This window comes from Micropterus dolomieu, linkage group LG01, assembly GCF_021292245.1.
Source record: "Micropterus dolomieu isolate WLL.071019.BEF.003 ecotype Adirondacks linkage group LG01, ASM2129224v1, whole genome shotgun sequence".
Classification (NCBI taxonomy): Eukaryota; Metazoa; Chordata; class Actinopteri; order Centrarchiformes; family Centrarchidae; genus Micropterus; species Micropterus dolomieu.
Window position 1 is genome coordinate 31,162,247 of NC_060150.1, and position 144,179 is coordinate 31,306,425.

General features: G+C 40.2%; 1 protein-coding gene across 1 annotated transcript; it reads right to left on the reverse strand.

The window, feature by feature from the left end:
- Positions 1-24,155: 24,155 nt before the first annotated feature.
- ofcc1 (orofacial cleft 1 candidate 1) lies at positions 24,156-112,682 on the reverse strand. The gene is made up of 25 exons (XM_046065002.1): positions 112,647-112,682; positions 101,281-101,352; positions 98,701-98,777; positions 94,195-94,261; positions 93,640-93,819; positions 90,363-90,467; positions 89,637-89,720; positions 87,274-87,495; positions 86,852-86,949; positions 85,364-85,450; positions 84,960-85,033; positions 83,632-83,752; positions 79,374-79,616; positions 75,873-76,021; positions 75,573-75,687; positions 74,439-74,760; positions 68,070-68,161; positions 66,150-66,295; positions 53,776-54,027; positions 51,213-51,465; positions 50,574-50,737; positions 47,148-47,307; positions 29,901-30,098; positions 24,566-24,704; positions 24,156-24,342 (listed from the first exon to the last, which is right to left on the reverse strand). Exons 3-25 carry the CDS (start codon positions 98,716-98,718, stop codon positions 24,269-24,271), a joined length of 3,363 nt encoding a protein of 1,120 aa, XP_045920958.1. The 5' UTR covers positions 98,719-98,777; positions 101,281-101,352; positions 112,647-112,682; the 3' UTR covers positions 24,156-24,268.
- Positions 112,683-144,179: the final 31,497 nt, after the last annotated feature.

The window sequence follows — 144,179 nt, forward strand, 5'->3', positions numbered from 1 at the left end:
AGAGGCCGAGACAGTTTGAAAAAGGCTCCCTCTGCCACAAAGAGGCCGCTTGTTCACAATCATTCCCCTCTTCAACGCCACCCAGACAAAAAAGAGAGGGAGAGAGCAAGAGGGTCATTCACTGGCGCGTTATCGTGAGAACTTAATGAAAGTTTTATAACTCTTGAAATGTTTATGACCTTCCCACTCAGCAGCTTGTCCCACCAATTAATGGCTGATTCTGACAAGTCCATGAGCTCAGCTGGTCCTATAGGCAAAGTAAGTACAAAATATAGTAGAGACAAGTCTTTGAAATATTTGATATTTTCAAAATGGATGGTTAAACAGACTCAATTCTGAAAATATCACCAGAGAAAAAATTCTCCTATTTTAATCTAATTGAGACTATCAGCACCTGGCTTGTTTTTTAATTCCAGATAATGTATATGCCGTCAGTACTTTACCTTGGCTTTTGAGTTGCTACAGGGAGGCACGGCACATAGAGATATTATAATCTCTTTGGCAGCCCAGGCCTCACAGGCACTGCTAACAAAGTCTTCCTCCTCTTCCCTGCCCAGCAGCTTTCCAGCTCTTGATAAATACTTCTCTATTGTGGCCTTATTATGCAAAATTCCACTCCATTATGTCACTGTGTTTACAGGGTGTATAAAAAAGGAGAATTGAAAAGGCCACAATCAAAGAGAGATTCTGCTGCTGTTACTGCATCATGTTAGGCTCCAAATATCGTATTCAAGTGTTGCATCAAAGGCCAAAATGAACGCTGACTGCAGCCTCTTTCACTCAGTAGACAGTAGTTACTGAATTACCCCTCTTGCAAGGACTTTGCAGAGATCCATCTTGGTACTGTGAACCTGTCATGGAGCAATGAAGGGGAATCCAGCGCCCATCTGAAACAAATGACAAAGTCTATCGCCTAAGGCCCCTCTCTCCCTCTTCTCAACAGCTATGCTGAGAAGCCATCACTGTCCACAAAATATGATAAAACCCATGCCATAATAGGATTCATAAACATGCCCAAATACAATTTGCTGAGATGTATTTCAGGAAAAGACAATCATTTACAACTTCTGAGGGGGATTTAGAATAAGTATGTTTGTATGCAAATCCGGCAAACACGTTTTATGTACTTCGCTCCCACAGATCATGAAAGCGCATTAGATTTATGGCAATGTGTGTGCATAATTGTGAAGATGGTGGGGTGGGGAAAAGAGGAAGAGGAAGAAGAAGAAGAAGAAGTCTCAGGATTTATACTGAGACCTTTTTGAGGGTTTTGATTAGTGTAGAACGAGCCCAGCTTTCATGCCCCCGACATGGAAAACAATCGCTGCCACTTGGCTGAGTCCTGGGCATCCAGGCCCCCTTCGCTTCCACATGGGATGCCGCCAACATTTGCTTTTGGCAAAAAAGATAGCTGAGGACAAAAGACAGGCACCAAGTACCTCTTGGCAAATTCGTATTTGCGAGCAGGCCTTCTTAATTTGTAGACAAGAGTTTTTATTAGTGAACCGTTTAACAAGGGGAGATTTTTTGGGAGAATTGTGTTTTATTAGTGAAGAAATTACTCTTAAACCATTCCTTGACATTACTTTGATGTCTCTGAAAATTTGATAAATCTATAAAACTTTTACCTGGAAAATGTAGTCTTAGATTTTCTATTTTTTGAGACAACTCCATTCTTTTTTTTTTTGCAAAATGACAAGATTTGTTTGTGTTCCCTGTCATATCCCTGAAGTCTGAACCTTTACAGCTTTCATTTGAGTAAGCTAGTAACATTTAGGGTCTTATCAAATTTTCTAGTAAAGAAACTAAGGCATCCTGATTGGCCCTCTATAAAGATGCCACTTTAAATAAGGAAAGTGCAACAGCGTCTAATGACTTTATGCTACCGTGGCCTTATGTAAACACTATTAGAAAGTTTAATCCAATAAAGTCCAATTTATAAACTCATTTATTACCAATAAAGGAGAGGAGAAACACCTGCTTCATGCCACCTTAACCTTATTTTGAGATGTGTTTTCTTTTCTCTCTCTCAATCTGGCTGGAAACACCGTTATATGCAATGTGGCATGAATTTGGGTGTCTGAGACAGCAGCCTAGTCTTCCTCTATCTTCACCATTGGTGGGAGCGAAGAAGGAAAGGAGTAGGGGGGGATTGACCCAGGAATCTGGAGTTTTTTGGAATGAGAGTTCAAAGGAACTCCCCGCAGCCTATATAAACCACCCTCAATTGGCACAAAGAGGAAACTCAATTTGCAGGGAGCTGCGCTGTATACTTTTTATAGAGGAACTTTTAGTCATTAGGCCATATACTCCATCTCGCTCAAAGAGCCAGGCGACGCGGCAGGAGGCCGCAACGTGCTTCTTCTACAAAAAAGCAAGACAGAACCCCACACCCCCACCCAACTCCATAGAAGAAAAAATTCTCTTAATGAGAGCCCAGTTAGTTCCTGTGTCTTCAGATGGTGTCCTGTTTGTTCAGCAATGCAGGGGGATCTGTGTTAACCCTTCCACAACAAAATCTGCTTAGAAGGTGTAATCCTATCTAGTATGCATGTAGCAGTCTTCAGGCGGGGCTGTGCAGGAAAAACAGCCAAAGATGCTGTATCAAATTAAACATATGTGTGAAAAAAAAGCATACTCTTTTGGGCAACAATCAGTCCGCATTGAAAGAGAATGAATTTCTTCTGAAAATCTAGTTTAAGGTTGTCATATTCATTTTAGTCAAATGGGATTTGAGAACAAAACACAGTTTGAAACATGACAAAAACAGACCCAATAGTTGATCTGTTTACAAAAACATTATTCACCATGCATACTGTAGGACTCATCAAAGCACTTCCATAGCTGCTTAAATGAAATAGGGAAAGATAATGAAACACATTTAATTGTAAATACAGATATAACATACACTCATTTAAATATTATTGATTTAAGTATTTAAATATATGCCATAAAAACAAGAGTAAAAAATACAGTATATATATTGCCAATTTTGAAATTAGACACATTTTGATTGTTTCAGACCAAATCTGTTGTAGTCTTGACGGTCATGAAATAAAATCACACAGTGTTTCATTTTATTTTTCAAGAATTTCCCCCACCATTCTCATTATTTTAAACATTACACATTTTTTACAACTGGCGTCTAGACTTTCTGTACTACGGATATGAGCTGGAAATGTAGCTTTTTTTAATAATGGCTGAAGACAGCAAGTGAACAGAAAGCTTTGTGATGTGTGTGAGCAAATTACATTGTTTAGCTTTTATCAGTTCATCCAAGTTTCAATGCAGATCTGCCGCTCGGCTGAAGTTCAGTCACCTCCAACTCTCTGCAGAGTTAACAATGTGTGTTTTCCACATTTTTCAACCATTTCGCAAATATTTCATTGAAATAGCACAAATGAGAAAGGCAATCTTTTTTGTCCTTTCTTTTTTCTGACGGAATGTCGTAGCTGACGTATCATTCACTATTAGTCCATTTTATTAAATAAGTGCTTTTTTACAATGTGTGTATGTGAAAGGAACATTGTTTTTTAGGGAGTCTTTGTAGGTTAGAATAATGTTCAGGCCCGTTCCCAGTTTAAGACTTCATCCAAATATCATTCATAATCTCCACCTCGCCTTCTGCACATGGGTTGTTGCTAACCATTGTGAACTTTGACCTTACCACATAGCCTTTTCCAGCCATCATATTTGTCTCTTTGTGTCCTTTGTTGCCCTTCTTTCCCCTCATTCTCCCCCTTCACTATATATGGCAGATTAATGACAGCTAATAATATCTGATGTTCCTGGACATTGCGTCCGGTAATGAGATGCATTCCCAATGGGTAGGCAAGGTGTCACCACTAACAAATTCACCGTCGCTGTGTGCAATTAGCCTGTAAAAAGGGTGGAAAAATACACTAAATCAGTATCGGCCAAGATGGATGAAGCGTGTTGAAAGAAAAATACCCCTTTGTTACCAAACACCCAGCATGGAGGAAGAGAGAGAGAGAGAGAGAGAGAAAAATGTCTCTTTTCCTCCTCCACATCTTTCTCCTGGAGGAGATGTGGACAGGTTACCTTTATGGAAACATTATTCCTTGACTGCTCCCTGGCAGGAGTTCATTACAGCTCAGCCTAACGTTGAAATATTCTCTGCAAAATGTCAGCATATGTAAATGAGGACTCAGCCCTCATTCGCATGTCATGTTTTGTTAAAAGTTGTTGCAACCTTTCTTTCCTACTTATTTCTGGCTTTCCTTTGCCCCTTCCTCATCATCAGGGATTCACTTCACTTCTACAAGGATACATATTCGCTTTGAAAAAGTTAAGTAATAAAAAGAAACAATTATCTGACGTTATCATTTGATATCACTACATGAAGGATACAGTGTGTGATCATTTTAAATTAAAAAAAATTTACCCGGAAATTAATTCATTTTTATCAATGGATGATGTTCTAAGTTATTTTGTAATAGAAGACACCCTTTTGTGAAGCCATTGATATCTCAATTTGAAATGAAACATATGTGATTTGATGTCAGTTTTACCAACATTCTAAAGAAGTTAAATTGAACTCCAAATAATTGATTTTCCGTGTTATGTGGCTGTATTTATATCTGTACCAGTAGTCCATATTAAATCATGTTCAACAACATCGATCCCTCGGGGCAGTTTAAATATTAGTGAACATTAAATCAATATCAATGCAGGCTGTTGTTACACTCTAAAAGGACGCTGGCATGATTCAACATTTATGCAAAACAACAGCTAAACTCTGGCATAATGTCTTGGCTGGTGCCATCCTCACTGTACGGACCCTGTGGCTACTCCGAATGATGAGAATGGATAGAGCTTCCATTCACAGCCATCCATGTGTGCCCAGTAGCTCAAAGCATCGACTAGCTGCCCAGTCATCCCCCCCAATGTGACAGCTAGCACAATTCAGGCCGAGCAGCTAATGTTATGCTAGCGCTGAAATGCTCACCCTCTCCTTGCTATAAACTTGCTGATGATGTTCAGCATCACACTCAAAAGCTCTTTCGCTCTCCAGGGCAAGTACAGGGTGATATGGTAAATAATTTCCCACTTGGGGGGTTTGGGCGGTGCTTCTAAGGGGGTTCTGCCTAGTTAATGTTGCTATGTATGAATGAATCGACTTCTCAGTGTTGCATTGTCAAAAATTTATTTTATAGAGGGGTACAGAGGATGCCAACTAGTTCACCTAGAGCTGTGAGGAAAGGGTATTTGGCACATTGTGCCTCTGAAATGAACGCTGCTGTACTCCCATATTCAGCAGACATCTCCCTGCTCTGCTTTGTGCCCCTACTGTACCCCTATGCATGGGCTGAATCTGTGGGGGCTCTAATGAAAATTACATTCACACCCACACCACGACTGCCTATACAGCCTACATTATGCAACAGATGAGCATTGGGACTGGGGTGTCTAAGTTTGATAGCATTTCTTAAGCAGGATCAAACTGGAAGCGCGGGAGGAGTGTTGGCAGTGATGTGAATTTGATGAGTTCAACAGTAAAAATATTCACTTTTCACGTATAATGAGAATGAGAAACAGGTTGGCGCTGGGTAAATTTTTGGAGATTTTTTCGGGGAGGAATCTTCTTTGCAATATCATTATGTGGTTTAAAATTTATATAAAAACGAACTTTTTGGAATAATTGACTCCGTGCTCATAACGAGAGGGGATCCCGTCATTTGTTATGAGCCAAATGTATGCTACAATATAGGAAATCCAGTTAGGAGAAAAGTGATGAGTTTCAGGAAGGCACTGAAATCTACATGCAAATGCATAATAATCACACATCTACAATATTGCAGTGTTAAGAAAAAAATACCTTGAATTCAATTATCATGTGGGCTGGAATAATCATAATGTTATTGGAAACTCAATTACGGAGGCAAGCCATGTCTGGAAATTAGCTGAACTTAGCTAAGGCAAGTCAGCCCCTTGAATTCATCAAGTATGGATTATCACAATATTACATGTTCACTTTGATTCTGCTGTCCAAAGACAAACATTCACAGTCACTGCTGCATACTCCCCACGTTTGTTTTATTCATGAACTGCGCTCTGATCTATTATACATACAAAACTGATTCTATGCTGATCGCCCCAGGCTAAGAGGCTCAGACATAGAATTAATTATATTATATACACATGCATGATAATTGTGTACGATTCGGTCAAACACAGAGGTATTTTCTATGTGTGATTACCATTGTTGCTACAGCTGCAATTATTTTCATTATTGTTGCTAATATTGTTAATGTTATTGTTTTCTCATTACAGCATTTCTCTGGGGCTTATTTTTAAGATATTAGGATGTATGTGACCGCTACTCTGGAATAAATCATGGCGTTGGCTGACGAGGCCCATGACATTAATACATAAACGGCACGCTCATATAGCAGGAAAATTACTTTGAAATTAAACACCAGGCTAGCACAGGTCGGGCACAGGAAATAGAGATAAGGGTCCTAATTCATTAAAAAATATTAATGAAATATCCCCCTCTACACAGTGTGCACGGAGACAACCATACTTTTGAATATTGCAACAGTAAAAGTATTTCCTCTGGCTGATATGAAGGGTAGATCTTTCTTTATTAATAATATTATATTGGTTGATACTTGGTACTCTGTTTTCCATGCCTGAACATGATTGAAAACATTATTTCCAATTGGTACTGGGAGCATCATGCATGGTTTAGTTATCAAATTCCAACACACACTGCAAGGTGCAATATGATTCCAACCCAAGATTGTCCAAAGACATTTACAATACATATACTTGGTTTATGCAGAGTTTACTAAAAAAAAAAAAAAGGTGTTGAGGTCAATTGCATGCCTGGGTGGCATTTCTAATAAAGATAATGTATTTAGGTATGGACCATGGAAAAAGGTGTAAGGATCTCTATTGATATTTGCGTAGAGCCATTACCACTCTGAGGGCATGTATAGTAGGGGAATGTTTGTATGTATCTGGTAGACAAAGCATATTATTTTTACATTGTGAATCTATCAAACATGGGAAAAGCATAATTTGAAATGTTACTTTTGTATTGTAATTTAAATTATCAGACACGTAAACAACTGAAAACCGTTTTACTAACTTGCAAGATGAGGACAGAAAAAGAGAATGAAGTGCTGTTATTTCTGCTGTCCACCAACAATGATTCTAGTCATTTATGTGTTCTCGTCTATTTGCGTATCAATGTTTATGTTTCTGTCAACTTCGAGAGTTCCTTTCAGTTCACTCTGTCACCAGCCTTACCCTTGTTCCCCCTGCACTGCTGCCTGCCATGGCTGAGCTGGGGAACATGCAGCCTCGCTCCAAGACGACTTCAATCCCCTATTATCAGGAGAGCGCACATTGCCGCTCACAAGGGTTTAATTTATTTGTGCCTGTTTCAGCCCAAGATTAAAGTTTAATTGGCGCTGACTGGCAGCTCCCAAGTTTTGACTAATTCTCCTTATCGGGAATCCTTACCGAGTAGCTGTGGGCAATGTGAGGCCTGCCTGCCTGCCTGCCTGCCTGCCTGCTTGCGAGGCAGCAGTGCCCACACACACACACACACACAGAGGCACACATGCAGTCAACATAGTAATCCCTTATTTTAATTGGTCGATACATTGAGTACCTGTGACTACATGTTTATTCGAGTTGTGTGTTTTCTAGGTGTGTGTGAATGCAATTATGCATGTTTGGGTTTGTGTTAATGTGTTTCTTTGAGTGGTAATGCACGTGTTAGCTCCATTTCTCCTTGGCATGGCCCCCAAAAGCTACTGGATTGTTGGGTAATTAGACATGCATCGTATTATTTACTCCAGACTTTATAATTGATTTGCAAAGGTGGAACCATCATGCTATAGTGCAGACTGCTCTTGTGTTTCCTGAACATGAACCGAGGCTTTGTGACTTCAGCGTCCTATATGAATGTACACATTTACAAGTGAAATTTCTCAGTCAGTGTTGCAAACACAAGAGAAGAAAAATGCCGGGTAAAAAAACAACAACATTGGATTGTGGGTTGATGCGGCTTGTGCTGCCACATTTTCCATGAATCGTTCTAGCATAAATCATTATAAAGTGCATTACCGTAGAGGGATCGCATTTCCATAAGTGCGTGTTTATGCCAGAGTGATACACAGGCGTAAATAACACTGATAATCTCAGCCTGTGTTTGATCAGCCAAATCTGAGTCGGAGGGTGCAATCATTTGTGACCTGTAATATTAGTGGCAGCTATTAAAAGCTGAGGAGGATTTGCAAAGCTTCATTTAGTCCGTCGGGGAGATGTGCGTGAAATAGAGTTCCTTTGGTCGTAACTAATGTCTCTAATTCTAATGAGCGGAGCTTCTGTGTTGCAGATACATGCTCCTAAACTGGGAAGCACTGGATTAAGAGAGTTCTCATGAGGGCAAATGGACCCGAGTTCAAAGTCATCAACTTTGATCAGGCATGCAGATACACACTGGCACAAAAGCCGGTATTAAATGATTATGCCAATGTACTTTTCTATGTGTGGTTAAACACACACTCACTTTCATCATATAAAAAACAAAAATATGATGAATTAGAAGTGTTACAAAATTTGCCACAGCACGTTTAGGCACAGAGTGACATTTATAAAAAAGAACAAGAAACTGGTTTGGCAGTAAACACAACAGAAGTTGTACAGTTTGTGTCCTTTACTGAATCTACTGAAGTGTATGGAATGTTTAAATGAATTTAATCAAATAATTTTCAAAGAACGAAGAGGGAGAATGGCGGAGAAAGGAGTAGAGGGAGGTATCTGTTGGAAAATGAGGACTGAAAAGAAAAAATAGGAAAGAAAGAGGGGATGATACAAGTTAGGGGGGTGGATGGGAATCTAAATGAAAACACATGCACGTATATGCAGGATGAAAAGGGAAGGACGTCGTCCTGGCCAGTTGAAAGCAGTTTCCCACCTGCCAGAGCAAATCTGGGATAATGCCAAACTCAGGTAGCATGAGCGCTGTGTCCAGCTGGAGACAGAAGGCTCCCCTATAATGCAAATAATGTTAATGCACCCTCCCTGAGCATATTACTGAGCTGGGCTGTGTAATGAAACATGCCACCTCTGGCTACATACCTGTGGGAGTACAAAGTGGAAACACACATAAGGAAATCTCATTAACCATTTGTGTTTGAGTGTCTTAAATAGTTAGGAGATATGGCTAGTCGCTTTCTTACAGAGAGTAAGATGAGAATCTCGATTCAACTGCCATATCTGTCTGTCACAAGTTAGCTTAGCTTAAGGCATAAAGATTGGAAGCAGCTAGACTGGCTATGTATAAATATGTAATAAACAAATGAGATATAACATATTAATCAGTCTGCTTTAAAGGTACTGGTAGGTTGATTTTTCCAGGCTATAGCTGTGTCCCCCTCTTCCCAGTCTTTGTTGTAAGCTAAGTTAACTGCCTGTTGGCACTAGCTTCATATATGGACCGATGTGCAGATTGAGCTGTGCAAAAGAAAACAGAGTGAAAATTTAACACATGGGCCTACCTCACACCATCATACCTGAATCCTGCTCCAGTGTTTGTTTTTTTTTTTAGAAGAGACAGTCAGGCATGTTGGATAGAAGATCCTTGTGAATGATGGTTTGTGGTGGGCGGGGTGTTTGCTAAAATTGCTCTGGAGCATCACATGCTAGAACAGAAAAATAGTGGGCCAGGACACACACACACACACACACACACACACACACACACACACGTAAATATACACTCTTAATATAATATAATATACACTCTCTTAGCTGGGAGTCATTATTTGGAGCTGTGGGATAAGATGGAATGGCGTGTGTCTGCTATTTGTGTGTGTGTGTCAAGGGTGTAAGTGTGAAGGGCTGTCAGTGTGTCGAGTTGGGGGAGGTTGTCCCTAATGAATCCCCCAGGTCTGAGGGTCTTTCATTGATGGCTGCTAATTTCACCTGACACTGCCGAGCCGCCGCTGAGCATGGCCTGGCAACCAATCGGCACGCATCAGTCTCAATCAGGAGGAGATGCCCCTTCTCTGGTGCCAGCACACACATACACACACACACACACACACACACACACACACACACATACACACAGTCAAAGACACCACTTAATACAGGGTCAAGGCTGGTATCAGTGTTTCCTCAACTCTCATCCCCAAGGAGAGCACCTGATCCTGACCAGGAGGAGACGGTTTTGCTGAGTCTAACTCTACCTGACCTCCAGGCGCTAAATACTGTTCTGTCTCGGTTGTCACATCTGTCACACCTGAGGTAGAGAGAGCTGGAGAAACACACAGATACAACACTCAGGACCTCTTCTCTTCTCTTTTCTGAAGCAAAAACTCTTGATGACATCACCTTGGTTTATTGCCACCTTTTGCACGCTCCATGACAACTCTTCTAAAACACGGTGTATACCACCTGAGGAGTGGCAGAGTGGAGTCCTCTCAAGCTGAAGTCAAGCAGCACCAAACAAACAGCACCCAGTCGACAGATGGTGTCACACTGCTGAGCTGAAGCGCCAGAGAAGGCGCTGCCAAATAATTGCCAGTTATGGTATAAGCCCTTCCATAGAAAATGTGGATGTGTGCGCACATGTTGAGGCTTTTAACAGTTGTAAGTGTCATGTTTGTGTGTGTTCTTCAGTATTCAAAGACTGTTTCAGTGACTTGGCTGGAGAAGGTGCACTCTTGTATATAACAGCGACACATGGTGGCAGTCTCTGCCGATGAGCTGTGGATCATAACTCAACAAGCATCTCTTTAATTCATAAATGTGAAAAATGCACAACCATCTTCCGCCTTCATCATCCTCCCAGTGGTCCTTTTTATTTAGCCTTTTTTTCAAGGTCGTCACTCCAGGGCACGAAAAATGTTTCTTTTCTGCCGTCCAATGTCGAGTTATGATGAACAAATTGTGAGGCGAGAGTTGTTTACAGGAGGAAACAAAACAAGAAACAATGTTGAAAAATGGGCGCCGCAGTTAGTTTTCGCAAAACAATTAATGTTTGCTTGCGGTGGGCAAAAGCGCTCGCGGCCAAAAACCCATCTCTCGTTCTCCTCAGCTTGTGTATGTAGTCGACGTTGCGGGTTTCTCACTGTGTCAAGAAAGAACATATTCAAATGTGTATGGCTATTAAATGTTAATTTGCACAACAGATGAATGTCAAGTACAGTGCTTCATCAACAAAATGCCCCTCTCTTTCAGTATGCAAAGAGCTGGGCTTTCACCAAGTTGAATGAGCTCTTGATTTTGGCATTAACAAACTTCTAACCGATTTCTTTTTAAGCTTTTAAAAGTTGGAGCTTCACATGCATACAGGAGCCTCGGACAAACGCAGGACAACGAGCAGCTCCAATGGGACAAATGGGGCATGAAATGCACAAACATGGCAACACGAGTAGAACTGTAGGAATGATTATACCTTTCCAGTTAAAAAAAATTATTATACTGTTTTGGCTCATATTCAACATTTGAACAGTGACTATCAAAACATTCTGCTGTGCCACTCGTATCAACTCGAGATTTCTCCATTTCTCTATGTTTAGAACTTAATCTTGAGCAAACAGCTTGAATTGGCCACGGACCAGGAGTGACTAATGTGGTTGCTCATCACGTATCACAGGAATGTTGATGATGAAGAATGCTGAACCGTTATTGACAAATGTCATTGAGCAAATACGAACGAAATCACTGAGGAGAGAACATTTTAATATGGCGAGCTTAGTGTGCTGATAGATGAGGATTATTATAGCGGTCTTGAACAGTTGTACCTCTCAGCACATGATTGAGAATTTCAAATCCAAACTCAAACAAAGCATTGGATTCACTAAAGCCTCATGTAGGCCTTGATTATTCAATGTAACGTAATACTTTTATCCTTTTAATATTACTATACAATTTTTTTTCAGTAGGGGATAAATGCTTTTATGCTATTGAAATCAGCATTTTGACTGCAAATTTCATGTTTGTCTGCTCTGTATTTTCCAACACAGTGTAACTCAAGATGTGCATATACAGTATTTCTTCAAAACATCCCTCATGCTGTATCTTTTTCCTCTCTGTACCTGGGTTTGAGGATTGGGCCTTTAACTGTAACTCAGCCATGAAGCATTGTCCAGAGGTGAGTCAGGCCTTCTCTCTTTAACACACACACACACACACACACACACAGACGGACACACACACACTAAAGTGCCCCTGTCAGTAGTGCTCTGAAGACCTCCTGTGCGTACATACCTGACAGCTTCTCTCAACCACGTCTGCAATGGAGACACAACACACACTCGCGCCCAAGACGGTGAAACAGAGACTTAAGAAGGAAACGGTCTTCTGCGCCTCGCCTCGCCTTCCACCGGAGCTTGAGCTGATGTTGCTTGACATGGTCAAAACAGAGCTCAGTATTTCTTCGCCGCTACGTTAAGCATCGAGGGCGGAGTGTCAGGCCTTACCTGCTTCCTGTTTGAAGGCTCCATGGAAACCCATTGTGACGACGCCACCTGGTCAGTGTCAGCAGAAGTCAGCATGAGCGGTACACAGGAGAAAGAGAGGAAAGGAGAGAGAGACCTGGAAGAAAGGCACTCTAATACTCCTACGGTACTGTATTGCTTCAAGAAACAAATGTCCATTTTCACAAATATTGATTATTTTGTTCTAGAGAGGCACCATGCTGTACTGTTGGCCCATGCTACTTTGTCCAAAACACTTACCTTTGCACTTAATTCAGACACTTGTGGAATTCAATGTTATTTAACACTTGCATTTATTGTAGATCACTCTGGATTAGAGTGTCAACTAAATGCTTACTTATTTAGCACTATTTTTTGCCATATCTTGAGTATGATAATGTGCACATGGACTGAAAGGCAGTTGTTTTTGGGACACATTAGATGTAAAGCCCTGAAAAGATTCATTCATCCTCTGAGCCTGCTGTCTATTTTTTGGCTGCATTGTTGTCAAATGGTTGCACATTGAGGATACGGAGCCATGTAATGCCTTCAGGGTTTTTTTTATTTTATTTATCTATTTATTGAGCTGCTGGTGCATTTTAAGAAGTTACAAACATACAATGTATTCATTGTGTCAGCCCACTATTTATTGATCACTAAAGTTGGGCCACATGCTCGCATTTTGTACAAGCTTGAGGAATATTAATAGAATTTCAGGCCTTGGCTGGGAGGAGGATGCATCATAATGTGATCGTGGGCTTAACCTAAACCATGTAAACATGTGGAAGTTACAGTTTAATATGTAAATCGTCGACCTGTTGTGTTTTTGAAGAAAGTGAATTTTTATAAAAAAAGTATATGAATTATGCTGGAGTCGTTTAGATTTCCTGTCAATGCTACTGCTTCCTGGCTTGATCTGCCAAAGGAAATACCACTTAAGCAAGTCTGCAATGCCGCTAGTTGATTTGCAGCACCTGCAATAAATCTACATCCATTTTAGTGAAAACAAAATTGTGAACAATTCCAGTGTGATAAAAGTAGGGCATTGCAATACAAGTGCAAAATTGAAGGAGGAGCAGAATGCTTGTGTGTGTTTTCAGCCTCCATCCAAATTGAGGACACACTTTTAAGGTCAGCAGAGTGTGAGGAAGTGCAGCGGGTTGCAGAATGTTGCTGGCACTTAGCTTGGCGCACTTCTGAACCTCGTAGACGTCTGTGGCAAGGTCACCGCGGGAAGCATAAATGGGAGTTGATGGCTCCGTTGTTCCATGTCATCCGCCGTGCTCTCCACCATACTATTCGGGGACGGCACTACTGAGCACAGCTGACATCGTGGACGTATATACACAAAGGAGGCAGGAGATATTAAAAAAAGCGTGGCAAAAATAGAGCCCAGCCCGACATTATTAAGAACACAAGCTTCAGTTAGCCCACACAATGTGATGATGGGAAGTAATTGATGCATTTCTGTCTTCAGTCTGAGAGAGCTTTTCATGCTGGCCTACACAAACACACATCCTTCTGTCTGACTGCATGTTAGTGGAGTTTTTGTTAGTATTTGTTAGCTACCCCCCCGCCCCCCCTCCTTCTTTTAATGGAAAGGGAAAATGGAAAGTCATGATGAGAGGCCAGAGTGGTCGTGATGCTCCGCTCACCCTTTTTCTACTCAAGACTTTTTTCTACTCTGCGAATGCATTGTTTTACTGCAAATTATAACCATAAAAAAGCCTCTGAACCTCCATTCTGTTAAATTAATAGAATTACGCAAAAAATGTAATGATAGCAATTAAGTCTTGAAAATGCAAATTTTATAGTCAAGGACGATTACCTCATTTATAGCATGTGCTGGAATGATGCCAGACGAAGGTAATTTAGATCCGGGTTGCTCACGGTTACATCATGATGAATATGAGACGAGCGGGGCCTCATCACGCACCTCCAGTCGCCCAACTCTCAATCAAATGGAGAGGTGGGGGGGCGGAGTTTAGGGGAATGAGGAACAAGAACGCTGTTAGGGACAACTCTTCTGCAGGAAAGAAAGACATACATCAGGAGTAAATGGGGCTGAAGGAGTATGAGGATAAAAACTGCAGGTGTTCTCCTAAAGATGTGACTGCTAGGACATTTAAAAGGACCGCAGAGGGCACTTCTGCACTGCCCATAAGCTTTAAAGGGCCTGTTCTTGACTTCTGTGACTTTACAAATATTATGCATTCCAACAACTTTTTGACAGAGAGAGACTGTAATGGATTTTACAACGAATGCTGACATTTTAGAGCGAAATGGATTCTAACACAGGTTTGATGGAAGGCTCTAAGGTTGACACCTAGTTGCCTCCTTCAGCGTGCCCTGTTAACCTCATAATGTTTATTGCCCGAGATTAAGAATTCACATCAAAACTCCACGCCCAAATGACATTTAAATGCAATGATTTCTAAACCGTAACTGCGTTTGGCTGAGTAAAATACTCACATTAGTTAATTATTCGAGAAAGGCAGCTGTAATGGCATGAATATTTTATGGGGGTCTGCCTGGTGCCATGATCTCTAATAGCTTAACATTTCACTTTAGCACTCCCTCCATGCTAGTATACTCTTCTAATCAACAACTGTTTTACATGCTGGAGTATGGTGCTGGGGGCAGCATGACACCATGGTCCACATCCAGTGCACTTTTTGTTTAATTGTTGCCTCTTCCGCCTCTGTCTGTCGTAGCAAAATTCACCAGGAAGGAAAACACTTTACGTCTGAAAGCAAGAGCGAATAATTTTGTTATGACAACAATCTAAAAATTTCCAGCGATGCAGCGTCCTCATGTGGGCTGGATATCCCCACCTATCATGATGTTTTCAAATATTACTAGATTTAGTTTGATTTCACCTCCAGGGAGATTTAATAGTGGAAAAAGCACTGAGATGAAATAAAAGAAATAGCACAAGTATCCCGCTTGTTTCTTTTAAAACCGGAAAGCCATTTAACTAACATTTCACCCAGGTCTGGCTATTACACAGTCTATTGACACACATTGCAAACCGGGTTGGTCTCTTTCTCAACCCCATCCATCGGTCACACAGATTGTCCCCTGGTAGGCAGAGGCCTGTGACGTTAATGGAAATGGGGCGATGCTGGGAGCATAGAGCCTGGAGAAGCCTGGATGATCCCTCAGGCCATGGCTGCCACGGGATGAAATAGAGAGACTATTACAGCGGAGTTGTAAAGCCCCACACGCTCCACGCACTATCATAATAGAATATTGATTCTATCAGATGCCAGGCCCAGGCCTGTCCCCGCAATGAAGAAAAGAGCACTAAAGGTCATTGTGTAAAAGAACAGAGTGGGGGAGGGGGAGACAGAAGAGCAGAGAGGTAGAGAGGAACAGAATAGAGTGGACAGGAAAGAACGAGTGGGCTACTGCTGTGGTGATACTGTATTTTTGTATTAATGGGATGTATCATGCTGCTGGAATGCCCTACAAAACTATTAGAAAAAGTACTGTATGAATAAAGTTGAACCAATCTGAACACATTTCTGCTGTTCAATTAAAGTATCTTTCTTTTCTCCTTTTTTATTGTTGTTTTTTTGTTTCGTTTTTTTGCATTGCCGCATCTGTCTCCACAGCCATAAGTAACAAGGAAGCAATTTCAACCATTAATTGTTGATCAAGGCGGTTGGGAAAAGCGCCAAAGGAAAAGGATGACAAATAAGCGCCCACCACGCGAACAGCAGTACAAATTACACCACAAGCAGGAGACGTTTATGCTTGATTGGAGCAATTTAATGTTTTCTTACAAAAAAAGCTTGCAAATCCTGGGAGGACAGTTAAGGAAATGACTTTTTAATCATCCAAGGAGCCGCTGCGCCTTGTCTCTCCTGATGGCCCCATATTGAAGACTTAGAGCCATTAAGAGAAGGAGTTCATTGGTAGAGGCCGTTCTTAGCAACAGTTGGACTGGTGTTACTTAAGGAGACAACTTTTTAGGGTGCACCTAGTCCAAACTAAAGAATATGAATTGGGGATGAAACATTCGATGCAGGCCTTAATGATATCGTTTCTTTACTTAAAAACATTCACTGTTTGATCTAGATGTAAATGTGGTCTGTCTTTTTAAAATTACATACACAAACATCAACACTGGAGAAGAAATTACACGAAAAAAACAAGTAAGGGAGCCTCTGCAAGTGTAAATGTATTTCATTAAAATGTACAATATGCAGTATAGTTTTAGTCATAGCTATAAATAATTTTAAAAGAGACCCAAACTATAGTGTGTGAAACAACATCAGCCATCGCATTCTTTCTGCTGCCATCATGCTCTGTGACCAAGCCAGGGGAAGCATATGCTTAACAATGCCACAGTTACATGCACAATACATTAGGAAATTGACTAATCTTCGCTGTGACATTATGGCCTGTACAAACTTCATGATGAATTCTGTTTTTCCAGGGCTCTTGGAAAATATATTCATGAAATTTCAATGTCCGATGAAACAAGTCATCTTTTAACCAGAGCTTGACTGTGACATACCATTCCTCATTTCTATTCCAAGCAAGGCTTTATTTTAGTCAAATAAATATCCATTTGTCTTGTTGTATTTCTTTTTTTTTTTCAATTCACACACAGCCCTGGTAATTGAACAGTAGTTGTTGTTGAGGGCCCCAGCAAATGAAACTGCCATTGTAGCATCAAAAATAATCAATTTGATGAGTCTTGTATATACTCCCATACTCAAAGTAATGTGATATTGATTTGGCGCTCTGATATACTACTTCTTTTCTGCACCAGAATGATTATTGGCTTTTGACAAATTCCAGCACAATCCCATACCCCCCCACCTCCCCGCAGTCTGCCCAGACACCTTTTTTGTCTCGAAGCACTGGTGCCAAAGCCCTTAGCTCTAATTCCACTATGCAGCGTGACTACGAAGTCATGTTTTCAAAGCACTTGGACAATAAAATACTCTTTTCTTTATTGCTAAATAACAGCAGGAATACAATTTGATCCAATCAGTCTGCATCAAACACATTTTACACGCAACACTCAATTTCATATAGTATGCCTTTCTCTTTTTTTTTTCTTCAGTCACCTTCACACACAAACACACATGTGCGTACCTTTAAGTTATTATGTTCCACAGTGTTGTGAGGCATTGTGGATGGTAGCTCTGAAAATCTAATACATTATTTAAATCCAAATCACCCTCCCCTGTCTGGCCATGTTATAGATGACAATAATGCTGCCTCTCTCTCTCTCTCTCTCGCTCACTCACTCACTCACTCACTCACACTTTTATCCCCTTTCTATCTCTCTTTAGCTCTAGTTGCATCAAAGAGATGCCAAGAACCAAAACAATCAATGGATGGATTGATGGTTGGTGCACAAGGTGGAGGGATAGATGATGGATGCATGGACAGATGGATGGATGGAATTCAGGTGCATAGAGTCATAGAAATAAGAAAGGGAAGAATGTGAAATTGAATGATGGAAGATGGTTGAGGCGAAGGAGGGATGAGGAGGGAGAGAAGGAGGCAGCAGAGGAAAGATGGCAGGCCTCAACACCAGGCCAGTCTGTATTGATTAGTGTGTGTAATAAAGAAAGGGAGACACTTGGTCCCATAGAGGACATGGTTCACTTGGTTCACTTGCTTTAACAAGGAGCGTGTGTGTGTGTGTGTGTGTGTGTGTGTGTTTGAGATGTAGAGCGGCTAAATATGCCGATGCATGCATTTCACATACAGAAATGCCTATGGGTGTCTACAGAAATGCATAAATGAAAGTGTGTGTGTGCGCACCTGTGTATGTGTCTGTGCCATGTACAGTGCATGCAAGTGTGTGTGTTTGTGCATACTTCAGGCTGCACCCCTTATGTGCCGTGCATAAAAACACCTCACACATACAACAGAGGCTTGCTCATAGAAAAATCAATATGCTGGTGATAGAAATATGCTAGAATGTTCTCTAGGTGAGAGATTGATCTGCGCTCCACAGAAGGTCTGTCCAAACCCAAATAATGGTTAGGGGCCAGTGACCTCCAGATCTCCACAGAAAACAATAATTATAACCACACTGTGTATACCTGGACTAAGCATAAAGACCACAGTCAATGAATGCTAAATGCTAACTCTGCAAAGGTGGTGGCTCAGCATTAAGAAAAACTAGAGCTTTGAACAATAATTAGGTCCACAATATAATTTCCAAGATTGGCGTTTTCAAGAGTCCAGCCAAATGAAATAAAAAGCCTTTTTTTTCACATATATAGTCATGCAGATTATATTTGGTTTTATTAGCCCAGGTTTTAAGATATCCAACTATAAAGTGCTCACACCATCGAAAAATTACTCAAAATCAACAGCGACAACAATTTCCAGTCAATTTAACAATTTATTTATTCAATTAATTTTAAGCTAATAAAACAAAAACTAGAAGAAAAAGAGAAAAAAAAGTTTTTCTTTCGTAATTTAGATGAAGTGACCCCTCAACATGACCATTAACCGGACAAATATTAAAGTCAAGGTCACTATATAGTGGTCATACCTGACAAAGTTGCTGCTTTAAATTTAATCTATAGTGTCAATGTCTACATCATACATGACCACCTTCTAGTTATTAAACCATTTTTAGTAAAAGCAATAATAAATACAAAGACCATTTTTTCCCACTCGATCCATTAACAGATTAAGTCTATAGAGTTTCAAAGAGTTTATTGATGATGATAATGCTCATCCAAAACAACCTGTATCATATTGATTTCATAGTGCACATTGTGTCTGATTACATAATGAATATTCAGTACGGTTGGCTGTGTATGCATGGCTGCAGTAGCATGGAGCTGCTAGTTTGGCTCACCAGCATCTTGCACAATGCATGAGCTGCACACAGTGTTTCCATTTAAACCAAATAAAGAGCATTCATTCAGATTAGGAGGAATGTGTGTTTTCTGCCACCCATATAAGCGCATTGGCTTTCATGCTAAATTGAAACCCACAATATGCCCATTGCATGATGTGTACCGTAGTTCACAGATCAATAGACTGCCTTGGCATTATTGTTGGTGATATCTGTGTCCAGCTTGGTCTTGGCAGGTGCAGTAATGCAAGCTGTCTGTGTGGAAAGCGACCAGGCGCATAGACTGATAGTGAGAGACAGTCAGACAGAAGCACTGTGCTGGAGTGAGGAGGTTTAATGGCTCCGTGTGGCATGAAACTAACTGTGTCCAACTCTCGTCATCAGGCATAGCCCACTGAAAAATAATGTCTCTCAACTGTAGATTGTTGTTTTAATCAATTATGCTACAGGAGGCAAAAGGTTTCCACATCAAGAAATTATTTGATCTATTATAAGTGTTTGAAAACACAATATTGAAATACCCAAGTCAAAATTTAAAATAGTTCTTTTTAATCTCAAAGGAAAATATGCTAACATATGAATTGGTCTTTTTTTCCGCATGGCTGAACTGGCCAACAGAACATCCTGATATTACCTAGCCAGCCTCTCATCAGCACAGCCACGTTTTGAGTGATGAGTCTCCTACAGGAACCAACAGCTGTATGTGCAAATCATGCATATAAATCAATTACCGGGGCCCTATGTACTTTAAATGCACCCATTAATTAAGCAATGTCAGACACAATGAACCGTGAAGTTCATTACATTTTTAGCATTCAAACCCAGGATTATTTGAAGAGTGTATGAGAGAGAGGGAGAGGGGTTTACCTAATGATTAGCCCCATAGCTCAATGTCGGGCAGACGCCAGCGGAAATTTCAGGAAAGCTGTTGCGAGAGGAGACAGAAGAGCAGCGAGCTGTCTCAGCAATCTACAAAACCCAAAAGTGTTGATCAAAAGGAAAGCAAGGAGCAACAACAACCACAACGTGATCAGCGCTGGCTTTGCCTACTTTTGAACTTTGAACTCACACAACCACCCATACAAGTTCTGTCTGGTGGACTGATGTGAGTCATATCTTTATTAGTCTTCTCACTTTGCATTTTCTCAGAACCAGTATGCACTGTGAGGGTTCATATGCAAAGTTCTCCTGAACAGCAACACGCAGCTACATAACTACTTTGTGAGTAGTAATGAGTGTAAGTATATATTTACTTCAGAGCTAAGACAAACAGTGCCTTCTTTATTTATCTAGTGCAGTGTGTCTTAAAAGCTTAGGAGTTTCAAATATTTTCTTAATCCTTTGTGTGAAGTGACAAAAAGAATCAACAAAGCAGAAGCTGCAGGAGTTTCTTTCAACAACAGCAATATGCAGGTGTTTTGTGTACGGATATGTGTATGTGTCTCTCTGAGTGTGTCTGTGACCTCTGTGTAGCTGCGTGCCAGGCTGTAGTTTGGTTCAAGTTGCTGTGAGATGACAGGAGAGGTTGGGGGGAGTGCAGAGAGAAGAAGCTGGGCCCAGCTGCCTGGCATTAAGCAATGACCTCTGCATAATGAAAGATGGCGACAACATTTCCCACTCATTACAAGGTTCCACACTGTGACAAGATTTGCATATTCATATATATTTCCCTCCACCTCCCCTCCCCTTTTTTTTCTCCGCAAATTATTTTTCCTGTGAGCAGGACATCTGCCTCCCTGACACTGCTCTGGAAGAGGAAAAATAAATAAATATGTGTGCAGAAAGGCACATGATCTATCCAGATGCCACAGAAATATGGCACGATGTTGACATCTCCGTACACCCTGACCGTGTGTGTTTTCCGTGGCTTAAGCACCAGGAAATCATGTTCGGGGTCAGTGGAGATGAATACAGCTTGGGCAGAACAACCTGACAGAGGTCTGGAATGTATAAATGTTTTGCATATTATTTTTCTACCACTGTGACATAAATGCCACCGTAACACTAGTGTTGCAGGTTATGCATTGTTGGGGCCAACTAAAATTAATGTCACAGAGGACAGGATCAGTAGATGTGTCGCTGATCTGATTAGACCATCTCTTTTAAGTAACAGGCTTGATGTTAAAGCTGAAGTGAGTTTTCCCTGTATAAATTATTAAAATAAAACACATAATAATAAAGAGAGCCTTGGAACATTCATTTATTTACAAGTTGTAAAATATTACAAAGTAATGTATGCAAAGATAGAGGATAAAAAACAAGTTTTACTTTGATTTTATATTTAAGATTATATTTTTCAGACAAATAAATATTATTTATAGATGAGAAGTCTAGTGAACACACATTTAAGATGAATGTAACGTCAGACTTCCCTGATGGATATTGTGCTGTAGGTTTCCTCTGATCAAAAGAGCATCAGAGCACCAAGCTCTTTCACTCCTTACAAGACATAATTACATTTCAACATCAAACAAAAAGGTACCATAAATGAAGTTGGGTAAATAGAAAATATAGACATGTATGCAAAGACAGTAAATGTACAAAGTTCTTCATCAAAAGAAATGCTTTAGTGGTTGCCTTAAAAAAACAATCAGAAAATGTTTGAAAAGGAAAAAAATCAAAGCAGCAAAAGTGTGGATTTGAATCCCTTTTATTTAGTTGGGTAACTTTAATTCAAATGAATCAGGCTGAGCTGCACCCGCCAACCGTGCCCCAAGAGTTGCCGATCTCAACGCATAGCATAACGATCACCACAGCACTTCTGAATACAAACTGTTTTATGTGAATACCTCAAGCTGAGGGCTACACAAATATAGAATTAGACAAAGTGTTATTTTTTTCTTTTAATGTTTTATTTTTCCCCTCTTTTCTCACTCTCCAGCAACATCCCCAGGTTGGGTTGGCTCTGAGCAGATGCAGGCACTTCAAAAAGTTGCAGCTCCTTTCTGATAGCTCTGCAAAAAGGTTTTCTTTTAACTTAAATCAGCAAATGTGTGGAGCAGAGACCTAGCGGCGTGTTTCTCTCCCCCAGAAATAATTGCTCCCAGGGATCAATTTGAAATTTAAATTGTGGTGAAATGGTGTTTGTCATTAACAATCAAATATTTGAACCATTGAAATACCTTTGCCCCCTCTGTATCCTCACCCTCTGCCCTCAGTTGGAAATTATTGCACAGGGCATTGTTTTGATGATGGTGAACTGAAAGTTTGGTGATCCCACCAGAGAGAAAGTATAAAGAGAAACAAAAGCCATTCATCAAAAATTATACATTTGTATAAAAGTGTGAACAAAACAGATTCATAGACCAGAGGAATATTTATGCTTTATAGCGGCTTGGTTTTGCTTCTCTGTGCTATTAAAAAAAGACATACAGAGAAAGTAAAAAGAACACAGGAGTTGGGTATAAGGATAAAAAAAGATACAAAGGTAAGGTAGGGCAAACGGAGAAAGAGAAGAGCTTCCTGTCATCTCTGAGAGGCAGCGCCTCTGCTTAATGTTCATTAGGGGGCTGATTGAATTGGGGGGTGTAGCCCTGTCACTGTTAATGGAGTGATCTCTAATTGGAGCGCATTAGCTCTATAGGTTCTGGCTAGTGTCAAAGGCAGACAGAAAGACAGGATGCAACACCAGAGTCTAACACATCCTGCCAATGCTAAAAATACACCAAAATAAACAAAACATATTGGCTGTAATATCTGTTCAGCATTTACATAAAGTGGATAAATGATCCATGAATTCCCTGTAGAATTATTAGTTGTACTTTCCTCATTTTATATCACAGACTGACTTATAAATCTAAAAATGTCATCTAATTTCTCTCTTCCTTTTATGAGGACCTCCAGGCCAGAAAGCCCTGTGGCTCTGAGGATCAGAAAGAGAATGTGTTGTGTGTGTGTGTGTCCATAAGTGCTGTGTACCATGCCCCCGGGCCATGACTGTGATGGTTTAAACATGGAGGTAAGGCGCAACTTCAAGGCCAAAGTAAGGTGTGCTCCTGATAATGACGAGCACGAATGGCCGCTATCGCCATCCAACAAGACCCAGAACTTGATCTGTAATGGCTGCCCATAAAGAGAATCATCATCAATGAAAATGACAGGTTATTAAGATCTGATTTTAGTGGGGGGCTATGGCTTTAGTATGATAGGTTAGCTATCTATAAAACCTTTAAAGCCTGGCCTTCAACGACGTGAATCCCGATTCCCATCTCCCTGCGCCCTGTGCCAGAGACACATGCTAATAAGCTCACAACCTTTAATTAAGCAATATGTGTAAGTAGGCAGCCATTATGGCCTGATTTGTGAGCCACTTCATTACACTGAGCACCGGCTAGCAGACACATATTCAATACAAATCAAGCTGGCCTGAATATTATCCTGCTTAATGTGGGGCCAATATTGATATTTTATCACTCGTGTTCTGATTAGTGACTTTTAGAATCTTCATTTTTCATTGTGTTGAGGCGGCGCTGAACACCTAATGACCTGCATTCATTAGAAGTGTTTCTGAACAATGTTTATTAGGTTACAAATTGCTTATCAGTCCACATACTATACTATTTATTTTATTTGCAGAGAGATGCAAGGACAATGTCATTTACAATACTGTTTTTGGTTATTCTGATGAATCAGCCTTCCATCATTTACCTATTTGATTATATTAAGCATTAAAGGGTATGGTACCCGGAAAATACTACACAATCCATGCATTTTTTTACTGCTGAAAAATGCTATCGTACTAGTTAGTGTACTAGTAGTAGTAATCAGTGTTGAGCTGCTTACAATTGAGAAAATGTGTAATAATTCCATTTTTAAATTCCACAACTATAAAAACATCAGAAATTGTTCAAGAAATGTAAGTACTACAATTTATATTACAGAGATTTCAAGTCAAACAGACAGTTGGTAAGATGACTCACTTTAGTTTAGTCCAATTATCTCTTCTTTTGATTTGATATCAATGGTTGAGATCTCGCAGTGCAAAACTGGAGCCACACCCAGTTCCTCCTACTGGCTCAACACGATGCAACCCTTGGGGAACGAAACATCAGATCAAACTGTGTAAATTCTGCTAAACAAACATAGGAAAGTTTGCACAGGTAAGCGGGTCACATGTGTGTGATATATGGTGACGAGGACTACTAAATGTGTACTTTTCTTTGTGTGCTCTCAAACTGCTAGCTATGCAAATAACATGTTTTTGCGATAATAATAAGAGGGGATTTTTATGAAGAAGCATCAGGTTAACACTCACGGCCAAACATTTTCTTCCGTTTCCGTAGCTGGTGTGGAGCACTTGCATGCTCCTTGTCCTCTCTCTGAACGGCAGAGCCCTGGCACGGGCAGGGCCCCATCGTTGTTGCATTGTTCGCCCCTTCTATGTCCCCAATCACCTTCAGAGAAAAAAACAACCCACGCACGCGAGAGTCAGCAAGGCAACATGAACGGAAACTTAATAAATGAACAGTACAACAATGTTAAAGCCAACTGTTTCAGAGGACCCCGGGGGCCTTATGTATCAAGCATCTCAAAGTGCAGGTTGAACTTGGATGACAGTGACTGAGATTGGCAGGAGAGCTGCTATTTTCCTCGAGGCCTGCGAGTAGTGTTGTCGTGCATAGTATCTACCTCTGTCCTGGTGCTTAGAGTGAACTTGGAGGAGAAGCAGAAATGGAGACTTTATATGACACACTACCTCTCGTCCCAGAGGGGAAACAGCTCTCACAACTCTGGGTTGGCCTACTTATGTACAGTGATGTGAAGTACATCTTAAATCTCACTGGTATAAACCACGATAAAATGATACATTGTCAATCTGTTTAAAAACTAAATATCTTTTTACCATAAACTTATAAAGAAAATAAATTCAGTGAATTTAAATGCATAAATAATGACGGGTTAAGTCAAATTTAGCCCTGCGTTCTTTCCACACATCTTCAGCACTATATTTCATAACAGCAGCATCAAGTAGTCATGTCAAAAAGTTAGGCTGACACTTTTATAAAGTTGCAAATTACACAGAGCAGCAATTGAGCAAACTTGAAAAATGTGCCACAGAGTGCTTCTTTATCTAAAACTAGTATAAACTTGCCTGATAATTACATCCAGTGTACTTTGGAGAAGTCCTCCTGCTAAGCAGATATGGCTGCCAGGGAGGCATTAATCTCCTCATGCAACATACAACACGTAGCCAAGGACATTCCCCCCTTTCTCTCTCTCTCTCTCCTTCTCTGTATCTCACATAGCCACACACACCACATGTAGAAAAGACAGCACACACAGCATACAGAACACACTCATTTCCTGTATAAATCATATTCATATTTCTGAGGGCTGCCGATGACCTCACGGCAAATGAAGCGTGGGTCCAAAGCTCCGCAGCGGCAATCAAACGTACGGCAGAGTAATTACAAAAGAGGGGTAGGAGGGAGAATTGATGCGGTTTGTCAATTAATGTTGCTGCAAGGTGTTTTTTTGAAAGGTTAACTTCTTCATATTCTCTGCATGCTAAATTAGGTCAATATTGGTCCGGCGAAGAGTCGTCATCATGTGCAGACAGACGGTGGGCTGAGTCATGGAAAGCCAAGACAAAGGGTCCTTGTTAATGAGAGATTTGATGGCATATCATGATGATGAGGTGTCCCACATGAAAAGGCAATCCTCTGTGCTCTTTACAGCCCCCCATTTCCCATATTCTCTGATCATCATCAGTGTCATTATTATCAGCATCATCATTATTTTTTATCAGCTTTGTCGCTGTTATTATAAAAGTCTACAAACTAAAAGGGGATTATACAAACCATACATAATAAGATAACTGAATGCAGTACAGTGACACCTTACTATGTGAACAAACTGCATACCTTTTGTTTCTAGAAATGGTTAAGCACATCCCCCCAAAAAGGGGGGAGAAAGAAAGCACAGCTGAAATTGCAGAGAAAAGTGTTTTTATTTATACAAGTCGCTGGAGATGCTCATCATCAGCGTTTTTTCCGAGCCATAAATAATTTGCGGAGGGAGGTAATATTCAAGCTGGCAGAGCCTTAGTTGTGCATCTTTAATGGAAGTTTTACAGAAGCTGAGCCAGTTCTTGCATATGCTGCTGCCTCCCATATGGAGGAAAGGAGACAAAAGGAGCACAGTTGGCTTGTCCTATCTTTTTATAAGTCCATCGACACTTAAATGTTAGCCCCGGAGAAAAAACGACACAGGGGGACATAAACCCACTGTGGTTTTAAGAGGGAAGATAATGACTTTGCCTGCATTAATTTCTTCATCAGCCATCTTGTTTCTTCAGACAGAGTTGTTATGAGGCCTTCTCTGAAGGTCCTAGGTTATATAGATGCACTTCCCTGCATAATTTCGGTCCTAACAGTTGTTGTCAGCAGTGCATTTTGTGAGTTGGCAGCTGGGGAACATCTGTTTATAGGTAATGAGTGTTTCAAAATCTACACCTCACTTTACCTTTAATGTCTTTTATTGGAGCACACTGATGGGAACATAGCTTTAACTTTTTGTATTGTTGTGATTCAGCTAGAAGATTCCTTCAACACGGTCAATGTTACAGACACCTGCCTCTGGCATCACGATGAATGAGAGCATATGATAGATCATTAATATTAACTTCTTCTTCTAAACAGAATTCAATATGCAAGTGAATAAAGACTTCATTATCGTTATATTGTTTTACAACACACCCACAATACTGAATTTACTCATTCCACTCCATTCCATGGGGAAAAAAAACCTTTCAGTCCACGTAACTGGCTCAATAATGGCTAAATAAACAACAGAAATATTTAGTTTCTCATAACTCTTGCTCAGTTTCTCACTCTCCAGCAAATCAAACAGGACACACCTCACTGTTCTGTTCTTTCCTAACAGTGTCTACAGCTCAGGGCACTTCTTCCAGGACTTGCTTTTTAAGGTGTTCGTTTAGACAAATTTTTGGTGTAAATTTGTGGGTATTATGCAAAGCTGCTTTCCCCCGGAGCTGTGGTCATGTGGTCATGTTAGTCTAAGGGAGGAGCAAGTCCTCCAGGGCACTGGTGTCCAGGACACTGCCTGCGAAAACAGAGCTCTTAAAAGGAAATGAGCCATCCGTCAATATTTTCTCAGTAAATGGAAACAGACTTCTTAAGTAGCAGGATTAGTCTTTTAACTAACTGGGACAGAGAACGGAGTCACGTTATTACACAGTCAAATGAACTTCCTTTGTCACTGTCGTCCTCCTATTTCAAGTGTCATCTACACATATGATCAAAGTTTCAAGACAGAATATAAAAACCCCTGAATATATTGAAGAGAAAAAATATATTAAATATATAAAAAATATAAAATATTAATAATAAAAATAAGAGCGAGAAAAAAATTTCTTTGTGCAGAGTACATGTCCTAAATTGAAATGTTAAAAGAAAAGTAATGCTATGTTGATAGGTTGCAATAAAGCTACTGAGAAAATGCCAAATATACTTCAGCATTTGGCACAAATTAAAATAAATTACACTTGTTTTTATTGCTCAAACAGGATTCAAGCTACATAATACTTCATCTAATAACATGGCAGTGTAAACGCATCACCATAAAACATGCCATTATTGTGATAAGTGAATAAAGTAATAAGCCTATACAGGAAAACCCATAAAATTGCTTTAAAATACCATAAATCTAAGAACAGAGGGGGACTTACTGTGGTCACTGCATCTCATTGTAGAGGCCTTTTCTATTTCAGTCTATATGTTTTTATCCATTTAATTTTTGTAGAAGTGTCTGCACGGCTGTTATTTCTCTCTGAGGAGCTGTCACCTTACATATGAAGGCCAGTTTGTACACAGCACCCTGTTGCAGTGTGTATATCACTGCCAGAATTATACAAAGCAGTAATAAAATCAGCTCAAGTGTTCTTCCGAGTGCTAGGGATGCCCTTTGGTGATTCCTGGATCTTGCTCTATACATAAAACAAGTCTATATATTCAGGGGAGGATTAGTTTGGAATATGTAAAGTGGGGGTCCGCGCTGCAAGGCGAAGGGGAATGGCATGAGGCTCTCTCTGCGATGCTAAGCATCGGTGTTATCGCTCCCCACTACCAGCGGGTGAAAGAGGATGCCATCGGCATCTCTTGCTACTGGAGGTCCCTGCCTGTTAAGTTGCATGGAACAGACAGCAAAACCCAAGGGACACAGTGTGTGTGAGAAAAGAGAGCAACAGAAAGATTACGTGTGCGTGTATGTGTTTCCCAAGGACAGTAACACCTATCTTTCACTTAAGATGGCCTCTATGAAGCTCCCTTCACAGTTTAAAGAATGGAGAGTCAGCACACTATGAATGATTTCATAGCGGCAGCAACGCAGAAATACCAGGAATTCATTCTTTTACTCTCAGTAAATGTTTATGTTTAAGGTTGTAGGTTTTTTGTATACCATAAAAAAATTCTCTGTGTTTGTCTGTGTCAATGAGTGTGTGGCCCCCAAGATGTCTCATCTGCTATGCACAGGTCTAGAGGCTACACACACACACACACACACACAGTGCGACACTAGTAATAAATATACCATGCTGTGTGTTTATTCACAGAAGCTCCACATCACTCAAATTATGACGGCGAACCATTAACGCAAAAGAGCCTCAGAGCTAATTGTTAGCGCATATAACCCCCTCCTTCCTCACTCCTCTGACATTCAAACTTCAAAATATTAATTTTGTTGGGATGATCCAGGTTGCTTCTGGGCGACTGACAGAATGATTGAGGAAAGGAGTGACTTCTTGCTACTGCAGCAGTTGTCATAAAGCACTACTTTTAATTAGGCCACAATCTGTGAATTGACCCACCTGTCTTTCAGGGCTTGGAGGACAAGGAGCAACATATAAGTTGCAATAATTACAATGCATGCATGTGTGTTGGGTTTTTTCTTTGCTGTTTTAAATTAAATTTCATCAGAAGTCATAACACAGTGGTAAATAGGATATGGCACTGGAATTTTATTATACCATACAAATTGTATAGAGAATGGTTGTTACAGAGAGAAGAGACCAAGTAAAGGGTGTGTTTTGTTGACTTTTGGTAAGTAGCAGTTATATTTGCATAATGAACTAAGTCTTTACTTTTTTCTCAGGGCAAATTCTGTTATTTCCTCTTTGAAAAGAAGAATTATTTTGAATCTGGTTTTACTCTAGCAAAAAACAAAAATCTCACCCTTTCAGACCACAGAGCTGTACTGTTGTCTTTTTATTGTTCTGAAAGCAGAATAAGGAACTAGTTGCTGCATCCATGTCTGTCCTCTCCCCCTTCTCTCTTCAGAGGAGGAGGAGAGAGAGAGGAAAGGAAAGAGTGTTTTGTGAACCTCCATCCCATTTCTTCACCCTTTTCATGGTGCAAGTATGTGCTCTCGCTGTATTTATGGTCGGATAATTAATGCAGCATACTGATTCTGAAAGTACACGTTCATGCTGCAGAAACTATTGCATTTAATCTCACTGCCAATTTCATAAAGTTGAATTGACCCTCAACCGTGTGTTTCACACATCTCCAGCAGCAAAACAGGAAAACGTTTTTGGATACAAAGATACATACAATATGTTGATATCCCACCTCAATGATAGCCCCATCGGTTTGTCGGAGGAAGTGCCTGTATCTTTGTTTCAACCCACTCAGGAAAAGGATGTAGATTGCCACATAGGTGCTGGTCTCTCTCTCTGGTGGGGGTGTGCCTTCCCTTAGGGGTTCACTAGGGGCTGTAGAGCCGGCCAATGGGTCTTCCACTGTCCAGATATAGTCATAGACTGCCACCTAGTCAAACACAAACATGAAAATTAGATAATAATATGTTGTGAGCAGGGATTACAAACTCTTCCTTGTTGGTGTATTCAAAGGCTTGTGAAAAGGACTGATATACAAGGCTTCGATGTGGGTTGCTAAATAGTTATGTTGTTGAAGAGAAGAAGATAAAACAACAAAAACAAACAAAGAACGAACAAACAAATTGCATTGAATTAATTAAATGAAAGAATAATGTAGAAGGGAACTCTTACATTATTCTTTCATTTAATTTATTTAATGCATTTTGTTTGTTTGCTTTCTAAAAGGTCCTAGGTTCTAAAAGATATTTGTATCACACCTGGGACACATTCAGTGTGAACATACTCTCCAGCTTTCACTTGACGCTGTTGAGTGTGTGTGACAATATTCAGTCAGAAATTGACACAAAAACAAGTGTCATAACTTTATTTCCTTGAGACAACCTTATATCAAAAACCCATGTACAGTGCATTAACACCAGTCTGAACCTTACCTTGGAAACTGCTGAGATGTTCATTTTAATAACGTACAACTGCAGCCACCAGATAAGCACCACTGGCATACAGTACATCAGTACACTAATTCCTAGTAGTGCATGAGTCCTATGGGGCCTGATCTGCAGCAGGTAAAGAGACAGGTTGTGTTTGTGATCATGCACACATATGTAAAATCCTGGTGGCAGGCTTGTTTATGACTCTTGTTGTGCGTGTGTATGTGTATGTGTGAGTATCGGGGCTTACATACCTGTAATGCGCTGCCCCTCTATATTAGGGTGAGACACGCGCAGCAAGCGGAGCGTGTAACATGTTATATAGGTCATGTAACTCAAAGTCATCCATGTGTGAAGATCATGGAAGCTCTCTCCCTTTCTGATAGTGTCTGCTGATGAATGGTTGAATGTCTGCTGATCGTATGCATTGCTGTAGATGTTATACATCATGTTAACTAAAAGACAAATCAGTTTTAGGATGTGAAAATTAGTCAAAAAAGCCTACACACCCACACAAGCATTATGCACATCTACAAACTTGGTTTAAACATCAATTTCAACCCTCAACAATGTCATTTTGACCTTCAGTGACAAACTACACATAATGTGCCCACATCGAAACTGTACACAGTGGTTTCACTAGTGTGTAGGTGGCAGAGCTTTAGTGGGATGCATTGTACATGCATGTGCTATACAGAGCCTTACGGGCCATAATGCAAACATTAACTCTCACACCACAGACTCAGACCAGTGAAAACCTCATGCACGCACACACACACTAAGCCACACACACAGTCATAGACACAAAGTTGAGGAAGTTTTTCAAGTAGTTTGTGAAACTCAAGGTGACCCCCTAATTGGCTGCGTAATTATGACTCGTCTAAAAATACAGAAAAAGGGAAAAGGCAAACTCATTCGGCTGGCCATGAGTGGCAGGGTCAAGCTGAAGGAGAGGTTTAATTTGGTGGTGTATCGATGTCACCCCACGCTTATAAACGGTTAGGCAAACACAACTCTAGGCACTTCACCGAGAAAACAGTGGGAGCCATTACTCCACTTGTAATTAGAGACATTGCATAAACTGCAAACCAGACAGCCCCATGAGTAGAAAGGACCTCATTGTCAAAATGTCACGAGTGCAGAGAGAAAGAAGACTAGCTAAGAACATTTAAAGAAGGTTTGTGTGTATCTGTGTGTAAGGGGGAGGTGGGAAAACGGGGATGCATCTCTTCAACGCTAATTACGACGCTCATTAGTGAAATCGCCTCAACTGCGCCTTGCCTCTAGCTTGGCCTCGGCCCACATTGAGGGAAACTGATTACCTGAATTCCTAAAGTAATCAGCACCACTGCTAGGCAGCAATCAGTCTGTTTGGATAGTGTGTGTATGTTGATTTGCTGCTTTTTTTTTCTTTTTGAGGAAACACAAGTGGGAGAGTGTGCAGTAATTCCTAGATCTCATCCTATATCGTGGTTCTCGGCTCGTAAATGATACAGTAAGAAATTGCAAACATTTAAAGTCACGAATGCGGAAAAAAAACTCCGTAAGAAAACATCCCTTCCTGCTGAACTGGTCACAAGAAGTGTGCCTATGACCCGGTTAAGGCCCCAGTCCAGGATTGTATAAACCAAGCTGTACAGTGGTGATAGAAACACCACAGATTCAGCCTCTGTACTCTGAGTCACTTTGGTTAAACACACCTGCTTAAATGTCCCTGTGTGGTGTGCATGTGTATGTATTTTGGCTTGCATGGAAATAGATTTTTTTGATGTTAGCCATGCCACCATCCTACGCTAATTAGCACGTGAAATCCAGTTGACAAGACCAGACAAAAGCTTGAAAAGGTGTTTGTGTGTTCAGTTTGGGTGATGCCATTTCATGCAATGCACCATGGCTCTCAGGATGCATCATTGCAGAGACACAAAAAGGAAAGAGCATTAGAGGGCCTGTCTGCTCTACACTACTCTGTTCTGGTCTGTTGTGTTGCGTTATGGTGCTAGCCTGGCTTCTAGCCCTAGCTTGAGTGCTCTCTCCACTCCACCATTGTTCCATTTGATAGCACTAAGTGACTGATTTAGGTTCAATGCCTGCATGGAGCAGACAGGCCAGCTGTGGGTTAAGCAGATAGCATTCAAGTGAGCTAACCCAATTCAAACCCAATCAAGCTGGGATTTATTGTTGGGGTCTGTATTTAGAAATCAGATAGAGTCTGCATCAGTCCCTTGACTTGCATCAGGAGAGACGGGCCTTATTTCTTTTAGCGGAGGACTATAAACGGCAAACCATGTTTTCCAGCAGGGACATAAATTTCAGGATTTGTAGACATTACCGCAAATGCACATAGAGAATGGGAGGGAGGGACAGGGACACAGGAAGTGGGGATGGCACAGCTGCAGACATGGCTCCATGGTTCACAAATATAGTCTGTCTGTCTTTCTGGGAGAAGATGCGATTTCACACCTACCGAATCATAGCATACCACATATGAATGCAGAATAAAAGCAATCAGTACTTAAATACAGACGCCTGTGGAAAGCTTTTCTTTGCAAAAATCCACTGTGACTTGTAATAAAATTTGACTGACCTGTCAATCATTTTGCGTAAGTCTGTCAAGAGATGGATTTGGAATTCCTTAGCTGTTTTGTTAGTTTGAGGCAAAAAATAGGCATCACTGCCTCAGAGATAAAAGGATAAATGCACTATATTATAAAAAGGATATTCATTTGTGTTATATTTAAAAAGTGACCCATATTCATAGCTAATTTAGGATTTAAACTTGCAACTAACAGCTAAAAAGAGGGCAGACAGAATTAAATAGTAATTTTCCACTGGGTGACAGACTGGTCTAGTAATAGCTATGTCTGGGATAGGTACAGTGTATTTTATGTATTTATCTCAAACGTCCTTGACTGCTACAAATATGAGTGTCTGACATTTTCCTGACATGTCGGATATAAACCCAGTGTCTGGAGTTGACCATTATTAGAAAAGGACATTTCCACTGCGACCCCATATAATCCGGCATGCCCTAGCTGACAACCAAAATAACTCCCAATTTTGACCCCATGACCTTGCAGAAAACTTTTCAACAAATAATCAAAACTCAGTGTCACAATGGGACCCAATCACAGACCTAGAGAACAAATTATTCATCATTTTAAAAACACTACCGTAAGGAGGGATGCATCACTGATTAATAATCACAAACTCACAAGTCCCCGGTGTGAGTACTCCATACGAATGTCAAGCTTTTATCTGAAAACATGTGAGTATATACTTTATGTGTGCACCTAAGTTGCATACGTTATTGCTTTTATGTATGATCTATGAGTGTATATATACATACATACAAATATATGCGTGTGTGTGTGTACTTGTGTGTGTGACTGAACTGAAGGGAGTAGAGAAGGAGAAGTCTCCGTGGACAGGCGGATTGAGCCGGGCTGGCGACTGTCCAGAACAGGAGCCTAAGGCGTGGGCACAAACAGGCCTGTCAGTCCCCCTGATCCCTTAATGATTGATCCAAACTAGATAGCCATCATTACCATTCGTGCGCTCTCTCTTCCCCAGGTCTCTCTTCCACTGTCTAATTTTACCTTCCATTTGCATGTTCCCATGGACTAATTAAATCTTTCCTTTCTCTCTCTCTCTCTCTCTCTCTGCTTCACTCTCTCTGTCTTTCTTTCTCTCTTCTTGTCCATTGGTATGAAAAATAATTCAGCACATTTCTGGCACATTATTATGTATGAAATGTGAGGGCATAATGTATTCCAGTTGGTTGAAGTTCTCTAGACCCTGCCTGTAATAAGCACAACAGAAGTAGACTTGCTACACAGCCTGTGTGAATTCTATACCTCCGTTTTCTCCCCACTCTGTCTCTCTGGCTATCTACCCTCCTAAAGACAAAAGCTACTGACCTTCCCTCCGTATACCACCAACACTCTTTCTTCAGCCGTTTCCCACCCTTCACGCAGTTCATACACAGGAGAGCTGGGGGTTTCTCCTGCCACTGCCATGATCATTTTGGTTTGTAGTTCTGTCCCACTTGGCTTTAATTTACAGTGGGAAAATAATTAGAATCTCACTTTTGCGAAGAGTGGAGTGAAAATGTAAACAATGCTTCCCTGCGGGCGGGTGCTTCATCACTTTGACAGGTGCATTTGAATTTGCCTGGGTGGCGGACAGGCTTGGTTATTTATGTGTCAGTCGCACATGGAAGCCCCGGCTGTGGCTGGGACTACGGTTGGGACTGAGACTAGGGAAGAAACTGAGCTCTATGGAATGAGGGATATAGATTTAGATTTGGGAGAAAACTGAGGATGGTTCTGGACCTGGTACTTGGAATAGGGCTGTGGCTGGTTCTGCCACTTAGAAATGGCTATGCCAGGATTTGCAATGGAGCTGGAAGAGGAGCTTGTGGTGTGGCTGAGGACAGATTTATAGCTGTAGTGAGAAGAGGGCTGAGGATGGGGAAGAGTAGTGGTACTGATACCTAGAGGAGGCTAGATTTTGAGGAAGGGAGTGAAGTACGGCTGGGTCTGTGCGTGGGAATTTGGATCGTGCTTGAGTTGGTGCTAGGTTTGGTAATTACACAGGTCATTTAAAAAGTAACGGAAAGTGTTGGGCTAGTCCATCAGAAAAGTTTGGAACTACAGTATTTGGGATATGTATTTGAGCTGGTTGTTTTTAGTGGAATAACCCATCTGGACCACTGCAACAGATTAAGAATGGCAAGCTTAGTAGGATGCAGGGATACACATGTTTATAAAGTGGAGAGATAGGAGCTACCAGTTACTTTTCTAAAATGTCTGCAATGAAAACTATGTAACGCAACTCCTGACAATCTACCCTGCTTGCCTCAAACAAACCTTTATGAGCAGTGGTTGAGGCCTAATGGTGTACATGATGCTTTTCATTTCATACTAAATATTTAGAGGGGGAGCAAATATAAAATCAAGGCAATGGAAACTGCTTAGGGATGCTGTCATAAAAGTTCCACAAGTGAATAGCACCACTGGATTGTTAGGCCAAATATTTGGTGATGGTAATATATCAGTATTCTGAATTGTATGCCTAATAGAAATGGCTTATTTGCTCATAACGTTTGTATAAACCACCGTATAGAAGCTACTGTATCTTAAACTACACCACTAAACAAAAAACATTCATTTCAATGTCTCTTGTATTTATATTGCAATTGTATTAATATTGTTAGGTGTTACCGTTTAACACAGATTTTTGTTTTGTTTTGTGCATTGTACATTTAAAAACAAAAGGCACACACAACATGAAAACGCATTGGGCACACAGATAGAGCAGAAAGGTAGAGCAGAAAGGAGCATCAATGATTATTGCCAAGTGAGAGAAGAAGTAGACATGGTTGCTTCTTTTGTCCACAGATCCTCATCCACACACACACACACACACACACACACACACTCAGAGTAACACTGATCTACATGCTAACACACACACACACACACACACACACATACATCCATGCTTACAAACAGACAAAGCCTCACACAGTGAGGCAACGCATGCGTGCATCTCTAGTGCCTGCGGGCACTTGGGGCTAGGCAGCAGGGAGTGGGGGGAGGAAGAGTATGAGGGGGAGGAGGGTTCTGGGGAGATGGGGGGGGGGGGGGGGGGGGGGGGGGGGGGAGTGTACTGTGCAGAGGCTCTCTAAGCTATAGAGGGTCAACCCCTCCACTCCACCACCACCCTGTCTGTCAGAGCTGGCCCAGGCTCAAGGCCTGTTTGCAAAGCACTGGGTTTAAATCACAGACACAGACTGTATGTAGGCACACAAACACACATGTAAACATGGCCTCATGGACACACGCACCAACACACACGTACTAGGTTCACACACTCACACACCAATTTGAAATAATATACTATAATACTGTTGTACAGATGCACAAGCTTTATATGTCAGGGGTCACACAGCATAAGTGCACATGCTCATTGACAAAGATATTAATGTATGCACACAGATACATAAGCACACAGTGGCTTCATGCATCACATACACATCTGAGGCCAAGACAAACTACAACATATTGCGCATGGCTGGGAACAGACTAAACCATAAAGCATAAAAGACCACCGACATGCATGCATGGATAAGCCAAGCAATGTCAGCCATTAGGATAGAAATAGATATGCTATTATTGTAAATTTGGCCAATATGTGGACGGTCAGCAGATATAATTGGAGCAGCTTGAAAATGGCATGGATGCACACTGTCTGCGTTGGGCCTGATTTGGCTGAAGCAAAGGTCTGTGTCTGGATAAACGCACCACTGGACAAGACAGGCCACCCATTCATATTTGCATGCAGGCACACACACATATACACACACACGTACATTACACACACAAAGTGACAAAACGGCTAGTACGCTACAGTAGCTTTCATCCACCCTTCTCTCATTACTGTGCCTATAAAGCAAAGACCGCCGCCTATAAATATTTCAACTTGAGCAATCATAGTACTAATAACACAGTCCATCCAAAAGTAGCACAGACCAAATTGGACTTCGAGAAAAGATAAACAAGCAACTATGACTATATTTACAGTCAGAATAAACTGAACAACTTTAAAAGAGATTATCCAGTGAGATACTATCACTGAGTGCCTGAGATAATCCAGAAAATAAGATATGCATAATTCACTGTTACTAATCTCCTTAGCAGAAAATAAAGCCTACTCCCAGCCTACAGTAAACAACTCAGATAGTAGCCCATCTTTTACTTCCACACCATGTCTGACTCACCCTAGGCCCTAAGGAGATGACTTTTCCAGGTTTGTTCTGGAGCACACTGAAGTTTACCTGCAACTTTATTGAACAAAGGAATATATGTGTACTCCACGTTTTAATGTTAATATCTGCTCACAAATTACTGAGAGTTTCATTATTCACACCTTTCTTCAAGTCAGGGATCATATTCAAAGTCTGACTGAAACATTGAACACATTAAAGGAATTACTTCACCTCTAAATATGTAACCACAGATGTGCTGCAACACGTAAGCCAGATGCAAGTATTGCAAAGTGGCAATGTATTTGTGTAAGTTAAAATATTCGCAAAGAGACCAAATCAAGGATTCATATATAGAATATATAAAGCATGTGCATGCTCTATTGAAATGTATGTTAATTTAATAATATTTCCCTGCAACCAAAGAGCAATCACACAAACAATACAAGTCAAATACAACTTATTTTGTATTTTTAAAGGCTACACCAGTAATACCATGATAACTTACACCAAACTAATTGAGTGTTTGCAGACTTGTATCCTTCTAGTAATCCTTAAAAACGCATTTTCTTGCTATAAGTGTATGGACCACATATTATATGACATGCTCAATTCTCAAAATATCTTCGTATTAGGATGCTGCAGACAGATGTCAAAGTTGAGTATTGCCTTTGATATCCAAAATTTGACTTTGGAGTAGCTTCAACCTAATCAGGCCTCGGAGGCTGGAGGTGATAAGTATCCAAGCCAATAACCAAAATGAGAGCTGGGAATCAGTGGTGAGACGCATACACACATCCTCTCTCACATCGATACTGTCTCACTGTGCACACACACACACACACACACACACACACACACACACACACACACGTACTGTCTCTTTAAGGTTATGAGTGAAACCCTTATGGAAAAAAAACCCTTCCAAATGTCTATCTCTCCTCGGGATGTCATGTGGGGCTGTTAAGACGCGACACCTGTCACAATCACCAGACCTTCCTCATCCCCTCCGGCCCACAGGAAGCGGCCAAGGTCAAACTCTTTAAAGGAAAGGGAGGGAGAAAGGGGAAAAGAAGTGACTAACGACGGACAGTCACAAAGAATCAGATCTGTCAAGTTCAAGCTGTAAAACCTCAGTGCAGTCAGAGGCTGTATATGCATCTTTGTATGTGTGTTTGAGTGAGCATTACATACAGCATTGCCCTTGTCACATTTCTTCAGCTGACATAATTAGCTTATGTTTCCACAATGATTACATCCTACCAGCTCCACATGTAGCATTAATCAATTAAATGTTTGTTAACATGGTTACACTACATTCTATACCCATACGACAGATGTCAGGCACGTGGTTTTTGCATAAGATGAGACGCTTAATATTATTTCTTGAATTCCAAGTTCCTGCATAAATCTTTTCTCACTCTTCAACAGTCCAATTAGTTGCCTTCTGTCTCACATTATGGGATTGCAAGGGAAAATGCTAGGACTCCTTAAGTCTCGGCCTGATCAAGGAGGAAGGAGGGGAGGTAAGGGATAAGGAGAAGGAAGGACAGAAAAGTGTCTCAAAGTGGTGAAAACCTGGCATCAATCTAACATCTTCCAGCTGGACATGTTTTGACAACTGATGGGCAAAGCTTCATATTATGAAGAAATTAAAGGAAGAATCTCTTCCTCATTTATGGAGTCACAAGATGCAAGTGTCCGAAACATTTGTTTTTAAAATGATCTCCAAGAATCCTGGCCTGATCCTTTTTGGTGTCACAGAGGTCAACCATATTGTCGGCTGCAAGCTAAAGACACTTCCGTCTTTTGACTGTTTTTCTCTTTTTCACACTCTCATTCCCTCCCTCTTTTGACTCTGACAGAAAAGCCTGCCCCGGCCCAGGCTTTGGTAGATAATGACATCCTCTCCCTGGATTAATTGTGAGGGACACATTAAGCAATAGGGCTGACACTCCCTGTAATTAAACTGTTCACACCAACGAGTTCATACTGGAACACTTTCTCCTTTCTCTCTTTATCCACTGCTGGAACTGTGCCTGTTTAGAAATGGGATGAGATTTTATAGTGGTGCGTTTGTGAGGTAAGTGAGTGCGTCACATTGTGAAATTTATACAAAAATAGGAAGCCTAAGATCTCTGCTTTTGTTCATAGAACTCGAATGATTTACTGGCCTTGATATTTATCAATACAAAATGAAACTCTGATTATAATGATATAACCTGATATAACCTTTTACAGCACCTGTTTTTGTATAAGTGCATCTAACAAGGGAGGATGATATAATGTATTCAACATTGTTTAAATTTATTGTATATACCAAAAATAAATCAATAAAATCAACAAAATGACATGACATTTTGTCTTCTGCAAAACATATAACAGTGGTCGGAAACTGCTGAATACATAACCTGTTTTTTTTAAGAGAAGCTTCGCTTTCTCACAGGGCTCTGTGGGCATAGGGGGTGACCCCTGATGGCTGCAACCCCCTGCTGTGACGCTGACACTGTACACACATCACAGAGCCTATGAGTCATATACTACCCAGAGTGAACCATAGAATACAGTGTTAGCACTGAGAGACATTTCTTGTGTCCATGCCCTCACATGCTCGGATCTCTTGAGGAAGCTATGTATAGACCTGGTAATGGCCATTGTGTAAACAGAACGTGTATCAGTCGCTGCATTTACATGGACCCTAATATCCCGCTAATAATTGGAATAATAGCCAGAATAAAATTTCAGAATAAAAATGCCTCATGTAACCACCTGAATCAGAAGAGACTGGCCCGATCTGGCCTGATCAGAAAGAATCGAGTTGAGAGGGATGGAGTATACCTTTGCGAATACCTTCAACAGGACAATATTAGCGCCTAATAACCATATAAATACTTAATCTGACCGTTTCTCTCCGGTTGGAATAAATATAGTCTTTCTGCGCATGTTTGCTCCAATTGGGGGTAAGGTGACGGGAGGGAAAGAAACATGGTGGTAGCAAAACAAAACTGGTCTGTGGCTTATACAACTTTTGTGTTGGAGACCTTAAAGAGTTCAAGATTGTTGAACGCCAGAAACGGAACAGCAGAAATGCAGATATTGTTCCTAGGACACAATGTGGGTGAATGAAAGTAGATGCTAATATACTTGAGTATATCTGGCTGAGCTATAAGTGGCTGAGCATGCATTTTATGCACTTGCATTGTGTGGATCCTATGTGAAAAACTAATGAACAGAACGTCTCTCTGTTATTTTGGAATCATGACTCTAAGAAGGTATTATGAACAAAAATCACTTGTGTATCCTCAGTGATAACATTAATTTCTTTTTAAATTACTTTGAATGGGTCAGTTTGTATGAATGTGTTTTGTATTTGTTTAAATAAAATGTTTTATGTGCAAACTGGGAAGGAGTTGAAAGTGTACATGTGTTTGATCTTTATCTGTTATTTTCTTCTCTTCTTTTTTAACCACTGTGTACCGCTTTCACACATTACTGCCCAGCAAAGTCCATGACCTTTTCAGCAACACAAGCATGTAGCCTTTGCAGTCTTGTCTCATATTGAGCTCCCTCATTCTCTGACTGTGAAAGCTGTGCTTGCTTCTACGTCGACACTGTCCTTGTCTGCCTACTTGCTATTGCCTAGGGCCATTGGGGCCCTCAGCGCTGCCCACTAAAAAAAACAAAAAAATAAACATCCGCTGTAATTGAAGAAGCCACTCTAATGTGACATGCAAGCATGCAGAAAGGTTTGCATGCATGTACTCATACTTACAAATGTGCATAAGGGTAGACACACATGCACAGACATACTGTATAAATGCACACAGGCATGAACTCATACAATTGCAGCTAAGCACATAAATGCACACACACTGACCACATTGCTTTTTGGTAGACATTATTGGGAGGACACACACACACACCATAGACCAGTCGTTGCCCTCTGACTCTGGATGACCCCTCCTGTGCTACTGAAGCACTCAGCTCCTCTCCTCTCCTGGTGTTCCTGTGTTGCTGTTATGGGTTCCTGTTCAGGAGCTGAGGGTTCTATTGTTGTGTGACAGGGGTTCCTGTGTATGCTGTCACGGCCTGCTGCTCCCTCTGTCCGCCTTCCTCTTAAAAAGCTTCTTCTTCCTTTACTTTAGTTTATATTTTCATCTCAGGTGGCCTCATACTCACTTAACTGTACTATTTGCACAGCAGGACTGATGAATAAACCAGATGAAGTGCTGCATTATGAGTACTGTGTGCATTGTTGTCTTGTAAATAGTTTCATTTGAAGTGCTTTATTAGAGATTTAACAGGCTATGCATATTTTATGATGTCAAAACTCATTCAGAAAAGTCATTTACAGTGATACATATGAAATTATAATAAGTTAGGTGGAAGAGGTGTGTCTTCCAAAGGCTGTTCAGTGTGTTGGAAGTTCATGTTGTATAACAAACTGCAGCTACGTTATATTGTTTTGTATGAAAGGCAAGGTAATATAGAATATTTCTGAAATGACTTGAGATTAATGCTACAAATTGTCTTTTTTGTCACAAGGAAAAAGGATGACCCCGGTATCTCTCTGGTCAGGTCCCACCATCATGTCGCTGCTGTAAGTTGAGATGGAGAACACGTCTTATATGATTAACAGCCCGCCTCCCAGACTCAGGTTATCATTACCACTCCAATCTGTGCTGTTCTACTCTCAACAGGTTTACTCCCCACCAACCACACTGCTGTTGCAAAGCACCTTGGGTGTTCCCAAACTTGCCCGCTGGTAACCCATTACCTAGACATACGGAGACAAACGGCACGAAGGTACGCAAATGTTGATGCAATCAGGTTGCGAAAACATCTCCAGGGCCACCACACAAGCCCTCTTTCTCCTCCCCCCTCCTTCCCTGCTTCCTTTAATCTCTCCCTCTCTCCTTCAATTATCACAATGTCACCACCACCACCACTGGGAAAGTTTCCTTTTGGAGAATTAAGAGGAAAAGCGCTTTGTAGCGGGTAAGCTCTACTCTGTCATTGTCGTAGTGGTGGCTCTGACAAAACAGTTTGCGTACCTGCTTAAGTATTACAGAAATCAACACCTCCCTTCCAGGTACAGTAATCAAGGGGGTGACAAGAGACAATTAATTAGGTCCATCTGCATCACTGCCTTTACATAATTAATGGGGCTCATTACTGAACCACTAGGATGATGTAGAGGATGCTAGCACTCTCACTAGCTCAGAGCATGATGGTATAATAGTACTAGCACTAGGAAAGAAAAATGTTTTGTTTGTTTGTTTCATCATTTGCCTCTAACTGACTAACCTGCAGTGTCTGCTGCAGTTTCCTATGAAAATCTGTCAACTTTTGATTGGCTTAATCCGCATATTTGGCAAAGCCTTCATGCTAAACCATTTTAAAAAGTGACACACACTCACAATGCCCTTAAACTAAGTGTCACTAGTAGTTTGTTCTTGAGAGATAACTTTGGCTGCAATCTCTGTCTTTCTACATGTTTTCTCACTTTGAGAATGATCAGTTATGCTCATTACTACGTCCAGGTTTTAGTAGAAACAAATTACACCAACACACAAGGTGATGTGATTGCAAAGACGTATACTTTACTTTGATTGTAGTCTAGGACAAGTCCAAGTGACAATCCAATCAAACACACTTCACCAGAGGGATTTAAGAACATAAAAATGAATCAAAAAGAAATAGCACACAAATAATCTCCAAATAATTTGTGATGTGGTTGAAGCAAGAATGGAACAACAGTACACTAACTGAGTAAAAGGTGTGATTTGTGCTACATATGTAAATAGAAGTGGGGAACAAAAATTGTGAGGTAAGTCTTAAATTTCAATTATGAAAAATGCCATGATTGGTGGGTGAGCTAATGCCCCCTCTCTGAGCTGTTATCCACAACACTTCAGGCTAATGATCTTTGACTGAAACGCATTCTTTTTCCTTCCTTCCTGGGATCAAATTAAAGAGCACACAGGTAGATAGGTCCTTGACTCATTCACCCTCTTTGCTTAGCCAGTAAGCTCTACTGCTGACATCTTAACCTGTGAGTAATATTTAAACCTTGAAGCTGAAATGATCATATGGCATGGAGGAATCTATAATATAAAGTTAATTGGTGAGAAAGTTAAAATTAGATTATGTTTTATGACTGCCTTGTGAAAATTACAAGTTTGGTAATAATAGGCCATTTGCAGGTTGGTTATTGAATGTGGATTCTTTTTTTATTGTTTCAGTGCTGGAGGGAGATACAGCATCAGAGAGATTTTGCTGAGTTCTAAGTTACAGCACAGCACATCCAGAAAACTATTTTGAACCTAATTGATTATAATAATCTTTCATTTTTGTAACTGCAAAATATGTGACATACCATACTGTTGTGTTTTATTTGCTTTAACTTTACCCTTTTTGTCTATAAATAGTAGTCAACCTCTGATGTTCTGTACACTGCAAACATTTCCTCCAGTAATGCCAAATGTTGTGGCCTGTTCTTTTACACTCCTATTTTCAAACCTTATGTCACCAACTCTTTTCAACACAAAGTGACGCACTTGCTGTTCCGTACGGTAGGCCTACTGCTTATATTATTTCACCATCTGTAAACAAATGTAGCCTAAGTAGTGAATGTGTGTTCGTGGGGATACGTGGTAAGGTGGGCTGGCGTGGCTACAGTGCCAGGGCTGAATTTTTGTCCCACTCCGCCCCTGTATGTCTTACATAAAAAAGTCTGTTCAATGTTTTGTGTAAAATGAATGAATAGTCTGCTTGTCCCACTAGCGTGTTGTCCCATTACAGTTGATATTGCAGGTAATGGGACAGTTAAGGTACAAGACACCCTGAAATGTCATGCAGAAAGTGAGCTGCCTGATCAGCACAGTGCAAACTGGCTGACAGATTTCTAACTTGTTGCTATTAAAGGTTTCCTGACTGATGCAGAGTCAAGCAACAAATTGCTACTTGTGATCCAGGGTGCTACAGAATAGGTTCTAATATTACAGCTGCATATTATAACCTACTATAAGTACTAGATTAACCTTAAAAGACTTTCACTTGTGATTCTCTAAATGATTTTTCATTTACAGTTGCCCTGTTTGGCACCTGACATACAACTGGTATCAAATTAGGCTAAAACAAACAAGAGGTACTTGCAGTTCCTGTTTACCCCCAGATCTTATTTGTTGAAAATGTCATACTTTATCCTTTCAAGAGTGTACTGTTCAATAACTTTCTAAAATTGGCTCAATATCAGACTGCTGCTGTTCCTGTGAGTGCCTTGTTTTCCTTCTCCTCATCCCTCCTTTCTCTGACTTAGCTAATGAAGGCCTTGTGGCCCACTGTTATTAAAATTACGCCCTTGCCTCTGATATTAATTGGGTCCGTAATAAGGAATGCGTCGGATTCATTATTTAATTGCAAGGGCACATTTGGAATACAGTTTCTGAAATGTATTTTTAATGAAAAACACTACATCCTGACCTAATCATATCAACCTTATTCTATCTAATTAAGGATGCAAAAAATCATTAGAGTTGCAAAATATTAGTTTCAGCTCTGTCGAGCTGCTCCTTCGCTCGCCTTCATGAATATATTTTTTTCCTGTCCATGATAAATAGTTAATGAGGGAAAAATGACAAAAATTTGCATGTAGGCAAATTAGTCTAATAGGGATATGTCTTTGCTGAGTTAGGAAAGTGACCCTTTTCACAGGAGAAATTGTTACAATAATTATGAAATAATGGCAAGGCCCATCTTATTTTGATGAAAAATGGCCAGCTTGAATAATGTAAAAATCATAAAATGCAATAACCCTAAATTTTCATCATGCCGGAGAATGTGTTAACGTGTTGGCATTTTATCAGTTTAATAACGCCAAATTAGGGACAATATGAAGTATGCTATAATTGTTGCTGTGGAGGGAGATATGCAGTAATGCAAGGATGATTTAGCAGTGCCACCACAGCAAGAGACCATCAGCAGCTAAATGAAGCATTTTCTTAATCACAAACTTTGGGGGTGTAATGTCTTTCAAAGTCTACAAACATTGGAAAGTTCAATTTTCTCCCAATAAACAGGTCTATCACCATCCCATTAGCAATAGTGCAGTCACCTCTCGGAGCTAGGGATGCAGTTCATTAAGGTTTACAAGACAGGTGTACATAAATAGCAAAAAACAGCAGTTTAACATTTACATGTATGTAGTAAGTTCTGCATGACACAAACAGTGTCTTGTGAGTTTAATATTAAATTGTAAGAAAGTTTCAAGTAACATGTAAGTACAAACAATGTCAACAATATTCATCATCTCCTGTCTTTTTCATAAGCTCAGTTTTCAAACAGGAAGTAAGGTCATGTACTATATCCAATCAAAATAATGGTTGCTGTTCCAGTATCATCATGATTTCTATGTTGGAAGACAGAGCTCAATAAAGTTTGTGGCTCAACGTGTATAGACACCAACAGATGAACTGCAAGCATTCTTCCTATGACAAGTGAGACAAATTCCAAGAGATACAATCCTGTATTTATTAATCATGCATATTTATTTGTTGAAGCACTGTCAATCAGAATTTTCTGTGAAATGTCTGCCGCTACCCTTTTAAAGTGTAGACTAATTTTTCAACACAAGTTTCACAGAGGAAGTTGATTTTGGTGGTTATATTTCCTGTGATTGAATATAAACCTTGTGACCCTCATGAAATATTTTGGATTAGTCAAGCCTGTTTTTAATCCCCTGTTAGACAAAATGTTGCACATTTTCTTAACAGCCAGTCAATCTTCTACCAGAAGCCACTAATCTACTGTAGTTTCTGATTCCATTTCACCCCTTTACAGCTATACGAACTTGTGCAAGGAAAGAGCAAGGAAGTTAATGAACACAGAGAACACCGAGCAATGTGTGCTACTAACAAATTCTACAGAATAAATTAAAGGGGGCTGCAGTTTGATCGCTATGTTCCATTTCCCTTATCTCAACAAGTCACATTTTCAATCACTATGCAAAGATTTTACATCGGGTGTAGGCTCAGTGCTAATACCCTGCCCTTCCCTGTGTCATCACCATCGACCTACGCTGGGCTGTCAAACATGCGACAGCCTCTCCCAAGGAATAGTAATTTCATGGGGACATGCCATTTATGCGAACTAGAATCTTGCATTTCCCATGACACCAAGTTGTTCACATTAAGAGAATGTCCATTGTAGCATATGCATCTCAGTATGTGTGTGGATTGAGCAGTCTTTCTTTAATGAAATATCTTCGGAAATTGGTTTCCACAGACTAATCATGCAGCCCGCTCGCCGAGTTTCTGTTTTGGTAATTATCTTGTACTAATTAGAATGAAGCTGAAGACCTCTGAGATGAATTCTCAGCTTTCTGAAATGTAACTAAAGAAAATGTAATGACATAAATTGAGCCTATTCTATACATCCTTTCGGACGTAATGTCTTCGTTAAAGTGACCAAATTCAATGTGGTACTAATGAACAGTGGGATACCATCATGGCTGCCAGTAAGTGTTCCTATCAGTATCACAATCATCCTTTTCCAGCCAGTCTTTCCTTCTGTGCCGCAACATGGCAGAAACCTCCCGGGATTACAAACAACCAACTGTAATTCCCCCCTATACACAAGCCAATCTAACAGATTAGTATCAGTGACCTTTTAGCTCGTTCTCTCGTTAAGAAAACATCCATTAGCTCAATTAATCTCCAAGGGTTTGAGGAGAACGGCATTGTCCAGAGAGACAGGAGAGTTTGCAGTGTGGTGAGATGCTTACCTTACGCCTCTCCCCATTGAAGCCTCTCCACTGCTCTGCCTTCTTGACAATATAGCTCAGTTCCTGATTGGACAGCTCTAGGTCTTGAGGCAGGAAGTACTTCCCCTCCGTGGCTGTGAGCCGCTGATAGACATCCAGCATGCGGCCGTCGTTGTGGAATCTGAATGGTATGGTGTGAGAGAGGAAGTGAGGACAGGTAAAGAAGGGACAACGCCATACTGAATCACTGTCTTTGCCCTGTAAAGGTCACATGGGGGCATATGTCAAAGCTATGAAAAGCATTTGTTTCTATGTCAAACAGCATCATGTCCACTTTTTTTACTGTCATATTGGTTGAATTTTATGGAACAGGTCAGATCACAATGATCCCAACTTGCTGGAAGTACACATGAATTTTCTATTGATCACACAAAGTATGTTTGCAGTGTAATGCTCTATAAAAGTACAATACATCAATTCAAACACAATGAAAGAGCAAACGGAATCAAACAAATTGGCCTGTGAGTGGGAAGCACTTTGTTAACACAAGCTGACTGTAGCGATGTCTGTGTTTGGCTGTGTGTCTGCGTGGTTGTACATCTGTTAATGTGTGGGAGTCAGATCCTGGGATATTCTTCAGTGTTAATGCTGAGCTTCAAAGATGGCAGATGCAGCGGACGTGCTGGTTGCAGATGTGTCTGGAGAGACCGGCCTGAGTCACAAGAAAACGTTTGGCGCAGCAGAAGGCATATTGATTCATACCTCCAGATGAGCGCACATCACCAAAGTGTTATTTTTCTTTTGCCACACAAGGGTGCATGCAGCCAACCCCTAAAAAGAATCACCATGTCTGTAAACAAATGCCTTGGCTGACCATCAAAACCAGAAGACCTTGTGCCCTTCCATAGAGATTCTAGCCTGTCAGAGGGTAATCAACTCTCAAATAAAACCAACATCAAGGAGACCGGGATTTATACAAGAAGCTGGTACGGAGCTTTGAACTCAGCATCATTCCCCATCGCTCTTGGGAGGGGGATGTTTGTAGAATCTTGACCTCAGACACAGGAATAGCATGCATTCATTTTCATCCTACACTTGAATTGTGCTTCTCATTCATTTATGCGTTCTCTGTCTTGGAGGAATTCACCATCTTTGTATCTTTGTGCTTCAAAACAAGCTCATTTCCTTGGTGTTGGAAGTGCCCTGAATTTAAGTATGTGTTACTTATATGCGGGGTATGACCTGGCTGAGGCTCTCATCATCTCTTCTTCAGAATAGGGGTTACTTTAAGGACATTTGTTAACTTATGGAATACATAACAGCTGAATATTCATGACTACAAGACCATGGTGGATAAAAAGGCAATTGTGCTTTTGTGTGGGAAACCTTTGTACATTAAATGCATATTACTCCACTTTTTATAGCCTACACTCTAGTTATTTAATCCAATCCAATTTGTCAACTCATGGACGTTCTGTTATACGCTATCAGTGCACTTTCTTTTAGTGGTGACCAGTGGCAATGGAGTATCACTACCCCCTTACCCCTGAGTCCCTGTTTAAACTGTATGCTGCATGTACATATATACACATGTATAAGTGTGTACTGAGAACCCATCTACACAAAAACCCACACAAACACAGAAACAAGTAACAAGTAAGTAAAGTAACTACGTAAGGGAATACAAACTAAGTAATTATTTAGTCTTGAACCTTGTAATAATTTGGATGTAATGGCATCACTGTCAATGTAACATCAGTCTTTGTGGTGTTTATAAAGTTTCAAAGAAGATAGAGGTGTAAAACACATCACTGATGTGTATTTTTGCAGCCAGTGAATAAAGGCTGCCTAAAATGTAATTAAAAAAGGATAACAGTCCATTCTATCTATACATATAGCCCGAGGCATTTTTTTAGAAATAGGTCACGCTCTGTGTCAGAGCCCCTTCCTTGCAGCCAATAGGAAACTGTAACCCATAAAATTATCAGCCTTGCTTCAGCCTCGTGGCCTACATTCAATACAAACCCGTGTGGCGGTTGAGTGGCAGAAGTCATTATTCCCGGCTGCTGTTTTAATATTGTCCATTTAGCTGGAGCCCGATAAGCGTCCCGCTTACTGAAATTAGATGGCACCCTCTCCTCGGCCGCCAATCTCAAACTGATTAATTCAATAAGGGTTTTCTTACATTTTGAGCCGTTAATGGAATTTGGTCTTATATGAGGGTGGGAGAACACACCTTGGATGAACACTGAGTTACATTATTCAGTAATTTATCACCCGCCTTCTACTTTTTTACTTCCGTGCTGCAAAAAAAACATGATGAGTGCAATAAGCTGGACACTGCAATGTCAGTGTCAGTGTCAATCTCCTGTCTGTCTTTTTTTTTTTCTAAAACTGAGAAAATGTTTGACAGTTACGGACCAGCCTTTTATACTAGGCTGTGAAAGAATCTTACATTGTTGTTTTGTCTTTCCCGTTCATCCCCACTAATCAGGAGGCTCCTAACAGCTCTAAAGAGGACATGAAGGCTTAGCAGAAACATTTGTTAAAGCAGTCTGAGGCGCTAAAACCTAGCAAGTGAATGCTTCAGCATGGGTGACCTCAATCTGCAAGAGTGTAACACACAGTCCATTAAGATAGAGATTGTGTGTTCACTACCATGTATGCGCAGTCCATTTCAGTATGTATGGAACCTGCAGTGATACCAACCATGCAAAACATTCAGCCTAATCGGATAATGTAAGGGGTTCACATGTTCACGCTATATCAAAACACATCTAACTTTTGAATTAGAAATGCTTCAGATTTTCCAACCAGTTGCAGAGTGTAGTGTGTTCAAAAAAGGCAACTGTGTGGTGCATGTGTGTATTTCTGCTTTTATGTCTGATAACTCATTGTGTGTGTGTGTGCGTGTGTGTAGATGTGTGAGGTTGATGCATAACTGCATAAGTAATTCCATGCGACTATAAAATCAAAATGGATTAGATCAACATTTGTTTTCATTTTCTGTTGTTTTTTGTCCTTTTCTGTGGACAGAGGAGGGAAAGAAATGGTGGATGGGGTTGAACATGGCATGAAGCTGTGGGGGTGGATGGTTTAGAGTTATTTCTGAACTGGTGCTTGAGATTAGTAGGCTGGTGAGGGCTAGAGTGTTTCAGAAAGGGTCTTCCTCTTCATTGGCACACTGTCCCTACTGGCTATGTCACATTCAGAAATACCCAAATGATCATTTCCAGCTTCTGCTCTGTTGGGATGCCACAAGGAAGGTCAGACACTGAGCTCAAGGTCAGCAATATAGAATCAAAAAAGTAACTGGCTTGACTGGAACCTGAATCGATTGGATTTAAGCGGACATGGAATGCACGCTCATCACTGTGCCTCAGTGATACAAGGGTTAGGAAGTGGAATAGGAATCAGATCAGGTCATCACCGTCCTGTGTGTCTTACCTGAGCAGGTAAATGGAGAGGATGGTGATGGAGAGCAGGAAAAGGACTGCATAGAGGAAGAGGGTGATGATTACTCCCGCTGCACCTGATTGGTCAGCTCGATAGAAGTGCCAGTAAAGCTTGGCTGCGTCACCCACCGGTGTGTCTGGGCTGTAAGCAAGATGCTGAGGAGACAGGGATTGAGAGAAAAGCATGAAAAAAAGACAAATCTGTAACTGTTACATGTATAGGTCAGGACATTTTCAATATGGGGAAGCCCAGGACAGCGATTGACCAAACGAAGATCACATGATGGCTTAAGGACAAAGTTTCACACACTGTCCAGCTGATGTTCCTCTCACTCTACATCTTACATTGCTAACTTTTTAAGTCAGACAACCATTAAAATGACATTTAGGATTTGATGTAGACATTATCTCTTGTCAAGTGATTCACAACTATGAACACTCCAAATCATTTCAGTCTTCCTCACTGACAAAATCCAACTCACCGCCAAAAAAAGACACCCATCTAACCTTGCACATTTTCTTTCTCACCCTCTCCCCTCCCCCCTTTTTGTAATCTAAAGTCACTTTGCCAAGATAGAGTGAACTCCTATTTAAAGTGCACAAGTGTCCAAGTTATTTTTAAGTGACTTACCCCGAGGATGGCGTCCACTGCAAAGACTGCCAGGGGGTCGAGGACTGTCCACACTCCCTGAGCCATGATAAACTTTGACGTGAAGGAAGGGAGTGAGCCAAATATCTGTTGACAGCCCCATCTGATCAGAACCAGCAGGAACGTTACTGCGTTCAAGGTCAGGGGACCCAGCACCACCATCGCCAGCTCCTCGCGGGTGTGGAGCAAAGAACTCTGGTATACGAGGTCCACTGTGTGTGCGTGGAACTGGAATCTGGCGGGAGAGGAAACGGAGGTGGGTGATTTGCGTGTGAGTAGTGTGAAGTGTGTGCATGTGTCAATATGCGTGTAGTATATTTGTGTTTGTGATATTTTGCAGGTCAAGGGCAACTGGTTCCAGCATCCACACATGATGTTCTAGTGTTTGTGTTGATTTAAACATATGTAATTACTTGGATGACAATTAACAATATAAGTGGCTGTTTTACTAGAATGAGCTGCCTTGCTGGTCCCATTTGACATATTTTATGAAAACTTTTATTGGTTTTGACAATCTGTATATATATTGAAGTAAAAAAATAAAAAAAACTTACAAATGCTACAAATACGAGTATCAACACCTGTGCTGGCTTTTTTCTAAGCCCCCTAAACTCCTCAACTCCCCATTTACCACAAGCCTCATGAGTCTCTTAATCTTCCCATCAGTCAGGAGGAGGTAGAGCCAATGGTGGGAGAGGAGAGGTCCAGTTTTTGCTCATTAATTTCCATCTGATTTGCTCCAAGAGTCAAGCGTCTCTCAGATTCTCTCCATTAATCTGACAGCGGAGGTCCATTGGTGTTTTATCTGAGGCAAAATCTCTTAGCGCACAGATTCAATCCACCAAAAGTCCTTTTAGAGCACAGAGATTAACTCACTGAATGACCGGTACAGACAGAGGAGTTTAGTGTTATTTTTTTTTAACAATCTAGGCTTCTCTTTTTCAGATAAATTGCACTGTTCAATCTCAGTCCAAAAATGGCATGGTAATATTTCATTTACAGTAGATCTTGATATGATACGATGAAACTTTCCAATTCAATAAATTGTAACAGCTTTTTCACAGCGACAGAATCATTTCACATCAAATATTGACGGTGGCAGCATCATTCCATATTAAATCAAATTTTGGTGTCTCTTCAAATGTGATATTGTATTGAAATTGTATGAACTAGATGTTGTACTTTTGTAATGGTTTTAGCATGTGCATTGCTATTTCCAGGGAATGTTACCTTGAACAATGGTGGAAAGTAACTAAGTGCATTTACTCAAGGATTGTACTTAAATACAACTTGGAAGTACTTGTTCTTTATATATTTTCATTTGATACTACTTTATACTAATAGTTACCTGACCCTGCTACACAAATGCTGGTTACACACTGATGCATGAGCACAGCACTCCAATTATATAATACTTAAAAATATATATCACTTGACATTGTATCACTACTTTTAATTGGGTCAGTATATAAAAAAGCAACATTGGGGCTGGAGACTGTTGCTCCCAGGCACACTTTGCTGTCCGCTAATGTCCGAGGGTGGATTTTTGGGAAGGAGGAGGCAAAGACAGACAGCGTCAGAGAGGAGGGAAAAAGAGAGGGAGATAAAAACAAGAAGGGAGGGTGGCCTGTCATCACACTAGCCACTCTGACTGTCACTTGGTCTCTCTCTCACTGGGCACCACCAGCTCTGGCCATTGCATGGAGAGAGAAATGCTCGGAGGGAGAGCAGCAGATTCGGACATGTGGAAGTTGTCATCCAACGTTGACCCCCTCTGTTTTCGCATTTTAGTTTTTTCACCTCCTATCCACCCCCTCAGTCCATCCTTTTTTTAAACAGCCACATTTTTTTCCCTCCCTGAGCCTTCCTCTATTACTTTCCATGATTTAACGCGTGATGTTTGCACCCCCATGTTATTGTAATAAAAACCTCCTTGTATGCATGTTTGCAGCCAGCTTGTTTTATTGTGATGAATTAAATCAGCACCATATGCCATTGAGATGTGATTTAACAGTTCTGTGGTATCTTATTGCTGTTTATTATCAATCCTGTGTACCAAATAATAACAATAAATTCCTTCCAAATAATGTAGCCTTTTGGGACTTAAAGCTGTGTGGTGAAAGCAACAAACTCCCCCAGCAATGGTTTGTTAATATTGAGAGAGTCTTGTTAAAATGTTAATGGGGGGATTCCAAACAGATGATTTGGGCGTATCCAGTGTGTGAGGGTGCATGTTTTCCAACACACACACTCAGACACATTGCACATCCTCATTCTCTCCTCTGCTCCTTACCCCCTCCACATCCCATTTCACCACGACTGCATGTGATGTATGTGTGCGCATCTGCAATGTGCCTATGTGCTTCAGTAATCTACGTATGTATCTGCCTTCCATGTAAAGGGATTTATCTCAGCAGTGATGTGTGTGCTCAAAAATGTCTATGTAGTTCCACTCTCTGTGTGTATGTGTAACCATACGCCTCCCCCGCCCGTGTGTGTGTGTGTGTGTGCGCGCGCAGGGCAATATCAAAGGAAGCAAACTCACTTGTTGACAGGAACTGCTATGGCCTGGAGGTAGAGCCACTGGCTGCAGTAATGCAGGTAGAGCCTCACAAACCACATCAAAGCCAGCAGCAGCATAATGAGGCCGAGCTGCCGAACGGAGCCACGCCAGCTACTATGCGGCTGTTGTTGCCGCAGCAACGGCAGGCCCAGCTCGGACGGCAGCATGCAGAGGGCCAGGCGGGCTCGGTTGGACAGGCGTGAGGGGCTGGAGCCCAATCCAGTCAGTGCTGAGCTGTTTGTAAGACAATCAGACATCTTAACTTTTTTTCTTTACTTTTTCTTTTCTTCTAATAATGATAATTATAAACACAATAATGTATATGATGTACATATGTACTTCCTAAACTGTAAAATTTCCTAGAAGAAAAAAACTGGACACTACATTTTTATCTATATTGCTTGAACACAGGATGATTAATTAAATAGTTCCTGCACATGGCTGACAGTGTCAGTAAAGATGATTTAAATTGCAACATGTATGTTGTATTGACATGAAGTAAGGTGAGTTACCACACTAGATGTAGTGACATGTTTTTGTATTCACAGTGCAAATACGTCTTTATTATTTGCATTGTTGTTGGGGTTTTTGCTATCACCAGATGCATTCAGCATAGATAGGGAAATGTAGTATTCAAATTGACACACATTCACAAGTATTCATGTGCACAAATGTACTCACACACATACACTCACACACATACACACACACAAACAGATAGGAATCCCTTCCAGCAGTGCTCAGCTTCCCTCAGCACCTCTGCCTCCTCTGTGCCGCCCTTTGTCAGGCCTGCTCAACTATTCCCTTTCATTTAGAGGGCACAGATGGAACAGTGGAAGCGAGAGGAGAGGAGAGGAGGGGAGAGGAGAGGAGAGTAGAGTTCAAAATTTGTCATATATGTAAAGAAAAAAAAAACATACATACCACATACCACATACTGTACATTGTGTGTTTGTCTGAAAATTAGTGATTATTGTTATGTGCATAGACATCCATTTACAATAGTTTGAACATGACCCCTATTGTCTGGCTGACAGTAATTAGACCAAGGCTAAAGTAGGCGTAAACAGCAGAGCTATGGTTAGCATCGGAGTGCGACTTAAGGCCTTTGCCTGTGGACATCCCTGTGTCTCACCACTGTGTCCCAGAGCACAGTTGGAATTCACTTTGTAGTGTGTATCTAGGGTAAAATGGTACACTGCCTAAAGAGGAAAAACAAGAAAATACAGAATCAATTGTATTGCCCCGCCCTGATCCCCCCATCACCATCACCACCAAATAATTAGGCTAGACCTACATTAAAATGCAGCATTGTGTTTTCCTCTGCTTGTTTTGCTGCTGACATATGACCATATCAACCATCACACATTTGCATTTTAAAAAAAAGAGATCCTCTTTGCTGTTCCTGTGAGTTGGGTACACACTCTGTTAAATTATTTGTAGTTATCAAGTTCCTTAGTGGATGCACACAAGAGCAGTGGTGTAGCGTGTAGTACACGTGGGAGAATGAGAGATTCATTCAGAAAACGCTCCGTCAACAGTTTGGGCTGATAAATATTCATAATTTGGCTGAAATAAAATGGAGCAGAGAGGATAAACATAAGACTGCCATAGAAGTCAGTTGCCGGTCAGTTCTGTGATGGAGATTATAAACTACAGCATGTATTCCACAAGTGTTCCACTGCATATATACTCTATATTCCCTGTGTGAGGTCAGTGAGATGCTGTACTTACAACATAATATATGCAATACGGATGAATTACATTGCATCTATTGCTTTTGCATTATATTTAAATTAAATCATCTGAAGGCAGTGTTTACTGTTGTTTTCTGTACTCTACTATTAATGCTACTTGAGAATAGCAGTATGTGGTAAAATAATAAAATGTCCTCTTTTTGTAAGGGGGTGCTCGATATTAATGAATGACACTGGCAATAAAGACAACTTTAAAGTAACTACCCTGAATCTTTGGAATAAATGCCTAAATGAAGCAAAGAAGCCATACATACAATATCTCCTGTAAGTTGTACAGGAGATATTGCCACAATATATATGTCTGCTTTCAGGTCACTGCAAAAAAAAAAAAAAACGGTTTTGCTGTGACTGCATGATGTTGAAAAGTGTGCAATTCCAGTGTCAAGTGTGTGTTTATACATATTTTTGAGGCGTAATGCTAACAGAAAGATGATAATGTGTGAGCAAATGTGTGTCTGTGCTCCTCTGTTATGATTTTGACAAAGGCTCTAACATCCTGTTCCAAGCTTTATCACGACTTGCTTCACTGTGTGGTATAAAACTGCTTTCCGCATGTCTGCAAAAGTGGAATTACAGAGTAGACAAAAAAGCAGTGTGTCACAGACACAGGCAAGATGCTACCCTGTCAAGTGACATTAAACGAAAACAGCAAATACAACCTGACGCCCGTCTTTCATATAATGAAGATATTGATGATGCATGAAAGAGGTATATTTTTAGATGTCTTCATGTGGTGGCCGCTTCCAAAGGAAACTGGTAACGTGATGTGAAATCTGTTATCACCACTGAATTGATTTCATTATGGCACCTCCAATTACAAAAGTACAATACAAAAAAAGAGGGAAAGGCAGGGGGTGGAGGTGTGGGCTTTTTATCTTGGAGGAACGAACAATGTTTCATTCCAATATCACAGCTTGTCCTCTGAACGACTGATAGCATGTGGCGTAGCGGCCCAGAGATTAAACTAACCATTTCAACAGCCATGCACTGGCACACAATACCATATTTTAATTGTAGTTTGATTCTGTGAAATCTGGGCCAGAAGCTGTTCCCTCATTATCTTAGTTTTGATATATTTGTTGTTCATTCCCATGTCATCAAAGCACATTGCAAAAGGACTCATCATCCTCCTTAAACCTTGCCACAGAGTGCCAAGGCCTGTAAATCAGATTTAACTAGCATATATCTGTCAACCATTGGAGCAAGAACCATTTTCTGGACTGGTTTTCCCAGGCTGTGTCCCTTAACGTTGTACGGCATGACAACAAACAAGCACTGTGCTCTTAAAAATAGCACAAAGTGAATAGCAAGTACAGACAAGTATTAAACCTTCAAGACGGCATGGGTAATGAGAAATGGAGGAGGGGAGGAAGGACTACAGTGGGGTGCTACAATTTAAATAGTAGATTTGTGTTGAGAAGGCTCCAGGGCCGAGGAGAGTAAAGGTAACCCTCAGAATCCCTTTGCATTGCCCTGATGGCTTAAACCCTCCAGTCTAAGGCCACTTAAAGTATTGGACTTTATCCCTTTATTTTGAGGATTAAGTTATTTTCTGTCACTTTCTTATTTGGGCCACCGGCATTGTTTATAAATACAGTAAAACCACACTTCTTTTTCCCTCATAGTCGAAGAATGGTTTGCTATTGGGAAAATAGAGAAAGCAAAGATACAGTGTGAAAATAGACTTAAAAGATTGACAGATAACTTAATTGTTTTCTTAGTGGCCCAGATGTGCGTTGTGGTGATTATGGAAGTGTGATTATCTTAGGTGTCAGGAGATGGGACAAAGATACCACATCTTTGTTTACATTTCATTTTTGAAGAATGCTGATAATGCATTTGTTTTGGATTGTGACAGTATTTGTCATTTGCCCTCTGTGGGTTACACAACCTGTTCCTTTCTAAGGCGTTATTAGGGCTTTGAATGTAATTTTTAAAAAAGTAAAAGAAACGTTGTGCGGAACTCACTTTGCAACTTGTAATCAAATGCACACATGTGGCAATGGGTATTATATGTGCACATTCAAACAAGTTCAAATCTAACTTGTTTATAAAAAGGAGTGTATTTCCAAGCTGTGTGTAAACCAAACCCAAGGCAAAGTATCTTCATGATGAAATAACAACCCCTAAAAATATAGTTTTCTTACCTGTCCAACTCTAACAGACTAATGAGATCCTTTACTGTTTCCTTTGTTAACAGTATTTATCTGCTGTTTTGAAAGGATGCAACTGCAGTAAATCTGTACTGTATGACAACAGAGGTTTGTGGTACTATGAAAGAAAAATGCCATATTACTGCTAAAATGCCTTATCAGCTAGCCTAAAACATAGATATTATAAGGGGGGAGTCTATTATTTGCATAAATAACCTATAGGATAATTCCACAGACAGTAACAGGTTAGCCTTTGTCAAAAGAATGACATGCACTGCAATTATACAACATATAACAAGAACACATAAACACACATACTGTGCACATACACACACTGATTGACCTTTACAATGCTGTTTATAATTGCTAGAGACAACAATCTACTGTTTTCATTGTCTAGAGTCATTCTTATTATGAATATGTTTGTGTTTAGAAAATACAATGATCATCTATAATTCAAGATCAGTGAACTGACTTTCGGTGTGTATGTATTTCCATACATTTACAGATATGAGATACAGTATATAGGTCCCTGTGTAAGGACAATCTGTATTTAAATCAACTATGTGTTGCATAAACATAAACGTGTATGTGTGCCAATGCAAGTTTACATCATGTGCAGATGCTCTGGTCATTCCCACATTAGAAACATAAAACTTAAACAAGCTTAAAGTGCTTGTTTATTGCATTTCCACAGAAGCAAATACATTTGCGTAATGACTGGCATATAAGCAGGGTTTGCACAGGTGGGGCAAATATAAAGCAGGAAGCATACGACACATCACAAAAGGGAAATCACAAAGAAACCTGCTCCCGCAAGATATATTAAATGATAATCATTGGTTACTATGCTGGTATCATTTTCCAAAGCACCTTAAATGTGTGTGTTTGTGTGTGTGTGTGTGTATGTGTGTGCATAAAAACAAGTTGAACAGAGCAGCTCTTTACGCCTGCAAGGCTTTTAGATAATTGAGTCATTTTTGTATCATCTTGAAGAGAAGTTTTATTTATACTGGAAAAAAATCACAATTTTTTTTATTTGAATCACTTTAACTTTGTTCTCCTTCTTTCTCTTTCACTCTCTTCCCTCTTTTAAAAAAACATGTTTATTTGTTCCAAGAATAATTACCTTACCTACCATGTGGGGGCTTTATAAACAGTGTTTTTACACAGACCCTGGCAAAGTTAGAATACATGTAAATTAGTTTCATTGAGAAAATGGGAGCACTGTGGCAGGTATTTGGGGTGTAGTTAAAAGAATTATGGAATAGTGACTCAGCAGCAGAACTGGAGTCCATCATCATGTGATTAAAATGGTGTAACAATGCACCACCAAATTATCAGAATTATTTGCAGCTGACAGGGAGTGGAGGAGAGCATAATCAAAAGCAGCAAAAAAAAAAAATTAAACTTAATTAGGAACCCGTGTTTGACTAAAAGCGGCTGCTCATTCTCGCTCACATGCAGGCAAGCATATGGGGGCAATGGAGAAAGCCACAAGTGCTCTGTGCTGTTGATAAGCTAGCAGTGGATACACAATGATGGCACAGAATCGCAAGCTGATAGAAGTGTTGCCTTGGTGATTACATCTGATTTAATGTGAAGAAACATTCATATTAGCATCATAGTGCTAATTAAGAGAAGGATGTGGGCCATTTTATGTCGGTAAACAAAACTCCTACTTGGGGCTGTGAATTCTGAAAGATGACATTCCATGGCGATGACCATCAAAATGATCTGTTGATCTATATGTAATAATTTCAGATAAAGATACAAATTACTGCTCTTTGATTATGATCAGTAATTGTGCATGCAATTTCTTTCAAAACCTGGAAGGATTTGTTTGCTTATTCACCGTTAGTAACTTCCTGAAGTCTCCGCTAGTTGCCAGGCAACCTCAGAAAAAAAGACAGGAAGTACTGTGCCTGGGCAAGAAATTGTCCGGCACATAACCCCATTAAAGAAACTAAACATAACATGTTAATAAATCCTCTCTAACCAGCTGTTGGCTGTAGCTTCATATTTACCAACCAGATTGTGAAAGTGCTATTGATCTTCTAATCCATCTTTTCCATTGTCATGGTAATGTGGTCAGAGATAAATGAAACTCAAATGCTCAACAATGACTAGTTCATTCTCATATTATACCACTGACGTGCTTTGTGAAAGAGATTTCTTTCAAAGTACACTGATATTCTTTGTTCATTGGCAAACTTCTAAGGCCTCCACACACACCTTGGAATAGTTTAGATATGTACATGAGGTAGCCGTTTCATTGCCATGCAACATGTGGCGTTTTTATGGAGCGCCTGACTTAGCACGAGAGGGAATTTAAACATGGAAATGGCAGGTCCCTTGGTGCGCCATAAACTAGGGTGGAAACATTTCAAATGCAGTTGCACCTGGGATCAACAAACACACAGGGACTTCCCAGGCCCTCGTTACACACTCAGCTACTACAACTACCACCACAGTCCTCAACAATGAAGAACAGGTTGTTTTTATTTCTATAAGCTTTTTGGGGGCAGTGAGAAAATACTCACTGTGAAATACATTGAATGTTTAATGCTGGACAAATAATAAATGATCTATCTATTCATCAATTTGGATGAGGCGTACAGGGAGGAGTGCTGCGGAGGCTGAGTATGGGCCTCCAGAGAGTTGCATCAGTATTTAAATGGATTTCACTTCTCTGACCTTGCCTCATAACTGCAGGACATTGTCACCAGAGAGATAGAGACAGAGCGAGAATGAGGAAAGGATGGAGAGAGCAAGATGGGGAAAATTACAGGCAGAGAAAGTGAGATAAAGACAGAATTAACGAGAGAGAGGAAATAATAATGAGCCAGAGAGACTCTCTATGTGTAATAAGTGTGTATGTAGAGAGCAATTAAGTAGGTGATGGACAAATAAAAAAGAAAGCAAGAAACACAGATTTTCTATGCCAAGACATGACCTGAAATGCCACCCTGTGTCATAGAACAGACTAGGCATCTGTAACTTGTCAATGCAGGATGAAATGGTCATCTTAAAACTGCTGTTTTTACATGATGCAGCAAGACCATATGTCACTTTTCTCTTGCTACCATCACAGGATCAAACCTTGCAAAAAGTATCAGCAATGACAGTTTTTCCGATGGGAAAAAAAAATCTAGAAATGGGATACGGGTTTGTGTTGAGCTGAGTTTATGTGTGTTTTTAAAAATGCCATTCATATCACACATGCCTCCAAACAAATAAAGTGTAAGCCAAACACAAACTGTTATCTGTGGTGTCAGTGCAATTATCACTGAAGCATGCTCTTGTTCTAAATTGGCAATGGCTAAAATAGGTGCTGATGACATCATGCTCATATATAAACAAATGTTACACTGTGAATCAAATTCTGATTACATTCACATCTACTACTTGTCAGTGATATTATTAGAGCTGCCTATCAGTGATGTTTTTCTAAAAGTTCATATTTATTTGCACTGGGCACAGTGCTTCAGTGCATGTTTGTGCTACAGTGCATTAGCTAACATATATCTGCATGTAAAAATCCACTTTTAACTTCTTGGTGGAGTTGTTTGTTGACTTTTGCTGATCTTTTTTAGATGTTTATGTCAGGCTGGGGAACAAGTGATTACAGATGAAAAAAGAAGTGCGTGAGGGAATCGTCACCTCTGGCCTAGCTCTCTCTCTCTCTCTCGCTCACACACACACACACACACAAACACACAATCTCTCATGCACAAATCACACGCAATCATTCATATGCTCTCACATATAGTTCTTGTCATTTTTTCTCTCTCTCTACCCCCCCCCCCCCATCTCTTTTACGTGTCTGTGGGAAACATATTCATTTGACCCAGACCACCAATGGGACCATAGTCAGCTCTGACTGACACCCACATCACTGCAGATTAACCAATCATGTTGCAACATTTGCCTGTCAGGGAGCTGACAGCTCTGATTTCCATAAAGGAAGCAGCACGTTGATTGTGTATGTGTGTCTGTGAGATCCGAAGTGACCCAGGGCGCGTCTGGCCACAGAAAACCCTAACATGTGCACTCGCGGTAGCCAGGGGCCTCTCTTTCACACATGCATGCGCGTACTGGCACACGCAGACACATTCCTGCGCCCTCAGCACAGGAAAGAGCCCTGGAAAGCACTAGAGACCCAGCGGTGAACAGCACTGCCATCTCCACCCACCTCTCCTACCAGCATTACATCAGAATTGATTGACCCTTGCACTGAGTTGTGATTCGGAGCTGCAGTATGCAGGGGATTGACAGTCCAGAGCTAGCTGTTATTTCAGGTGTTTTTCTCTCTTTCTCTGTCTGTTACTGCAGGCTGATCTCTCCTTCTCACCATGATAGTAAGTGGTTCTTCACTAGAATGTTTTGCACACAATCCTGTGTATTTAGTGTCATGGACCAATGCAAATGAGCAGCCCTGAACAATATAACTGTACACTTTACTGCTAATCTTGCACTTGAGCATGTATAAAGAGTCAAACAGATGGAGGGCACAGAAAGATAGAGAGACAGAGACACACAGTGCGTGAGTGCTCTGATAGGCTCGGTTGGGGGAAACGGGCGGAGAGGATTGTTGGTCCCCAACGAGGCGAGCTAACTGGGGGAAATTAGGTCAGTGTGTTCCCTCTGACTCCACAACAAGAACAGGCTGTGCATGTGTGTGTGTGTTTTGCCGGCACACCTACAGTGCCATACTGCAAAACTGTAGTATAACACTGTGCAGGTCAGCATGTTTGTGTGTGTGTTTGTGTACAGTACCTGCCATATCTTGGCATGTGAGTGAATATGTTACCTAATTTTAATGAAGATGATAATTATTTCCACCACTATTTATTCTACAGCTTAAACTTAGATGTCACAATGATGTTCGATATCTAGCTCTCAACCTAAATGCTAAAACGCTGTTTATCTTGACTAATCACTCAGCTAATGCAAACTAGGATGTAACTAATCATAACATCATAACAAGTAACAAAATAGTTCTGAATATGAAAAAAAACTACAACGAATGAAGCTTAAGTGACATTTATCCCCAAATCGCCATACAGTCTTTTGGAATAAAAGCTTTGGGGACAGATGGAGTCAGTTCGGCAGTCATTTGGCCTCCGGAGGATGTGGATGCTCTTCTATCTTACCTCCCACCCAGCTTTGTCGTTACTCTGTCTCTCTCTTTCTCTCTCTCTGTCTCTCTCTCTCTCTCTTCCCATGTCTCCTGATCAGGACAAGTCACACATACTATAATTGATATGAGATTTAGGGGGTATATTTCAATGTAATTAGAATCTTGATAATTGGACTAATTAGATCTAATTGCTATGTGAGAATGACTTTGATTAAAACAGGTTTCTCTCCTCAAAACCAGAGTAGAAAAAAAATAGTTGTGTGAGACACAATGCTAAAGCTAATTGGCAATAATCATGGATGCATGAAAACCTAAATCTAACAGATAAAAACAACAACTGATAATTCTTCAGTATTAAGTATGTGTCATTTTGGAAATTTTTAAAAATGTGATAGGGACTGCAAATCAAGCAAGTTCGTAAAGGTAACTTATCACTGTACACTGTAGTGTACCGCTAAAGTACCGTCTAAGTTGTAAAATTAATTCAGTCTGAGTATGTTTACCTTTTCTAGAAGTAGTTGTGGCTCCATCCAAAAGCATTAAATTGGCCCTATCAAATTACCACAGCCGTATTGAATCAGGTGCTTTGATTTTGCTCAGTACTATTCTGTGAGAAAAAAAAGGTGGTTAAAATTACACCTGTAGACATCAAATAAGCTGGAAGGTCGACAGCAGTCTTTCATGCATGTTCAAACAGATAGCACCGGCATAGGAACTCAAAAAAAAAAAAGAAAGAAAGAAATCAAGAAGAATCATTCCTGGCTTGTTTTTGTAGTCTTTTTCATTTTCCAAGAATTGACTTGCCATTGTCAATACTTGCAGTAAAAGGTGTATTGTGTTGCCTTTGAAATTGTAATTTATGGTTTAAGGTTATGATGATTCCATATACCATGGCTTTCATTCTTCTTTTTTAAGGGGGTAGAAGTGCTTTTGAGGTTATCAACTAGGAACCTCAAATAAAACAATTTTAAAAAGAACATGAACAAGTGCTAACTCCAAAAATGAGAAACAGATCCTGGCCCCAAAGAAATAAAACTTTAAATATAAAATACAATTTATGTATTAAATCATGTATAATGGAGACACCTCAACAGCTCCCAATCTGAACAGATGAGGTAATACTCTTTTGAAAGAAAGTTGAGACAATTGAGTTCCTAATATAAAGTTAGACTTTGAAGTTACACCTGTAGCCACAGCCTGTGATGCACAGATTTACTCTTATAAGTATGTGTACTATACATACTGAGTAGTTCTGTAAGATATTGGCCTGTTTTATTCCCACTACATTGCTTTACATTAATTTTACTTGCTGAATAAAGTTTTGTGATGTTCTGGAAATGAATGCATTGAGATTTTGTGTGATTCTCAGACTATCTTAACTGAATCTTACTGTTTGTAAGTGTTTGCTAAATAATGCATGAGCCTCTGATTTGCACATTTGTGTCGGGGCGCCCTATAAAAATCTCAATGAGCTCAGTCTCTTGTGGCTCAATAGATGGCAGTAATATCCCTCAATCACTGCAGTGTGAATCCTCATCCCACATAAAATACATGTATACAGAGGCTTTCGTGTGCGCACATACTGTGCACAGATACAGTAAAAAAAATGTACACATGAACACTAACAAACTCCCACGCACAAATGAATATAAACACACACGCACAAAGATGAAAATGGGGCTCTCAAAATGCCAGAAGAGATGGAGATGACATCATTACGGCAAATGAAAAAGAAAAAATCAGTAAACAATCCCTTACGTCTGCGTTTCTGTCAGTCCTCAGGTGATGTAGAGAAGCCCAGAATAAGTCAAACAGCACAGTGGGAGAGGATGGTGAGGGTATGACTTTGAGACTGCAGTGTCTTTGCAAAAGCCAACATGGCACCATATTTTTCTAATGCTCTGATTAGGTGAGGGCAAAAATGCAGCCTTTAGCTCAGAGATATGTGTGTGCTTGTAAAGATGAAATCAATAGTTGTAGCACCTTCACAGGGCATCAGGGAACCACCGGGGCTCCAACTCAATTCATCCGTACCTATAGCTGACAGAAATGTCTCATCTCACAGAACTCGGCGACTGCTCAGAGGTAAAAAGCGGCACTATGAATAATCGTGAAAACCATTTAATTGTGTCCCTTTGTGCGCAGCCTGCCTGGGTTCTGTGTTCGTTTTGTATTCACTCTCCCTCAAGATAGTCCCTGTGTCGTCATTTGTTGGCAGGATACGCTGGTAATCATTTGAATTCCCCCAGTATGTTCAGAAGATGTCAGGGAGTAGTCTCTGATCTTGTTTAATATGTGACCAGCAGCTATAAATTACCAACTCCCAGAAATGAGGAAACATGGGTACTTTTAAATCTCTAGGGAGAGCTCGCTTTCTGTCTCTCTCACACATATCGGCTCCCTCTCTCTGCCTCTCTCTCCCCCCTAGTGTAGTAGTGTGTGGTAATCCCCTCCCCTTAATTTAGTTGACGTTCACATGAAAACAAATACCTGTGACTTTTTTGTTGAAATAAGCAATTTTGCTTTTAGCCTATTTTGATGCTCCATGGGCATACAGTGCTGAACCTTGTTGCTTTTAACGCATTTGGCCAAGGTGATTGAAATGCTGGGCTTCCTGCTTTGTTTATATTTAATACATCCCTGTTTTCTCATTAAAATCAAATGCTCTAAGCAACGGTTGTTGCATTTTGTTGTGCAGAGGAGTAGGAAACAAATAAACCACATAGTGACATAATGGGTATAGGTTGAGCAATGTTTGGTTTGGCTACATATGAAGTATTGTTACAAACCAAATTAGTTTGAATCAAACTAGATTATTTTGTGTTAAAACTGTAAACTACAAAATGTCTAAACAAAAGGAGTTCAGACATTTGAGTCCATGTTAATTCAAATGCAGAAAAGTTTTTACGTGATTAAAGCACAAAAGGGGACAGTGATATTTTAAAGTACGAAATATACATTTTAAGCTGTTGTGGACAAACTAGCAAAGTTCTCACACAGTGTGACTTTCTTTATTTTTTTCAGGTTAGATTAGGCCATGAGGCTCTGCAAATTACTTCGCCTGTGACTTGTTCATGTTAAAAAGTCTATAGCAGATGCAAACTCTATTTAGCTAGGATTTCCCTTGAAAGACATGTGACTACTGTAACTATATCTGTACAGGAGGTGTTCAAGGCACATTTTGTTGTCAGCGTCTGGTTGATGCCGTGCACATCAATGTCTGTAAAACCAGTTGTCACCCACGTTTTTTTTTTCCTCCACGTTTTGCAAGACTGAGGCAGGATAATGAGTGGTGAGACTTACTGTAGGGAGAATGTATACTCCTCCATCTCCTCCGTGGAGAGGTTCTCCATTGAAGGCTGCATCTTCTGTTTGTCTGCCTGCCGAGGCAGTGCGCTGCTGCAGCTCATGCTGGGGCCGCAGCTATTTGTCTTCTTGATTGGCTTCTTCTGTGAGGAGCAGAAATCGGGGAGAACACATGCGGATGTCATTTGTAATCAAAGCAGGAAACAGGCCTCTGAATTTATCTTGGGGGATGCACACGGTGACAGTGACAGTGTGCGTGGCACTTTGAAGCCTCTCCTATATCTCAACCTCGCCTGAATTGACATGAGACAAGAATGACGGCAAAATCGCATACGGCACGCCATCATTCAAGTTGAGTTCATTTGGGAAGCATGCGTACAGTGACGGTGGTGTTAAATATGTGATATTTGAGCAGCTGGCACTGTTTTTTTCCACACAAGTCGTTTACTGTCATCGTCATAAACACAGTCAAATGGAGTTAGGAAGTGGGGTTTTAAATATTTCACCAAGGTACTTGGGAGCAGATATTATTTGTTAAGCCGCCAACATGTTAACGGCTTGCTTTCCCTGGCCCTGTCAGCCCTGCCTGTGTTGCCCTTGGGTGGGCTTAGTGCCTTTCTGCTTGAAGTTGTGAAATACTCACTGATGTATGTTAATGAGATCCACAGTTGGAATAAGCAAACCTCTCTCTTTCTTCCGCCCCTGTCTCATTCTACCGCTCTCCATTTCATTTTTTTTCATCTTTTCCCCTCTCTCTCTCTCTCTCTCTCTCTCTCTCTCTCTCTGAGATAAACTAGGCCCAGGAAGTAGTAAATGGGTAGGACCCCATAAAAGCTCCATTCGTTTTCATAGGGCAATCTTTGCCAAAGCAAGCTTGGATTCCAGAGTGATGATCACAATAAAAAGGTGGAAAGAAGCAGGAAAGAAAGCAGAGAGAAAAAATGCAGGAGATATATAAACCGCAATGTTCTCCGGTGTCTCCCCACAATAAATTTAATGCAATACCTTAAGAGCAGATTCCGTATATAGCTGGATTCCTGCCCTGTGGGCAAAGTGGTCGCCTGGAGAAAATTCATTTTAATTAGGCCTGCACTGCAGGTTGAAGGGTTGAAATCTGATCCCTAGCGCTCCCAGGCTGGGGCAGGTTGGAGATCACTCCACTTAATCATTAGACAACTGGGTTCCACACCACGACATTTGACAGAGTTTGCAAGGTTTTAAAGATCGGGCCAAGAGGAGAAGAAAAAAACACGGTCTACAGAGGCTGCAGAGAAATAAAACCTCATATCAACAAACTCATTTATTTAACAGGTCATCACTGATTAATGGTGGTCTGAAGAGCCTCTTGTACATCAATAGAAGGAGGTTAGTAAGAAAAAGGACTTGGAGGGATAGAGCAGAGAGGCAGGAGGGGAGGGAGTGTGTTTATATGTGTGTGACAGACGGAGCCTCATTCATAGGCTTCTAACTACTATAACATCAAATCAACAATAGGCCGCAGCGGAGGCACAATAGCAGGGGCGGACTGGGAGGCAGCAATGCCAGATCAGCACACAGAGTAATTTTGCAATTACCACTTCAAAGTATGGCAGGTAACATGCAGGCTTTGATTAATTTAGCTTAGGTCCTCTGTAGCACAGGAAGAGGCGTGTTTAGAGCGGCTTGGAGAAAAAAAGGGAGGCCTGGCTGGCTTTGCTGATTTCACAGAATTTGAGCTGCTTTGGCTTGTCAAGCAGATCAAAACTGGCTTTGAAGGCTGAAAAATACCTGTTAGTGTGAAATGTATTTTGACAAATCTCAGATAATAAGCCGGGGAGGTGTCTGTTGGGGTGCAGAGAGGGGTGGAAAGAGAAAGGGAAAGCGGAGAGGGTACTCATTTCAAGGGTGGGAACACTTTCTCTTAAATCATAGTGTTACCTTGTAGTGAATCCCACCCTCTGCCTTCCCCCTGCATGGATCACTCTTCTCTCCCGTGTTTCCAGAAATGGCTCCTGAGGAGGAATTCTTCCCTGTATCCCAAAAAGAGAAGTAACGTGCAGTGAGGGTGAAAAAGAAAGACAGGTTCATGTTTGTTTTCTTTCGCAAACCACATCTGGCAATCATGGTGAGGATCAGGGGTGGTTGAGGAATATTTGTATTGCAAAATCCAAAACATTACGAGTTGTTAAAAATACAGATGAACTCTCCACAAAAGCAATAATGAAAATTGACAAACAAAAATATATTTTACATTCGGAATAATTGAATACACCATAATAAAAAAAAAAAAGGTTTACATTTAGTTAAGCAAAATGCTAAAAATTCCATGTTTGTAATGACTTAAAATGAGAAGAATAACTGTTGAAAAATATATATTTGCAGTGTACCAAGACATCAAATAAAATACTCTTGTATTTCTGAACAAACTGCAAGTGTTGCTTTTGTCTTGTTTTTCCACTCCTGGCAAAGGTAGTGAAGATGTTTTGGTATACTATCTGGAGACTTGCAAAAGCGACAAAAGGCTGATGTCACTCTGTACAGCGAGAGGAGTGTTAACTTATGGAGCTCCCACTGCACAGTCATCTCTGTCTCCCCCAATCTCAGAGCTGAACCTTCCCAGCCTCAACACTCTAATGTATGCAATTAGAAATGATGAAAAATCAAAAAAGAAATTAAGTTTGGTTGTAATACATATTCCCATTCTTCCCGTCTTTGGAAAATTACTTTTGAAGTATTTTTTCACCCTAACCCTCTTTTTTCTTTTCTGTCTCTATCTGTCTCTCTCTTCCTTTTTTTTGCTGTAATTTAAATCGTAAGCCGCCAGATGTGTGTCTCATGCTTGAAGAGTCGGAGATCTGCATTATTTAGCATATTAACATTCACAGAATTTAAAAAAGGGTTCCTGCATTGCCTGGAGGTTGTAATTAAGTAAACCTTAGCTTGATACATGTAAAAATCTCACTATGTGAAACTTTTTTTCCCCCGTGGAACCAGTCACATCTATATAATACATATGGAAACCTCTGCGATGATATGATTTTTCTCTTGCTGCGGGATTAAATAGATCAGTAATAATAACTTAAATATAGGCGACACATCAGAGATCCTTCTGACAGCTAAAAGGTACTTAAATGGCAGGAATAGTCTGCTCACTGCTATTTTTAAAGGAGTCTGAAGTCAGATTTCATCCTAACACAGAGGTAGTTTTTAATTACCACCACTTTGCTGATAAACATTTAGAGTGCCTACAGTTACAAGGTGATAAAGTTATATTTGTTCTATTCTTGGAATGAAATTGTTTAGTATTTTTCTATATTTTCATGACATTACATAACTGTCTAGTCAATTTTGTGTTAGTGTTGAGATTGAGATTTGTAGATTTAATCCTAGTCAAATGTATTGTGTATTTAATTATTTATCAATTATACATATCTTAATGATCGGACTTGATTTATTTTTTTTTACACATTCTAAGGTGCATTTAAAAATGAAAAATGAGATGCAAGATGCAATAGTAGTTCAAAGTTGAGGGGAGATGGATCGCATCAACAGGCACAATGTCAGAAACTCTTTTTTGTTATATACACAAAATGTGAGAACGTAGTGAGTTTTGTAGTTTATCAGCCTGTGTTCACCACCTGCATTTCTAAACTTTTAAAACATCCAAATTCTTCTATTTTTCTTGTAATTTATAGTGCATTGTTTTAATAGTGTATTGCTAATATTCCAAGTAGAAATGCACTTGAGCAAATATTACATTTCAGCAGAGTATGTGTGTGTGTTGCTGTGCAGGTAGTTTGAGACGGAGCAAAGCAGCCCATGGCCAGCTGTTTTTACACACACACACACACACACACACACACACACACACACCCACACCCAAACCTTTATTGGCAACAACAACAGCAACCGTGGACTTGGACCACCATGGATTAGGATGCTTAGACTGCACATACACACACACACACACACACACACACACACACACACACACACACACTCACACTCATTATGCCAGGCCCCACTTGCTAATGCGCAGACGCTGTGGAACCAGAATGAGCGCGGAGGCTGCATCGACAGCTTCGACATCATCGACAGCTTCGACAGCTAAGGGCTACGTATATGAACTCAGAGCGCTGGAGCTGCCACAACTCCAGCCTCTCCGGGCACTCAAGGCCAACAACAAACTCCTTGTTATCCCCCTGCGTTCTGAGCTGCGCGCACACACACACACACACACACACACACACACACACACACACACACCATCATCTTCCAGTGCATAACATTGCATTGACGCACCCACACAGTGGAATAAAAACAAAGATTTTAATATGTAGACACTTACAAACATGCACAAACATTTTTCAAGGTAAAAATACAAATAAGTGTACCTCACAACAGCATAACTCCACATACCTCTTTTCGTCCTTGCTTACACACAAAAACAGGCCCAGGAAAGAGAAAACCCTGAGGGCCGTAACACTGTTGAGACCCCATCGCTGTGTTACCAGTGAGATACAACCAGCCTGAGATGGCGGATCTTGCTCACCTAGGCCCCTAATTGCCAGACGACTGGTCCAAAGTTACAGAAGGATCAAAGGTCAGTGACTCATGGAATACCCCTGAGTCCATGTCGGGATTTGTATTAAGGTTGCTACAATACTGTGAGGATTTGGTTTCGCTTCACACAAGGGTTTATTTTCCTGTAATCCATTGCATTTTAATGACAATAACAGACACACAGCGCATACTAATATGTGCATATTTGTATATTTTGTATATTCTGTTGCTCTTGAAAGTCAAATTTGTCTTTATCATGTTCAATGAACCACACATGGGCTGCAGAATGTTATCACACAAAAACTGTGAATTGTCAGTGATTTTTTGGAGGCAAGACACCTTTGGGTGTATTTGTCTCATATGCTCTGTATTTGTCCTCTATGTGCAGTCACCTAGGCTTGCACATCCACTTTGAGAGTTTACACGTGCATCTCTGCAAACAGGCTTCAAAGGTTGAATCCATCCATTTGGAAACTGGACATTGTTGAATTAATCGGCAGGATGCAGTGCGACTGATTGAGAGGGTATGATGTAACATTGTGGTTTGAAACTCTGATGACTGGGACCGGCCTGGAGGGGAACACATCCTGAAAGTGCAGGGCAGCACTCCAAAGAAGACATTAGATGAGGAATCCTCGAAATCACTATCGGTGCTGAAGGGGATGGATGTTACGATGCATTTGAAAAAAAAAAAATTAATAAAACAACAGACCAATGAAGCAGTGATACAGTTATGGCAGAATCATCTGCGTGCTCATAGTGATCCACTAAAGGCGATCATGAAACAAGACGCTAATCTAATTAGTCATTTGGGTTCAAACAAACCCAATGTAAGTGGATCATTCAGTTAATGTGAAAGGTCACTTAACACAGTATGCCTCTAGCTAATCTCTATGTTAAAAAGCCAAATACACTCCATTATGCTTGGACGAGTCAACTGTAGTAAACCAGAATTATAACCATCCAATACCAAGTGAATATGAAACACAAAAGTATTAATGCCCACACAATAGCACTTACAGTAATCTTTCGATTTTTTCCATCAAAACTTGTCAGAGCTATTATCTTGGATTGCGATGTCAGGTTTTATTCTGTAATAGACAAGTCACTGCGCACTGTGATTTTTCTACGGGGATTAATTAACTTAAGGCCCCAGGAATACAAACCTCTCACTGTCAAGCTCTGCTGTGTGTATGTTATCGCAATGACAAGAGGTCTCCATATACTTGTCCTGATTCTGAGACAAATGGATAATGAGGAAAATCCTGGCATCACATGCACAGAGAAAGTGATCTCCACACAGCACACATCAGAAACAGAGAGGCATGAAATGGGAAGGAAATATCTGAAACCCCCAGACTTGACAGAGGACTGAGGAACAGGGGATAATTTGTTCTTCTTCTCGCTGAATTGGATTTCCATTTTTGGCTAGGTTAAAGTTGTCCGTCCAATCACTCCCTTCAACCTCGACGTAATCTCCCCATCTGAATGCCATAATTCTCTCCAGAGGTAATGCAAAATGAACGGATCTGTGTGCAAATGAGGCGCAAACGTCAGGTCGGCTTAGGAAACGGCATGGATGAGGTGTTGTGCAGGACACCTTTTGATCCGTTGTTTCACTATAGATCGGGTTCACTTCCCAGGCAGCCTCCTCGCCTGGCTGCGAGAATGTGTGTGCGCTGACGTCCATGTCTGCACGTGAGCCAGCTAATGCAGCCGGGTGTGTTGAAAAGACCTGGTACCTTTTGCCTTGTGTGGCAGAACATAAATCTCCCATAGTGAGTGCCTCCCTCCCTCGCTCTCTCTCTTTCTGGAAAGGCAGTCAGTTCGTTGGGGACACTTCCCTTGTGGGTGTTAGGATCTCTGTGGGGGGTCACAGGTCAGTCGGCGGAGGAAGCGACAAGCTGTGAAATGTAAAAGACCAATTTCTTCCACATGTTTCAGTGCTGGGAGAACACTGCCAAGCTGTCAGCCGGCATCACGTTTAAAATGGGCCAGGGTGCTACCCAGCAGACCTGTCACAACTCATTTGTAATTAAAAAGCCTGTGTGATGTTTAAAGCAGAGCACCCCAGAAACTTTTGAGGACTGTTAAATAAAGATGAGCTGTGCGTGCAAAAAAAAAGAAAGGAAAAAAAGGGGGATGTATTAATAACAAAGAAGCTAGCCAGTCGCCTTTGTAGTAGATCAATACCAAATGAGCCTGTATTTGATTCCTGGCAATGACCAGGATGTTGGAAGGCTTGAAACTAGGTGGGAAAAAAGAACAGTATATTTTTAAAATGAGGAAGTGGATCCTTATTGCTATTAACCGAAGTCATTAGCCACCTCTAGATGTGGTTACAATTGTGGTATGACCCTTCCTTGACCACCAGATAAGCAACGCAACCACAGTCCATCTGTTCGTCAGTGCATCAGATTGACACACTTACACATTCTGGATCATATTGGATCTTATCCCAGCATGAGAATGAAAGAAATGAAAGAAAAGCTAAGGACCACCAGTCCATCACACGACTAAAACATGGAAACATAATCATATTAATACCTAGGAATGTAAGTCTCAAATCAGCCTGACCTGCATGTCTTGGAGGAACTGTAGGGGAAACTAGAGCACCTGGAGGAAAATCGCACAATTGCAGGGGGAACATGCAAGCTCCATACTGAAAAGGCTGTTTAACATTAACCACTGAGCCACTATGTAGTCGCTACAGAAGATCATTTGACTCTGTGTCTTAGTGGGAAAAAATTATATAAAATAAAGGACATCAGATTACTTTTGAAAGCTGAGTATTTTAGTGGATAATGGGACAGATAATGGCAAACAGAAATGTGTGGATCTCAGTCAAACAGCAGGTATTGCACGCAGTCCAACACATGCAAACTCTACAAAAGTAGTATCGCATTAAAAAAGTACAAAGTGCAACCACAGTTTGTCAAAGACAGAACACCTGCGTACATGTCTTGACAAATTAATACACCATTTGTGTCTGCATAGTCAAAATGCTTGGTGTAGTTAAGCTTAATACTTGCTTAAATTAAAATTAAATAGCATGTGAATGTAAGACTAATAATATTTCTCTAATCCACAGTTTGAACGTCTAGCTGACATGAAAAGTTTAGCTGCGTTTAAATATGGCAGCCAGAGTACCCACTGCCCATTTACAAAAACTGTTTTTTGAATAGCTTGATAACAGTAACATAAACAGTGTTATGTGTAGCAGCTAATATTAGCCACCATTTATTGTCAGTACTCAATTAAAAGTAAAATCAGAAGTTCAAAATCTAAACTGAATAATTCAATTCAAAATGCTTCATTTTATTGGTTTATGTGATGTTTTCCTGTCATAACACTGATTGGGGTTTGTTTACTTATTTAAGTGGTGGTTGTATCATCAAAAACCTATATCTGAATATGTTACAAGTCTATCAGATGGATCTTAGTGTTGTACTTGCTGCTCAAACATTTGCCAACTGAGTGTATGCAATATATAGTAGTAGTATATCTGTGTATATCTGTTGGGGTTTTGCATATAACTGACAAAATATCTTTTGTTTAATGTAACTTCTGTTTGTCAAGCTTGGCCCACTGTCTCTGCACAACCCTACCCTCAAGCACATTCACCTCATTAGAGAAAAGCTGCAAGTGAGGCCTGCCATTCTTCCCATCCCAGTGCTTGTGACATTAGGGTGACATTTTATCCCCACTGTGGCATAGTTGGGGGTTTTAGCATTGGACCCCTACCTGGCAGAGATGAGGAGGAGCAAGCAGAATTAGCTGACAGGTGGAGAGGCGACCCCCGGTGAGAATGTTCCACAGCGGGCTCTCCTGCTCGGCTGCTGGGGCCAGCATGAGGCTGGTGTTGAGGGTATAACTGAGACTGGGGATGAATGGGCTGAGGACGGACGTGGTTCTGTGACTGGGGCTGGGGCTGGAGTGGCAGTTGGCCTTGGTGTTGTTCATGATGGACCTCAGGTTGGGCCATGACAGGGGGGTTTGCAGGGGGTATCGACAGGGCAATGCAGCCCTCTGGCCCCCCAGACGTTCCGGAAGGGAGCCTCTTTACCTGAAACACCACAAACAAGAGGGAGGTAGGTCTGTGTGAGTGCTAGAGGTCTGCATATGGGTTCAGTGAACATTAATATAACCTCTTCATGTTATTGTCATCTGCAGTTATGTTAATATCATTCCATTGCATCACCACTGTTTGTGGAAAAACAGCAGTGTATGTAATTACTCTACAGGTGTTAGTGATCAAACTGCAGACATAGCCAACTATTAATAGTTGTCATAGAGTGCATGAAATGATTTAATTAAGATCATAAACGTGACTAGTATGAAAATTGTACATCCTATTGTGCGCACATCCACAAAGATGCACAAAAATATGGCTATTTACATCCCTCATACATCAAAGCAGCTGCAGAAAACAGTAATGATAGATGCAGTAATACAAACAACATGTCACCGTTGGAGGGACAAATAAAGAGACAAACCCAAGACAGAGAGCTTTGTTCTGGCTTTTTAATTCAATTAAGATGTTTACTAATCTAATCAATGCATCAGCTCAAATGCATCCGGAATTGCTGGGTAAAGATGTGGTTCTTGTTTACTCTCTGGGGCCAATTGCTCTGTAAAAGCTTTTTATCATTGAAAATCCAAAAATCCAACCGCCATCTACCCAAATCCAGCCTCCCAAATAATAAGGGAGGGTCAGAGGGAAAAGATACACACACCAACAAGCATATGATTAAAAATTCTGAACCAGTCCATACCTGAACACACTTACAAATATAACATGTAAAAAACAACCGATAAGAATCTTCAAAAGAAACATGCATGCGCATGTTTCCTAATCGCACAATCTAACACACACACCTGAAAGTACAGGTTGCACAGCCAGTGGTCTAGATCAGAAGAGATGAGGACTTCAATTTTTTTAAACTGGTCCAGCTGTGTATTCGGCTCCCCTCTGAGCAGAGGGGTTTTGAACCTGGGTCAATGACACGTAACCGGTAATGGTCAGTGTTTAACCAGATGTATGATGGGCAGAGTTGGACTCCTGTTCGATTTCACTTCATGTTATGATTTTTCTGGGAATCATTGTGCTTTAGTGACCTGAAATACATATACACACACTGTTCAAAATACAAACTCCTTGATCTGCCACTGACACACCTGCCCTGGACAAGACAGAGGCTCGGTCCACAAACAGGAAATGCCCCCCAAGCCAGCACAGAGCTGATGTGGCTGCCACCTCCTGGTAGCACGATCAGTTGGAATACAAGGACCATGGAAGGGACGACCTCACAGGGTGCAGGTAAGATCTGTAGACACATATGAAGGCACAAAGTCACTCACAGTTCGACTCAGGCAAACACACAGGCCTGCAGGCACATACACATATGCAGACATATCGACACAGCACATACACTGTTACAGGAGTAAAAGTGCACAGACTTGCTCGCAACCACATAGCCAATGACAAACAGATACACAGAGAGTAACAAACAGGACAGGAGCCCTCAGGGATCCACTTAATCTACATCCTAGACTTGAATCCTCCTTTAACTTATTTCCATGTTCTTTTTAGAGTTTTCTTAACCGCCATTCTTACTGGTCCAACTCAGCAAATTGCCTAAAAGGAGATGTTGGAATGATAAAGACTGTCAGCAGCGAACACAGAGTGGAGGAGAAGTTGAGATTGCCATTGTAGTCCATGAGCTGACAGTGACTGAATTTGCGATGCAGTGGGCCACCATCAATCAAACTGATTATATTAAGGGTATCTTGCATGAAGCGAAAAGTGTTAGTGGTTAGCAGTCGATGGCAAACACATACATTCTTATTTACCCAGCGAACGGTGGGTTTGCTTAAAAAATGAACTGACAGTGAGGTGTGTGCCACTTCATCCATCATTGGGTGGAAATATTTTATCCCTTTATTAGTTGTAATGGAAAACGCAGGGGACTTGTTTTAACACATAAATCATGTGTATCCCTCCCAACCCCCTGATAATCTGCTTTTGGTATGCACCTGTGAAATTATGGGTAGTAGTGTCTGACTCAGGACACAAATTTATGGCATAATATCACGGATTATGGACATTGAGGATATTTCATATTATTCATTTACTGTAAGAAATATGAGCTGCATAAATAGTAATTTGTGTGCATGTGCGAGTTCACATGTGTGAAGAGCCTGCATGTAAATCTGTGCGCTTGTTGTATATGTGTGTGGGAAGTGTTACTGTGAGGTTTGTGAGACTGCATGATGTGCTTCAGAGGTTTCCTCACTTCCTGTGTTTGCTGGAGGAGCTGCTTAAACCATTAGAAATGTCCGGCTTAATTCAAAACAGACTGATATTTTCTCATTTTGAAACAACACATGTGCATATGTCAAGGAAAGGAGCAAGGAAAAAATAGTGACTACCATTGTGCAAGATGACTAAAATGACCAATGCAGATTAAAACGGGGGGGGCCTAGAGCAAATCCACGGATCTCCATACAACTTTTCATCCTTTTGTTCCACATTGCTTTTTCATCCCCCTTTAATATTATAATGTGGAATATTATGCATCTTCCCACTTGATGTAAGAACTGCACAAAGACTGTAGGCCCAACTCCTCTCAAGTGCTCCCACTTGCCAGCATATCCAAGACATCTCCAACTGAACTGCACCGTTTCTGTCTAAATCCAAACCCAGACACACAAAGCAAAGGGTGAATGAAAAAAAGAGGGAGAGAGGGAGGAAAGGAATATAAGCTCCTGGCTCCATCTTACCATCACTAATTCCTCATTTCCTCTTAGAAGGCACTGCAAGCACTCCTGAAATCGCACGCTATAGTGTGGGCAAGAGGAGAGAGAGAAAACACCCAAGCCAATCCTGATAGTGTCAGACAAATCTGATCAGCGTTTCCACCACTATCAATGAGGACAACAACAACAGGTTTGTCTTTAAAGCACAGCCGAGGGTTTGGCGGGGAGAGGAGGGAAGGAAGAGTGACATGAGGCATTTAGCATGCCGTACTTAAACCTTTTTTACCTCTGAATCAGATCCCAGGTTCGCATTCAGTTTATGCCAGCTTTTACCCCATCCTTTATGTTTGATGGGAGCTGGAGACAATAATATCAGGCTGCTCTATCCCATTGAATACGCCCACCAGCATATTGACAGTGTCCACATATGCTAAATGCTCCAGCTAAGGCCTTTAGAGTTGCCATCAGAACACTGAAGAAGCCCTTTCTGAGCCTGTACAAAACTCTATGGGATCAGGAGGGACACTGGATTTAGTGGCTTCTGTTTTAAGGTTTCCTCTTGTGAATCTTTCATACTGTGTACACATCATCAGTGAATAAACATGAACAGAGATTTCTAATCCGCTGGTCAATATCGACCATCCAAAATGAATATGTGGGTTTTGTAAGATTAGTACAGCTTCTATAGAGAATGTTTTCCCTCATATCAAGAGGTTTAGGAAAGTGGTTGTGAAATGTGCATAGATTTCATCTAATGTAATCTTCTGTGTTGTTTCATGAAAAGGACCAAATCTGAAAACATGTAAAGTATTTTATTATGCATTGAAAATTGAGTTTGAGATTTTTAATACTGTTTAAAAATGTTACATTTAAGTCAATTCTGCATAACTTTTCTATGTCTTCTTTTATCCACCCAATCCAGCTCAGCTATGTCACAGATGCTCAAAGACATGCAGAAAATACACTAAATATTTCACTGCATTTGTACTTCATTTTCATTCCAATAAAACATTGCTTCCTTATATAAATGAATAATTGAACTTGGGTTTGATTTACATGCATGGATTAAATGTCATGTTTGAAAAGTTGTTGTTTTATTCATATGGAGATCCCCAGAGAAAAACCTAGAGGCTGTGTGTGGCATATTTTCATATGCCGTCTTTTACAGCAATATAACTTCTCATAACCCTTTCAGTCTAGAAACTGCTCCGTCTTCCCCGCAGTTGATGAAACCAGGGAAAACAGATTTTTGGATATGTTGTGGCAAAAACAAAAACTAAAATTGCAGTGAGGCAGGTTCTGTTGCATTAGCACACCATGTTTTATTGTTTGTTTTTATCTGAGGGGACTGTTTGTTTTTTAAGATTGCATTTCACTAAAAATGTCTGTTGAATTTAACATCAAAGGCTATCTCATTGGAAGCAAATATGCTTTAATTCAGGTATTCTCAGTATTAAGTCAGTATTCAAAATTGCTTTCAGATATTCAAGTTATTACGTAGAAATGCACAGTCACAAAAACTGTTTGCCCTTTCATTGTTGCATAAAAACATATTAGTTAATTGAGGAAACATATTAGTTAATAGAGGAAAGCAGATACCTACAATTGCAAACCTCTGTGTATTTTTTTATTTGTTTTTTTGAGTCACTTATCTTCTCTTAACTATGAATGTCAATGCTGACTTCAAACCAGATATTTGGACGCCTTTTTAGAATTATCCTATCTATGCCTTGACACTCTCCAACATTTAAACAAAGCTAAAAAAAAGTTATGGCTTATTCATTTATCTTAAATTTGAACTTTTATTAAAATGCAAAGTATGTTTTATGTCTTGTGGAATGTATTTTTGAAAATCATAACCATTCATATTTTAGTACTTACAATTTTCTTTTGTGCAACATCTCATCAAAAAATTCTCACCATAAACAGGTTCTGGTTAATGTGCAGGTCAATGTCGTGGAAGCGGCCCTGATGCTCAGTTGGCTCAGTGGACACCGTCCATTGTTGCTGCTCTTTCTTACTGCACCAGGCCAGTGGTGGACCCCCTAGACGGCTGTGAAGGGCCACGCTGACAGTGTAGAGGCCCCTGGGTAGCTTGTCTCTGGTGGCCCTTAGGCAACACACACGCACCTCCACAGGCTGGGGAGTTGTGCTCTGATTCAGCTATAACACACAAAGCGTAGAACATGAGACTTGATTGCAATTTTTTTTATCAATTCTGCTTTATTTCTAACATCTTTTTTTCATGGAGGCTAAGAAACTGATTTCATCACTGTGGACAGTTGGACTGATGGGATGCCACATTTGTCCTCTCACCGGAGGAAAGTCAAGAATGTCACAGACACAGATGTGCAAATTCTTGACAGAGACACATGCACTGAAAACCCCTGAAAACACTGTGTCAGTATTTCTTTGCAGGAAAATGTAGTCATGATGCAATTGCATTTTATCAGCTGTACCAGGCTAATGCTGTTATGACTGTTAGATGTTACAATTTACCAGTAAAACACAACTACCACATCACACATCTGTAAAAGTAAATAGTTAACTTGCCTCTAAGACTAACAGTGTGACACGACCATATTGACACAAGTCGTAAATGCTAACAACAGTTAACAGTCTAATCTACACGCCCCTCCCACCACTACTTCTGTAAAGCACTTTGTAACTCACTTTTGGAAAAGTTATATGTAAATAACGTTTGGTTACTAAGTTACCTATCACTTTTCACCATTTTGTCACAGCGTTTCCTCATTCATACTTTGCTGCTGTTGAAATTCTCTCAATCCCCTCTCTTTGTCCTTGAAGGTTAAGGAGACAAAACAATTTCTATGTCATTTTCTTTCCCCTGTATTATTAGGTGTGACTTTAGCATAGCAAAGGCTTGTGATGTCTTTACTTTGGATTTTGAGGACACACTTCCAGTTGCTGGAGAATACAAGCAATTGCACCATGTAGATCATGACAGAAGTTGCATGTAATTTAGTACTGGAGTGAAGTGAGACAAATGTTGTGACCTTGCTGTATGCAGACCACTCCATGAAATGGTGAATATAAAATTAGGATGCTCATCAGATAAGAGAGCATGACTGCAGTGTGAGAAGACACTGTGTCACTCAGCCTGCAGTGGACAGAACTTCACTCTTGTCACAGCACTGACAACTTCTAAATAATACATTTTTACCCAGACCAAATTGCAGTCTGAGCAGTCATATATGTAAGATATGCCCAGTACAGCTGCAGGCTTCCATCTACTGATCTCCAGTCAACCATTTAGGGGTTAAGTACCTTGCTCAAGGGTACATCAGCATTCCTTGTTATCAAAGTTGAGAATGATACTTATTTCCCCTAACCACGTTCCCCATTCAGATGAAGGTTTCAAAATGCCAAACTTCTGGTAGCAAGCTCATCCCACTAACCTTCAGGCTACATCAGCCCACTTGTTGTTTATTTGCTTGTTTGTTTTGGTGACATGTGCCTCTTTTTTAGGGCTTAGGATGAGTAATAGGGTAAGCTGTGTAGACGGCGTTTACTTTTTATGAAACATAATCAGAGAACAATATAAATACATATTCAGTCTTTTGTGCCCTATGGCATCTGTTGAACAGCACTGAATGAAAAGTCAATCTGGCTTAAACAGAGCCACTTGGTCTTTATCTCCATTTATATACCCTTCAATGGCAATGTTGGTTGGTTGGACCCTATGCCATACTATCTCACAATCCAGCACCCTATGCTATCCTATCCCATCCTATCCCATCCTATCCCACCCTATTCCACAATATCCCATCCCAAATCACCCTATGTCACACAATCGCATCCTATCCCAATCTGTCTATCCACAATATCCCATACTTCCCCACCCTATCCCATCCCATCCCATCTGACCATATCCCATCCCATCCTCTCCTATTGTATCCTATCCCACCCATTTATTTTTCTCTGATTATCTAAGTTGCATCTCTTAATGCCCATTTATTTTATGTACTCAAATTTACACTCTGTTGACCAACTCCCTAGGGCAAATTTTGAGTGTCTGGCAATTAAAGCCCTCAATTCCAATCGATGACAAAGTAGCACTCTGGGGGGCTACATGTGTTCACACACACACACACACACACATATACTGTATCCACTGATTGTTTTACAGTATACTGTGGACAGTGTTGTCACCCAACACAATTTCACCCAGCAGCGGTTGGCGGTGCCCATTGTCTGTCTGTGAGGGGGGACGGTGCGTACTGAGCCCTGCAGAGATGCTCCTCAATCTCCCCACTGTGAGCATCTTTGCATACCAAAACAACAAAAACAATTTAGGTAGAAGTGAAATTAGTATAATTGGTGGCAAAGCGGTTTAGCCCACACATCTCAAATTTGGGAGGAGGTGATGGGGGCCTCCAAACCCCCACACTGGAAAGAGATGTATGCATGCAGACTGGAAAGGAAGAGGAGGAGGAGAAAAAAAGAAGCAAAGAAATAAAAAAACAATAATATCACACCGGTGTCCAATTTGCACTATGTATGTCTTTAAGACTGATTGTTATTATTTGGCCCACATGCTTGCACAGGCGTCGTTAGAGACAGTCAAGACAGCAAGGCGAAGGTAAAAGGTGAAGTGAGCCAATTTTCCATATCAGAGGTGGTTTGTTTGCCCCAAGCCTGAGTTGTGCCTAAAGTGCCATAACATTACAGCACTCCTACAGATGAGATCAAAGGCTCTAGCAAGGGATCCTCCGTGGTTTTGCTGGCAAGCGGCCGTCCTTTCGCTGAAATATCTTTTCAGGGCTTTCCACCCATTGACTGATCACACAAAATGCACTCTTAATAGAGACAGGAAATGCCACATACAAAAACTTCCTTTCTTTCTAAGTATGGGCTAATATTCAGAGATTAAGCTTTCTCGTTAATTATTTTCATTTTAATTAGTAAATCTTAATTAACAATGAACATTTACCCTTAAAATTTTTTGGCTTCGGAATGAAGGAGGGGGGTGAAGAAAGCAGAGAATAAATATGACAATCTTTTTGGGACCTCCGGGCAGGATTACTGATGCAGGCTGCCTTAGTTATTAAACACGTTCTAAATTAAATGCCTCCATGAATTTTGCACAGAAATATATTTTCATAGTTTTGCATGCCAAATGTGACATTTTATATTTCAGATTCATCTCGCTGCAGTAATTTTAGAGAAATGTCATATAAACAAAGATTTTGTCATTTACCAAAGGAAATTACTATGCGTGGCAGGTTTGGCCATTGCTTGCTCTCTCTCTCTCTCTTTCTCTCTTTCCCTCTCCCTCTTTTGCCCCCTATTCTGCCTGTGCCGGTTGTTTCAAGTCAGCAAGCCATAAAAAATCTTTATCTCAGTGAAACACAGCAATTTGGGAGATAATCGAATGGTGACTGGGGGGCACAAACGCCAGTCTGAGGAATTATACCACAATCTCCCCTGCATTTACAACCTTCCTCAAAGCCAGTTGTCACCCTGGAAGGAAAGCCCCCGACTGAAGATTCATTACATCTTTAAGCCAGCATGGTGGCATGGCAGCCTCATCCCCAGATGCAACACAACAGCACACTCCTCCCACAGCTGGTGATGCTACTGCTAAAGCTGCAGCTTCCTTCCATCTTTCCCGCTTGGTTCCCTTTTCTCTCCTCTCCCTCTGTTCCCCTTTTACATCTCCAAGGATTCCTTTCCCCTCCTACTTAGATTCCTAAAACCACAGACACCCTCCACACAAAGCAGGGGGAAAACATCTTTATATACTGTATAAAAATAATATGGCTGGATAGTTAGCATTCTATATATGAAAGCGTTTTGCTCGGTGTTGTATAGTGCCTGTGTGTGAATATGTGTGTCTTTGTGTAGTCATGTGCACATACAGTCCCCACTGGTGTAATGAAAGGAGTGAAGGAATTAAAAAAAACTAGAAAATAAGGCATATAATTTTCTCATTCTCTAACAGGTCCCATTCATCACAGGATTTCACATAATTACATCATTTGACTGTTTTTGAACAAACAACCCTGCCTTTTTTGATGATTTGTAAACACTTCGGGATCAATATCTCCTCCTGTGAAACAACCTTCTCAGAGATGAAGAGGCATGTCACTTCCTGTTTGTGTGCTTTCTGTTTCCTTCAAATGTGCGTTCCTCAGTCCACAGTCACAGATCTTACCTGCCACAGGGGCCGTGGTGCTGAAGAGTAGGATTCTGGGAGCTCTGTCATCTGGCCATATTTGGCCATCGCTTCCTCTTGGCCTTCCCCTAGAGCTTTGAGTGACGGGCTTTTAACACACACACACACATATTACAACACACACAAACACAAGAAGCTAACCCTGTTAACAGCCACCTGCATTTTGGACTCTCTGTTGTTCCACTCTGTAGCCAACAGCAGCTCAATCTAATAACACCACAACAAAACACTTTCCACTGGGTCCCTTGCTCTCTTTCTTTTTCTGTCTGCCGTTCTCGGCCTTTCAATCTTATCAGTGGTAATGTAATAAGCGGTTGCTTTGCTCTGTCTCCTCGCCACCTCTCTTAATTCCTCAATATAAAGCAATATCACAGGGGCCCTGGCCTGCCTGTGACTGGGGATAAGATGCTTGTAAAAAGGAAGGATAATTCAGCAAATAAATGCTCGGCATCAAAGGCAGGCACTGGGTCTTTCTTTCCTTTCTCTCCCTCTCTCCCCTCCTCTCTGTTCGCCTATCAAAAGTATTACATGTGCTTTCATCAGTTCACAACAAGACACAATGTGCTTCCTAATGCAATTACTCGACCTCCATTAAATCAGAAACAGTGGAAACAAATGAATTACACATTTGTTACAAAAACCACAAGTCAGCTCTGCGTCTCCCCTCTTTATTTTTTTTCTTTCATAGGCTTAGGGAGAGAAAAAGTGAAATCATTTCTCATTAAATTTCAGGCAGATGTAGCCCTAGGTGATGCATAGAAAGTCTCCCATGTCTAATAGCCACCCACCATTGATATCAGAAGGAATTTACAGGGTTCAAGGCTGTCGAGAGTAGGGCATCTCGCTAAACTCCGAACCACATTCATCTGACAGAGCTGGTGTCCGACTACCACCCACCCATAAAACAACCAAACACAAGAGAAGATACTGATGTGTACAGTAGTTTCTTGATTTTATCATGTCAGCCAGCATGGTAGTCCATAATTACTAAAAATTTGAACATGCTAAGATGATTGCCCGCGGGGCTCTCACTACCAGATTTGATGTGTGATCTCTGACTAAAGTGGATGGACCAAGAATTGATGCGCCTTCAAGCCCAATGACATGGACAGATTTCTGTGCCCTCGAGCCATACTACCCACAATGCAATGCCTGTCGACAGGAGAAGCCATGCAGAGGACATATGAATTACATGCCTACTTGAATGTCAGTGGGAATAAAAATGCTTTTCACACAATTAATAATTACAGTCATGTGACATCAATTGTACATATGGAGAGAAATGTGAAATGGGCTGGCCTTACTACTGAAGCAGTGTGTTGAGCCTGGGTTGTGGTACTTCTCTTACTGCATCATCACAGTCTCTTTGTGAATGAGGCTCCTTTGAAATATTAAAGTGGATATGTTAACAAACATTGTTAACCAACACTAACATTATGATCTTATTGACAGTTTGATTGAAACCACATCACTATGAATTATAATGTAAGATATTATTAGTTTCTGTGACTGGCTGTAATGAAATATTATTAAATATTAGAATTTGGCTGGTTTATGTCATGGACAAATGTAATAAAAGTAGCATGATTGGATGAATATGTTGAGCTTGTGAAATGAGCTATAATCAGCATACAATCCCAAAGTTAATGTCCTGTAACTTAAAAAAGAACACATCCTTCATACAGTATATATACAGTCCATGGGCCTTTACCTTAACATTCCCAGCGAAGAAGGCCATTAGTCTCTTCTTTCTCTTTTCCCACTCACTCCTCTTCAGTGGTCCCTTCTGAGTCGCTTGCTGAAAATACATGTAAATTTACACATGCACATTTTCTTTGGATGCAGCTTTATGAAACAGTGCAGTGCACCATAATGGCAGAATTAAGCACAAGGAGCAACTGTAATGCAATCTGCAGGCAATCGATACTGAGCCAGGCCCTAAAGACATGTAGCGTTTGATGAGTATTTCTGCCGGTTTTACATTCAGTCAGCACATTCACACTCCCCATTCAGAAGCATTGACACTGCTAAGTGACAGTGTCTCGCCCTGTAGAGGCTTTGTAAGGCAGAATAGAGAAAGAAGAAAAACACTATTATTTTTAAAATAGATGTGAAATCTCTGGTGGATAATATGCTTTCTATGGGAGGTGGGTGTGGAAACAGTAGGAGAGTGCATACATATTATGGCAGAATAAGATAACACTGATCCAAATACTGATACAGTACACAGTAGACGCCACTGATTATCCAGTAAAGGAAGGATGAGTCATTTGTTGCTGTGGCTTCCAAGTGATGGTGGGACATTGTTGAACCATTTTTTCCCAATTACTTTGAATTTGTATTCATATAATTTGATGCCCTTACTCTCATTCAAGTGAGATTATAACTAAAAATACGCTGGATAGAAGTTCTGCATTCTGTTTACATATGTGTTAATGTCTGGGTTTCTTTGCAATCTAGATTTTCCAAAACAATGGCAACCCCATGTTCTTGTATCCTCTCCCATTTCTTTTCTGACTGACGGAATACAAACGCTTGTTTTGAAAGAAGCTTCAGATCTTAATGCTAGTTCACAATATCCCTACTCCCCAGACGGAAAATAAAAAAGTAGTCACGCTCTATTTTTCCTGAAAAGACCTTAAGACGGGTAAAGAACCAAGGAAATTCAGCTTCAGTCAGAAACAAATATGCATAATAATGCACAACAAAGTTCAAAGACAGAACAAAACTGTCTCCAGAAATAAACTAATTGTGTGAGGATGTCATATGTACCATAGATTATATCGTTGAAATCCATGCACTCATTCTGAGCTAAGGATGAATGAGTTATCTAACTTTGAATGCGTGTTATACAAAAAGCAATTTCACATGAGTGCATTCAGCTGAGATTCAAACCATCTGCACTGAAATGAAATGCAGAACTTTTATAAAGGTAGCAGAGGGGGGGTTGTGTACGAAAAGTGAAGCAAATATGGAAAGAAAGAGAAAGAAAATTAGTAAGCCGAGTACGTAACACACACACATACGTCACACACACACACACGGGCATGTGAATAGACAAAACAGATAAATGTACACGCACACATGCACACACTCTATGTCCATTAGCCAAAGCCACTGATACACAGCATAATGGACATGGCTGATGTGCTGGTGAATATGGGATGATGACACAGATATTCCTCTTTGTAGCCCTGACCTGCTGCAGTGAAAGGCTGCCAAGCGTGATCATGTCAGGCCGCACACGCTCCCTCAGCTGCTGGGCGTAGTGGGGGATCGCCTCCTTAGCTGTCCTCACTGCAAGAAATAACACAGTGGTATCACAAACCTTATAATATTTATCAAAAAACAAAATCTTACTGTGGCATTTTGCATATTTCTCTGTATGTCTCCTATCATGTCACTCCACCAATAAAATCTGCAGGAATAAATTATTGTCCAGAGATAAAGAATTGAATAAAGATTCTATACAACTTCCTAGAATGATTCCTTGATAGATTTAATTTTGGATTGATTTTACGTCATGTATGTGCACAGAGACTACATTTTATACTATTGTATCATACTTACTAACATAATGCAAAATAAATATAATAAAAACAAATGAAAACATAGCATTACTTTTTACAGTGCTCTTTCTTCCCATTACCATCCCTGCTTCGAGTCCAGCCTCTCCTCCCAGCCCAGCACTAGCCTCAGCCTGGGTTTTGGCAATGGTCTGGGCCTGGGAGGGCCTAGAGCCCGAGGCATCACCACCACCGTGGAGCAGCAGTCGCCGCTGAAACACCGGATCACCCGCCTTCACCTCCAACACCTCCTCATCCCTGGAGGCTAGCAGCGTACCTGGAGAGACACGCATCAGTGGGCATGCACAGACACACACACACAACCAGACATACACATACACACACATGCTGATGGATGCGCATACTTACCACATCTAGAAACTTAGTTCTACATGGGCATTAAAGGAGGACAACATTAGCCTGCCTTGCTATTTGTTTTTTTGCAAATAGGGTCTCAGTTGTTTATTCAAGTAATGGAAATATCCCATAACGTCATCCAAAATCATGCAAGAATTTGACAATGACTGGAATAATGAAATAAACAACAGGAGTTGTTTTTTTTGTTTTTTTTTACTTAAAAGCAGATGTGGAGGTGGGTACATAAAGTTGAACTGATGCTGCAGAACTGAGTACAGATATCTAATCTATTTCTGTGGAAGAAATCAAAGGGAAGATGCAGTTTGTGTTTTCATGTGGCGGTGGCTTTAAGCTGATTTCATGTAAAAACCAACATCCACAACAAATTGTGAACGAGCCCAAACATTGGAAGAAAGTTTCTTCTGCACAATATGTGGACTAGATTCTAGTTAGTAAACTAGAATTCATTACTGAAAGAAGAGAAGCAGCAGCTAACTTGATTGCTGTGTGTCTTTTTAGTTTTGTGCACCATCTTAGTGGTAGAAAGTATGCGGTATTCTTTCAACGTGTGCAGTCCAATACATGTAACAACTAAATCTTTTATCAATGCCTAATGCTTTTCACATTGAAGCTGATATCAATGCCTCACGCCTTTTTTTTGGAGAACTAGAATGAATAGAATGCCAGTTCTGTCTTCTTTCATCTCAAAGCCAAAGCAATAGAATTTATCGAGTTAAAATGGAAGAACTGAAGATCTTAGACAGACAGAAGGGATTTCTCCAGGAAAAAATGTCTACAGCCTCTACTGGCCACTGTCCATTTCATTAATACTTTATCTTATTCATGTTCTTTCTTGTGAAATGTGTATGGTGCTTTGTGGCAGGCTGTAAAAGCAAACATAAAAGCCTGAGAAGCAGTCACAAAATGTCAGGATCAGTACTGACATACACTGAGCCGGTTCTGCAGCTGCAAAGAAGTCTTGCGGCCTACACCGGTGGGAGGCATCCATACAACAGCATAAGGTGATTGTCTTGAAGTCTATTGTAGCTTGGAGAAGTGCTTACTGGCAGTCACCGCAGTTGGACTCCAACAGCACAGAAGTAAGAGCTCTCTCTCTCTTCCTCTCTCTCTTTCCTTCCCTGTGTCTCAGCCTATTGCATGGAGGAACTGTTAATCCAAGATCCTCTTTACTTTTTCTGTGGGATTTCATGAACATTCCAAGACAATGGATGGGGCTGCTAATCTCGGTGGTACAGCTAAATCCAAGACAATGGCAAATAATACGAGCCGGCTAAATTCTACCGTGTTGAAGCGGGCCTAAACCCATCACTTGTGCGCTGGAATTACAAGGGAGATGTGCGTCATGTCAACAGGATCTGGTGCGACTGTCTTCACCCAGAACAATGCTAAGCTTAAACCACCTCAATGTTGCCTGGTTGGCTACATATTTAAATGAAACTGAGCTAATGAGAAAAGGCACGCCTACTGTGAGACAATGGCTGTGCTGGAAAGCACTGACTACTAGTGAGGGTCTGTTTCTAGTCTTATTCTTTGTTCTATGTTAGTGCTGCTTTAAGTGTTAGCGGAAAAAATAATGTTGTTTATGATTTTACTGTGTTGAGCTTTCTAAGGATACTGCTTGTAAAGACTGTAGTACTCTGTGGCGCCATTATTTAATGTGTGGTCACTGTTTTAAATGGCATCTTCAGTCATTTGATTTAAAACATGACATTTTTATCAATATATCACCATGAATACTGAATGTGGTTTGAGACATAATAAATACACTAAATCAACAACATCAACCAGCAGTTACACCTGGGACCAGATCTGGAAAAATGTTTCTTCAAATCTATCAACTTTTTTGCCTGATACATGATCTTGACAGGAAAATAAAATCAGGTCAATTTAATAGTGATCATAAGGGATTAAATTACTATTACATGTCCCATAATGTATTTTTTTGTGATTCTAAAGCAGAAGCAAGGAATCTTTGCTTTTTTGATTAAGGCCAACTAACCAGCTGCTTCCGATAGAGTACAGTAATATAGGAATACATACCAGGTATATTTATGAAAGTATCGTCCTCATCCAGCAACGCAGCCATTCTTTGATACAGCCTGTTTTCATCGGCATTCAATATTGCTGCAAGTCAAAACAATTATAAAATGAGTACACCTTTAAAGGTGCTGGAAAATTACATGCATTTGTGCACTTCAAAATTACTTTCTACTTATCAGACAAGTCAATCTAAACCACATCTTAACATGCAAACCAGAGATATTAGGCGTGGCTGGAGAGGGGTGAAAATCAAGTGTATGCAGAGGGGTAATGAAATAGGAGCATTAACACGCCTGTTAGCCGGCCTGTCATCATGTGATGAGATTTGGTTTGGTGAATCCTTTGATATTACACGGCAGTGATATCCAAAAGATACAGGTGAAATGGCTTCTCCATTAATAGCCATGTTTCATTATAACATGCATATTACTTGGCTCCCAAGAGCTCGCTTTTAATAGGCCTGCTTTAGGAGGGGGCTGCAAACTATTGATATGGCTCTGCGTGTGTCATTTGACAGGGGAAAGAAAAAGCCACGGTGAAATGAAAACTGACCAATGATACATGACCTTCGTCAATGACAGCGAGTTGGGTAGCCAATCTAATGATGCCATCACTTGGTGTATTTACATAGTGTCCTGCCATCTCAAATGGCGGCCTGCTACCAGTGATCTCTCTCACCTCACTTTAATGAACCGAGGAGAACTATTATGACAGAGAATGGCATACTTAATTCCAGCTCATCTTCAGGACCGACCCCAGCCATCCCGCAATGCCTTGGGTCTGTCTGCTCTGCCGACAACGGGTCAAAGTAATTTTGGGCACGTTTATTTCCTGTGGAAAGTGCGAGAGGCGAGAGAATGAGAGAAAGAGGGGTTGGGAGTTGGTCAGGGGCAAGGGGGGGATGGTGGTATAGGTTCAGGTTAGTGGTTATTAGAAGCACATGAAGCGAAATGTTAATTTTGAAACCCACACTGTCGAAGGGCAGGGGCAGTGGCTGCTACCAGATAAGGCAGAGCCAAGATGAGACAGGAGTACAGGGGCAGAAAGAGAGAACTGGGAAAGAGACTGCTGGGTTTTTCAGAGCACCTCTCCACGGCCTGCGGTGCTCTGGGGCCTAATTAGCATGCCGCAAAAGGTCACGGCAGGCAATCTCTTAAATACGACTGCCATATGTTTGCCGTGTTCAAAAGGAACTAATGAGAAAGTCTACAAGCCCAAAAGTACCTGGAATTTCAAAGACAATACCTTCTAAATACTCCGAGGTCAGCGGCCCAGCGGACTGGGCAAGTTTGGAGGAGCAGATCCAAAGGAAAATAACCTGAGCCCATGTCTCATTGACTTCTTATTAGCAATCACTGACCTATGGGTATCAAGTCTGCTCCACAGAATTTATGGGAATCCAATGGCTCGGGGGTCTTTCTATTAAGGGTACATCCCACCAAGCAGCTTTCTTAACCCCAAATCATTCTCATTACAGGCCCTGAATATTTCACTCCAAACTAAATTGCTTTACTTGTATTTCTCAGGTTGTGGGGCAAAAAAGCATGGTGCATTAAATCATGTTATATATTCCACACAAGGATTGCCTTTATAGAAGTCTGAGGGTATCTGTGCTTGGACGCATAAAAATGTGAGTAAGTGTGTTTGCATAGGAGCACCACTGGCTCACTAGGCCACTACCCAACAAAGCTCACTGGGATTCTTTCCTGCTCATATTAAATATCTGCATGACGTTTTCACACTCTGTCCGTACTCTAAGTTAAACAGTCAGACCGAAATACTTATTAAACAAGGAGCAGCCATATGACTCCTCAGTGGTGCCATAAATTGACTGTGAAATTCACATGTTAAATCCCTCTACATCGTTAACAGAGAGTTTGAACAATTTCTCTGCAAATAGCTCTGAGGTTATGAAACCCTTTTTTCAAACACAAATTTGCATAATGGTAGTAGCTTCGTGGATCGCCTTTTGAATCATATCTGTGATTTACCTAAATAGTCTGGCTGTCCTCCAGTTCATCTCTCTAATGAAAATTTCAATTCTCTGTTCTTACATGCACAATATCAATAACCAGCTCTTCTTGCCAGCCAGAGTCACTGTGAACAGAGGATGTGAGATAATGAAAGATTTTGGTAAAGGCTAAGTAGAAGTGTCACAAACATGGAACAATCTGCCTTTGTATCTTCCAATAAAGGCACATGAGTCACTGAACAGTAATGCATATTCACACTCCCTAAAGAAAAAGTGTTGCTTATTTTGTGCTTGTGATTCGTAGTTTCTGTAAATCCTATATTCAGTGCAATTACCACAAATAAATGAAGTTATAAACCTATAAAGCACATAGTGGCATATATAATGCCCTTTGAGACATGCATGTGATGAGAAAGTGCACATGGCCTTGACACAGACTGCTGTAGCATCTCCAATTAATAGAACAAAAAAGAAGAGAGAGAAAATCAGCTACTTAACTAATTTCTAATCATCAGCATGCAGGTACGTGTTCAAAAAAGTGTCTATATTTGTGCACTTAAGTGACAGTAGATCTTGTATTCCCAATAAAACTACTTATTGAGAATTAGAGTTAGGGTTAGTTGTCTTATCATAATTTCAGCATTCCGTCTTTAAATCGGATTTTGTGGTCGAACATAAGGTACTGAGAGATCATTGTAGTGTGTAAACCAATAGGATATCAATATGTTCTTCTTTTACACGTGTATTGTTTTTTTTCTTTTTCAATAAAGTAATAACAATTTTCCAACTATCAACTGTCAACATATAATCTAATCTAAGACAACATAATGATGTGTTTTAAATACATTTTAAGATGCCGCACTTCCACCTAAGCCAAGCAAGTTTCAAGTTTATTTATGCAGAAATTCGAAATGCTGTGTGCCGCATGTGGATGAAAATACTTAATGCAGAAAAAGCGTCACTTTTCTTAAATGAAAAGAGAACTTCAGACAATCAGACAACTTCAACAATCTGAAATCACGGCTATCTGCAGTTTAATGGTAGAAAGTTACGACATGTCTCCTCAAATGGAGAAAAACCAGACCTTCACTGTCAATTTGACTTTACCTGCACACTGGACAGTATCCATGTTTTCTTTGCTGTCAACAACAAAATATTACTAATAATAACTTAAATTCACGGCTTTCATGAAACCCAAAGATACTTCACAGAATTGCCAGTGCACGACACAACAACAATATGATATAAGGGTGGAAAACAAATCAGTTTAGAACCTTTATCCAATAAAACAATATTATCAATTACTGGTTTAGGTTTAGCATTAGTCTCCTGTATCATAAATGTGTATGGTCTGACTTTCTTGGCCTGATAGAAAACATTTTTGCTCATGCTGGCTAGTTCCACATACCATGGTGAAGTTTAATCTCACCTCTTGTATATAAAAGACAGTCTCAGGACTATCATTTATAATAATTACTAGCCATGCACAGCAAAAGCAAAATAAACCACATTAAATCAAGAATCTAACATGTGACTCATCCCTGAGAAAACTGGCACGCTCGCAACCTTGAACGCATCCTAATTTACCATCCCATTCCTCAAGAGTTCTCCCTGACATACTGAATTATAAGGGGGCATATTCGTATGCCTGATTGGCCCTAAGCCGTGTTTCGGGGGCGTTGTGAGTACACCACACAGACAGCGGATCGGCTTGGTAGCGTAGTAGCGTATGTAAATGCACTCTCCTATGACTCCAGCCCACCACAAGGCATGTAGCCGAGAGTGGGAGTCAAGGCTGATTGTGTCGAGGGTACTTCTAGATAGAGATAGAACACCCACTACTGTAGCGTTCTCCAGCGGAGGAAGAAGTTATACGAGGGTTGCTTGTTAGGACATGCTTGCTTTGGAATGCAGGGACCAAGGGCCCCCCGAATGGAGAGAGAGAAAAAGAAAGAGGGAGTGAGAGAAAGGTTAGATCAGGAACACATCTACTGTCAACAAATTTGAAGCTAATGAAGAATGAAGCTTCACCTCTTTCTTTGGCTGGGGCTTGCAGCTCCATTTTTTTTTGGTGAGCTGCAAGGGTGCTATCTGGCCTGTCACCTCGAATTTCTCTCCCCAGCCAAACTGGAGGAATGGAAAGCTCGGTGCTTCCTCCTCCATCGAAGGCTGGATTTTCTATGCCCACCACAGCAGCTCTCTCCTCTCCCCCTGACAAAATAAGTAGAAACATGAATAAAAATACAAACACTGACATGAAGGGGCAATACAACAGTTAGGTCAAAGTGACTATATAAAAAAAAGAAACATATTTAATGACAACAAAATGTTTTTATTGGTGATTTCTCTGCCCCAAAATGTTCAAGTGCATCCTCCACGAATGACACTAAAACACAATTAGGTTAAAATTAAATCAGAATCTTGCAAAGGAGGAGAAAAAAAAAGAGAAGAAGAAGAAATGATTAAAATAATTACAAATTGCGCCCTGACAAGCAAGAGCAAAATTTAGCCCAAAGCCATTTGTCTGTAATTAGTTAATTAATCCTTACACAAATTATGAGCAATAACTCATCAAGCAGGACTCACCCATCAGAAATTCAGCCGACTTGGATTTCTTCTGCTTAGGTTGCTGCAGAGCCTTCTGCTGTAACTTCTGGAGGGAAATTGTTAAATGAATAAATTAGCTGCAGAATGAAGATCATCATTTATGATCCGCAACTAACGCAGTATTTTAAATATGGGACGACACTAAAATGTCATTTAATTTACATCGCTGCTAAAGGGGTCAAGCACTAATTGAACAACAGGAGTGGAAAAGAATTTAATCATAAATAGATAAGAAAAGTTGACATGAATGTGTAATGAAGGTCACATTAAAATACTTCCTCCTTGTTTCTAAAATGAATGGGCAACAACACTCTCTCCTGGAAAATTATGCATTTTTACACAGGCTGCGTGAGAGCAGACAGACTTGGTGTGCAAATGAGTATGGAAATCCAGGCACACTTCTCATAACTTCCATTCACATGAACTCCAAAAAAGAAGAGAGAAAATCTTTAAATAAGACTGTGCTAGTTCCCTTGTCTTTTGTAAAGCTTGGAGAATTTTCATTGTAGTAATTTCAACACAGGATCCATGCATAAAGCAAATGTGATATAAATGTAATACATCTATACTCAATAAATCAATCAATCTATCTATCTATCCATCTATGTAAAGACATGCTAAGTCAAGACAATTTGACTAGTAGGTGGTCTACATTGGCATGGAATGGAAAGAGGAGGAATGAATGAAAGCAAGTATGGGTTCCTTTGAAATCAAGAGTATGTGGAACAAACTCTGCAGTCCCACATTTCTCTCATTTCTGCGGAGAAGCAGAACAATAAGAAAGCTGAGGTATACAGCATAAGTAGTTGTTTTCGTTATGGATATGTTTATATAAGGATGCACCATATAAAACTGCTCTGTTGAGCAACAGCGTATGGAGCTTTTTAAGCATCATTTTATGCAGATTTGAATGATGAACTGTGCTCATGCCTATGAACAGCATGTATTTGTATACAATATTTAATTTCAAAGGAAAAATCAAGGGGCAGAAGGAGTGGAGGGGCTTATTTCAACTCTAAATGACAGAGCAATTAAAATAGAGAAGGACTACTTCCAGACCAATCTGGTAAGAGGAGTTTTTGTAAATCTGTTTTTACATTCAACAAGCCCTACAGCAAGACATTCATTTATACCACTGAGATTAATGCTTATCTAATTGTAACTTATTTAAAAACCATTTTCTTTTCGACTGGGTACCAATCACTTTTTTTGAGTTTCACATACTGTGGAGCATGAGACAGGCGAATCCGGCATCAGTGGTGATTGTCTCCCTATGATTTCTTTTCTTTTCTTATTTTCATTTCATCACACTTTACGCACCTTTCTGCAAGACAAATATTGTTTGGTTGCATATGCAAATTGAAAAAGTCCCAGAAACAATTAGGGGAAAATTAATCAGGTAATTTTACCAATAAAAAAATTGCACACAATCACCATTTGCTTTGAATTACACCAGTCCAGTTTAACAATATTGTGTTGTAAACTAAAGCATCCGTTTAAATAAGCTACATGACATCTGCATTCATTATATGGTATTAAAATTTTGATCGTTATTCGAACATCATAGCCAATTTTGAAAACCTTAATGAATACATTTAAAATGATACACAGTAAATTTTATTTTTACCTGATAATGTAAGATTGTTTTTCAGTTATTTAAACAACACATATTGTGAATTGATATATTTGCTTGCTAAAGGAATTAATCATCATATTAGAATAATGAAGGAGGATGACGCTCTTTATTTCGCAAATTATTGTTATTTGCCCTTAGGGTTAAAGGTACTTTGGAGAGACAAACAAAAATCAAAGGAGAAATCACATTAAGTTTTATCTTAGGCTATACAAATGTGTTCTGTTTATCACCCTAATTACAGCACAGAATAATCTAGAATATCATCACTGACACTGCAGTGTCAACACCAGTCATAAAATTTCAACATTGTTTGAGATTTTCTTTCTTAAGAAAGTTTTTTATAGTCCTTTTATTCTTCTCCTTATGTAATTTTCATAGCAGTTAGTACTAGTTCTCCTCTGGGCACAGCTTTGTTTTGGTCTCATTTCTAACTGTGCCCATGTTTCTCACTATGCAAACTAAATTAGCTCTATGTCCTGCAAATGTCAATAAGTCCTCTGATTACTATGAATGTATTCTTGCCTCAAGTTCAGTTGCAGTGAGAAAAAACCCTAGTAAACACACAAGGGAAAGTACACAGAAGGAGTACAGTACATACACCCCAGGCCTAAAGCTTTGGGTCATTGTCACTAAAAATCTAATCCACACAGCACCATGTGAGCCTCTCTGTCTAGAGAGCTAAGAAAAATGCCTGGTTCTCATCTAGCTCCCTAGACCCCACTGACATTGACAGCATGTTCCTTGTAATACAAGCACTGTTGTTTAATGTGCCATAACCGGATGGAACATGCAGATGTTGCATTTCTAAAACGATAAACAACAATTCAATCCTGAGGGGGGAAAGCATCATAGGGATTCCTGAAATCATATGTATTTGTATAGGTAAAAATGGTTGTTCAATATAGTGTAAACTGGCCCTGTGCAGTCTAAAATGTCTTATAACAGGCCTGTCAAATTGCATATAAATATGTAATATCCATGGTGCTGCACTAAAATCACATGCCAAGAAATTTGGGTATATATTACAACATACATATAAATTAGCACAACACAATAGCCTCTGAGATCCTAAAAGCATTTATACATGCCCCTTTAATCCATCCCACTTTCCTGATTTCACTGTGCAGCACACAGAATGCTTACTCTGCAGTCAACATGACAAAAAATCATTTATAACTGGTGACAAAAAAATCCTTGACTTTTTTTCTTTCTTTCTTTTTAAATGTGATTGTTGTCAAAAGGAATTGAGCACAACAATGCCTTGTTCAGTTCTTGTTGCATTCAAAGGCATAGCTAGAAGGGCTTGGGGAAGACCGCTTGCTGCTAGGGGCTGGTGGGCACAGACCAGCTAGAAAGTGAATTTTGCATACTGTACGGATCATCGCCCAGTTCAGCCCAGTCACATTGAATCTGCCATCAACCAATTGTGCTTCATGAAACCGTCAACCCTCATTTACGTCTGCCTGTTTTCTTCCCCACGCAGCTGTAAACAAGGCCCCAGCTTTGAGCTGTCTTCCTCTGTCCCTGTGCATGCTGCTTGCCAGGGGAGTGTAGACAGCAAACCTCAGCTTCACAGAGCTACTTAAAGCTACCATTTCCAGACAAGCACCCTATGCACTCGGTATAGAAGTCAAAGACAAGAGTGTTGACAAGAGTTTTAAGAGCTTTACATAGAGATCCCTGCAAATGGTTTGTCTCTTGTTTGTACTTAAAAATCCATAATCTTAGGTTTGTGTTTAGCTGTTCTGCCAGCGAGTCCCTTAGAGTGACGTTGATTGAATGTCAAAGTGAAGAAAATCATCTCATCATAATATAAATATATGTGTGAATATATGTCATAATGGGTTGTTACAAAATGATAAAAGACATAGTAAAGATGAGAATGAATGTCTCGCTTAATCAATAAAGACATAAAAGTTGATTTTGTTTTCATGTTTATAAAGTCTCTTTTTATCTGTCAACATAATATAAATGGCCATATCAATAAAATGTCATAAGAATAATGAAAACATCTACAAAGCATCTTTATTTAAATCACTAAAGATAAGGTTAGCATTTTGTTTCAAAGGCATACAAAGCCAATTCTACCTTAAAATGTGAAACCATCTTAATTCATAGAGCAGCCTTAAATGTGCACGGTAATTGTGACCCACCAAACAGTTTCTTATTAAACAACAACCGCGTCAGTTGGTGTAGACAGAAAACATAATTAGTATTCAAGCTTAATTAATCTACGCTGGCCCCCTTTAAGTGAATTAGTCAATTATTTATGCATGTGTGCTCCTTTGATGCTAACAGATTATGTATGTTACTGGAAAAAAACCTTGAAAAATGACTTTGAAAACTTTCCACCATAAAATGTCACTACAAGCTTTTGCACTGGCTTAGAAATGTCAGTGAAGACCATGAATGCTGAATGGTTGTAAAAAAAAATCTTCCTGGACTAAATTGCCAAACTTCTACAAATGTGTATTGTTGCCAGATCATCATGCCAGATATTTCAGTGCCAGTCAAGGAAAACATAGCAAGTCATTGTCTGAAAATAATCTAAATAAATCAGCTAAATATGTACTTTTTATGTGCCCTAATCCGTGGAATGGAAATCTAACACAGGTCGGATCAAGGTCTTTCCTAGGATCATGGGAACTCCTTGGGATTTTCAAGAGCCTTTTTGTTTTTACCCTTGAGAACCAGGCACTGGCCTCTGCACCTCTCAATCCCCTATTGAGAACCCAGAGGCAGCGGAGAGGAATGCTAAATGTCAATGGTCAGACTGCACCAGCACCTTCAGAGAGAGAGAGATGGAGGTACAAGGCTGCTTGAGGGGCCAGAAGTGAAACTGTACTCACACTGCTAAAGGTGTCCATCTCCACAAACTGCAAAAGATCATTGCTGGCTGACCCTGATCTCTGAACAATGGCAAGGCCTGCAAACGAGAATGTTAGAAAATACGGTGAGAAATATGTCTAAACAAATAAGATAAATCTAATGTTGTATGGCTCCCAGGAATCTGAACTGCACTTGAGGTGAATGTTTTATCGACTTAAAATAAAATTTTAAAATTTGCCTTATAATTCCAAGTTTGTTGATGTTATTAAAGCTCTTTTAATAGCTTACTGTGCAGCACAAAATCCTTCATTCCATGCCGCGTTACACTATCTCTCTCCTGCTTGTGTGTTTAAAAGTGTTATCTCTGCAATGCATCATGGAGAATAAAGGACAATAAACACCGTTTATTATCACAGATAACAAATTATTTTCCCTGATTATTCAAATAGTTTATTCATTTACATCTGATACAATATCATTTGGTATTTTTATCGTCTTTTCCTATGGTAATTCACATGGCTTGCACAAGTTTCTGCTGAAATAGCAAAACAAACCCCAGGCAAAATGTGAAAGATTATCCCATACCATGCGAGCTAGGATGAAATGCTATACTTTTTCACACTGAACACTGCTCCACTGGGTGTGATTGAAAAACATGTAAAGCTATTGAATCTGTGGTTTGTATATGTGTGTGTATATGTGAGGGAAAATGAGTGTTGTAACAAGTGGGCCAGTGTTTTTGTAATTGTTTCAAATTACACTCTGCGTAATAACTCAGTGAAAGCAGAGCCAGTGTGCGGTCCGTACACATTAACTAGGCAAAGACCACAGGATATCCATGCACCTTAACGCCGCCCACAAAAAAACTTGATTGTGTAAACAACTGTGGAGACTAATACTCTTTAGCTATATTTCCAGCTGTGTCTATTTGTGTCAAATGGCTCTTATCACCAGCTACACAAAAGAAGGATAATACTTTTATGTAAAGAGGTACTTTGCAGCATTTCCTTTACACGTGTATTTTATTGAATCAAAGACACCCTAACATTCCTGTTTTTAATTTGCCAAACTGTTTTTCTGGGTTACTAATAGAGATGCGTGTACATGTTTGTGTGTGTGTGTGTGTGTGTGTGTGTGTGTGTGTGTGTCTGCGTGTGTGTATGTGTTTTATACAGGCTGTAAAACTGTAATGCTGTGAGAAAAATAAGTACATTAGTTGTTAAAACTGCAAGCCTCCTGCCAGATACTGGCTCCCTAACCAATGAGACTGCCAACACCACTGTTAGCCACATAAACGACTGACTCACTTTTCTGCTTCAGGTTCAGGCTTTGTGTCAAAAGTCATATGTGAATATAAGTAATTGCTGGAGCTGAGTTAGTATCAGTCCAAAAAGATATTGTCGTATATGAGTTCACTGCTGTGTTAAATTATCCAAACACCCATGCAAACCCATGCGCATTTCAAAGACTGCTAAATTATCTGCACAGTATATTTGTTTTTGACTCACACACTGTTTCCTCATTTAATCACAGCAACATGTCAATAATAAGCAGCTCCGGTCAGAGTTTAACAGCAGAAAGACAAAACCACTGACAATTGATTGCTGTTCTGAGCTAAAATATCTCAGCTCTTAAAAATGCATCTCCGTGACTTTTTCTAGACCTTCTTTCTACACAAACCTTTTAAGGTCTTCAAAATCATGCAAAATGTTGCACAATACCTTCTTTGATCAGTGGCTTCTTGGTCTTCTGCCAGACCCATAAAATACACTTTTTAGCATTAAACTTTATATAGTTTGCATTAATTAAACAATGAGTGTAATGAAAGTCTACAAATAATGAGTGCAAATATACAGTGTGAACCAAAAATGGACCTACTACTATGCACATTGTTCCCCTAAAATGACACAATACTATATTTGACCTGCAACCCTGTTTTCTATGTCCTTCTCCTGCCCCGAGAATGACCATCTCCTCTGTCATCTAGTCAGCTAAGCTCAATCAACCCTTAATCCAGAATGACAGTGGGGTCTGTGTTGCACTACACAAGGCACTTCCCCTTTTCTATGGCATAGCGCGACCTGAAATCTTCGCTTGACATTCTTTTTCTTTTCCGCGAACATGGATAAGGGATGTAATTCAATAGTCACCGAGGGACAGGGCACCGTGCACCGAAGAATATTTTATTTGCTTGTGGACAGAGGCCTTTTCTTAGCGTCTGACAACAGACAGTCTCCCTCAAGATATAAAGTTGACACAGCTAACAATAAGGGTAGAAAAAGGGCAGACTCTGCAATGGAGACTTTTTGCATGCATACTTACTCCAAATATACTCTTTGCACTTTAAGTAGCGCACTGCTAAGTGAACAATAGTCTAGTATATTTGAGTCACTCCATGCAAGTGTATTACATTTTATTTATGGGAATTATGGGTACATGAATTTGGCCAAAATCCACTTGTTCAGGTAAATTTCAAACTGGTAAAAGTACACTTTTCACTACTGGATTGTAAACCAAATCTATTGCAAATAACTAGCGCATTATAGTAGTAACAGTATACATGCATGTAGTTTTTTTCTTAGAATTGAGAGGCATTTTACCTTGTGAGACCCGAATTCTTCCTCTTCATGGTCAGCTACACCTTGGTCGTCAAGGCGATGATGATGTCGTTCCTAACAACACACACACAGACACACACACACGAACACATAGTCTCAGGTAACCTCCTCATGTTCACTTTCAGTCATTGACATAAAAAGTACAAGAAGAAAGTCTGAATTAAATTACACATCACTCAAATATATAAAATACCTCTATTAGATCTCCGGATTCTACCTAATCTGTTAGATATACTGTATGTTGTAAATTAAGTTGAGCAAAAGGTAAAATAGCACTTGAATGATAAAAGTAGGACCTACAGTGTGTTATTTATATTCACCGAAGGAGAGATATCTGACACAGTCTAATGCATGCCATTCACAAAACTGTTACCGTTGAATTGTGCCAAGATAAAGCTTCATCTGTGTGACAGTCTCATCTACCAGATGGTATCACTGTTTGTGTTTTAAATGATGTTCTATTATTAATGGGGAGTGTGGCATGGCGCTCCTTCAAAAAGATGTTCACTTATTGTTTCACCAGAGCCAGTGATATTACTGTTAAAACAGGCCGCTTTATCACCTTTCGGTGCTGATTACAATGAACTCCCCCTAACTGAAGACAAAGTACTCACACTGCTTTGTAAACATCCATTATGTATTATATGACAATTCACACAAAAGTTCCTCCCATGCATTATTTAGAGGGAACTGCAGACAAACGTATTCCTCAGCCAAAAACAACCCAGTAAGCTTTACAGCTGCTATGAAGAATAGGCTCAAACCGCCCGGCGGATCGGCCCACTCACGTTTGGCATAAGGCATATTTACACTAATGTCCCCCTTAGAACAGATCATGAACTCTAGCTAATGCTTCCCTTAGAACAAACAGTCAGACTGTGCTGTATTTATGACTGTAAAGCCATCAGGCCATTGGTGGCCTTTTCAGCTGAGGAAGAGAGATTGCTCATGTGTAATAGCAATGAATAGTCCTCATTTGTTTGTTTTTTTAAATACAGTCAATGTTTTGTTTTATATAAAGTTTATGAATGGGGCTGTGAACTCTGTTCTGTCTGTTGAAATGACCAGTATTCCAATCCCTCATTGATTATCCCCACAATGCTGAAAACAATCAGAAGTCAACAAGGCACAAAAATACATCATTAATGCACATTTAATCAGCACAGTGAATGCAAAAGGGATCTTTACAGCACCCATATCACAAACCGCACTGGGATCTTTTTTTGCTCATTATGCTGGTTAATGTGATCTAAATAAGATGCCCACCGATTTGGACCTCCCATTACCTGGCTAAGCTGTCGTTGATCGTTTATGCGATTAAATATAGACCTAAATCTCCATCTTATCCAATTAATTCTCTGTGCAGGCATGAGAGTGGCTAATGATGTTATCTTTCCTAATTAACCTGTATAGGGATTCAACTCCAGGACAGGGGATTGTTCATCCTTCATCCAAGTGTTCATTATTATCATTACAATCATCATCATAAAGGGGCTAACTTATGATGTTGGCCATTCCATCACCATTAATCTAGATTGAGTCCTTTTTTTTCTTTTTGGGGAGGGGGATCCTTTGGGGTCATTTTTAATTATCACTAAAAGGATGGGAATTCTTGCAAAGCCGAATAAGTTCAGTTGTGGTCACAGCAATCACTGGAATCCCATGAGACCACATTACACGAAAGTGATTTGACTACTTATGACTGTGGGGACATTTTCCGATTTTGCTGTGTTTAGGGCCCTGCGTCCTGCATGCTGTGAAACTGTCCTCACAGTTTTCTGTCAGCTTTCCCATTGAATGTCAGCTTCAACCTATTAACACAGCAGACTTGGAGCAGATCAATAGCCCTCATTGGGCCATGTGTCATTACTTAATCGGATATTGATGAGGGTATTGACACGCACCTAATTAATCTCAGGCCCAGTGCCAGCTTTCATATGTTTCCTTAATTATGCACTTCATCTTAGTCCTTACACATCAGCAGGCTGCCGCTTCCTGTTTGACAGTGAGTAAAAGTTAGCTGTCAAGTCTCACTCTTGTATTATATATAAGTCCAAGTTTTAACTTTGCCACATACAATTTGCATTGCTTAACAGTTACAAAAAAAACATGTTAAAGTATTCTTCTTTATAGTGTTTGACACATATTATTATTTTTTGTATACGTTTTAGAACTTTCTGCAGCATAAGTTTGGTCAATAACAAAACGCATTTGCATGGACCAACAGATGTAATTAAAAAAGTCTGCACTTACAATAAGAGTGAGCACACTTTCATTTCCTGGCACCAATACAAATAAATAAACATTTAGCAGTAATAAGTAAGTAAACACTGTATACAAATTACATTTTAATTTATAACATTTAATACAAATTACAGAGTTGGGTGTTATGCAAAGTGTCTCTAATATCTATGTCTCCTGGACTGCCATGACCAAAGCATCTCTGTACTATGCTGGTACACTCCTCTGGTGTTTATGTATATTCTTTTAGATATGAGCTCATATCTGTCTGCTTTGTGTGCACATTCATATGTGTGTGTCTTTACGTGTACAGGTTGATCAATAGAGCTGCGCATTAGCGTGCTGGTGTACAGATGAGAGAACACCTGAAGGTGACCCTGACTACTGGCATCACCACAGGGCTCCAATAAGCTGCTCCTCAACCGCTGCTCTGCAAACCACAAATCTCCAACTTTTAGCCTGCTGCTGTTGGTTTGATTATTGTTTATAGATACAGCCGAGAATTAAAGTATGGCCCGCAGGCAGCATAATTATTTACAGCTGAAAACTCATATCATTACCAGCATGCTCCTAATTGCCAGAAGTAATATCAATGTTAGTTGATTAAGTGTATTTTTTTCATCTTCACTCTCCATAATGTGCAGAGATTGTTTTCCCTCAGCATATGGGGTAACGGTTTATCTCAATACAGCTGTTCATCTGGCTTGACTTCTATTTTTTTTTTTTCACTTTTCATTCCAAAATACAATATTGTGGTATCTTCAGAGGGTAGCAATCGATTGCTCCACTTTTTGTAGTTTGCTCACAAGGTCAAAGAAAACACAGGAGATTCATCCTTCATTGCTCAAAAATAATTTATCTCTGTAAAGATTTTCCCTGAATAGATACAGATGTGACTTACAGGGGCAATAGCAGACTTTTTAACTCAAGGTGGTCAGAGCTAAAGAGAAAAGGTCAGTGTGCTGTAAAGCTACCTTTAATTCACAATCAAATTATTAAAAATCAAATTATTAATTTAAACAAATGTTTATTTGGCCTGGACCCTCTGCTATGAACATGTCAAAATATTTCCTCCTGTATTTAAGGTACCAAGAAAGATGAGGACCACCTTTGAAGGAGAAAATACATAAACCTTGAAGGCTACTTTATTATTCACATGTAGATTACTCAGACATGAATGTGGCGCTGCAGCACTAGAAACCTATTTCTTAGACCTAAATTTAAAAAGGGCAAAGGTCAAATCATTTTTACACGAGTCATCTATTATATATATATGTATATATATCTATATATTCTCTTTGTAAGCACACCTGCGTAGAAAAAACTGTCATGCTTTTTAAGATTACATACTGTATTTTGCTATTTACACATCATTAAAACTATTTCTGATAACAACATGAAGTGTGCTGCTTCTGTTTACACAAGCAACATAATGACACAACATAAATGAGGGTCTGTTTTGTTCTGGTACTGAAACGTTAGTGTAGTTCTGTCAGAAAACTATTGCATTGACTTGTCAAGCACTGTTGTTTCTGGACCAATCAGTCAATGTGTCTTTTAGTTAGACTCTGACTTCTTGGTTCTCAATTCCTAAAGTTATTTCTATCACACTTGCTTGGCTTCAACTTTGACCACAGAGTTCATGCAGCCCTGTAAGAGTGGGAGTGAGTGACATTTTTAAAAAAAAAGGCTTGTATATGAAGCCTCAACTTTGCTTCAATCAAATTTGCTAGCAAATGCTCTGGAAGTAAGCTTACCTCGCATGATACATCATAAGTAATACATAGAGAAAAAGAAGGAAATGATTCTAAATTTCCCATAATTTCCTTTGAATTCATTCATTCGTTTCATTTCTGTCTATGTGAACATCTTGTAAACTTTGTGTAAATTTGTATTGTATTTTAATATACGTAATGTATTGTTTTTCAGCTCATGGTTGAAAAATTGTGTTTTATTTGAGCTATACAGGACTCCCTTGTAAAAGAGACTGTCTCAATGGGACATTTCCTGTTTAAATAAAGGTTTATATATATATATAATTCATCATATCTACAGTAGTGGGGGGAAAAACTGACGTGGCCCCAAAAGATCGTGTCTATAAGGCAGTTAATAATCACAGGAATCCATCTCATGCTTCTAGAGTTAAATCGTGCAGAGGAGTGTAATAATTGTAAAAGGGCAATGCAAATAGTGATTAAAAGTGGGCCTAGGGTCATCATTATGGCATCATCTCAGAGAAATTGAGAGCAAGGGGGTAGTGTTTGAGAAACATCTTGCTGACCAACAAAGGGCATCTTGCATGCAACTGCCTCCTCTATGACAAGGATTTATTATGCTCCCTGTGACGGGCAGTGAATCTGCCCCTTTGATGAGTGTACTGACTGCAAGTTCACGCATAAAATGCTTGAGGAAATTAGACAATTGTCGGAATGAAACTTTTTGTGCTATAAATACAGTTTCTTTCTTTCTTTGTCATTCATTCTGAGACGTCAGTGATGTCACTGCACGGCGAAGGTCTTGTGATCCCATTTAAAGATCAGGAGGCCAAAGGCGGTGGTGTGCCAGTAGCTCAACGGGTCGGTATGTATAGGATACGATATACTGTAAAATACAGTCAAGTGGCTTTTGGTTTTTACAAGTTGGATTTACATATGAAGACAAGTAATAACGTTATGGAAAATCTTTACAAAAATGTTGTATGAAGATTAAAGGTTTATGAATCGAATTTTGCATCTGCTGTTTGTCTACTTTAAATTAAGAAATCTTCGATTGAAGTAGGTGTTAATTAAATTAATTAATTTGCAGCTCTGTTCATCTTCTTTGACTTGACAGTGAACCCTATGTTTCATGCCTGTCATTTGCTGAAAGGCAGGGTCATTATGGGCACCCCTAACTACTTAACAGTTTAAATTCACTCGAGGTGGTGTAATGACACTATAAGATTTTTTCTGTAATAGTGGCGCAGTAGTTTCTGAAACAGTCTTTGAAGTGGCATATTTGTTCTTGCTGGTCAGATTAAATTCGGTCATGTTTTGTGACCAGTTACCAGATAAATCTGATAATGGATGCTTGATCTGCCAAGTAAACTTTGCCATTCATCACCACATAGCTGTAAAGCAAGAGGAGAAAGTTGTATAGACTTAATGTTTCCTAACATGGAAACATTGCCTTGCAGATAATGTAATGTACATGTAGATCTATATCATGGCCACTAGTTTTCATTATTTTAACTTTGTTTCTGAAAAGAAAATCCATGTTTTATCAGAGATGCAAATCTGAGCACTAGACAATTTAAAACTTCTATAATTGCACAAAACTGGCCCTAGAATCTGTAGCTGAATTCATTTAAGCTGCCGATTGCTTTGTGAGTATTTTCAGCAGCTTAATCCTTAGCGTCTGCCCGCCATAGCAGCTCACATAATAGAATTTTAAACTCTGTGACTGGCTAATGCAGATGTTGACTCGTGTAAAACTGGGAGAGTGTCATGCCCATCCAGAAAGCTGGAACACTTCTCCAAACGTCAGTCACATAACATTGTCTGTCTGCAAGAATTGACTTTAACATGTGGCAGGTGCATTGGTGAGAGGTTAATTCAGATGTTCTCTGGTGTCTACAAGTTCTAAGTTTGTTTGCTGATTTTATTTTCAAATAATCCTACTCAAATAGTGTTTGCTAACCAAATACTACTTGCCACACCAGTAGAAAACAACAAAATGTTTTGCCTACACATTGCAACTGGTAGATGTAATTCACACTTGTTGCTCCTCTCACAGTCCAACCTGTAAAATACATTTCTAATGTTATAATGTTCTACGTTAAAATCTATCATTTGAAATGTGTCAATACATCTTGCCCTACAGTTCCCGTCATTCTCCACTCTCATTCTCTGAGGGCAAAACATTCGATACTGACAGAGACAAAAAATGTGCCTTGACATTGTAGAACAAGATTTTTTTTTGTTAAAACTGTTATTCATTGCAGTAGCAGTGTAACATCAGATGTATTACTACTGTATATTTTATTGTGAGTTTGTCCAACATTGATTTAGTTTCAAGTTTTCAAAAAATCTTTCACGGCAATGATGTGTTTACTTTCAAAACTAAGGACTAAACTACGAGACATTTATAAGCTTGTTTACGGCTCAAAAATGCTCACTTACTGATGACTCACCAGGATGTAAGTCTGCTCGAATTAACATAGCAGGAAATAGTTTGTCTAGGTTGGACTCCTGCTGTAACAGCAGCTGATTGCCTGAAATTAGATCAACCCTGATCTCCCAGCTCAATAACTGACCCACACATCTGTCTAAATATTTAATAGAATGATTGAAATGTAAATGCCTTCAATGACCAACTCCAACCAGCTTCTCTTGAATGGACATGCAACGCTGACCCTTAGGGCAGTAGCAAGCTCATTGGACTAATCATAGACTGTGTGTCCTCTACCTCTTGCCTTTTAAGTTTTTTAAAGGGTATAATGTTCACTCTGTGAGTTTAACCTAGATCTCTTTTGAACTTTTAATGATCTATTTCCTACAGTTAATGATTCAACACTAAGTTTACTACTGTGTGTGCACTGACATATTAACGCACAGGCAAAGCAAGGACACATTTAAATATAGAAGTGGGTAACACTGTATATCTCATGGTTTGCCATTCTTTAACCCTATCAACGTTTACATTTGTGTAATCTAATATAGTAGACACCGCTGGCTGTCATGGCCTATTGTAGGTTTATCCAAATGCTCCCACAAATAGTAATAGTTTTCCAGACTGATGCCTTGATCATTGTGATACAATATGTTGAACAACAGGTGCATTGCAGTTTTTTTGTTGTTGTTGTGGTTTTCAGCATGAAAACATAAGCCTAAGGTAAATAATTTCTTTAGCATAAATTAACTTTAATAATAATAGTTTATTTGCATAGCACATAGGGATGGGTAACACTACTCAATACCTTTAGACCAAAACAGCCCAGTATCAAGTAGAATCTAAACGTCTCCGGTTAAACCAGTACTTAAATCAATACCTAGGCCTACTTTTTGTAACCAGGTCATGGCAAAAAAAATACTATTTGTATGCTTTTGCTCTCAGCCAAACACGCAAACAACACACCGAAAGAAAGAGAAGAGCATACCTTTTTGTTCTTATGTGCCTGCCACACAAACTTTTAAAAAAAAAAGGCCTGCAGCGCCGAGTCCATGATAATTTTAACAGCTGCTCACCTTCGGTTGAGGTCATGTTTGTTACTGTTGCAACTTTATCACCACAAGCTTGGCTTTCCGTTGGTTTCATCTTCTGGTATCATTTAACACTTCTCTGTACATTTTTATTTGCTATTCACATCACTTGTCACTGATCAATGGCTGCGTTCCATCATATCAATTAAACGCTTTTGTGGCGCAGGATTGATCAGCTGATTTTACTAACGGAGCCTCCGGCTGCAGCGGCAGCCATTATGTGTAGTTGGTTTGATCGGCTGGACGTGCAGCCTCTTTTACTCTGTTTGTGTCTTTAGTGTAGTTAAGGGACTTGGTTAAACGCACTCCTTACTCATTTTCTGCTTGTGACTACTTCTGGAGGAGGTTTGCGACTCACCAATAAAGGAGAAAGCACTGGCGGAGATCTTTCAATTCAGTTAATTGCTCGAAAGTTAACAAAATAACTTATTTGGTCACTAAACTATTTCACTCCTCTCTCATTCAAATATAAAAAAAAAAACTCCCAAGCTGTAGTCTTTGCCCTTATAGGCTAATACTACCAGTGAGGATGACCTAATTAGGATGAGAAGGATTTGATTTTTCCCAATACTTTTATGTGACAGTCATTTGAAACAAGAAAAAATAAAATAGATAGCCTTGCTTGTCCATAACAACAATAAAAATAATAACAGGCCACCAATCAACTAATGTGGCTCCAACAGGTGGCATTTTATTCAAGGTATCGAATGAAGTACTTTATTAGTATTGGCATCACTTTAAGGGTACTTGTTTTGGTACTGGTATCGTAAAATTTTAAATGATACCCAACCCTAATAGCACATTTCATACAAGAAATGCACATCAAGTTCTTTACAGCAACCCGATTATTACAACACCAACTTTTTCACAGAAAGAGAAGACAGAACATGAAAACTGCCATAATAATCTTAAATAAAATAGAACACACAAAAGTTAAAATCCACTTGATAATGATAGTGGAAAAAAGATATTTTAAGCTTTCGCAATATTGCTGATATAAGCTGAATTGAATTGAATGCATAGAATGCATCTTCACATGAGAAAATAGACATTGAATGACCATCAAAACAGGGATAGAATTCCATAATCAATGTAAAATAAGATGGAACATAAGAATAAAAATAATTAAAAAAATAGGAATGTACTGCATAAAATCTAGTACAGCATTTTAGAAGTGCAGCAGTGCATAACTGTGAAGCAAAGTACCAAAGAAAGTTCTATGTCTGTTTCAGGAAAGTCACAGCTAGTTAAAGGCTAAAGTGAAGAGGCAGTGTATTCCTTAGCTTTTGGGCGTAATTGACAAAGGAACCTCCGATAAACCAGCAACAGATGAGCATGGTGTTCTTCAAGTCATGGTCTAGCCCATTAAGGGCTTTGTAAGGAGGAGGATCTTAAAATCTATTCTAAATATTACAGGAAGTCAGTCCAGAGCGGCTTAAATTTAACTTATCTCCTCTTGGTTCTGGTTAATCGTCAAGCTGCAGAGACTTAAATAAGCTTAAGTGTCTCAGTGTTTTTTTTTTTTTGGGAGGCCAGTAAAAATTGTTACATTCGAGTTGGCTTGAAATAAAGGCATCTTTTTGATTCATAAAATGGTCATACTTTAGCTATATTTCTACGGAGCAAAAAAAGTCCTGATTCTGATTCTGAGACGTCATTTTTCTCAGACACATGATCTAAAAGACTGACGTAAAACTTTCTCGCTTTGGTGACACAGTCAGAAAGACCAACCAACTTTTCAAGGTGATTGATTAAGATTTCATGGTCAGTCGTTTCAATTAGGTCTTAGAGGACAACAATTGAGACCTTTTTTCATCAGAACATAGTTTGGTTGGACATTGGCCTGTAGCTGGTCAGTGCATTACCATCTAGGCTGGGTTTTACAACAGCTGTTTGTAAGGAATCGGGAAAGTTTCCTGTTTGAAGAAGGTACAGGGTCAATACGTGAAGTGGAGGAGCTACATTCTGTGACAGTCTTGCAAAACTCACTTGTAATACAGGTTATTTTTTTACATGATTACATCTTTCTTACAGGCTTTGCTGAAATCATGTGTGTTCACTTGCTGGCTCTAACTGAAGTTATTTTGTTTTTGAAGAACAATGCAAGTTTTTAACAATTTGATGCAGAGAACTGCAGACGTGCGGGGGGCTGTGTTGAGTAGCTGGTCGGTAGTGGAGAGTAATATTCCATATTTCTCTGTAATAATCTTGGAAAATTAATCCTTTCCTGACAGACATATTGCTTTGTTTTAGACAGTCATGGCTTCTTTGTATAAATTACAGTGACTGTGAGCCTAGCTTTCCTCCATTTTCTTTCAGTTGCTCGACAGATACTCTTAGCCTCATTAACAGTTATTGTTTAACCATGAGATTCTGTCAGTTGACCTCTTTTTAACCTTTAGTGGGACAACAGTATTTAAAGCAGATGACAGGTATTGTTGAACACCAGCCACTGTTGACAAGCAGTTATAGCTGTATGACTTAATATTAGAGAACTTTGCTTCCGCTTGCCATCTATGAACCTGTTTTGAACCAGAAAATCACTTTAAGTCTTTGTTAATATTAGGTTGGCATAAAAGAACACGCAGTGATATTCAGAAATAAGTAATTCTAATACTGAAACATTGTCAATGTTTAACCTAATTGTTATTACCATGTCTAGAATGTTTCCATGCTGAAAGTGGCTTAATTTACATGTGGGTAAGTTCAAAGCTGCCCGGTAACATTCACACACTCGATAGCTTTGGCGTCATTATTTTTGCTGATATGACCATTCCGGTCTCCATTTAGTATTAATCAGTCATGTTCAGTGATAGTTCTGTTTTGAGCTCAACAGCAAGATATTTAAATTATGTAAATTCACCCTGGTCAATATCATTACCAAGCAGAAACGTCCAGTTCAGAAAAATTAAGCAGAAGTGCCTTAAACCTGCATTCTTTCTAATGGCCAGTAGGGGCCAACTTCACTGGCTGCAAAAATAAGTCCGATTGTATACAAGCTTATGAGAAGATGACCCTGCTTCTCACTTGATTAATTACCTCAGTAAACACTTCCTAATGAGTTTATGGCCTCAGCTGCTAGTTTCAAGTCTGCTTCAATACAGCATGATGTTCATTTAGTAAATTAGCAGGGCTGCCACCAGCACTTTTGTTGTAAACGTGGTTAAAGATAAGGGTGGCCATATTTTCAAACCCCCAAATCGGGACCCTTAAGTGTTGTTCCCTTAAAAAGGGGGAAAGTAACGGGAGAAGGTTGAAGAAGCACACACACGCAGCGCTCGCCGTCACTTGTCTGTATTGAAACATCTTTTTTACAATGTATACAAAAGAAATATACACTTCAATATTCATGCACTCAGATTCAAGACAGTCACAAGTATCTTCTTAATGCATTCTAAATTATCTTTTTAATTAAATTACCATATGAAATGTGAACTGTTATAACCAAAGTTATCAAATGACATTTTAATACTCCTTTTTAACTGAGTTCTCATATAACACTTAAATGAATTGTATTTTTAACACTTTCAACATCTTTTAACATTATTCATTGTCTCAGCATGACATGAACTCACCCTTATAGTGATAAATAAACAAGAAACCTTACAGCAAAAATATGTGGGCGTAACAGTAGCTAGCTTAAACACCAACGACAAAGTAAACGCCTGGACATGGCGGGATTCAGACATGATGGAGCCATGAGGTCTCCGGCTGCTAGCATATACGTCATCTCAGTTAGCACCAAACTTTAAACAACATACACATCTCTCAAAAACATCTCTTTAACTCATATAAAACCACAGTAATGTAACGAAATGTCCTTTCAACATGTGTTTAGGTTTACAGTTCTATGTGAGTGGCAATTACCTTAAAAAGGGGAAAGGTAACGGGAGAAGGTTGAAGAAGCACACACACGCAGCTCTCGCCTTCACTCGTCTGTATTTAATGAGGAAGAGAAGTGCGATCCCCCTACTGGAGCCCCAAGGCATTAAGCAATTAACCCACACAGACAAGGATCAGCATTATCTGCATTCCACTTCTTAATATTATTCCCTGCATAATTTTAAACAGTCACCAACTACATATAAACTTTAGCTATTATAAATGAAATGAAATTACATGTTCCAAAAATAAAATATTGTAATACTGGAATAAACTTCAAAATGAGATAAACTTTTCAAACAGATTAGCCTACTTGGTATCAAAATAAGTTATGAACTATACTTTCATATACCACATGTCACATAAGCGCTTAGCATACCTATTGAGCGCACCTTTTAACACCACAGATGCCATGAATGCAGCATTTTTTTTGCTGGGTACTTGACAAAGGAAGTAGTAAGCCTCCTGGAGCTCTTTAGAAAAGACATACTATCTCTTCAACATGACAGCTAACCATTAGCATACTGATCGGTTCTGTCAGAAAGAGCTATGACACTTGCCTATGACTCATAGGCTAGCAACTGCCTTGAAACGAACACAATGATTGATTGACACACATACAAACAAATCCGTGCTGAATTTTGATGCATGGAGCATTGTTTAAATTTTTATACTGGGTTAGGTAATAGTGGGTGGAACAGAACATGATAAACGTCTATGTAAGTGCAAAGAAGTATAATATTTTCATCAATTATATATGTTATTAAAAAAATAAATAAAGTTGTTGTATGTCAAGCACTTTATAGGCCTACTGTAAAAGACCGCTGCAATATTTCTTTACACATTATACTAGGTACCTGAATGAAGGTCTTAATAATTATAAAGTAAGTGTGAAAAGAATAATGTTTCATCCCTGTATTTTCCAGTACCCCTGTTTTACTCTTCCTTTTAGACAAGAGAACACAAGAACAAGGCTCATACCTATGAAGTCCTCTTTGTTATTTGGAGGCCTTTGAGCAGCGTGTTTGTTGTTTTCACCAAAAACATCTTGTAATTTTCTCCACCCTCATACATACAAATGTGTCTATGGTTCAGTAGGGAAGGTCCCCATGAGATGAACTATATTCACAGTATTCACTCTTTTTAATGCTAGCCAAGTTGCTCATTCATTTCATTGGCAATTGTTGTCATTGACTGAGAGTAACACAACACAAGAGCATTAAGTTTAAGTAAAACCTGCTGGGATGTAGACTATGTTTAACAATGAGTCTGTTTGGTATTCTTATATGCCCTTTTGTTCTTTGTCCTTTTTATAAAATTGAACGCTAGTTTGACTGATCTCATACAAAACTCATTCTAGGAATGCAGTTTGTAAAGCTAGAAAATCCACAGACTTTGTTGTTATACAGTGTGTTTGCTGTGAGATGAACAGCATTAACAGTTACTGTGTGGAAGTTGTTTATACAGAGATGAAAAGTACATAAAAGGCAGACGTCAATGTTGATGCAGTTGATGCATGATGTCAGTGAAGCTCAGATTTGCTAATTCTTTAATTGCTTCCATCTTAGTCCACATTTCAGCTCAACATCCCTCAGAGATCAGAATCCCTTTTGTGTGTGTGAATTGGCACAATATTATTCAGTTGGGTTGTATAGTGTAGTAAATTGCCTTCAACAATGGATTTGTTGATATAGTGTAAATTCTGCATATTATCATTCTGTTTCTGTCTGTCATTTCAGAGTTTTGACAGATGAGGAAACAATAAATATTGGAAGAGCAATTTAAAGGCAGGTTGTGTAACTGTCTCAGAGCACTCGTAGTGCTTTCTCTGCTGCAGCTGATGCTAGTACCTCTCTAGTAAGATTCCTGAAAACATAGACAAGAACTAGTTTTGGTAATTAACGGCCCCAGATTAACTGACATGGTCATATTTGCATTTTTCTGTGTAGCCTGCTGTACAATATATATGGAATATATATGGAAGTATATTATTTACATTTGTTCTTACAAAATCCCGATCAAACTTCATGTTCCTCTATTCTTTCTGAATCTCAATAAAACCCACTTAAGATGGAGAGCTCTGTTCTCCTTTTGCAGCTTTATCATTGTAGAGTAACTTAGAGTGATGACTGATGTTCAATTTAGTACTTTCCCTTCCTCATTTGTTGCTATCTCTCTCTCTCTCTCTCTCTCTCTCTCCCTCTCTCTTTCTCTCTCTCTATCCGTGAGACAAAAATTGCAGCCAGAGAGAACGCACTCAAAGCTGAAGGCAATCACAGCACCATTCTCACATGAGCGAGTGTTAGATGTGGGCCTGTGTGGGGCAAGTCTAAGAGCTCAATATCTCCAGCACATGAAGTTATAAAGAAGACAGAAGCAAAGCATCCTCTGTTGTATAAAAGTCATACATCGCTCGCAGGCACCAAAACACAAAAGAAGTTGAGCCGTGAACGTATTATGAAACAAGATTGGAGAGTGGCAAATTGGTAATTAGCCTCTACGTTGCAAATGAGCATTACAGTCTTGCTTATGACTTTCCTCTCTGGTCCCCAAAGCCTCTTCTATTAATTTAGCTCTGAGGGGCCATCCATAAACAGGCTGAATAAGCTGTTAGCCTTAAAGACGAGTGCAAATGAAGGGCTGGCTAAATATGCTGAAGGTAACAAAGATAGCGAAACATGTAATACTCAAATTACAGTGAGTAGAGTGGGGAGAAGGTAAGAATAAATTAGTTTTCTCAGGTATTGCTGGAATCATGCACATTTATTGTGTAATTTCATGGAAAATGTGCTATATTTAAAAAAAAATATTTTTAACTATGTGCACCTTGCATGAAAACATTGCCTGATCAAGTAAAAAGTTAAGTCAATTTAAAAATATTAATGGACAGGTAAAGTAAGTAATTTTTGTATGTTCTACCTACCTCCACAAATTTACCAATCTGCAATTTAGTGAACCAGATGTAAAATCAAAACTATAATCTGTAAAATAAAACATTACACATCAAAATTATTAGGTTAACAAAGTGTTGAATTATTTTCTATATGAGAGACAATAAGCTCTAATCTACTGCTTTCCTGCATGTACCGGCTTGGCACAATATGCTTGCCTGGCATCGTTCGTCACATATCATGTTTTGTCTCCCGGCTTTAATGGAAATTGCTCTGAACTCTTGAAATTCTGTCTCTCTCCCTCATGAGGTCAGTTTCCTGCTTCAGAATTCATTCAGCCCTCTGGTCGTCTTGCATAAGAACAAGTACAGCCCATTACTACCAAATGAAAAGGAAGTAAGACAGAAACTTCCAAATTAATTTACAGTAGAACACACCTTACAGGTAACTGACTCGAGTTTGATGTAATTACTCCAAAACCCATAAATGGCTGTAATTGAGAAAAAGCCTACAGCATACAAGGATAACGAATGGCAAGATAATGGAGGCAGTGAAAGTCTATTCAGATAGATGTTTGGGGGAGAAATATCTGGCTTCTTTGAGATGGAAAATTCTCGCAAATACACCTCACCAACACTGGTAGCACTGCTGCCCTGCGCTTGCCCTCCCCTAAGCATTGCGCTTATATTCAGATGAGCCAGCCATTAGCTCTAAGTGGTCTTTACCCCCAAATTCTGCCATTTAACAAATTAGCCAATTTTCAACATTAGATGTTAGCCAGTGGCTAGGGTCAAAAGGTCAGCTGTGGTAAATATGAGGTGCACACCTGCAGTTAAGTGGATTAATAAGGGCTTGTTCAAAAAGCACTATAATAAGGGCTTGTTCAAAAAGCACTAAAATGGAGCGTGCAGCTCAACTACTGGAAGGAAGGATGGGTACTGGCTATTCAGAATGAGTGACATTTCAGCTTTAAAAATATTTCACTCTGACTGAGCCATGCACTGCTCTGACCTCAACTACGGATGGCACAGGTTTTAAAACCATCGCTCTCTCTGCTGTGGCCTACATAGTGTCCTAAATGGCCATTGCATGGTTTAATGCAATAGACAAAACAGCATTAAGCTTTTGCTTTGCACCAGAGCGGGGAGAAAGGCTTGTCAGTCCTGCAAAATAGACTGGAAATAGACAGAGAAAGGAAAAGGGAGAGAGAGCACTCTCGCATCCCTGCTCTTCCACTCCATCGACTATGCACCAGGGCAGACGGACATATGGGTGACGCTACATTCTTTAAAGAGAGTGAAGCGAATTCCTGACCCTCCCTTCCCACCCCCATCCCTCTCTCCCGCCCCGTCGCTCACAAATTGCACGTTCGAATGTCAGCCCTCCTCTTTATCAAACAAGTCCATTGTCTGACAATTCGTGGGGCACTGACAAGAAGAGGCTAGCAAACTGTGGAACCTCTCGTCTGTGAATGAATTTGTGTGTGGGGGTGTGTGTGTATGTGTGTGTGTTTTTAGATGTGCTTGCTAGCTGTCGTATTAGCAGTCAGCTTTTTGAACATGGCGGCACACAGTCAGACACACAGCCAAAAAATCAATACAGCTTTGCATGGGTCTGACCCACATACACTGAGGCCAGTGGCTGCCTAGTCGAGGCTGTTTCGTTATTATAAAGCAAAAGTGTATGTGTGTGTGTGTGTGTGTGTGTGTGTGTGTGTGTGTGTGTTTGTATGGAGAAATTTGTGCACATGCCCACATGCTTGTTTGTCCATTTAAGTTATTTGTATGCACGTGAGCAAATACATGCGTCCATACATTTCCGTACATGTGTGGGATTATGTGTTGTGTGCATTCTTGGCTTAGGAGGAGTGCATATTTGTTTGCAATAAAGCACAACACACATTCATAGGAGTGTGTGTGTGAGTGCAAGTCTAAATGTTGGGTCCGAGTGGGTGTTGAGTTCACACAAGCCCTTCCTGCTGCCTGACTTCACTGTCACTGATTGCAAGCGACGCAGAGCTAATAAAAGAGCAAAGCTGACTGTCAGCAGCGATTAGGCTGGCTACACAGACAAGACAAAGAGAGGGCAGAGCACAGCGGCATTAGCTATGGTCATTAAACAACTTGAGTCAAGGAGATTTTCAGACTAACCTGGTTTATTAAAGAGGAGGAGGGCAGCAGTATAGAGCTGTTCGCTATAATTTTGCTACCACATTTCACTACAATCCTGATTGAATGCTTTCAAGTTTGGACAGTGGAGATTAATTCAGTCTTGAATGTCACACAGACTCCTGACCTGTGTGGTGGATTTTTCAACAAGAGTAGATACATAGATATACATTCATGTACATGTGCATATGCAACAGCTACTGTACCATCTAATGAGGTAATCTTCCTAATTAGACAAAGTAAACTAAAAAGTTAAATGATTTAAAATCATTTATGATAAATAAGACTTATATGACAGTGTATACCCGTATCTGTCTGTCTGTCTTATGAGCATTTATCAGTGCTTTCAATTGCATCCCACACATGGTCTTGAACAGCACTTGCTCAGTTATCATGGAGTTCAGATGTGCAGCTGCAGAGCATGTCTGTATTGTGAGTTTATGTGGGCATTTCTGTCTAATTACACTACCTGTCTATCTCTGTATCTCCTCATCTGTCATTTTTTATTCTGTCATAATTCTTTGTGACCAATGATCAGGCATTTCTTTTGGCTGTATTTAACTAAAACCAAAACATATCCCTCCCAAGATGTTGATTTTATGCTTTATTTTTTGCTTGGTGCAGTCATTTGAGCAGTCACAAACTCACATGATTCCTCTCAAGTACTTTACCCAGACACATGCACACACTTTTATTTCCACCATCTCACCCTCACGGTCACGCTTGTTCCGTTATTTTTACAGACTCTCTTTTTCTGACATTTTCCAAAACGTAAACACAAACACTGAGTGTTTCTTTTTTACTCACTAGCTTGTTCATACACAACATACACTAGCACACACACACACACACACACACACCAAAACACATTGACTCAGTTCCAAGATTTCTGGTAGTGGCTGGCTGCCTTAGCAGGTACCTGTAGATCTCCTGACAAGCAGGTGGGGATTAGTAAGTCTCCTCTTTTTGCCTTTCAGCAGTGTGAGCTCTCTGGCTGGCTGGTTCACTGGCTGCTTGGCTGGCAGGAAGGTTACCTCCTCACCATCTCTGCTTTTTCAATCCCCATCATGCATACCAATGATATTATCTCTAGATAAATCAAATCTGGAGTTCAAATGTGGTAGTGAGAATGGTAGAGGGTATGTGTTTGTGTGTGTGTGTGTGTGTGTGTGTGTGTGTGTTGGTATTGCAAGAAGGCTGCGGCCAACCAGTTAAGGAAGGCTCCTGGCACATCAGCACTTAGTGAGACATTTATGAGCAAAACTAGCAGCTACGTTTCATCTTCTGTGGCCTCCAGGATGAAATGGAAGCTTAAATCTGAATCTGTTGATGACAGCATGGATTATGGGGTGGGGGAGAGTAAATGGCATTGATGGGGGAAGCAATAAAGAATACTTTGGTTAGATACACAACAGATACAGAAACTGTAAATAATTCTGAAGTGGGAAACTTGCTTTCTACCAAGGATCAGAATCCGGATCTTCAAATTGTTAGCCTGCCCAGGCCTGTGATGGCAGCTCCAGCCTTCAAGTGTTACATTCTTTTCCTATTTTTAACCATATTATTTATGACGAAGCCTAGTGTATGAATACAAAACCATAAATGTGTCACAGGCTTCAACTTTATGAACTTGAGAATATTTTCCTCATTTGATTTCCTGGAAGGTAAGGTTCAAGATAAGCCAGTACTCCACCATTCCTACCTAACACTATCTTAATTGTCATGAAGTAAAACTTACCCCAGTGATAAGACCAAACACAGGCCCTCACTGCTTCAAACGTAACGTAAGGCATACAGCTCAATATAATTTAAGCAACACCAGAGAGCTTTCAAAACTGTGATCATTTTTGGTTGACCCACTCCCACAGAAGACCCAAAAGGTAAAATAGGAAACATGAATAGATGGATGGAGGGAGGCAGGGACGGACAGATGGAGGTAATTAAGGTAAAAGGTGACCTGAAAGCCCAGACAGGAGGCAGTAAAAACAGCAGTTAGAATTGCATGTGGGAGTTCTTAGGAAAATGTGTAAGTGAGATGTAAATAGATATCCCTCTTTTAAACTTTTAAACTTAGAAATCATATCATAACCCTGACTTTTAAAACTGTTATAATGGTCTCATCAACACAAATTGAACTGTTTTAACTGATAAAGAATGCTCTCTGTCAAATATACCTAATAATTTTGAAAGACAGAATTTAGATAACTCTATATAACAATATGAAAAGTTATTTTTGCCCCTGAGGCAATTAAGTCCAAATATAATGAAAACATTTAGATTCTGCCATTCTGTCATTCATACATTCAACTATAAATCTAACATGTTTTTTACACTTTGATTAAAAATGAAGTAACAGGAACAAAAAAAAGTTATCAGAACATTTTGAAATTCTTTTGTTGCACGTACAAAATGTCAGTGGGGATGGATTCATTTTTTAGAAACCGTGCATGTCAAGTTGGAGTTGGATTTTTCTTTTCTTATTCTCCATCTGATTGCCATTTCCTCACATATTTGTATGTGTACTGTACTGTTTTTCAGTGTCTCTGTCTATTTATAGATCTTTCTTGCCTCCTGCAGTCTGTAAGCATAAGCAAAAGTGCATGCACATGAAGGCATGCAGACACAAGTCATCACACAAACAAAAGCCCATATAAAATGCACATGCCTGAGATGCAGGCACACTCAAATAAATACACTCACAGTCATATAAAAACAAAGCACATCCCATGCAGAATGAGTCAGAAGCACACATGCACACACACACACAAACCCAAAGCCTGTTTTTCCAGCTTGTCTTAGAAATGACTGCCAAGAAGCAGGGCTATCCCACAAGCCCTGTAGCAAAGACACCGAGGCTGATAACCAAATTGAAACTTTCTGTCTATGAGAGTTTGTGTGTGTGTGTGTGTGTCTGTCTGTAGGTGAAAGAGGAAGAGAGGGAGATTTGTTTTTCTTTGTTATGCTCGGTATGTGAATAAAAGTGAGAGTCTGTATCCCATGGGGTTGGTGTTCAGGTATACACAGCTTAATGCTCTTTCTTGATGCTTCTGATTTGTATAGGTTGTGTGTCTCCCACATGTGGTTGTGCTTAATGTATGTGCGCTCAAATGGAGTAAGTTTTCTGCTTGTTTTCATATACATGTGGGTTTGGCATTAATGTACTGTAGGCATGGGTCATCTCTGCACTGGGAATCTCTCCCACTAACATGCCTTTGAAGGCCCCGCCTTATTGCTCCCCTTTCCCCACTTGCAGGTCACCATACCAGGGAAGGGGTTGGTAGTCTGCCCCCTACAGCTGGCTTCTCCAAAAAGCACCTGAGGAGAGCTATTATCTTTGCAGTTATCTTCTGTAGCAATTATTCTATTACAATCTGTGTTTAAATATTTGGTTATAATATAATGGATTTTTAATGTAAGTTGATGTTTACAGACATCTGATACTTGTTGCAATGTAGCTTACTCACTTAAAAGAAGAATTCATTACAGGGAAAGTAGTAGCGAACGCAAAACTTGTTGTTTATGACTTATGACGTAATTGGCTGGCAGAGGTACGAATCAGGATTGGAAATTTCTTAGGTAAATTCTTAGAAAGCCAGAGATGACTAGACTGCACATTTTGTTGGACACAATGTTTGACACTGGACACAACAAGAGGCTGCTCCAGCAAGTGCTACCTTCCTGGCGTGTGAGAGTTTCTCACTTTTGTTGTTTGTTTCTTCTTTTTATGTCTCTTGCACAAACACAGACAAACTAATTATTATCTCAATAGTAATGTATGCAATTATTGCATGAATTGTATGTGTGCTTGTGTGTGACATACATAATCAGACTGATAGACAGTGAGTAATAAAGAATATACCATAAAGGGAAAAGAGAGCATAATTACCATTTTGCTCTTTGGCTCTTCTATGGGCATTGTTACAGTCCAGTTGCTGCTTTTACCAAGCCACAAATCTATCTGCTTTAGCATAGCTTCAAGCAACAGAGAGAGTGTGAGTGAGAGAGTAATTGCCTATAGATGAGGAAACGTTTCTGTGAGCCATCAGCCATAACTGACATTACTGGTTCCTCTTAGTGACTCAGATTAACTGTTGTCAGTGACTTTGTATAGATGCAGCCATGAAATGCTGCAGTGAAACCACAGTGTGTATTGGCGTTGAAGTCCGCTTTGAAGTCCGCTTGTCACTCAATCCATATTTGCACCATTACGCAGTTACACAATGCAGGTGCAGTTGCACAGACACACCTACTAAATGAGTTCAAACCATTTGTCTGTGTCTCTTTATCTTTCATCTTAGGTTTTATACCTTAAAGCTTCTTCTCAAACTCAGGTTTAAAAACCCAATTATCCATTTTGTGTCATATCATGTGTTTGAAACCCAGCATTGGTGAGAAATCGGTCAACGCAATATACACAAACTGATGCAATCCAGATACACGAGCAGCAAGCAAATGCACACACATGCATGCACGCATAAAAATACACATTCACAATCTCAGAGCTCTAAATATTACCAACAGACACTTTTTGAACTGCTACACATGCTCAACAAATCAATACAATTATCTTTTGTTCTTGAGATGTGTTTTCTTTCCCCAATAAAAATCGAAATGTATTTTTATATGCCTAACACACAGCGGCAAAATGTTCAATGACAACACAGCGTCTGGGGAATGAGGGAAGTCTTCGTCCCGGCAAACAAATACGTGCATGCTATTTTCTGCTCCTCTAAGATCAGATATTTGGGGCAAGGTGTTCGCAGTTACCTCGTGGGTCTCTCGGGGGAGTCATGTTTTGTGCTTCGTCTTCGGTCTGAGATAAATGAAAAACCTTTTGACTTTCCCTCCAAGGAGAGAGTGCAAGCAGGGAGGAACTGTGAGCTATGCTGAGGAGAATGCAGGATGCCTCCAATGGAGAAAAGAAAGGAGAGAGACGAGGGGAAAACATTAATAAAACAATTTCTTCTCATTATAATGGTGTTCTATTTTTATGTTGAGTTGAGGAACCTGCATGTCACTAGTTGGGAATGATTTGACACAGCAGCCTTTGCCACAGTGGCATATTGTTGCATGTTTTTGTCATTACTCAATGTCACTTTTTATCATGTTCCATAATGCCATATATTTGCCTGTTGAAATTATCATAATAACAGTTGTACATTGTCACCATTGTTTTTTTTTTTATCAAATCAGTTTCAGACTTTTTTTTATTTAGATTAACTGTGCTCCTGTCAGTTTGGCAGGCATATTTCCTCTATAATTCCACAGGGATGGGGTAACAGTGAAGTGCTTCTTTTAGCACTGTCATCTGGTCTTTTGCTGAACTCTCTATTGGTCTTTCAGCATCTGCTGTATTTGATTAGTCAACGGTCCATGTTACACCATTAGATTGGTTGAGAAACTGTCTACTATGAACTTAGCATCCATCCATCTCACCATCCTTCTTGTTTTCATCCCTCTGGTTTTCTGGTCTGCCTGGCTGTCAATGCCGGATCACTCCGTCAGTCTGCATCCAACAGCTCCTTTTGATTAAATGAGTAAAGATATAAGTGAGGTTTGATTGTGCTGACAAGGCTTTGGTGATCAAGGAGAGGAGCCAGCTTGCGCCAGGCAGCTGACGGATGATAATACGGTACCTTGGGGTTACCTTGACACTCTGAATTCACGTCTGTTTCACAGACACAGGCATCACGTTGAGGTGACAAGATGGCTGCAATGAAGTTTTAGCATTTAGTTAATCATTCTAATTGCACTCCATTCAGCTAGTGATTGTACAGAAGCTAAATTTAGCTGGAAGAGAGTCAGCATTTTGCCAGTCATTGTATTTGCATTATGCAATATGTTGTTTTGTGGTGTTATGCCAGATATGCAATTGGTAATTTAGATGACAGAAGCTTAACATAATGACTTGTTAGGAAATGCTGTCATACTGTAAAATTTGTTTTTCTTTCAGTTTATGTTAAGATAAGGCACTGCCTTGGGGTAACATCATCAAGCTAGCTAACCAACCTTTGCAGAAACATTGTCTATCTAGCAAATGGTGTCAGTGACATGCTAATTTACCTTGTGAATAACGTCTAGTTTGCACACATCTGTACATCTGCATCAAAAACTTCTTGCTGGTAGATTTCATTTCTGGATAAAAATTACTCTTAATTAAGCTATTAACACAAAATGGTATTTTGTTTACTTTGCTTTACACATTAGTTACAAAGTTGCCATGCAGGCCAGATCAACATTTCACTTTTGTCAAATCTTAACTGTGAAGGGGCAATGTTGAAGGACTTTACCGCAACTTCTCACTTCGTTTTGCTATGATGTACTTAGCTGTCAGCTTCTGGTGGTGAAATGACATGGGCACCATGTTTGTAAGTAGATGTAGCCAGAATTGGGGCTTACGATCGGTCAGTCACAACCAATTTCCAACTACTGGACATGAGTTATGACAGACTACTGAGAGGTGAGCTAATGTATTTACTGTAGTAACAAATTTCATTAAATGGCGGGAGTCATGTCTTTGAATTACCCAATTGTAAGTAAAAGATTAGGTCAAATAAAACATGCAGTATTTACAGAAATACTACAGTCCTTCCATACACACATGAACCCTCCCTGTCGGCGTGTAATCTGTGTGTCTGTGTGTGTGCAGGGTGAAGGGAAAAAAAGAAAGAAGGTGTGGCGTTATTAACCGGCTTGTTGCCACCTGCCATAATCACAGATGGTTAGCGTTGGGCCATACCTGAGTATGTTTATGTGTGTCTCCTGACACTGGGGGTAAAATCAAGGAAAAGACTGACAGTTGACCTTAAATCATGATGAGCGTTTGTGATATTTTCCCACGGTGGTGAATGACATAAACACACTCACACACACACAAAACTTGTTTCCACTTTTGATTTAATTTGCTCTCACTGTCCCTTTCTCTCTCTCTCTCTATCTCTATGTCCACAGTGGTTATGTGTCACCTTCACCTGTTAGTCACCAGTGTATCAGACGTCTATTCTATCTGCCACATTGGGTCTACTATGATTCATACTTGTCATGTTTGGGAGTATGGAGTACATTATTATGGCCTTTCAACCAGTTGTGTTGCAATGTTCCTCTACCACACAGTATGGGAATTCTAAAAAAAATCATCAAAATTAAGTCACCATAATTTCTCTGCATTTGGTACATCAATGGTTCAGCAATACTGAAATAAATGTGCTGACTATATATTATGCTAATCTTTATAATGCTAACACTAATGTTTGGTATGTAGTTAATATTACCAAAAAATCATGCAGTGCGGATCACTGTTAGTGGATAAAGACACTTGGACACTGTTGTGAAAGCTTGGCCATTTATTTGCTCAATTGCATAAGGAGTGGGAAGAGAAAGGGTTGAGCAAACGCCACCTCCATCATCTTCATCAGAGTGTCTCTAACCACATGTTGAGAGGAGAGAAATCCTTTAAACTTGCTCAAGTGGAGGTGTACATTCAACTTAAGGTAGGGCAAAAACAGCATTAAAAAAGCTCAATGTTCCCCAGTAATCCAATCGCATCACACCAGTCCCTAAATCTTTGTCAAGGAAATGCAATTGTTATAATGCGTTTATTGAAACTTGGGCAAGGTTTTATTTAATCATGCCGCGCTCTAACAGCACTGGCGGTAGATGAGAAAAACACACAATCTTTCATCACACCATCATCCTTGGGAAATCCAATTTGTTGCTGTTCCTCTTGCCCCGGTGCGCAGCACACGTGTGATTGCTACATGGTACAGCTTAGAACATGGAGTAAACTCTGTGTTAATGTGTGTTGCGTGTGTTTTTTTTCTTCTTCTTTTTATGTTGTATTGTGTGTCGTAGCGGCTTCATTTTTCTGGTGATTATCAGAGTAAGTCAGTATGTTCTGAAGTTACAGTGTCTCTGCTGAAGTGTATGTACATTGGTTGTATGTGTGTGTGTGTGGGAACCTCAATGAAACCCTAAACCAAGAGCTCACACATTCAGAAGTTTAGATCCACCTTCACAGTCAGACTTGTTCATCTTAAACACATAACAATTTCTTGTTTACACAGTTTTCGTTGTGTGCAACCTTTATCAGATTTCACAGGGGACCTTCTTCATTGCTTTATAACACAACACAGGAAGACAACTCTTTCCTTCTGACAAACTGATATATTAATGTTCTGCAAACCATCTCCAAATGATCCCTGTGCACAGTCACTCATAAATAACGTTAACTCTGCTCCACAGCTTTCTGTAATTGTGCTTTAGTCTTCCCCAACATGTTAAACAGTCTCCTGCCTAGTGTTACAATTAATTATTTATTCTGTGTTCATTTTAGTAGCAATTAGCATTAGTAGCCTGTTGCTTCATACTTTATTGAATGGCTTCTGAGTTTTAACTGAATGGACCTGTGCTGTAGGCCTACTCTGAGTAACACAGACACACACACACGCACAAGCTGTCTGGCTATTTATTTAGTATTTGAGTTGCTGACAGATCCCAGGTCTGGGACTCATGGTGCATTGGGAGTGAAGGCCTGGGTGATGATTGAAAAATGGCCCAGGCCACGTTCTCACTTTACATCGCCTCGCAAATTTTTGGTGTGTGACATGGACAGAGACAGTGCCCAATAAACAACATGTTTGTAGGTATATCTACATGTGATAATGGAGACAGGAGCTTCAATGTGTGTTAGTTCACTTTCTTGGCCATAAAATGGCTGAGACAAGCTGCTTGGCCTCAGTAGCCACCACACCCTGGCAATGGAAAGTCTAGTCACTGCTTGTGTGTACATGTGTGTGCGGTTATATAAATGCATTGTGAGTGCTCCTCACCCCTCCACCTGCCAACCTGGCATCCTTTTCTCCCTCTCTTCTCTCTCTCTCTTATAAAAATTGCCAGATGTTAAAGATTAGTCAGCATTTCACTTTGGCTGTAGTCTCAAGTCAAATGCCATCACCCCAAGCCACCCCTAGGTAACCATAAAGGCTTGAGGTTAACCAAATGGAGGAGGGCAACAAAATATAGTTGGGCATTGTTTGCAGATGGGAAACCTTATGGTTGTAAACCAGAGAGACTCTAATCCAGCTGTGTTTTAAGCCATTACCATGATGTAGCCTCAGAGAAAAGGAATCTTACTCCAGCATTTCAGCCAATCGTGTTCTGCTCAAAGCCTCATAATGTGGTTGACAATATGTTGAAGGCAAACAGCGGCTGTTGGCAGCTCTGTTCATCAGGGGACCAACGGCTGAGTATGACTGACAACTCTGACCTGACACTGTTTGTGTGTTTGTGTTCCCATAACAACATAATTGACATCTGTATTGACTCTGTAAAACACATAGTTGGCATCAATTTTCTGTGTTATAAACCTTTAGCGTTTTTTGTCTTTATTTAAATCTATGCTTACTATTTCTGTCTTCTGCCTAAACTGAAAAATACCTTAAAGAGTGCAAAAGAGCTATTCAGGCAACAGTTAAAGTACATGATCCTCATCTGAATTGTTTTATAAACAGAGAATGGCGAAAGAAAACCTCCAAAACTATTGTATTGTAAACTCTAGCCAAATTATGCTCATGTTGCCAGGTAATTTATTTAAACTTGACATAGTGACCCTGCCGTTTGATGTGGTAACTTCTGAGTAGTGTAGTCTTTGACCTTTATGTGCCTCCATCATAACATTTACTTCAAGTTCCAGAAACAGTTGTTCTGCTGGTGGTGATCATTATACCACACAAGCAGAAATGTGGTTGGTGTGATTGTAGTTGTGCTGAGTCAAATGAGTATTGTGCTACGCTGTCTTGCTTTATATTATATCTCTTAAATCTGTTTGTATGAAAATAAAAATTGCATTGAATTTGAATAACTCCTCAGTTTTTCTGTGGAACTTTCCACAAAGCACAACGCCATCACAATAACAATTGCAGTTAGACAACACATGCATTTTATCATACAGTGTGCCATTCAGAAGCAATGATTTGAATGGTAAATATATACAGGTTGCACGAAAAGTCATATCACATCACTGGAACAGCAGATCGTGTATGTAAATAACTCATAGATGCTAACGTGCTTCCTTCAAATAACAAAAGAGAACAAACCAACTCCTCGACCTTACTAATCCCCAACCCAAATAACACTACAGGCACATATACAGAGAGCCATAAACACATTGATGTTTTTTAGTGTTTGTAGTTTGTAGTGTTTGTGTGTGTAGTGTGTGTATGGATAAGGTTAGATTGCAAACCAGGTTCAGGTCAAAGAGAGTGTGATGTTCAGTGTATAAAGTCTGTATGTTTGCACAACTGCAGGGATGTCACATGCATGCTCGTGTATGAGATGAGTGTTTTGTGTGTAGGTGTGTGTGTGTGCATGTGTGTGTGTTTGCAGCATTAAGGTGCTTCAGATGTTCTGGAAGCTCAAGCCCTCTGGCTTCAGCCAGCTGGAGTTCTCTAAATTAGCCCAGCACTTCATTATGCAGCTCCTGTCTCCTCCTCTTCCCTCATTCCCCAAATCTCCCTTCTTCCACATTCTCACCTCCCTCTTTTTCCTTACCCCTACCCAACATCTATCCTTATCATCCTTGCCGAACCTCTCTCTCCTAGTCTCCTTTTTCATCATGGCCTCATTTTTACTCCTTACCTTACCTAGCTCCTTATTCAATCTGCAGCCACCCAAATTGACTCATGTCTGTGATCCCTTAAAAAATATTCCTTCTAAGCATTCTCAATAAGTTAAAACTCAAATAAAAAGAAAATGACAAAAAAATTATGAGAAAATTATCGACAAAACTGAAAAATTCCCTATCCAACCTCACAATAGTCGCAATTAACTACCTGCTCTCCCCTCTCTTCACCCTTCTCCTCTGCTCTTCCCCTCTCAGCCCCTAGTTCTTCCGCCCCCATCCACCTCTCTCTCCTCCTCCCCCTGTATCCCTCCTCTCCCACACCTTCCTCTTTTCTCTTACTCCCTACCGCTTTAGATATTTAGCTCCAGGTGAAACAGCTATCTGACCCTTGTTGCTTCTGTCTGTGAAGCTTTTGTCCTCTTCCTCATAATTGCACCGAGGCTCAATGCAGAGAGAGAGAGAGAGAGAGAGAGAGTGTGTGCGTGTGTATGTGTGTGTGTGTGTGTACTGTACATGTGTGAGTCAGAGAGAGACAGGAGAGGAGAGGGTTTGGGGGGTGCACTGGGTTGTTTGTGTATGTGTACATATGCACTTGTGTTTGTGTGAGTCTGCCTCCTTTGCTTTTCATCTGTTGCCTATGGTGCAATCCACAACCCCACTCCCAACTGGCTTCCTAGTACCTACACACACACAGACGCACACCCACACACACACATACAATCGTAGCCCTGCAGTGAGGTTGTCAGCAGGTGTGTACAGTTTATGTTAGCGTTAGCCACGTTAGCCTAGCCGCCATGCCCCCTGGTGAGTCTCTGTCTCAATGGAAGCCAGGGATTTCTTTTCATTTGAGTGCTGAAGGGAGGGCCTTGGTTGCGCACGCATACATACACACACACACACACACACACAGAGAGACACACACACATTTGGGGGCCTGAGGGAGGGCCAGTAACTGAGCCACCAGCCAAGGGAGCTGGACCAATTACATTGTTAGGATAAATGTAGCGCCGGCTATGCATGGATTGTGGTACTTAACAGCCGGCGCGAAAAAGAAAAACCCTCCCTTCCTCCCTACCCATGCCTTCTCTTCTCTCCAGTTTGCCTGGGCGTTTTTAAATGGAGGGGAATTTAAAAACAGATTTATGGGTCAGTTAAATATAGTAGGCAAAACTGATTCCCTAACCAACCTCCCCTCCTCCGTAACTCCCTCCATCCATCCCTCCCTTGTATCACCACCACCCTTCCATCCCCCCCAGTTTTTGTCTCCTTTTCCCTCCCTTTGGTCTTTTATAAAATGATATATCTCTTAAAAAGGATGGAACAGTTCCCCCAGTGGAACGCTCAAACACAAATTGACAATCCAGGCCTTATGGTTTAATAGGCACCCTGTATCTCTCTAGCTTCCCCTCCCTTTCTTTCTTTGTATCTCAGTCTCCCTCCCTCCTTCCTCTCTCCTGTCTCTTATTCTCCTGACCAACAAGGACTTATTAAATGAAACCTTAACTAAATCTGAGTTAATGAATTATTCTAACACCTTCGATGTGATTATTGTAATTAATGGGCCACCGACGTACCTACCTTCACACCAGGTTTCCTAAATGAACATCTTGCACAGGCCTAATGTCTCTTCTGTGACACAGATATAAAGCTTCCCATGTCTGCCTTTCCTCCTCTTCAACTCACTACCCCAAATGCATTGTGGGATAGAAATCTGGGTCTGATATTCATTTTTCTCCTCTTAGGAGAGAGTAAAAAAAATACCCACGAGTATTTATATTGTGTTTTTTTTATAAAACTGAAAGCACTTAAATTAGTGTTCAAAGAATTAGCTATATCTGAGTACATTTTTATGTCAATGCAAGTTTCTGTGGGGACGCTGACATGATTAGTTCCCCATTTTGTCAACAGGCTTAAGTCCATGCGATGGTATCAGGGAATGTTTGCATTTGGATGACAAGCATCATTTGGCAATCCAAAATGTTTATTTTAGGGGCAAAGACAATCCCTCCTCTATAGCGTTACTATTTTGGATATGTTTGCTGCTTTAAAACATCTTCTAGAGGAAGGTGGGGGCGGGTTCACTAAAAATGTGTTTACCTCACCATACTGAGAGTTGTAAATGCAACGGTTAGCAGGTTTTCAGCAGCATGCATGTAGGTGCGAATCTCCCTCTCCACCACACGCTAGCCTCCAGCGCCAACACACAGACATGTGCACATACTTTATTCACACACACACACACACACGCACACACAATCTGCCTGCTGCTGCCTTCTGCTAATCCACAACACCAGCACAATCCACTTTCAGGGCTGTGCTGCTGCAACCACGCCAAACAGGCCACAAGTTTGGTTCCTTTTCCAAGACCCACAGTTCTAGGCCATGTTTGAGATTCTGTTTCAGCAGCAAACACACAGACCGGCACTGTTTAAAGTTCTAGTAGTATAAAAGCAGATAATTTGTTAAAAAAAAAACCTTCCTGGTGTCTGCACTAGTTCACGAACCTCGGCCAAGCCTTTCATCCCCAAGCCAATGAGCACGGGGCAAACATTCAGTGTGCTTTGATTTTCTAACCACTTAAGTAGATTCGGTCATGCTTAATCCAGTTTCTCAGCCGAATTTCCCTCCAAGCTGGTAATTATGGCTGAATAAAATGTATACTTGAAGTATAGCTGTTGTTGCTGTTGTTATAGACCCTGCATCAGGTGTAATACCCCACTTGTTAACCTGCAGGTAAACTGAGGAAGTTAACACCCAACCTAAGTAAAGTCATCCACAGCAGATGATGTTCACAGGCCCATACTTTAGGTGAGGGAATTCTGAGTGTGCTTTTGGCATTAGGTCTGTGTCTGTACAGTATGTCTTTTGTAGATATGGACATACAGTAAGGACAGTGATAGTAGGCATATCTTACATTACTGGGGTAAGGAGTCCAACAAAAAGCAGTTCTGACATAACTGGCATGCTGCCTTCAAGGCGTCAGAGCTTTAACCACTTTGTCTTCAGATGTTATGCCTTACTCACCAGGTATCCATAAATACTTCTAGGCTAAAAGGAGGGCTATATAAATCCCCATTTCAAGAAATCCTTCCACTATATCATATGTTCTTTCGAAGCTTGTGCATCTTGGCTTCTGCTAGATGACATTGCTGCAGAAATGTAATGGACTGCTTATGTATGTTGTATCTTGAACAAACAAGCAGTACATTCTATCTGATAACCACCATCTCTGTTGCTGTGTATTGTTGCAGTGAAGCATTATCTATCAGTCATACTATATGTGCAGCTGCAATATTTGAAATATTTTAAAACTTCCTGGTAATGCTTAGCTGCTTTTTTGCTTCTTCTTTTTTTGTCTTTTATTTATCAGATCTGTCAAACCAGCAGTGCTGGATCTCCCAGGTTCATTGCGTGGAGATGTGAGAGGTACAGGGTTGACCCATGTGGACCCTTGGCTGGTCTTGGTGCTCTGAGCCTGCAGCAAAAAGTCAGCCCAGCACTGATGAGAATCCCTGTAATTGGCCCAAACCTGCACACATGGCCTCAAGCTCCTCCATTCTACTTTGCCAATGAGATACAGATAGAGAAAGTAAAGCAGAGAAAGACAGCTGACATGACTGTGAAAATATGTAGTTTGGGTTTGCTACATTCTAAGTAATGGCTAAAAACGGAGCAGCTCACCTCACTTGAATTATGTCATACTGTGGTTTTGATGCAGAGTCAATCATTTTCCAAGCAGACCTTAAAACTCTCCCTACCATTTCTTTATCCACTAACTGTTGTCCTTTTTTATACCTACAATATATTCCATATCTTTTCAGCACAATTTCTATTATCCATCTTGATCCTTGGATTGCTCCATTTCCTCATTTTCACTGTCAGTGCATGTGTGTGTATGCCTGTGTGTATGGTGCACCACTGCACGTGGGCCTGCTATCTCCCAGCCACACTTCTGGGGCTGGCAGTGGGACAGAACATCCTGAGGGCCCTAACTTTCCCCGGTTCCCCAAACCCTCCCTCCTCTCTCTCTTTCTCCGTCTGTTAGCCATCCAAGAATATGCCAGTCAGGTCCTGGGCAATCTGCATGCTGCCCTCCTGCCATCTTCCACCTACTCTTTCATCCCTTCTCTTGGTCCTTCTCTTCTGTACACCCATTCCCACTTTCGATTTTGCCTTTTCTCTTTCACTAACCTTCTTTTTGCATTGGTCTGTCCCACGTTTTCTCTCCACATACCCTCCCTGCTACTCTCCTCTCTGGCCTTTGGCAGCCACTGTGAACCCGCTGCATGAAGTGGTGTCTGTTCGTAGCGCAGTACCGTATGTGTGGCGACGCCCTCTGGACACGTTGGCACGCTTGCTGACAGCTTGATTTTACCCAGTGTGGCAGAGAGTAAAAGGCTCGTATTAGAAAGCTTGTAAATGTGCATATTGTGACAATATCAAGAGGATTTTCTATGTTTCTTTTGATGAGTTGAGTTCTAAATGACTGTTTGACAATAACAACTTTGTGCTAAAATGATGTCAAACTGTTTTGTAAATCAACATTTTGATTTGTTGAAAAATATATTTATTATATGTTTAGGACCTGGGAATAAAATATGAACTTTTTTTCTTAAGTTAATTTCTTTTTCTGCCTATTCTCAGGCTGCTCATGATTTGAACTTAGTGTCGCCTTTTTCTGTTGGTAGTTTGTAGTTTTTCACTGAACCTTAAACTACTTAAAGGTGACGGCTGCAATGTTGTATTTCATCTTTATAAATGACAAAATGTACTCAATTACACATTTATTCAGTTACATGTACTGAAGGCAACATTAGGCATATTACAATGTCATTGACTACTTTGGAATGAAACTACCATCTATAATTCCAAATCTGATTAGTAAGCATAAAATTACTCCTGCTCCACTGGAGGCTGATGGTCCTGTTTTGTACTTGTTGCTATGGGAAACAACATAAACTAGCAGAGAATAAGACCCAAAATGCTTCAAATAGCTTTCAGTGGGTACTGGCTCACTTTTAAGCATCTGTCTTCTTAAATAATCCATGCAGGATGGAGCAAAAAGTTTTTCAAACTAAAACATTATTTCAGGTATTGGAAATCAGAATTACCCTTTTATAACAAGGTTGTCATTTCCTTTGCTGGTATTCAATTTGAATTACTTCACAGACAGAAGGAGAGGCGTCACGGTGGTGCAGTGGTTAGCACTGTCGCCTCACAAGAAGGTCGTGGGTTCAAACCCCGGTTACCCAGGCCTTTCTGTGTGGAGTTTCTATGTTCTCCCCATGTCTGCGTGGGTTCTCTTCCTCCCACATGCGGACTAGGTTAATTGGTGACCCTAAATTGTCCTTAGGTGTGAGCATGAGTGGTTGTTCATCTATGTGTGGCCCTGCGATGGACTGGCGACCTGTCCAAGATGAACCTTGCCTTTTGCCCAGTGCCAGCTGGGATTGGCTCCAGCCCCCCGCGACCCTGTACACAGGATAAGCGGTTGACGATGGATGGATGGAGACAGAAGGAGAGGCAGATGTAGTTTTATACAGGTGTATACATGTCTGGATTGCATCACTGTTTCTACTATTTATAAAATTTTGTGATTGCTTTTGGAATTAGGACAAGAAAACAATCTATACATTAATGTTTGATTTATTTATTTTTTCTTGAGAAGAACAACATGTTTCTGCTGATTCATATTATCCCACAACATTACATACAAAGTAGTTTATTTTATGAGCATTTTTGGTTATTTCACCAGTGTAATCCATAACCTTTGCAGTACGCACACAAACTAGAGGCCATTGTCAGTGGGTGGGATGAAAGAGTGGACAGGCCGATGGGCAAATGGCCTGTTGTTATTGAATGTTATTGATTGGCCATGTAATTCCACTGTATAAGGATTGATGTGACTTCACTGTAGGCCACATCTGCATGTTAACAAATGGGAGGAAACACAACAGCTACTGTAGCAGGACCTCCTTCGAAAAAGGACTGATTAATGCAGACTCCTCCAGGGGTAAGGATGGAGGGATGGATGGATGCTAAAGAGGAGAGCCTGGCAGCTACCTCCTAATGCTACAGGGAGAGCAACGAGAGGGAGGGAGGAGAAGGAGAGAGAACGTCCGGGGGCAGGCACACACACACTACACACATGTGGGGAGGATTTTGACTCCTTAATCTTGCCCTGTGTTGCTTTGATAAGGAAAGAAATCCCCCCTTGCAACGAAGATAGAGCTGTTCTCCTTTTGTCTTAAAGTTATGGGCATATTTATGCATGAGCTGTTTATTTGTGTCTGGCTTACAAATTAATTTCTCAGAGTCCTCAAAAAAATAAAGTGAGTGCCCAAGTTAAATGTGACTTTGCAGAGTTTTGAGACAAAGCGAGTCAGTGTTGATGTCTGTGTATCGATTGCATCCGTCTGTAAAGAGTAGCTTGGCTGCAGCTATGATTATTTACGTATAAAAACCCACGCACATTCACAGATTCACATTCCTTTGAGTCTTTCAATCACGTTTCCCAAGAGCAAGTTCACGTCAAACCTGCAGTAGGTCACTAGATGTCAAGTGCAACACAGCTCTCATTCTTCATCCCTCTCAATTTGGTTTCAAAATTAAATATAAACTACCAAATATTGTGGCAGCAACTTTGACAAAATGACTGTTCACATAAAGGTAAGGCTCGCTATTGAGTACAAGTCATACCACAGCATCCTGTCCTCAGGTCCATCTATTTACAAGCCTGCTCCACTAGTCACCTCCCTACAGTAACACATGATTATTAAAGTGTTTTACTGTTGACCCATCAACAAAAAGCAGCAGTTCTTTTTGTCAGGCTTTCATTAAAACCCACAATCCATGACTCACAACACATACTCAGGTATACACACACTTCCACAAATATTATGTAGCTGTCAGAGGCACAGAGCTCTGTTTTGAAGCTGCTTCCAGGCTTTGAAGTCTGTGACCTTTTGGTCACACACTGACGCAGAACTGGACTGTCAAGTTGCCACTGCCTTCTGCCACATTCCACAGTGACTGCAACCGGGAAGCCATTTTGGAATTATTTCTGTGTCACTGGCATGGACAGGCCTTCTTGGGACAAAGTCATGCATCGGAGCACTCAGGTACACTCACACGCTACATAAAGGTGCACAAATGGCCTGCTATGCAACTGAGTACAATAGACTTGGAAAGAGAAATGTTGAGGCTACTGGTTTGAAAACCAAAACTGAGAAGGGGGAAATTAATGAAAAACATCTTAACTAATGTGTACATTTGTGTTTGCTTTTAGCAAGATACTGAACCCTCAACCATGTAGTGTTTTGGTAAATAGTGGCTTAAATAAGTATATACACAGGCCATTAACTGTACACAATTCTGGGTGGTCTTAAAATAGAACTGAATATGTGAATTAACCACATTTTGTTCTATACTTTCTTGTTTTCTTTATAACACTTGCTGGGAAAACAATATAAACCTGCATAACACTACTACTCATTTTACTGTACAGTACATACACATGTTTACATATAACGTATAACATAACACTGTTGCATAAGTATGTAGGTGTGTATGTGTGAGGGAAACCTTCAAACATCTGTTTATGAGTGTGAGTGTGTGCTGGCATTTTATGTCTCTTTGGGATGCTTTTTTTTCTCTCCTTCTAGACAGTTACTCATGCACTTAATTTATGGCACACCTGCAGAGTGTGTGTGTATGTGTGTTCATGTCTGTGGGTCTAGCTGTGTGGTAACTCTCAGGCTCACAGTGGAACTGTTGATGAAGGAATGCTGCTCCCTCTGACTCACCTGATGATTTGTCTCTTACTTTGTGATCAGCGCAGCGGGGAGATCCCACACAATAGGGAGGCAATGAGCAACACACAACAGAAGTGTTTTTCAGTTCAAGGGTTGAGATTCAAAGAAGTATATTGTTCCCTAAATTATCCTGGAGAAAATATATGTTTTAAGGTGTGAGCTAGCGTGTTGCCAGAACAAAACACATCAGGGCATACAGAGCTTAATAATAAAAGTGGATAAAAGTAGATGATCCCGTCTCACAATACTGATGAGTTACTATGTTAAATTAATAGTAGCTGATCAAACTTACAAACATGTGAGACAACACTCACACATCAACATACACACAGTCCTGAAAAAGAACTCCTCATGAGATATGTTGCAGAATTACATAGCAACGCACTAAGCCAGTATAATCACATAATCAATGACAAGCAAGAGATCAGTCCACTGCCCTTTCTGAAGACAGGCACTGACAGACGGGCAGTAGGACAGGGCTGGGTGGGTGGTATTTAAAGTTCACAAGAGTAAAAGCTTTGAACGCAGCCTTGGATGGATGGACGTGCTCATTTACATTTCTGCTTCTTTACACTTGTGTCTATCTTCTGAAGTGTGGTGTACAGAGAATCACTCCCGCATGCTGCCATCTTTCTCTCACACACAACTTGCATCTTGTCTGTCTCTCTGCATCTGTCTTGCTATCTCAACTGTCAGATGTGTAAACATGAACCATGCTTCCAGTAAAGCCTTTAGGCTAGCTAGAGTACACCCCAATTATGTGGAGTATTATTTAGAGGACACAGTTGTTAGAACAGTTACTGTTACTTGGCTGAGGTAAGGTAGACAGATCTCCACGGAGACTATATTTTTTATGTACATGGAAATCAGCTAAAAGAATGACATTTGATTACCTTTTTTTCAATTCTCATTTTAATTTTCGACCTACAGTATGATAGTCCTGGGAAATTAACCTTGCAACTTCAAAACAAAAGTCTGGGGCTCAAACCAGATTTGAAGCCACAATTTGCCCTTTTAGACTTAATAAAATAACTAATTATTGAACATAATAAGATACTTTGACTCTTTCTCCAGGTAAAATTATATTTTAAGCTGTAAAAACAGCCATTTACACAAACATGACACCATCTAACACTGTCTAAGCTAGACCATTTCCTGTCCAAATAGAGCTCCAGGCTGAAGTGCCAGTTTCACTACTTGTTGCAGATTGCTATACAGCTGCAGAGAGAAGTGAATTGACTGTATGGTGATAGGTGTTTACTATAATTATCCAACCTCAGTTAAGGCAATGTGTAAAGTTAGCATAATGGAATCCTTGTAAAATTCCTTTGTGGGGAGTCAGAATGCCTGATATCTTGTGTCATGATTTACCCAAGTCAAACTGTTGTGAAAATGCTGTGGAGTTATGAGTACAAGTACAAATAATTGTAACTTTATTCAAATGTAGTTAAGTAAAATAGTAGTTTTACTTTACATCCTTAAAAAAAGAATGATAAAAAAGATAAAATAAAGATGAAAATTTATGAAAAAAACGTCTGACTGTGTTTGCTGTTATGTCTGCAGAAATTAAACCATATGTTTGTGATCAGCGAACAGCACATGGCACGAGCGTGGGATCCTGGGAAAGAAAGGAGAGAGACAGGGCCCATACATCCTGGGTTGGGAAGGAAAAGGAAAAGGGATAGAGACGACAAAACAAATCCCATCTTTATTAGCAGGACTCCGACGGCAGGCTTATGTGTCCTTTTGGGCTCAGATCAGAGCTTATTAAAGAAATATACATTTCTCATTCTCAGATTTCATATTTCAACGTTTTGCCACCCCCACTGTTTCACGAGGCAGCAAGAACATTAAAGTACCTGAAAGGGATCAGCGTTAAAAACAGCTATCGGGCGGTGACAGTCGGGAGTAGCAGCAGAGCCAGTATTCCAGGCCCCCGCAGCCATGTGACAGTGATGTGATCTAGTTTAAACAACAGCTGTTTGTGATTCCAGGGGAAATTAGGAGCAAGATTCCCCTTGAGATGACAGCAGCTCACTACTCCAGTTATCCAAATGAGGTGTCTCCACATCTCAAGCTTGTGAAAACACACTCCCGATCTTCTCAGTGGTCTCCGGTGTGTGAAGCTGTTACATCACTTTGTCTCTCAGACTCTCCTTTGTCATTCTCTCTCTGGCGGCTCATAACACACACAGTCCAACTCATTCTCTTTCTTGCTCTTCTGCATCCTTCCACTTCATTCCTCTCTTTTATCTTATCTCGCAGTGTCCCTTCAGGTTGCATGAATAACACCTGTTGTCATGCATGTGTGTGCCTGTGTGGATGAAGCCATCCTCCTGCCTGCCATGGCGCTGTATTGAAATGATTAGTGAGCCTTTTTTTATGATGCTTGCCTGCTTTCTGGGCATGTGAATACTTGCACAGGACTTATACCACCCTCTCCATCCCCCAGCTTTACCCTCCAGCTATCCCTGCCCCATCCCATAAAAATGATGCAATAGAACTGAATTAAAGAGGCTGAGATAATCTGTAAATGTAGCAGAATTGCACCCCCTATAAATTCCTTTAGATTAATAAATATGTTTAATACAAGTCTGCTGTTTTGTGTCACATTTAACCCTTGTGAAACTGTTTTTATAGCAAGGGGCTTTGAGATGTTTCATCACTCAAAGATATTTATGGACATCTGAATACCAGAAACTATTGACAAAATGCATGTATTGGCAATTGATGATGTGGTAATGGCTCTCTGCCTATGACATTTTGGCAAATAGGTCAGTCAAAGTTGCATTACGTGTACAAGAGATGTTAACGTTGAAAACGTCAAATTCTAAATACCAAATTGTATTTGTCTTCCAGCAAAAGCATAAAATCTCAGAATATGAATTCTTACATTCGGTTCTTTCCTTAAAAGTTTAGGGATTACACTTTAAATGATCCTAGTGCTCCAGGGTCAGGAAAACAAAAAGCCACTGGAATAACATGTGGATTCATAAACTTACTGGTATTCCTGACTAAGAATATGTGGCTGCCAAAACCACATAAAACCTTTGGATTCCAAATTTGACTAGCATTAACCTTTAAATACTCTCACTGCTCCAGTGTTTTTGGGAATCCAGCACACTCATGAAACCCTAGAGAGGTCCCAGCCTCCCGTTTCTCCCTCACATGTCTTTTACCAGGTCATATTGTTGCTGTTCCGTGTTAACTGCATGTAGCAGCCGACATATGGGTGCGTTTAATTAAAGTTATATAGCCACCATAAATGGAGTTGCCATTATGGATAAGGAACCTTTATGGGAACTTAAAAAATTAAGCAGTTTCTTTGAAGTAGGAACCACATCATGAGCATGAATAGTAAAAGTTGTGGAGTAAAATGCATTCAAATGATATTTACTTTTTTCCATAAAACACCTGGGTTTGATGTCAAACTTTATTGTCCTAGTAGAAGTATTAATTGGTTATTTTAAAAAGATTATATTGGCCAACTTAAGAGTTTTATAAACTGAAAAGCACATTGGCAGCATATGTATGTGTCTTGATGTATGGGAATGAGACAAGGTGCAACACACTGCTAAATGGAAACACAGCCTGACATACTTTGAGTTCAGCCACTTCAGCTTAAGGGAAGATGCTGTAAAATCCAAACTCTGTGTCTGGGTTAGATGCTAGTTATACTTTCACTTCCTTGTATGAGGCCTTCGTCAACCCTTTGAGCATCAGCAATACAGAGCGGATATTTTGTAATCCAACAAAGAAATATGACTAGATTGTCAGCACAAAGAGTAAAAGGTTTCTCTTTATGCAGATGATGTCTTGATGTTTAATCAACAGTTACATCAATATGTTGAAAAACTTGCATGGAAACACATACATGAAATAGTTAATACATGCAAGAATGTTAGAAATGCCACACTAAGAGACTCTTATCCCCAAGATAAAGACAATGTGAGAAAATAACATCTGTGCTAGCCCTACACTGAGCCTGGATTCTTGCAGTCTGCGCTTGGAGCTAAAAGCTTTGTTGTCAAGTTCTAGACATAAAAATAACTCCTCGCACCAGACTGCACATTGGCCACCAGTACTCCCACAAATATGCACTCATTCATCAAATCAATGCATTCCCCTCCCATTCACAGAGAGCTCCTCCAGCAGAGAACAGCACAACCCAGCGCAGCAGCAAGCTAGACATGTCTGTTGGAGACTTCACAATGGTTCAGCAAGCAAACATACTTCCCTTAAGGCCCTTGGGACAAACACAGCATCAAGCGGAGGGACTCCAGGAGTGGTTGCTACTGTCTTTTTTTCCCTTGTGTGTGTGGGTGTGTGTATTTCTCAGTGTGTATTGTGTGTTTACGTGTTACTACACTGTTGCATCTGTATGTTTCCCTATCAACAGATCATCCTCCAGATAGTAGTCAAATTTGTAATAATACACTTTGTAGGAATGCTATTATTAGCTTGGCTTTGGGTAAAATAAAAATAGTTTGGGCTTCATTTGTTTTCCATCTCTTGACAACTAAGTATTTGTTGGTTATGTAATATACTGCAGCCAAAGCACACTGAAGGAAGGAAGAAGACGCTACTTGCTTTGGAGAAAAGGCATCACCACAGGGTTGGCTAAATGAAGAGATTTTATCCTAAGGCAGTCTTGAATGTATTGAGATTGTAGTGGTGAAAAATGAAATAGAACAGATTTTTTTATATATATATTTTACTTTTTTTTATAGCCTTTGCTGATCTGTCTTCACTTAAACAACCAACTCCTGTGGGCATCAATTATCTTTTCTTGTTGATAACTAATCATTAATTATGTAATACACTGAAGCCATAGCTTAAACAAGGGAAGTGAAGCAGACTTAACTTTGGGCACAATGATAGACATATTTTGCAATCAAATCCAAGTTAATTTAATGGGATATCATTTTGGCAAAGCAACAGTGTTTTTGGTCCTAAATCTAAAAGTGCTCTTTCAGTGTAGGGGACATACAACTATCTATATGGGCTGGCATGAATCACCAAGCTGTGGTGTGGGGGTGAGAAGTGGGGGGTCCAATCGGGTTGGTACACCACACTGGGCCTGTTAGAGAAAGTGTGAGGGGTGCACATTCTTCACCTTCCCCCGAATGGCACCTTCCAATGTGGATCCCCTGTCTACCCATTCCCCAGGCCCCAGATAAGAAGCTCATCCGTCATCCACTGGGACCGCATTAAATTTTAACTCTGGTTACCGAGTGTGGCCATTCAAACTTTTATCTCAAACCTTCTTTATCTTCTTTTCATTAAGTTCTCAAGCGCTAATAGCCCTGCGAGTCTCCGCCGGGGTAAGGATGATGTTCTGAATAATGAAAGCTCATTATTTCTCCACAGAATGCTTGTTAATTCAAATGATGATATTAAAACTATAGTAGCCCTCAGCAGTCGGGTGATTTCTGGCATACTTTATCATGTATCAATATATACTCTGTTTGTCAAAACTGCCCCGAGCCTGGGCTGACATTCTCCTCCCGAGGAGTGGAGTGCTTCAGCCGGGCCTGGAATACTCTAAGGTGACAACTGGCAGAGTTTGTGCCTTTAGGAAAGTGGGGGAAGGAGGGATGAAGGCAGTGATGGGGAGAAGGAAGAAACTCAAAGAGCATTGTGCTCCCATGTCTATTCGACATTTTTCCATCATGCACACATGAATTCTCCCCTCCTCCTTGTCCTCCTCCCACACTCACCCATGCAGAATACACTCACATCTGTCATCCTCATCTGTCTTGCCTGATATGTGTATGTCAGTGGACATTTGCACGTATTCGCTTAAATTCATACATATACACACAAAAGTGCACATACACGTGCACATGAACACCCATGGCTGTTAACCTTTAAATATAACACTCTAGTAGTTTATCTTCAAGACATGACATATGCCCAGGGATGTTAGTATAATGATTGTGAATGAATTTTGATATCATTCAAGATTCATCACAATTCCACCTACCTCATGGTGGGTATCCACATCATAAGTGCACTCCTGTTATAGTTTGTTAGTTCAAAATAGTTTGTTGATCTGTCAACATCCTTGTCAGATCAGGTGTCTACAGGGGAAGGGTTTTTAAAATATAAAATTAGGAAATACTTGCAGATTTAATACTTTTCTTTAGTTTGTTTTTCCTACTATGCTGCAACAATAACCAAGTAGGCTGTGACATACAATATGACATTAGTTCACTATTCCACAATGGATGGTTTTGTTGGAATATGTGGTGTCTTAGATGTTGACACTGCTCTTTAGAGTTTTCTAAATAACTCTTACACAGTGAAAAGTGTTAGTCTGACCTTTAGTCTAAAAAGGAATGCATTTGCTCAGCCCCACTTTATCCCAACAATGTTTATCATGGTTAAATTAGCCTGTCGCTAAAAAAGCAACAACACTTGTCTTTGTACATGGCCTGTGTTTTTAGGCAACTTAGAACCAAAGAGTAGATCAGACACATTCAAATTAGATGAAAAAAGGAGAAGAAAATGAATGAATCAAGCGTTAAAATTCCACAGAAGATCTCACTGCTCTAAATATACCCCTCTTATTCCATTACCTGAAGCGCAGCATTTATGTTTTGGCATCTCCTAAAAAATTGCCTGTGGTGCTTTGCTTGAAATGCATATCTGGGGGGTGTTTCAAATAGTGTGAAAGGAATATTTATTCTGGATTCCTTGAGAGAACAAAACCAGAAAAAGAGGGAGGAGACTGAGGTGTTCAAAAAGGCCTTGGGTGCCATAGATGACACACTTTGATAGGTGTGCTCCTGGACACATCTTGTTAACATGCGGGCCAGAAGCAAGCAAAAGAATATATCATCTGGATTGTGAGTGTGTACAGTACATGTGAACAGATATATCCAGTGCATATACATCTGTGTGCAAACTCATTTGTGTGCATGTTCCTTCAGGACAGATGGTTGGGCCTATAAGAGAGTTAGGAGTCGAGAGGCAGGCACTCACAGCAAAACACAACATAACAACAAGCCACACAGGCCTGACTGGTTGGTTCACCCCGCTGTAGCCTGCAATACGCCCCCAGGCTGACCCAACCCGACTATCTGTAAGCTTCCGCTCCAGGCATCAGGTTTCAGAAGGGGAGCCTCCAGCACAATGTCATTAAGCCACAGGACCTGAAGTCCTTGAGTAGAATACATATGTGTACAGCACATATACACACACATTCATTCATTCAAATGTGCATATATGCAATCAGGAGCCAAAACCTACCTGGAACTTGAAACAAATGCATAGATACATAGAAAGCAAGGGAAAAGGTTTCTGAAACATTGTTTTAGTAATTTTATGCAGTGTGTTGGTCATGAAAGAAGGAAGGTGGAGGTGAGAACAAAGGTCAGGGGTCAGAGGTGGTAAAATTCAGGTTTAACTTAAAAGCTGCAACTGCTCCTACAGGTTACTTACATAGGTGGAAACCTGTCTTGAACTTTATGGCAGTGATATGGAGCACTTGCTTTACCTGCTAAGACTGCTCTAAATCAGATGTACTGTATTTCAGGGAAAACTGCTTTTCATAGATTTAGACGTATGTGATTCCTTTTGGTTCGCTGCTTGCATTTTAAAAATGGACAGTATTTTGAAGAAAAGTCATTTCTAATCTGTCCAACAACTGTGACTAAGTTACTTTCATGTTGTCCATGATATAAAAATCCCCTGCCACATTGTTTTTCTGCAAACACCCCCTGAAGCAATATTGCCAATTGCCTTAGACATTGCTCAGATAATATACCTGTTACATATCTATATTGCTAAAAGTGGTCTTGTGTCATTCTCTATGTGTTTTTTTATCTTGCTTTATGCCTCTGTCCTTTTCCTTGAAAAGCTTTTAAAGGAGCATGGTGAGTATTGAGAAAGTGGCAGGCAGCCAAGGACAGTGCACCTGGGGGCTAGACGGCATTAACCGGGAATTAGACACACTCACGCAAACTGGCACACTGGCCATCACAACTGCTACATTGGCCCCTTGGTTAGTCCACAGTGTG

Bases quoted from the DNA above. Each gene is read 5' to 3' on its own strand.
- ofcc1 (XM_046065002.1), bottom strand. The intron at 93,820-94,194 runs GTGAGTCCTGCT...TTATTTTGTCAG, and splicing joins GTCGGCTGAATTTCTGATGG to GGGGAGAGGAGAGAGCTGCT. The intron at 85,451-86,851 runs GTCAGGGCTACA...ATGTATTTTCAG, and splicing joins GCAGCCTTTCACTGCAGCAG to CAAGCGACTCAGAAGGGACC.